Genomic DNA, 105713 nt, shown 5'->3' with positions numbered 1-105713 from the left:
GCACGTTGAAAAAGTAAAAGCGCTGGTATCTTAACAAAATAGGGAAACTTTCCCCAAAGGAGATAGTGGATTTGGTTGGTTGCATGGTTTGCCTTTTAGTTTTATGAAGACCAAATATTGAATAAGATGTTTATTTCCCCTACAAGAAAGTCACACAAGAATTTGTAATCCCTAGTACCTAACTCAGACAATACTGTTTACAATTTGTATGTGTGATGTTGTTATTGTTTTTCTCATCTTTATTATCTTCTTTTAAGAATATTATTGATGCATCTTATCTTTCTAATATTCAGCTTTCATCTCCTTTTTGTAATCTTTTACATTCTTGTGGTCATTGTGTTTTGTTCTTGATTCTATTTTCCTCTGAATCATTTCATAGAAATCTTCCTATGCTTCTCTGAATTCCTTATATTTGTCTTTTCTTACTGGATGATAATATTCCATTACATTGCTATACCATAATTTTTCAGTCAATCCCTAACTCGTGAACACTCACTTTGTTTCTGGTAATTTGTTCCCACCAAGAATGTTTTTATGAATATCTTAGTAGCTGTTGGGCCTTTGTCTCTGACTTCCTTGGGTTACAGGTATAGTGGTGTGATCAATGGGTTTTGAAAGAAGGGTAGGGACTTTTTTTTTTGGCCATAATTCCAAACTAATATCTAAAATTGTTAGGCTATTTCACAGCTCCACCAACAATGTAGTGGTGTGCTTCATCTTTAATTTTCTTGTTTGGATTTGCTATATATTTCTGCTAGGCTTCAGTTAATTCAATAAAGATTTATAACAAACCTACTATGCACCAAGCACTATACTAAGCACTGGGGATACAAAAAGAGGCAAAAGACAGTCCTTGCCCTCAAGGAGTTCACAATCTAATGGGGGATACAACATGTAAACGAATATATGCAAAGCAAGCTAGAGGCAGGATAAACAGGAAATGATTAAAAGAGGAAAAGCACTGGGATTAAGGGGTTGGGGAAGGCTGCCTGTAGCAATATCTTTTCTTGTGATTACTTGAAGTCTTGATATTTCTTTGGTTGCCTTTATAATGATTTAATCCTTTGAAAGATGAAGGAAGCATGTGGGGAACTACTGTTCCAGGTTTGATTCCCACCAACAAGGAGGAGCTGGTTCCTAAGTAGAAATTATGGGAACTGGGAGGAAGTGATCACTCCAGAATTTGTAATAGGAAAAAGGAAATCCAGGCATGGAGAAGTAGAGGGGAGAGCAGAATTCAAAGTGTTCTGAAGAATCCATATATTAAAATTCTACAGAGGAGTCAACCTAGAAAGTATGGAAAGCTCTCAATAACAACATTTGAGAATACTAAGAGAAATAATTTTGATGAAGAAGTATTGTGATACACTTGAAAGAACACTGAATTTCAAATCAGAGGACTTGGGTTGAAAGCCATTTATTGTCCCTATAAATTTGGCGGACTCTTTTATTTTAATCTTTGAGTTTCATAATCTGTAAAGAAGGAAGTTGGAGTGGATGACCTTTAGGGTCCCTTCCAGCCTTCTGTCTACAATCCCTCCTGGTAGAATACCAAAGCAGGCACCAGACTGCCCCTTGTCTGCAGTTATGGAGGTGAAGTTAGGAATTCATCTATGCTAATGGGAATCTTAACAACCAGCCAGCTGCTGGTGTAATCTAGATTGTTAGTCTCTTCTCAGTGAGTGCCTAAGTGACTAGGAAATTCAACAGGCTGTGTAACCATTGAATCAGATCACTCAAAGTGGGAGGCTGTGCCTTGGGGCAGACAGAGGTGGAGGAAAGGAGACAGAAGAGAAGTGGGCTGGGGGAGGGGCAGGAGATCTGGTAGGGTGGTGTTGTTTTTTTTTTAAGTGGGAATGGACTAATACATCCTTTTAAACCTTTAATTTTGTGAGTCTTCTGGATTATTCTAAGTTTTGTCAGGCTTCTAGATACTGAAAAAAGTTCTGCTCCCCACCTGTTTATTTGGAATTAGGTCAGAGGAAATGGACTTGATTTTTTAAGATCTATTTCAGCTGTAGGATACAAATTGTAACCCTCCCCCTAAGGATGACTTGGGATTCGCCCAAAGAGCAGTCTTGAGATGTTGCAAGTATAGGGAGACATACCTGCTGACTCTCTGAATGATTTAATAATAAAAATAGCTAGCATTTATATAGTGCTTTAAGGTCTGCAAAATACTTTATAAATATTATCTCTTTTTACCCTCACAATATCTCTGGGAGGTAAAGTGCTATGATTATCTTCACTTTACAGATGAGGGAATCGAGGCAGTCAGGGGTTTCTTACCCAGGGTCACACAGCTGGTAATTGTCTGGAGTTGAACTCATGTTTCTGGCTCAAGTCCAGCACTGTGTACACTGTATCCAAGTAGCTGTCTTCTGAGAGGGAAGAAGGGAAGAAAGCAAGGTGGGGAAGAGAGAGAGAGAGAGAGAGAGAGAGAGAGAGAGAGAGAGAGAGAGAGAGAGAGAGAGAGAGAGAGAGAGAGAGAGAGAGAGAGAGAGAGAGAGAGAGAGAGAGAGAGAGAAGCACAAACTTTTAATGGCATATGGCAGGTGAGGGACCCAGAGTTATGGGTCTGTGGGGAGGAGTCAGCACCCCAACATGTCTCTTGATTTCCAGTGCCTACAACCCCAGAGACTGCTAAGAGTGGACTACTCAGGTGACCATGTTCTCTTCTTGGTTGAGCTGAAATTTCATCTCACTCCTGGGTCACAGAGTCCTTTTACTCTTATATTCTGTCATCTAAATTAAGCTATATGGCTTTCCCAATTCCTGTTTTATGGCTTGCTTTGATAAATATGTTTGCTCATCATGATTGTCTTCGTGTAATAAGTATTTGGTGGGGAGGAAGTTAAGTCAGGAGAGATTAGACTATTACCTTTCAGGTCACTTAGGTGATTTTCCTTCCCCCCTCCCCCGACCAAGGCAAACATCTAATGAATGATGGATGGATGTAATTCCAAGCTCCATAACCCGTAGAAGTTAGCAGAGTGGAGGAGTGATCACTAAGCCATGGAGCAGGTTAGGACCTTCTTGGCAACAATGCTTACACGAAGTTGCCCAGAGCACTAAGAAGTTGGTCCTTGCCTAGGGTCACACTGCCCATGTGTAATGGAGTTCTGGCACACGTGCAGTGGCTGGTACAGTTTGTCTGGCTAGTGTCACTTCTTCACATGGAGAGTTCTATGGAGCTTGTTTATGTAGAATCATGCTGATACATAAGTTATTAAAGCTTAAAACTGCAGTAAGACTTTTGGGACACCCTGTATTGAGGGAAGCACTTGGACAGACCATTGAGTATTCATGGGCATTCTAGAAGTGATTCTAGTTGACGTAGGAGGGGCCTTTTTCAATTGCCTGCATAGCTCGAGCTTGGCATCTTCCCAAAGACCTGAGTCAACTTTAGCCACCTCTTTACTTCATTCCTATCTGGGGGAGCTTAGTGACTCATGGTGTCTGGTGGATGTCTTGCCTTTTTCACCTTCCCTTTCCTTTCCTTCTCCTATCCTGGGAGACCTAGGCCTGGTATTACAGTCAATGCCCTGAAGAGCAAGGAACGATATTTGGGAGTGACCTTCAAGACCCCAGGCCAGTGGAAGGACTCAACCAGCAGTCTTGGTGGCACTAATGCTATGTAGGAACTGAAATATTTGGAGCCTCCCTAGTATAAGGGAGCCCCTAGACTGAGGTGGTATAAGGGAGAACATGCCCCTGAGGTCCTGGGGAAAAAAACTTGTCTGTTACAGTAATTCTTACTCTATCTCTGATGCTACTAAGTGGTGAAGTAGATAGAGCACTAAGCCTGGAGTCAGGAAGACCTGAATTCAAATCCAGCCTCCCACACATACTAGCTGTGTGACCCTGGGCAAGTCATTTAACCTCAGCTTACCTCAATTTCCTCATTGGTAAGATGGGGACAATAATAGCACTTACCTCCAGGGAAGTTATAAGGTTGCTATAAGGAGCAAAGGAGATGATATTTGTAAAGCACTGAGCACAGTACTGGTGCAGGGTAGGTGCTATGTAAATACTACCTGTTATTATATGTCTCTTTGTAAAAACTACTCTATATTAAGTGGTTAAATGAAATTGGGGTTCTAGTCAGAGGTCCCTACCAAGGTGGGGGGCACATAGCCAGTGGGGTCTTCAGCTGATGGAAGTAGAGAAGAGCAATATCCCAACCTCTCAGGGTTACTCCCCCCACCCCTGCAATCCCCAGGGGAGAGGTAGCTGGCCTAGCCCTGAAAGAGTGGTCCCAGGCTGCATATGCTACATTTGTCGAAGACTTGAACCCAGGCCTTCCAAGCTCAGAGGCTGACTCTCTATCCATGGCTGTCCTTAAATTGCCTCTACCTTGAAAGTCATATGGACTTCAAAGACTGCCAAGTAGCTTTACCTAGATCTTCTCTGAGCCTCATGAAAAACCCTAGGAAGTAGGAATTATGGGAATAATTATCCCCATTTTCCAGATGAGGGAACTGAAGCTTAGAAATTAAGTGACTCACCGATAAGTCACACAGCTAATCAGAGGAGGGGTTCAACCTGCGTCTTTCTGATGCCCAAAGACAGTAGCCTTCTTTTGCCTGACTCCGAGCAGCATCTCCATCAGGGAAAGCTGAAGGCTCCTCAAAGACCCTGCCACTTAATACGGACAGCCGTGGTGAAGGAGGTGCAAGCGGAGCAGGGCAGATGCCTTCCTGCTATGACCTAGGTCTGTCTGCCTGTCCCCTGGGTGTGTGCTGAGGAAGGGCAGACATGACTGTACTTCCCTTCTCCCTTGTGACACCTCAGCCACAGTCTAGCCAGCTAAACCTGCCCAGTGGGCTCACCTGCCTGGCGTCAGAGGGCGCGGCTCCAAGGAATGTAGCCAGAGGCTGCGGAATCAGACGTTAGCTGGACCTGGAAAAGAAGCCCTGAGGCCATGGGCTCTACAAAGCAGCCGAAGCTTTGCTATCTCTTCCAGTTAGAAAATAGATCCGGAGCTGGAAGGGACCTCAAGTATCAACTAGTCAATAGCCGGTAAACATTTATTAAGCACCTATTATGTGCCAGGCACTATGCTGAGCACTGGGGATACAAATAAGAAAACATAAAGACAGTCCAACCCTTTCATTTTGGAATTGAGGAAAATGAGTTCCAGGTGGTTAGGTGACTTGTCTAGAGTCACACAGTAGAAAGCATGCTAGGTGGGATTTGAACTCAGGTCTTCTGACACCTAGATCAGTGCTCTCTTCCACTGTATAACCATGTTAAACTCATCATAGATGAGGTTGGTTTTTTTTTTAATTTTTAAAATTTTATTTTCAGTTCCAAATTCTCTTTCTTTCCCTCCACCAGTTCCCCTATCCATTGAGAAGGTGAGAAATATGGATGGAGGCCAAGTTTAAGAGTTCACCTGTGGGTACCACCTCCCCCCCTCTCCCATATACACACACATAGACAACATTCTTTGAACTCTGAAGAGCTATATAAATGGTAGATAGTATTATTATTGGCCCAAACATTGGAAAGATTACTTTGGTAACTAAAAGCTCATTTCCCCCAAACAGCACAAGAGATTTAAATGACATCCTTCAGGAGAAATCTGGCAGGCTCCTTCTTTTATTTCCCCCAGGATTCTGCTGACACTGTTAGTCCACTAGAGTGAAGAGCTGATTGCAAAGCAAGTTTTTTTCTCCCTGAAATGTCTGCCAAATGGTGTGGAATTATGGCTGTGCCTGATGGTTTGAAGGCATCTTTCACAGAAGAGTTTTAAAGCTCTCTGCAGGCATCGGAGAGTTTATCATTCAAACTTGAGAAATCCTGTGGTTTGAAAGCAAGAGGAAGGAGGGGGAGGGGAGGAGGATATGGTGGAGGGGGAGTGTTCTGTAAAGGAAGTCTGTCAATTCCCCTTTACCAGGGGTACCAGAGGACAGTAATTTTTAGCATCCATTGACCTGGCCACAAACTGAATTAATGACCTTTCATTTGCACAGTAGAAATCCATCATGCAATGTGTCTACTACATACCAGGCATCATGCTAGATGCTGGAGATACAAGTAAAAGGCTGAAATAAAGCTCATTCACAAGGAGCTATGCCTACTGCACTAAGACTTTTGGAACACCTTATATATGCTTGTCTGCAGAATTAGAATGTTAACTCCTTGTGAGTAGGCACTTACTAAATGTGTATTGATTGATTCCTACTGTTGCTAAAGCAACGGTAGTTAATGCTAATAAAGCTCTAATAGCTTACTACACTAAGATTTTGGGGAGTACCCAAAAGTATATGAAGATAGACATCATAAATATAAAGAAAATAAAGACGAACATATTCAAAGTAATTAAATACAAGGCAGTTGGGGAGTGAGGGCGCTAGCAGTTGTAGGAGAGGGGGTGGGGAGCAGGAAAAGCTTCATGGTGCTTGAGTGGTCTTAAAGGAGGGATGCTTGGAAAGGGAATGCTTTTCAGTTATGTGGAGTGACCAGTTCAAAGGCTCACAGATAGAAAATGGAGCCAGGTTAGCTGGATTGCTGAGTGTAGGGGAAAAGATAACATCCAATGAGGCTGAAAGAAAAGAGGGTGGGGGCAGCTTGTGCCGGGCTTTAAAAGCTAAACAATAAATTAAGCTAGTGAAGTGCCATGCAGTAGATGAGAGCTCAGTAAATATTAACCAGGGATCATGCGAACACCTTCTGTGACCCTCATGTTTCCCATGATTCAGGGTAACCCAGCATTCAAGAAGTAGAGGGGGCATTTCCCATCTTAGATTTAGCCTTTTTATTTTGTAGAGAAGTTAAAAGAGACCCAGAGAGGTAAAGTAATCTAGCCAGAGTCAGAGCTTGGACCCAGATCAGTGCCCTTTCTAATACCATGGCTTCTAGGCCTCTTCCTTAGAATTTTCCAGTATCTGTATTTGGGAGCGTGATGGCAAACAGAGCTGCATCCCATTACAAGCAGGCCTCTTAGAAGACAGATACAATAAAGGTCAAATCTTGTTTTCTCTAAAGCATCCTAACTAAATACAATAAAATCACAAAAAATAAAATTTCAGTCTGGAAGAGAGCTTTGAAATAATTTATTCACTAAGACTTCTCATTCTCACAAAGTAGGGTCACAGATCTAGAACTGGAAGGGACCTCAAAGTTTAATACCTCATTTTACAGATGAGAAAACTGAGGTTCCAGGAGACTAAGTGACATCCCTGTGGTCACACAAATATTTTATCAGTGGGGGGGGTTTGAACCCAGGTCCCCAACTCCAAAGGTAGCAAACTCCCCACTGTATTATATCACATTGCTTCTAATCCTAATCTAATTTTTACATATGAGAAAACTGAGTCACAGATGGGTCATGACTTTAAAAGGTCACATATTTGGCAGTGGAACTAGCACTAGAATTAGGCTCTCCAGATTATAATAAGTGCAATGTTCTTTCCATATATTTAATATCTAATTAACATATCTAATTAAGGTATCACTTGTAGGAATGGAGAAAATCTTTTAAGTAGCCCTCTTTAGGGGACACATCAGGGTTTGTTCTGCTATGTTGAGGACAACAGGTATATCATAGAAAGGATAGGACCTTTGCTAGAAGGAAATGTAACAAAAAGAGATGATGGTAAGAAGGATGAGTGGTTATTTTCATTGCTGTCTTTTCCAAGGAGAATGATCTTTGGTCTGGAGAGAAAAGAACAAAAATGGCCAAAAGGATGTTGAAATTAAGGGTAAAGGAGAGAGTAATCGAGCATCTGGTTCCCTTTATGGGGTGTGAGGCTCTGATAAACTGGATCCTGGCAGATACCGTTGATCGCTGAACCTCTGTGAATGATCATCAGAGAAAAGGGAGAGGTGTTGTGGGAATGGAGAAGGGCGAATGTCTTGATTTTTAAAAAAGGGGAAAATATGGCATTTTAAAATGTTTAGGCCATTGAACTGAATATATATAATATAGAGATATAGATATAGAATATAGAATACATAAGAATATGTATAATTCTATTTTTTGTGAAATTATTATGATTGAAAGGATGGTTTGGGAGCAGCCAGTCAGCAAGCATTTAAATGCCTACTAGGTGTTAGGCATACATATTTTGGGGATACAAAAAAGGGCAAATAACTATACACAAACAAGTATATACAGGATCAATTGGAGCTAATCAGCAGAGGAAAGGCACTTCATAAGCTTCTTGCAGAAAGTGGGATTTTAAGTGGGACTTGAAGAAAGCCTGGGAAGACTAGAGATGGAGATGAGGAGAGGGAGAATTCTAGTTATGGGAGACAATCAGTGAAAATGTTCCCAGTCAGGAGATGGAGGGTTGTGTGTGATGAATGACAAGGAGGCCACTGTCAACCAGATTGTAGAATACATGGAGGGAAGTAAGGTGGAAGAAGACTGGAAAGATAGGAAGGAGTCAGGTACTAAAGGGCTTTGAACACCAAACAGAGGATTTTATGTCTGATCCTGGAGGCACTGAGAAAGGGAAACAATGATCATGGAATGTGAGCATGACTTCATCAAGAATATGCTGATCAGCATAGTGAAAGAAACACTAGAATGTCTCTAAAGAGAGCTATTTAAAAGATTTTTTTTCCCAGTCACAGGAGCCATGCCTTAATTAGACATGCTGTAAAACTCCAGGCATGACCTATTTCCTTTTTAAGCAGAGAAGTGCTATAGATATGACATACCTAGGTTTCACCAAACCATGTTATTTTTTTTTTAATTTTTAAAATTAATTCATTTATTTTTAGTTTTCAACATTCACTTCCACAAGACTTTGAGTTCCAAATTTTCTCCCCATCTCGTCCCTTCCCCCACCCCAGGATGGCATGTATTCTGAATCAGCAAAACATTTTATAGAAACTCTTGTGAATCCTCTAGGACAAGAAAGATCTGTACATGACATGGTTGATAGTAAAGTTAGGTAGATTCAGAAATGCTTGGTTGGCTGAACCCAAAGAGTCATCATTAATTGTTTAATATCAACTTGGAAGGAACATGCTAATAGACCATTCCTTTCAGGGATCTGTCTTTGAAACCATGTACTCTTCAACCATTTTATTAATGACTTGGATGAATATATAGAAAAGATCCTTGTCAAATCTGCAGATGGCATGAAATTAGAAGAGATTTGAAATGTTGAGTGATAGTATAAGGATTTGAAAAAAGTCAAAGTCGGGAGCAGCTAGGTGGTGCGGTGGATAGAGCACTGGCCCTGGAACCAGGAGGACCTGAATTCAAATCTGGCCTCAGACACAGAACACTCACTAGCTTTGTGACTCTGTACAAGTCATTTAACCCCAACTGCCTTGCCACAAAAAGAGAAAAAGTCAAAGTCTAGAATGAGAGTCCAAGGTGAAATTAAATTGGGGTAAATGTAAAGTTTGCCACAAGTTTAAAAAATCAGCTTTTTAAGCATAAGATGGCACAGCTGGACAATAATTCACATGGAAAAAAAACAGGGGGCTTTAGTGTACTGCAGCCTCAACAAGAATCAGTAGCCGAAGTATCTGATGCTTTCTTGGGCACGTTAATAAAAGCTTAGAGCCTGAAAATAGGGTGATCGTGGACACACTGTGTTCTGCCCTCAGCAGATCACATAGAGAGGGCTATTTTCAGTTCTGTACAACCCGTTTCAAAAAAAGACACTGATAAGCTGGGGTGTGTCCAAAAAAGGGTGACTACGATAGGGAGAGGACTGGATATCATGTGAGGATGAGGTTAAGAATAGCTCTCATTCAAGTAGTGGTCTGAAGCAAAGTGCATTACATCCAATCCCTACAACAACACTATGGGGTATTATCATCTATTTTATGCATATGGAAACTAAGAAATCAAGTGACTTGCCCAGGGTCACAGAGTTTATCAGTATCTGAGGTAGGACTGACTTCAGGTCCATAAATAGCAGGCTGCCTGCTATTTAGTCCGGAGAAAAGCAGCGTCGGAGGAGACGTGATAGCTGCTTTTAATTATTAATTAATGGTTTAATTACTTGTCAGAAGACAGGAGTCAGATGGTTCTGCTTGGCCCTAGAGGATGGAACTGGGAGAAATGGGTGGAAATTGTACAGGGGGAGATTTAGGCTTGGTAGAAGGAAAAATTTCCTAGCAGTTTTTGCCATCCCAAAGAAAAATGGGTAACCTCGGTAGCTAGTGGATTCCCCTTCCATAGGAGGTCTTCAGTCATGGCCTTTATGACCACTTGTTTGGTGTACAGTAGAGGGGATACTTGTGCAGGTATCAGTGAGGCCTGATGGCCTTCTGAAATCCCTTCCAATTCTGAAGTTTGGAAATATGTGTGTATGTGTATGTGTGTGTGTGTGTATTTAGAAATATATATGAAAAAATATAATAATGATCATTAACCTTAATATAGAGTTTTATGGCCTGTTAAAGGACTTTCACATATATTTTTCCATTGATCTTTACAAAGGAGTAGGTAAGATAGGTAATGCAAGTATTATGCTCCCATTTTATAGGTAAGAAGACTGAGGCTCAGATGAGTTCAGTGATTTGCCAACTGTCAAGTAAGTGAAGTAAAGTGAAGGAATCATTAGCTGAATTTAGGTCTCCACGTCTGGTGTTCTTTTTCTACTATAAATGCAAAATCCCGAATTGTCAAAGAACTATTAAATCATATTCAATATTTCCTACTTCAGAAGACAAGAGGTTGAAAGATGTCCAATGAGTGTTGAAACAAAACAAGTTAACCAGAAAAAATCAGTTGAACATTTGCTTAGCTCATCAGTTCCTTTATCATTCTGGTCAACCCAAGTTCTACTTAACTTGCCCAATAGGGTTCCTGGTTCCCTGCTCTATCTCACCTCCATTTTAATGGCCTGAGGTAATAAAACAAAAGACCCTTACTTCAACATACTTGTAGAAACAAGGACCAAACAAACAAGGCAGGGCAGGAAACCAGAGCTGCCCCAAGATCCGTACTGCACTCCCTCCATGCACCAGGGACTAGATGGGATTCCCAGAGGTGCAGTGTCAGAGCCTTGGTATGCACTGACTCAGGCGATGCCCCGCACAAAGGCAGAGGAAGTCTGAGCAAGTAGGAGACCATGAAAGACTGTATTTTTCATCATGAGGAGCATTTTGAGGCAGCATATTGTAAATCTGCTTTTTCCCCTTACTTATTGATTCTTTGAAAGCCTATTGCTTTAAGAGAAAAATATCTTTACTGGATGAACCAGGATGGCTAATGCCTGATTTATAGAGTCTGACCATGGTACAGTGGTGTAAAAAGCACTCGATTTTGAGTAAAAGGACACAAGTTCATATCTTACCTCTGACACTACCTGTGTTAACTTTGGGTAAATTATTTAACTTTTTTGAACTTCAGTTTCTTCATCTGTGAATAATTTTTCTAGTTCTAAACCTGTGATATCACAAAATTTTGACAGTTGGAAAGGACTTCAGTGGTCCAACCCATGTATGAAAGGAACCCCCCTCCCCCCACAACATACCTAAAGAGACTTCACTTAGACCCTTCTTGAAGACCTCCAAGGAAAGGCAAGATCTTCAAACAGCCCATTTCACTCTTGGACAGTTCAGATTATTAGGAAGTCTTGCCTGATGTCAAGTCAGGAACAAGTTGAATCCCTCTTTCATATGACAGCTGAGTCTTTTCTCCTCCTGATTAAGCCTCACCAATTCCAATCAATAAACAATCATTTGCTAGACATTTATATGCAATAATTTCACAACTTAATTCAATAATTGTTTATTTAAGTTTCTTTAAAATAAGCAACACCATACTCAGAATTGTAGCATTTGATAGCTGAATGGGACCTCAGGGGTCATCAAGGCCAGACTTCTACTTTCATGAATCCCCTCAATAGTAGTGACATAATTAAATGGTCATTCATTCAGCTTTTGCAGGAGTAATTCCAGTTACAAGCGAAGGCATTTATTCCGCACCTGTTATATGCCAGGCCCTGTGTTAAGTAATTTACAATGATCTCATTTGATCCTTACAACAATCCTGGAAGGATTATTATTCCCATTTTACAGCTGAAGAAACTAAAGCAGACAGAGGATAAGTGACTTGCCCAGGGTCACACAGCTAGTAACTGTCTGAAGTCTTCCTGACTTCAGGCCCAGCACTCTGTCCATCTAGGAGTCTGCCATATTAGGGAGCTTTGTTAAGATGCTGTGTCCCAAGAAATTCACCCCCTAGCCTAGTGATTATCAGTTAGGAAGTCAGTCAATAAACATTTATTAAGCATCTTCTATGTTCCAGCCATGGAGCTGAATGCTGGGGATATAAAGAAAAGCTAAAAATGGTTGTTGCTGTCAACAGTGCACAATCTAATAGAGGAGACAACATGCAAACCAACCATGCTGCATCCCCTTGATTTCTGATTTTTTGCCACCACAAAAAGAGCTGCTATGAATATTCCCTTTTCTTTGATCTCTCTGGGATACAGCCCTAGAAGTGGTATTGCTGGGTCAAAGGGTATACAAAGTTTTATAGCCCTTTGGGCATAGTTCCAAATTGCTCTTCAGAATGGTTGGATCAGTTCACGACTCCACCAACAATGCATTAATGTCCCAATTTTCCCACATCTCCAGCATTCATCATTTGCCTGTTTTGTCATGTTAGCCAATCTGATGTTGTTTTAATTTGCATTTCTCTAGTCAGCAGTGATTTAGAGCACTTTTTCATGTGACTTGATAGCTTCGATTTCTTTTTCTGAAAATTACCTGTTCATATCCTTTGACCATTTGGAAGAATGGCTCTTATTTTTAGAAATTTGGAAAATGGTATATGTTTTAATTCCTTTCTGCTACAGTCCTCACCTGAGACTTCATTAGGGCATTGAGGTGTCTCTGGGTTGTCCAGGGTGATGCCGGTAAATTGGAAGCTTTGACCTTGGGTTCTGAGTGGTGAGTCTTTGCCTTATCTTGCCCAGCCTCAGGCCCATCACACCCCTTCCTTGCCATCTCCACACCATGCCAACACATGTATACCTTCCTCACCCTCTTTCAAATCTAGCTCTGAGAATGATGTAAAGGAAACATTATGACCTGGAACTCTGAAGGTGCCTTTATGTAGCAGGCTGAGCTTTACACGTTTAAACATGCCTAAGGATTCTTTTCTGTTAGCTCATGGAGATTCATATCAGTTTTGACTGCCCTAATCTTTTTAAGAAATCCCTTTACCATTTTCTCCTAGATGTAGACAGTGCTTTCTATGTATGGATAGCTAGAAATTGCCAATTCTGGAAATCCTGTTTGTTGCATTAGACTCACAGGCTAACATGGGCTTTTAATGATCTTTTGTATTCACTATCTATTTCCTCTTGCCCTGGCTCAATATATAATAATAATAATAGTAATATGATGATAATCAACAAAACATTTAATTACCCAAAATGGTGATTTTTAGACAATTATTGAGAGGTGGGGAGATTGAAAAGGAACAATAGGGACATGGGATAGGATGAGCAAAAAAAAAAAAGACAAGGGAGATTGGGGTGAGAAAAGAGATTGGTAAGTAGTCTAGTTTTTAATGTGCCTTGTCCATACAGTTACTAAATAGATATCTGGTGAGTTCAGTAAAAGAGAGAACACCTGAAGATGAAGTATTATATAAAGCTAAAAAGGTTTTTATGCACACAGATATGTCTAGAGCTTAGGACTTATAAAACCAAGTACATTTGCCGTGTGTGTTTTTAGATGTCCTCTCAAGGTTTGCCTTCCAATTGTCTTTCCTCTGTTATTTGTTTTTTTTTTTTTAGGGAATTGGGGTTAAGTGACTTGCCCAGGGTCACACAGCTAGTAAGTGTCAAGTGTTTGGTCTGAGGCCGCATTTGAACTCAGGTCCTCCTTACTTGAGGGCCGGTGCTCTATCCACTGCGCGCTTCTTTGTTTTAAGGTAAGGTGGGGATTGAAGTTTTCCCAACAAAGTTAAAAACTCACCCTCTCATCTGCTGAAAATTCATGCATTTGTACAAGTGTGCGCAGTCATGAGTGTGGCTCTCTCTTGGGCTAGCCCCTGCAAAGCCATGCACTGGGTACAGGAAGATTTCCTTCTGTCACTAAAGCACAGATAGGAGAATAGGGACTGGACCTGTGATTTCATTTGTTTAGGAAACTTCTGGATAGGGAACTCCCTGCACTCCTGGGAAGGTTGGCACCTCCTCTGCAAGTTAATAGCCTTAAAACATTAATAGCCCTAAAACATTCAAACTCAAAGAGAAACTGGACCACTAAACTGTATATAAGGATCCCTGGGAGCATATTGATTTAGAAAGCAACATATCAACGTTATGCTCGATTCTATTTTTATTTGTTAAATGATCCCTAAATAAATATATTTAAATATATTAATTACTTGTTGAATATTTCCCAATTACATTTTAATCTGGTTCAGGCCACACTCTCCAGGGCTGTAGTGGGCTGGGTGTTTGACACCTCTGGCAGAGAGCATGGAGAAGGGACTTGCCTAGGGTGACATAGCCAATGAGTTTCAGAGGCAGGGCTGAAAGTCACGCTGTCCTGCTTCCAAGGCCAGATGCTTATAGCCATTCCATGATACCTTTCTAATGATGCTTCACCCTCCTTCAGATTTGATCTCCACTCTTCCTCCCCGCCCCAGCAGACAACTTGGAGTTGTTGGCCAAAATATGTCACCTTTACTTTAAATTAGTTATAGGAGCATAGATTTAGAACTACTAACCCACTGGGGCCTTATAAGTCATTGAGCCCAGCCCGCTCACTTTATAAATAAGGCCCAAGGCCACATAGATTTTGAATCCTGTGACAAAAATGCAGTGCTGTGTTCATTAGGCCACTTCAACCCTCTATTCCCAGGTGGTCTCCCCTCTAACTACTAACCACATCTGCCCCGGCTTGACTTCAAAGAGCAGATGAGATTGGTTACAGTCTGGATGGTGTGGCCATAGTCATGATACCGTACGGCAAGGAAACGGCCAGGGTGGTTTCTATCTATAGGCTGGGTTCCAGAAAAGATCTTACATGTAAAGACTGGTAATGCTAACTTCCGTATCAAACAAGCTGTTAGAAACTCTAATAAAGATCAGAACCAAACACTGACAGGTATGTGTATACGTATGCACATATACATACACATGCTTATGTTATGACATAAATACAAATTGTATTACAAATATATATACCACAAATATGTATGTGTGTATATGTGCATATATTTATACACATATATTCTTTCTTTCCTTTCTCTCTCTCTCTTTCTGTGTGTGTGTGTGTGTGTGTGTGTGTGTGTGTGTGTGTGTGTGTTTATAAAGCTTGGATTTACTTTGGCAGATAGCAGAGGATAGAAGGGCCTGGCATACTATGATTCATGGGTCGTGAAGAAAAGAACACTTCTGAATGGCTAAACAACTCATTCTCTCTCTCTTTCTCTCTCTCTCTCTCTTTCTTCTCCCATATACATGGCAGCTAGGTGGCTCAATGGATAGAGCACCAGGCCTCAGGCCAGAAAGACATAAGTCCAAATCTAGCCTGAGACACTTCCCAGGTGTGTGACCCTGGGCAAGTCATTTAACCCTGTTTGCCTCAGTATTCCTCATCTGTATAATGAGCTGGAAAAGGAAATGATAAACTATGCCAGTGTCTTTGCCCAGAAAATCCCAGATGGGGACTCAAAGAGTTGTCTGAAAAATAACACACACACACACACACACACACACACACACACACACACACTAAGGGAAAGGGAACATGATTTTCATAATAAGTAAATATGACTGACCAATCATATGATCACTTCTCTTCTCTGGCGCCTATTCATCCACAGACACTACAATATAATCTGTTATTTTAATACCCAAACATTTCCAATAAAGTGAATTTTGCCTCAATCATAAAATAGCCAGCTATTGACTAGAAAGAGATACAAATATAAAATTAGCAGAAAGCCTAATCTCTGTCTAAATGTTAAAGATTGCGATTAAACTCATAATTTTTTATTCAAAACAAACTCCTTCCAGTTAAAGAGGAGGGAACCATGGGAACCTTAAGGAGCATTGTATGACCAAGGCTAAATGAACTCATGAATGCAACAGTATTTCTAAGAATAACAGCATAGTGATTTAGGATTTACAAAACCTTACATAGCTGGCCAAAACAACCATCTGGCTTTATATCCATCATTTTACTTGGTCTGCATCACTCAATAATGGAGTTTTTCTTTACCTCAAACCTAGATCTGCCTCCCTGTGATTTTCATTCATAGTTCCTAGCTCACACACTCATCAATAAAGATTGACTAGTGCAGGGATTTTTACCATTTTTATGTCATAGACCCTTTTGGAAGTCTGAAGCCCACAGATAATTTTTCAGAATGATGTTTTTAAATGCATAAAATAAAATATTACAAAATAAACCAATTATATTGTAATATATCGTTCAAAAAATATTCTTTTTTTTAACAGTTTGCCGACCCCAGTTTAAGAATCCCTGATCTGGTCCAATTGAGGAAACTGAGGCCCAAGCTAGTGAAGCAACATGCCCAATATGACACAGATCAAAACCCAGGTTAAACAACCACAAATCCCAACCTCTTAACACTGCACCACGGGTCCTGTCCTCTGGAATAAGTCTAATTCCCCTTTTATGAAACAATCTTTCAGATACTAGAGGACAGTTACCATGTCCCATTTATATCTCTCTCTCCCAGACAAAACATTCCCATTTTCCTTAACTATGGGATAGTAGGTTTAGTGCTGGAAGAGACCTTTGAGACTCTATAATCCAGCCCCTTCATTTTGTAGATGAAGAAATTTAGGTCTAGAAGTTAAGTGACTTGGCCAAGGTCACACAGGTAGTAAGTGGCAGAGGTAGATTGGAACTTCGGCCCTCTGATTCCAGAACCACTGTTCTTTCCACTGTACCATAAAACTGCTGACCAATTCATTTAATAAACATTTATTAAACACCTACTATGTGCAAGGCACTGTGCTTTTATTGTTGTTCAGTCATATCTGAATCTTTATGACCCCATTTGGGGTTTTCTTGGCAAAGTTAGCGGAGTGGTTTGCCATTTCCTTCTCCAGCTCATTTGACAGATGAGGAAACTGAGGCAAACAGGGTTAAGTGACTTGTTCAGGGTCAGGTAGCCAGTAAGTGTCTGAGGCAGAATTTGAACTCAGGTCTTCCTGACTTAAGGTCTCAGGTTCTACCCACTGCATCACCTAGCTGCCCCAAAGACATTGTGCTAAAGTGTTGGAATCACAAAGATGAAAACAAAACAGTTTCTGATGTCAGGTAGCTAACAGTCTGCTGGGTGATACAACATGCACACAAATAAGTATAAAGAAGGAATGTGAAGAGGAAGAAAACGCTTAAATTGACACACAGAGCTGCCCTGCCTACTCCCAGCTGATCAAGGAAGCTAACTGACATCTTGGGCACTTTAGGGATGATGAAGTCATTGGCTCCTTCCTGCTGGCCTTGTGTGACTTAGCACCAAATAACTCTGGTGTTTGGGGACGAAAAGCAATCTCTTTATTGGCCCTGAGCCATAAGGGCTGATGATTTGGTGGACCTTTAAGAAAGTAGTGACTCCACCTTTATTTCTCTTCTTTAAACTCTCCAGGTGCCATCTTGTAACTCAGGGACTTAGTGGGACAGATGGCCCTTCTCCGCTATAACATCATGTTATTTACTCCTGCATGACAGCTAGGGTATGGGGGCTTAGCTAAATGACCTTGAGCCTGGGCCTCTGGCTGCTTCTTCTGTTTTATGTTTCTTTGCTGGATCCTAGGTGACTAAACAAAGATCTCCACATGGACTACCCTGCTTGGAGGTATCTACTAGGTCCAGTGGTAGTTCTAATCTTACGTAATACAAACTGGAGAGATCATGGGAAACGGGAATCGGAATCTGAACTGAGCCAGGATTTCTGAGAAGCAAAGGTAAGGGGAGAGAGAGAGACAGACAGAGAGAGAGAGTACATTCTAGGTATGGAGGACAACTTTGTGAATGCACACCGGCAAGTTTAAGATAAAGTATCAAGTTTGGAGCTTGGCTAACAGTTCAGTTTTCCTGGACAGCAGAGTTGATGAAGAGGAATATTATGAAATCTTCCCTGGCACATCCTCTACCATTGTGATTATGCTTATCTGGACATGCTCAAACTTGTCGAAGTCTTGCCTAGAATAAAGCACCCAGAACTAAATGCAATGCTCCAGATACTTCATCTGACCAGGATGAAATGCTGCGGGGAATGTCACCTCCATCATTCTGGAGGCTATGCCCTTTTAATATGGCCTAAGGACATTAGCTTTTAGCTACTATGTCACAAGGTTGAGTGAGATTGGTCTGCTATCCACTCACAACCCCAGATCGTTTTCACCTGAACTCTGGTTGAATTATGTCTCCTGTCTGTTGTATTTGAACAAGATTCCTCAAACCTAAGAGCTGGGCTTCATACTTATCCCATTAAGCTTCATCTTAATAGATTCAGACCAAGGAGTTGTGAACTCATCCAGTCATTCTGGAGAGCAATTTGGAACTATGCTCAAAGGGGTATAAAAATGTCTATACCCTTTGACCCAGCAATAGCATTTCTAGGGCTGTATCCCAAAGAGATCATACAGATGGGAAAAGGACCCGACCCACATGTACAAAAATATTCATAGCAGCTCTTTCTGTAGTGGCAAAGAATTGGAAACTGAGAGGATGCCCATCAATTGGGGAATGGCTGAACTAGTGGTATATGAATGGAATGGAATACTATTGTGCTGTAAGAAATGATGAGCAGGCAGACTTCAGAAAAACCTACAAAGACCCATATGGATTGATGCTGAGTGAAGTGGGTAGAACCAGGAGAACGTTGTACACAGGAACAGTCATGTTGTGTGATGACTAACTTTGATATACTCAGCTCTTCTCAGCAATGCAAGGATCTAAGACATCTCCAAAAGTCTCATGATGGAAAATGCTATCCATACCCAGAGAAAGAACCATGGAGTCTGAATACAGATCGAAGCATACTATTTGCTCTTTTTTTTCCCCTTCTGTTATGTTTTGTTTCTTCTTTCTTATGGTTCCTCCTATTGGTTCTAATTCTTCTTTAAAACATGACGAATGGGAAGATATGTTTAATAGGAATGTGTATGTTGAGCCTATATCAGATTGTGTGTCATCTTGGGGAAGGAGGTGGGAAGGGATGGGGAGAAAAATTATAACTCAAAAGCTTATGAAAGTGAATGTTGAAAACTGAAAATACATAAATTAATTTTTAAAAATTAGATTCTGACCAATACTTTTAGTCTCTCAGTAGGCCAGTATAAGTAAATGATAGAGCACACAACGGGGAGAGAGGTGTGATAGCTCTTCCTTCTAGTTTGTGGTCTTGGCAAATTTGACCAGAATGCCATCTAGGCATAGATGGCATTCTGGTCAAATTGATAGGTCATTGATTAAAAATACTCAATAACACAGGGCCAAGGACCTACCAGATATCTCCCTCCAAATGGATTCTAGAGTTAGAGACTGCAGTAGCTCAAAAGAAACATGAGATACACAAATTTAAAGACATCTCCACTCCAAATGTTCACATGGACTATTTGTGCCCGACCTGTGGTAGGACCTCCCGAACACGAAGGGAGCAACCAGTCCGATGGTATCAAACTCAAATCAAAACAGGGACCACTAACCTGCACCAAAAGGTCTCTGAAAGCCTCATATTGATCTAGTTTAAAATGCGATGCTATTTATGTTTTATTGTATGATTATTTATTTTGTTAAATATTTCTCAATTTCATTTTAATCTGGTTCAGCAGCACTTGGGAGTATCGCAGACTGCATGTGGCCTGTGGGTAGGGGTTGGAAACCTTTGATCTAGTCTAACCCCCTCACTTTACAGATGAGGAAACTAAGGTCAAGAGCTCAAGAAAGGTCAGCCTATTTATAACCACTCTTTGGATTTAGATCATTAAACCAGTTCTGAATCTATCCAACTTGACTATCACTTCAGTCCAAAATGCTCCACCTTGTCCGTGGATATGGAATACAGATTTTGTCAAATGATTTGCTTCAATCCAGGGATACTATTGAAGTTTACCTCTAGCCCACCAGCCTAATAGCTCTGTTGAAGAAGGAAATTTAGAGTCTGGTATGATTTGTTCTGGAGGAAGCCATGTTGGATGAAGCCACCAATTCCTTTCCTTAGAAAAAAAGTACTAAACAAACAGTTGATTAAAAAAAAACCACCCTATGTTATCAGCTGCACATTACTTTTCACTTCTGTAGTTTACTATTTAATAGAAAAGAAAGATGTTACTTTATTTTTTATCTTTTTGGACCCATGTTGTCCATTGTATTTTGCCTGCATCTGGTTGCCTTTTACCATTACCTTAATTTACACTGCTGGAGTCAATGTGTGTGTGTGTGTGTGTGTATATATGTATACACACACACACACACACACACACACACACACACACACACTGTGCAGTTGGCTCAGTCTCTATCAGCTGACCTAGACCTTCTCATGATTTTCTGAAATCTTCGTATTTGTTTTTTCTTATACTATAATAATGGTCTATGCATGCTGCTTTCTTTTTTTTGTGAGGCAATGTGGTTTAGGGTAAAGAATACCAGCTTAGGAGCCAGAAGACTGGGGATCAACCATCCCCTTAGACACTTACTCATTGTATGACAGTGTGTAAGTCACCTAATTCCTTTGGGCTTCCATTTCATCCCCTATAAAATGGGGATAATAAACAGCTCCCCCCCCCTTTTTTGCTTTTTGGGGAGGCAATTGGGGTTAAATGACTTGCCCAGGGTCACACACACAGCTAGTAGGTGTAAAGTGTCTGAGACCAAATTTGAACTCAGGTCCTCCCAACTCCACGGCTGGTGCTACCCACCTGCCCCTTCTATAGAATTTTAAGCCATGGATCTTACTCTATTCTTTCTCCAAATCCTTTGAAATTCATTTTCTTAAAATCCAAAGTGAGTGTCAGCCTATGCCTAAGCTTCCCTCTTTCTGCATCATTAATTTTAATATGGATTGGTCACTTCCCCCTTAAGGTTCCATCATTACTACTTCAGCAGTCAGTTCTGCTTTGTTAGTCAGAATCAGATCTAGAATGTCAGCTCCCCTGGTTAAGAAGGTGGTGTCTAAAAACAGGATTTGAATTTTTGGACTAAAACTTAAAATGCAGGAGTTATAGGGATGGAAGGAATTGAGGGTACTGAAGTAGGAATGATGGGAACCTTGGTGAGAAGTGACAGGCTAATTATAGAATTTGTAACAGAGAAGGAGAGGAATGTCAGAAATAAGTCTGATGCATACCCTTGATTGGGGGGAAAGCAAAATTTACTTAAGTCTATCTTTCTCTCTAGAGTCATGTGTTCTAGGTTCCTTCTGTCATTATTTGTCCTCACGTGAAAATGTGAGAAATGGGTTTGACACATCTTGAAATGTTTTCCATTATATCACAAACAGATAAAAGACTTCTCTGGTCATGTAAGGCAGAATGGAGAAATCTTTAAACTTAGTGAGTTAGGCTCTCTATCTTTTCCATAACAATTTCTGCTAGGTTTAATGTAGATCACTGGTACTCACCACAGCCAACACCAATGTGGCCCTCACCACAGTGAAGATTGGTATTTACCAGTTTCCATTGATGTTCAGGTAAGTCCAAGAACCTTGGCAAAAGCAATATCTTCCAGACCTTACTTCCTGCCTAATCTTTGCAGCCAGCATCCAGAGAAGAAAACCCTACAGAGAAGAGACCAGGCATCTTCCCCCAACTGCTGGCAGGCTGTTGCTGAGGAGATAGGCAAAGTTAGCATAGCTGAAGCAGCAAGCCACTTGAGGGAGAGACAGGAGACAGCACGTGCCAGCTGAGTCAAAGCACAATAACCACCTCTTCTCAGCCTCTGATGAAGGCGGTACGGGGTCCTGAGCCCAAGAGCCTTGGGAATAGCTCTGCCAGACCGTGGGCCTTGCTTCCAGTTCAGCCTTCACTGACGGGGGCAGCTCCTGTGGAGAAGGGACTCATCATCTTTGATACTAGCAAAACCAAATGACTGCCATCCATGAGAAGAGCAGCAACCTCCAGATCACCAACCCTATTTTCAGCCTAGCCCTGACGATCATTATCTAGGAAATCAATTCTTGCGGAGATTAATCAGTCAATCAGCAAACATTTATTAAGTACCTACCATGTACCAGGAAGGGCAGCTGGGTAGTGAAATGGATAAGAACACTAGGGCTAGAGTCAGGAAAACCTGAGTTCAAATGCTGCCTCAGACACTTACTAGCTGTGTGACCCTGTTTGGCCCACCTTCCTCATCTGTAAAATGAGCTGGAGAAGGAAATGGCAAGCCGCTCCAGTGTCTTTGCCAAAAACCCCACCAGTGGGATCACCAAGAATCAGACATGACTGAAAAATGCCTCAATAACAACAAAATGTTCCAGTGGCTGGGAGAGGCAAAAGACAGTTCCTGTCCTCAAGGAGCTTATAATCTAATGAGATTCAATGCAACAATTCTGCAGGTTCTGGAGCCCCTTTTACAGTGGCCACAGCTACTGGTGACTTAAAAAGAAGTTCTAGCCACCAAATTCCTTGGCACTGTCAAATGACTTGAAATCAGAAACAGACATGGTTTAATCAGGGGAAATATTACCATCTGCTTTGGCATTGCACCTTAAGGATCATGACACCCTTCCACTCACTCTACTGATGACATTTCCTATTTTTGTTGTCTCTCCCTATCAGAGTGTGAGCTCCTTGAGAGCAGGGACTGTTTTGACTTTCTGCTTACATGCCCCAGTGCTTTGCATATAGGAAGTACCTAATCAACCCTCATTCGTTCTTTCTAGGTGTTGCATCACTCCATCCTGCCTTATGAAACAGAAGCCAGATCCAATCCGTAATCTGATCGCAGAACAGCAGTGGAATATTTGGGGATTTTTTTTTCTTTAACCAGTTCTCAGAATATTTGAATCTTGGGACAAAGTGATTGGGGATTTAAACCGCCCTGGGCTACTCTTCTCCTTCTAATTAACAACAGAGCTCAGACCATTTTAAAGAGCCTGAGGAAGGCTGGTTGAAGACAGTTTTCTTGGTCTTGGGTGATAGTAGAGCAAGAAGAAAGCTGTCTGAGGAATGATGGGATAGATGTCAAGGGACTTTGCATGAGGACCTGTAGTGGCTATCCAGGGAAGCAGGAAAAAGGTGACGTATAAAGAAAATGAATAACTAATCACCAGAACAGATTGATGACGAAACTATAGTTTAGAGACATATTCTAAGAGATGTTGTTTGAAGTTTAAACTCACATTTGGTCAGGAGGTCTAAAACAAAGTCCCTTAATAAAGGGATGTTTGTGTTCATAGAGAACCTTCGATTTTCTTTCCTCTCAGATTTCACTTAATGCTTGTCTCTGCCACTCTCTGATTCACAATGGATGGAGTGTGGGACTTGGAGTAAGGCAGACCTGAGTTTGAATGTTGCCTCAGATCTGTAAAATGAACCCAGTAATAGCACCTACCTTATAGGGATTTTGTGAGGAGCAAGTGAGTTAACATATGTAAATCTTAAAGTGCTAGCTAAATGCTAGCTATTATTAGTATGTAATAGTTATTATGATGATCTGTTACATTTTATAGTTATCTGTGTTTGTCTTCTGCCTCCACTAAATTAAAAACTCCTTGAGAGATATTTCCCCTTACCTGAATTTTGTATTTCTTTTTTTTCTGAGCTTTGTATTTCTTCCAGCACAATATTCTGTATGTGATAGGCATTTAATTATTTATTAAATGAGTATTTGGGCAGGCAAAAATAAAACTCATGTTTATATAATACTTCAGGGCTTACAACTTACCTTCTTAATATCCCTGTAAGGCAGGTAATACAAGTATTATTATCTCATTTTGCAGATGAAGAAACCGAGGTTCACTCAGGGTCACTCAGATAATAAGTGTCAGAGAAAGGACTAGAACCCAGGAACTCTTGACCCCAAGCTCAATACTCTTTATACTACCTGGACTATTCTGCCTCATTTACATTCCTACCCTCACACCCTCACACCCTCACACCCCCACAACACACACACTCACTCTCAATTTTTTCCCTGTGATATGGGTTGTTAGTCAACTAGCATTTATTAAGCGACAGCTATATATTGTGTTGGAGTCAAATAAACTTAGATTCAGGAAGATCTGCATTAAAATACTGCCTTTGATACTTATAGCTGTATGACCAAGGTGAGGCAGCTAAGTGTCAAAGTGGATAGAATGCTAGGCCTGGAGTCAGACTCATCTTCCTGAGTTCAAATCTGGCCTCAGACACTTACTAGCTGTGTGACCCTGGGCAAATCACTTAACCCTGGTTGCCTCAGTTTCCTCATCTATAAAATGAGTTGGAGAAGGGCAAGTTACTTAACATTTCTGGGCTTGTTTCCTCATTGGTAAAATGGAAGTATTAATCCCAGCAGTGCTTACTTCACAGGGTTATGTTGCTGACAGTCATGCCCAACTCTTCTTGGGTTTTTCTTGGTAAAGATACTGGCATGTTTGCCATTTTCTTCATCAGCTCATTTGACTGTCATCTCTAGGTTGATAAGACATCTCTAAGTGTCTATTAACGTTATGATTTTATATTACTGAAGACAGAAGTCGTGCTCATTTACAGATACCAACATTAATGCTGGCATGTTGTCTTTATGAAGGTTCTTTTGGTATAGTACTTTCTAGTTTCACATGAACATTTCAAAGGGCAGTAGATAACAGGTCATAATACTTTGAAGTCCACAGAACAAACAGTCCAACCCATACCTAAGCAAGAATATCCTCTATAATATAAATGAATAGCCAGTTTTTATTGGGAATTCCCCAGTGAGGGGGGAGCTCACTACCTCCCAAGTCAGCCCTCTTTTGGGTAGTTTTTGACTAACTCTAATGGTGAAGGAGTTTTTTTTTTCTTCTTAAATTCAGACAAAATCTTTCAGCCTTTGCAACTTCCAACCATTTTTCTCTTTGGGGCCAAATAGAACAAAGTCCCTTGTTGCTAATTTAACTGTTGAATGATTTACAGTGTATTTGTGTAAGGGGAAAAGAATAGAAATTAAGTTGCTTTTTTGTATGTGGCCTGGATTGATTTTCCACCCGCTATGAGTCAGTGGCTCTTAATAGAATAAAAATTCCCCACCCCTGCTGTAAGTTACAGGTATGCTCTGGGATTCCTGGCTTCTTACTCTTGGCTCTGTTAGCACCTTGAACCTTGACTGCAGGCAAATTATTCTAAGTCTCTCCATAAAGTGGGTACTTATAACCTTGGCATTGGTCAGAGAATACTGTATCTTGGAGATCATCCAACGGGGAGAACTTAACCAGCTGATCTGGGAAAACAATGAAGTGTTTCCATTTATGGGCATTTCCCTTGACTGAAGTAAAAGGACCTGGGAGGGTAGTTGGTTTTGGTTTTTTGCTTGCATAATTTTAAGCTCTGAATACTTACGCATATATTGACATATTTAATTAATGAAGAGGGGATCTTTAAAGGGAAAGAATTGTTCTAGCCTTAGTAGTATTGCCTCTAGCTGGCTGCTGGCCCTTTAAAAGCTTATCCTTCAAGTTAAAAAAAACCACAAGGGATTTCGAAAGTAGGTGGCATTCCGTGCATTCTGTTTAAAAGTTAACTAAGGTAATGGTGGGTCTTTAAAGTAAAAATCAATATGTCACTGGTAATTTTCTTTTTGAGGGTTTTGGGAGAGAGGAGGGTTATGAAATTCATTAAATTGCATTGCAAAAATGTTGTCCCTTGGATGCAAAAAAATAGAACCTTGTTTGTGACCACCTGGTTACATTTGATACGCTCTTTTAACGAATGAGCAGTCCGTAGCAGAAATGCAGAGCTTTCTATGCAATCTGAGGAATATGGATCTGGAGCTAGAAGGGATCTCAGAAGCCAACCAAGGATTTGAACTGAGGCGTTTGGACTCTAAAGTCAGTCAGTGCTCCTTCCCTCATACCACACTGCCAAGTCCAGAACTTTAAAAAAAAAAAAAGGAAGGCTCCCAGGGAGATGACTGAGAAACAAACAAAACTGGACAAAGGGAGTTTTCAGAGCTGTCCATAATTCATCCTGGCCACACCTTTCAGAAATACCCAAATGCTTTCCTTGCTTTCTTTTTAGTAGAACTGCTGAACTGTTAAAGTATCCCAGTCAGCACTTGGAATTAATCTCCATATGAATGTCCAAACATTCTGAAAGATTAGAAAGAAAATCCAAGAGTTGATTTCTTAAAACAAGAGGCAGTTCAAATTCTGAGCCCCTAAAGACAGAGAGAAAGAGAGAGTGAGTGAGACAGTCAGACACAGACACAGACATACTGAGACAGAGACAGAGAGACACAGAAAGAGACAGACACAGACACAGAGACACAAAGAGAGAGACAGAGACAGAGAAAGAGAGACAGAGAACACAGGTTGCTTTATCTTTTGAAATGCCAGAGAGACCGTTCCAATGGACAGAAGCTGCTGCCTTCGGGGCCCCTCTGGGATGCTTGGGTGGTATTATATACCTGCACAGCTCCCTGGGTGGCATGTATACATATGGCCCCAGAACTGTCTTAGAGGGGCTTATCTAAAGAGAACTAACAGAATTAGATGGATTCAGAGTGGAATCTAGTTGCTGTCTCAGAAACAAAGGTGTATTTTTATAGACGAAGTTGAGATGTGCACTGGGATTGAAGCATTTTGTTTCTTAAATGTATTTCAAATTCAACACTCATTTATCAAGCACTAGGAAAGAAGGAAATAAGTATTTATTAAGTGCCTATATGTACCCAAATCATTCCAGCTCTCGTTGATTGGCCAATAATAGGTCCCATTTGGTCATTGTTTGGGTTCTGATGGCTTACAGTGGACAAAACCTCTTAGAGTCTTCCCCTCTTAGATTGATTTTGGTTTTGACTAGATAAAGAGGCCATTCTCTGCCTCATTTCTTACCTAGTCCTAATCACTGAATGGGTGTTGCCTCAGTCAATCTGAGACCTGTTACAGACCTTAGCTGAAAGAGGCCATGGTCTCCCACTACATCCAGGGCCATCTCTAGTTGTCCTGATCTATATCTTGCCACCGGACCAAGCTGGCTCCTGAGGAGAAAGTGAGGCTGGCGACTTTGCACAGCCCTCCCTCACTTAAATCCAATTCACTTGCATGCCACCACATCACCAGAATGATGGACACACAACAACAACGACAACAACATTTGCCAAGTGCTGTACTTTCTGTATTTCCCTTGTGGAGTTTGGTTTTCAGGTATTAAAAGGAGAAAGATGGTACAGGAGTGTTGCTGCCCATTTGCCAGTCACTGTAGCAGTGACACTGTCTCATCCCAGATCTGAGGGCTTGGGTCAGTTCTGAAGACGTGGGGGAGAGCTCGGTCCGCAACATCTTAGAGTCATAGAATTTTCGAAGCACTGAGAATCTGAGAGATTATTTCACAAAATCTCAGAGTCGAAAAGGACCCTAGAGCTGTTCTAGTACAAGGAATTCCTTCTGTATCATTCCCAATGATTGGTCACCTAGTCTCAGCTTGACGGTTTCCAGGCAAGGGGAACCCATTGCCCTTGGCACCCACCCACGCCTCTTTGGGATAGTTTTAATTAGGAGGAAGCCAAAATCTGCCTCTCTGAAACTTCTGCCCAGTGTTGCTAGCTCTGCCTTCGGAAGCCAAGCAAGACGGATCTAGTCTTTCTTTCATTGGGTATGCCTTCAAATACCTGAAGACACTATGCTCCCCTCCCCCCCCCGAATTTTCTTCTCCTGGCTAAACTATCCCTTATCCTTCAGGTGATCCTCCTGCGACATTGTCTGGTCTGCTTGTCCTCTTCTGGACTTGCTCCAGCCTCTCAATCTCCTTCCTCAAATGTGGCTGCCAGAGCTGAATACAGTACTTCAGGTGTGGTTAGATCAGTGCAAATACAAGGAGATTATCAGCATTCTCCTTTTGGACATAATCTTAGGATGCAACCTGAGAATGAGTTGGTATTTTTGTCTGTCATGTCGCACTGTTGACTCATGTTGAGTTTGCAGGCCACTAAAACACCCAGGGATTTTGGGTGTGTGTGTGTGTGTGTGTGTGTGTGTGTGTGTGTGTATTTTACATAACCTGTTGTCTAGCCACACCTGTCCTGCTCTTTTTATAAAAGCCACTGATTTTCTTGAACACAAGCATAGGCATACTGACGTTCTCATTTTATGGTTGAGGAAACTGAGACTCAGACCAGACAGGTAAGTGGCCTAAGGTCACACTGACTTGCTTAAGTAAGTCAGTGAGTGGACTGGGACCAGAATTCAGGTTTCATGATTGCCAGGCCAGTGATTCCCCCAATACACCATACTAGTAAAAAGACAGGATCAACAGCTTCCATATGCTTATTACTAAGCCAGTGCCAGACCCATGAGACAGCTGGCAGAGGCTTAGAGTTCTGTTGAGAAGGATGAAAAGTGCCACTTGGGCCTAAGGGAAAAAAATGTCATTGTTGTCATCAATGCTACAGAACATCATAGAATGTTAGAACCATAGAATATTGGAAATGAATGGGCCCTTAGGGACTGAACCCCTTATCATCCAGATGAAGAAGCCAAGCGCCACAAAAATGAAATGATGAAAGCAATATGGAGGCAAAGGGGTGATAGGATCATGGGTTTGGAGCTGGAAGGGACCTTAGAGGTTGTCTAGCAGAACCCTTTCATTTTACAGATGATCGAACTGAGGCCCAGAAAATTTAAGTGACTTCCCCAAGGTCACACAGGAGGTAAACAGAAAACTGAAGTCAAATCAGCAAGCATTTATCAAGACCTACTGTTTGCCAGATACTGGGTTAGGCACTAGAGATACAAAGAAAAAGAAAAAAAAACCCATCAGACACCCACCTCTGTTCTCAAGAAATTTACAGTCTGACAATGAGGGGGGGAGGGGGACCAACATACAAAAGCCACATCAGGTGGTCTGATCCAAATCCAACTCCCTTTCCTCCTGAGTTGTCTCTGTGTATTTTCCTGTCAGCCTATGGAGGTGGATTTAGTTCTGTTTTGCGTGTGTGTGTGTGTGTGTGTGTGTGTGTGTGTGTGTGTGTGTATGGGTGGTTTGGGTTGGGGTGAAGGGTTCTTTATACTAGGGGTTCTTAACCTTTTTTGGATAATTTACCCCGTTGGCAGTTTGATGAAACTTATGGACCTCTTCTCAGAATACTGCTTTTAAATGCATTAAATAAAATACGTTGGTTTACAAAGGAATATATTACATTGAAATAGTTATCTATCTATAGTATATACATATATGTGTGTATGTGTATGTATGTATGTGCATATATATGTATATATGTGTGTATACATACACACATGGACCCCAGGTGAATAATCCCTACTCCAGTCTTGTCAGTAATTACCAAATGGGAACTCTTTGGTTCATACATCAGCAGCCTTGTATCCCCGAAGTAGTGGCAGGCCTGACATCATGTCTCTGGGATGTTTCTTCTCATCTGAGATCCAGGGCCTCTCTGGTAGGTCCCAGACCTTGTCCCAGACTCCAGCCTGGAGAGATCCTTTTCTCCTACTCCTCACTCAGGACTAGACCCTGGAAGTGAACTGACCCTGAGCAAAGCGGTGCTTGGAGCTCTTGAGTTTTGTATTGGAGTACCAGCTCCGATGATCTGAAAAGGAGAGGCCTGAGGGAGCTGACACCCTCAAACGGGGAGCCCCCAGAACCGCAGCCTCTTCTCCCCTTCCCTCTCCTCCCTAGCCCTGTCCAGGTGTGTTCTATTTTTGTGGTTTGAGGAGGAGCATGGCGGCCGGCTGAGTTTAAGGAACTTCTACGTCTGTGTGTGTGAGTGAGTGTGTAGATGTGTGTATATTTGTCTGCCTCCTGAGGGCTGGGCCTCCTTATTCACAAGGTGAGTCACATTATGAAACACACTCTCTCTTCCTGTCAGGACTGAGTCAGGTAGAGGAGTCGATATAACCACCTGATCGGGGAAAAGGAAGACACAGCAGAAACCTGAGTGCACATCACGGAGAGGCTGCAGCCAGCACCCCAAGCCAACAGAACAGCGTTGGCTTCCCCGCTGTCCCTGCTGGGTCCAGGAGGCCTCCTTTGGGTCAGGGGCAGGCCGGAGTCCTCCCTTCCTCCCTTCTTCCCTCCCTCGGGATGTCTCCGCTCTGGCTGAGGTGCCTCTGTTTTTCTTTCCTCCTGCCTGCAGCCCTGGGCACCTCTAGGAAGGAAGGTGAGTTACGAGCACAGGTAAAGGTTTAGTTTGGTTGAAACTGGGGGTGGGGGGAAATTTCCTCTTTCCTACCTGAGACAGATGCACCCCCAAAGGTTCTAAATCTGTCAGGACCCTTTTGGGAACAGACTTCTTCACTCCCTACTCAGGGATTTCCCTGGTGTTCTACTTGGAAGGAGGGAAAAACTAACATGCTAGGGTGTGATTTAAAAATGTGAATCCAATCCATAGTGCCAAAAGAAGGTTTTCCTTACTTTTCATAAGCTCCTTGGGTCTACGGTCCCTAGCTTAATCAGTAACTTGCTGGTATGTAAATCCCTTTCATTATAGCTTTTTTTTTTTTTGTAAAGGATTTTGGTGGGAATGTTTTCAGTGGGTGTGAACCCTGAAAAGATTAGGAAAAAAAACTTTTCAAGAGACTCTCTGGAATTTAAATGCCTTGTTTGGGGCAGAAAATTGGACTTTAGAATAATAACAACAGTACCTTACATATGCACCTTTTCCACCACACTTTCACACTCGTCTAGGAACTCATATAATGGTTGTGTCAGTCATGACAACATATAACGGTGTTTTTCAGTAGGGAGGTTGACTGTTAGTAATTGAATACACAATTACATAGGTTGGCGTGACCTTGTATATTTGTGTTCAACTCTCAGCTCTGATATTTACTAACCCTATGAGGTCAGGCAAATAATTTAACCTCTCTGAGACTCAGTTCCCTCATCTGTAAAATAGACACCGTAATACTGGAACTACTAAGTTTACCAGTTCTTGTGTGGAAAATGTTTGGGCAACTTTAAAATGCTACAAAGCTGTTGATTACATGCTGTTATCATCACAGCTAACATTTATTTAGCACTTACTGTCCTCTAGGCACTGTGCCAAGAGCTTTACAATTATTATCTCATTTGATTGTCACAGCAGCTCTGGAAGGTAGGTTGTTATTATTTCCATTTTACAGATAAGGAAACTGAGTCAGAGGTTAAGTGACTTGTCCAGGGTCACACAGCTAGTATCTGAGGATCAGTTCTTCCTGCTTCCAGGCTCAGTGCTCTATTCACTATGTATGACATGAATAAGTGCTGGGTGGCATTTTTCATAGTTTCAAAAAAATCTGGAGGGACTCCTAAAATGTCTGATGTAGGATTTGAAGCCTTATCTTCCTGATTCCAAGCCTAGAACTCCATGCTGCCTCTATGTATTCTAGCATAATGTAGGAACAAAAGAGCAACTCATCATCTTTGGAAGACTAAAAATGACTTGTGTTGGAGTGTTTTAGTGAGCCATTAGGAAGGTGTGCTGTTTCCTTTGAGACTGGGATAAGGGCTCTCATCTCTGTGGAGGACTTCTGTGAAGTGTCAGGATTCATGGACCTTTAGACATTATCTGATTCGATTCCTTCGTTTTACAGTTGAAGAGCTGACAGCCCAGAGAGTTAATGACTTGTCCAAAGTAATACAGACAATAAATGGCAGAGGATCAGGTATTCCACTATATCTAACTATTCCTCTACCAAAAGTGGCTGATGGAAGAGGGAATTATTTTCATTTGATGTTCAAACATATAGGATTTGACAGTTGTATTTGTGTAATTTTTGTCCACTTTGCTCTATCATTGCTTGTGTGGTTTGTAGTTTTGTCCACTTTGCTATATGTTCTTTGTGTGAGTAACAGCTAGAATGCCTGCCTATGTAACCCTAGGCAAGTTGCTTAACCTTTCTGGGTCTCAGTTCCCTCATCTATAAAATGAGGGGACTAGACCAAAGGTCTCTCTCAGCTGTGAGCTAGTGGTATAGATTGCAGATAATCAATGGAATATTTTTGCCAAAGAAAGTGACATGGAATCACAGATTTAGAGCTGGAAGGGGTCTTAGAGGCCAAACCCAGAGCCTTTATTACACAATGAAGAAACTGAGACCCAGTAAACTTAAATGACTTGCCCGATTGACATTGCCATAATAAGTGGCAGAGGCTGGATCTGAATCAGGTCTTTTTGATACCAAACCCAGTATTCTTTCTTCTTTCAACAGGCCAAAGCTAGTTACTTTGTATATTGCCAAGATTTGATGGACTTCTAACATTTCCATCTTGGGACCTAACGCAGAAAATGGAAATAGAACCTATGCCCAAGTTCACCTCATTTCCTTCACCATCTGTACTTTGGGGTCCAGTAACAAGGGAGAGAAGGACAGACGTGGTGTGGAAGAGGGACAATAGTGCTTGTCTCATGAGTGCCGCTAGAATATCTTGGGAAGCTCCACTGGAAATGTAGATTTCCCACTTCTATTTAGTCTTGACCAATTCCTTCTAGAAGGTACAAGCTGCCCCACCCTCACCCTATATGATATTATTCCCAATGGGCCACTTGCACTGCTTGTGTGATTGAATTACTTACTTTAAATATCTATAATCTCATTGGCAGAGGCATTCCTACCAATGATGTCGATGCAGAGCAGTATGGGGCAATGTTCCCCATTAATTGTTAACCAATCAGAGTTGACTTCCACTGTCAGGAACTCCCACTCTACCAAAGACATAAAAGTGTTGAATGGGTTCAATGATTTGTCTTTGTCTGAGAGAGATGGCCAAATGATCATCCTTTCATTAATAATATGCTAACATTATTAATAAAATGATTAATTACCCAGAAACTACATCTCTCAAACTTTTTATGTACATAGTAGTCATCTCGTATTGTCTCCTCTATTGGGGTCTGAGCTCCTTGAGGCAGGGGCTGGTTTTGCCTTTCTTTGTATCCCTAGTGCTTAACAGAGTACTTGGCACATAGCAGGCACTTAATAAATGATTATTGGCTGTCTTAACACAAACATTTTTTAATTTGATTTTTACTTTGATTTTGACTTTATGGATACCCTATCCACCTACCTAACTGTGGCCCAATGACCCTCACAAAACAGATTTATTTCTTTGACTTTGAATGAGACTTTCAAGGATTTTCCAGATGTTTGAGTCACCTCTGTTCTTTTGAAAGCCTTGGTTACAGATGAATGAGTTTACATGTGTACATGTGGCTTTCTGCAGTAGAAGGTAAACTCCTTGAATGCAAACAGTGAACAGAAGGCTGGGTTTAAAGACAGGAGGGCCTGATTCAAATCTCACTCATACACTTATTAGCCATGTGACCCAGGGCAAGTCACCTCACCTCATTCAGCCTCAGTTTCTTCCCCTGTAGAATGGGGATAATAATAGCACCTACCTCACAAAGGTTGTTATGAGTATATGAGATAAGAGATGTAAAAACCTTAAAGTGCTAGATAAATGATATTATTATTATCAATAAATACTTGATTATTAATTGATTAAAAGTGGAGTGATGCCATTCAGATTTCTCCTGGCTATTATCAGTCTGACTACTTATTTTTTAAAATTTTTTTCATTCATTTTGAACTTAAATACAAAACTAAAACAAAAATACAAAAAAAAATATTCCCATGTATACAGCACAACATAGAGAGAGGATTCAATATATAACCATGAATTTCCATTTCAGATTGTTCACTTAAAAAAACTATGTAATAAATACTCCACATTGTTTTCAAAGCTACCCTGCTTTTCTCTGCTTCCTTCTAGATTTCCTTTTGTGCTCTGCTGTGCACCTTTTATTTTTTTCCCCTCTCTTGTCCTATAGAAGGCTACAATTAAACCCAAATTATATACATGTATATATGTATGTATGTATATATACACACTTGTTTGTAAAACCATACTATAAATGCTTCTATTTATCAATTCTTTCTCTTGGGGTAGATAGCATCTTCCTTCATACCATTTATTTATTCTTTCCATTTAATAGCTACCATATATATAACACTTTAAGGTTTGCAAAACACTTCAGTGATGAAGAATTCTCATTGCCAGAAAATTCTCTCTTCTCTGTCTTCCATGTGTCACTGTCTACTGATAAGGTCATCGGCCTGTGTCAGTCCGTCCTGACTAGTTGCCTGGCCTATCACAATAGCCCTTTGATTGGTCTCCCATCCATCCTCTATGCAGTTGCCAAAGTGATTTTCATAAAGCACAGATATTAATTACCACATCACTCCCTTGTTCGGAAAGCTCCAACTACATCCAGGATACAGTTGAACTTCTCCATATGGCATTTAGAGACCCTCCTAGTCTGGCTGCGGCTTAGCTTCCTGGGTTCCTCACTCACTCACTGTCTCTGTGTTGCATCCAAACTGGCCTTTTGCCCTTCCACACAAGCAACACTCCACCTCTAGTCTTGCTTCTCTTGGGCAGGCTACCTCCTATGCCTGGAATATACTCCCTTGTCACCTCTATCTTGAAGAATCCCTGGCATTCTTCAAGGCTCATTTCAAGTGCCACTTTCCTCATGAGGTCTATCTTAATCCCCATATTTATACGTACTCATAGATGTTCATCTTCCCTCACCCCAATAGAAGGTAAGCTCCTTGAGGACAGGGAATATTTCAGTTTTCTTTGTATGTCCCCAGTGCTTAGCATATAACAGATGCTCAATAAATGCTCACTGAATTAATCAGTAGTTAATGAGTGAACCAAATCTCAGTTTCTACAACTACAGTTTAAACAGCATTTCATCTTGTTCTATCCCCATAACCATTCAATATATGCCACAAGCAATGGTTACCAGGGATACCAATCATTTTCAGAAAAATCTTTAAGCAGATAATTGAGAAAAATGCACCTAATGAATTAAGGTTTAGCCATCTGCTTTTTGCTGGTAAATTGTCAGTATTGCAACCATCAAAAAACAGACAGAATCAGAAGACATCAGCATAGAGACGATGGCTAGAGAAAAGAGCAGGATTGAGGAGTGAATTTCAGAGAATAGCCATGGTTAGGGAACGGGAGAAAGCAGAGAAAGTGATAGAGACACAAATAGAATGGAAGCTTCAATGACAAGGACTTAATAGATTTTTTTTTGACTGAACCAAAGAAAGCAGTGCTTGAGAAGAGTTGGGATCCCATAGTGTTGTGGAAGCCAAAGGGAAGAGAGAGGGATGTTCAACAGAATCTGATTTCAAAGAGAGGTCCAGAAGAATGAGTGAAGAAAAGGCTACTGAACTTGGCAATAAAGGTTGTAATCAGAGAACTTTAAGAAAGTTTCAGGAGCATGGTGGAGATGGAAGCCTGATGTCAGAGGGTTGAGGAAGAAGCAGAGGGAAATGGAGACAGCACACACATCCCTTAGACTTACTAAGCTGGGCTGGGAAACATTTCCAGACGTCTCCACAGACTTCAGCATTTATCATAGAATGTAGGCTTCAGAGCTGGAAGGAACCTCAGTAATACATGTCTTTTGTCTCTAGAGTGGTTCTTATCCAGGAACCTGTGAACTTTGTTTGGTTTTAAATTTTGATAGCTGCATCTCGATATAATTCATTTCCTTTTCAATTCTATTTATTTTACTTTATGTGTTTAAAACATGATTGTGAGAAGTGATCCATAGGCTTTACCAGACTCTGCCAAAGGAGTCCATCACACAAACAAGATGGAGAATCCTTGCTCTAGGATCTTATAGTCCCAAATGGGCTACTTTGGAGCAGGCACATTGATAAACAAGGGGAACAGAATCATGGGCACAGAGATTGGCCAAGTGAACCCCTGGCTTGTAGGAGACCCAGAAGATAGTGAGAACCTGAAAATCATGGAGGAAGGAGGGGGGTGGGGTAGGGTGGGGTGGGAGTTGAGGGGAAAGTAAATTTACTCAGGAGTGATGAAGAGGCAAAATAAGAGTCTTGTACTTAAAAGTAGGTGTGACTGATGAATATACTGAAGGGGCATTGAAACAGTGAAACTCCTCCATAGGAGGGTGACTGGGATGGCAAAGGGACTTGAAACCATGTTGCAGAAGAACCAGTTGAAGGTGCTGGGATGTTTTAGCCTAGAAAAGATAAGACTTGGGGGCAGGGGTGGCATGTGTGGTTGGACATCAGAACTGTTTTTGTTTATTTGAATGGCTGCCATGGGACAAAGGGATTGTTATTTTCTGTTTGGCCAGAGAGGGGAGAACAAGGAGGAGGTAGAAGCCGATTTTGGTTCTAAAGTTTCCAGCATTTAAAGGGAACTAGATAACTTTCCAGGCAGCTAGGTGGATCAATGGATAGAGTTTTGGACCTGGAGCCAGGAAAACCCGAGTTTGAATTCAGCATTGAACACTTACTAGCTGTGAGACTCTGGGCAAGTTACTTTATTCTGTTTGCACCAGTTTTCTCATCTGTAAAATGGGGATAATCATAGCACCTACCTCCCAGAGTTGTTGTAAGTATCAAATGAGATAATAATTGTAAAACACTTAGCACCATGCCTAGTACATAGTCAGTGTTATGTAAATATTAGCTGTCATCGTTTTATTGTTATTATTGCCATAATTATCCAGAAAATGGGGATAATAGTAGTACCTACCTCTCTAGGGTTGTTGTGAAGATCAAATAAGATAACATACATAAAGCCCTTTGTAAATCTCAAAGTATAATATAAATTTTAATTATTATTGTAGTTGCTTCAAGCAATCAAATGTCATTATATATTGATCCATAAGGGGAAAATTTACTAAAAATTAGAACTATTCCAAAATAGAATGAGCTGCCCCCATCCCTGGGGGGGACTTTTAGTAGACTGAGTGATTGTTTGTCAGCACTATTGCGGAGGATATCCCTACTCAGGTACAGGATGGCTTCAATGACTTCTGAGATCCCTGACAACTCTGAGATCCTATAATTTTAAGATACACTGATATACTCTTTTTTTTTTTTGGCTAGGCAAGGGGGTTAAGTGACTTGCTCAGGGTCACACAGCTAGCTAGTTAGTGTCATGTGTCTGAGGCCGGATTTGAACTTGGGTCCTCCTGAATTCAGGGCCGGTGCTCTATCCACTGCGCCACCCAGCTTCTCCCTGATATACTTACTATTTACAGACACAGTAATGTCAGTACGTGGCCACTTGCTTCAAATTTCAGTAATAACATTTTTGTCCTCTGTAGCCCTTCCACCCCGCAAAAGGAAAGACTTGGGGACTCTTTGCCAAGGGCTGAGGGATAGAGTTGGGTAGAGTAAGATTTTTTTCCTCCCACTGGAAGAAATGCAAGGTCTGAAACAGATTGGAATTCCAAAGTTGGATAGCATTTCAACTCTCTGCCTTCCTGTCTCTCTCATTAGACATGACCTTGTCTAAGCTAGAGATAGGATGAGGTTAGAATGTGAGCTGGCTATGAGTAGATAGGTCCATAGATTTAGTTAAATCCTTCTAACAAGTAAACAGCTCAAGGAGATGTGGAAGAATGTTGTCATTGGGTACAGCTGTGTTTATGGTAAAGCCTGGACAATCAAAGTCAGGTTAGCAGGCGAAGATGGAAATTTTTCTCCCACTTTAGTTTGTAATGGTTTGTGAACAGTGGAAAAATTTCCTTTGAGATTGGAATTTTCTTGCAATAACTGGAACTTGACTCCTCTCCTACGGAGTAGCATGGAAATAGGCATTTCTTAGACTCTGGCATCCTCTTTTTGAGTCATGAATGAAGTTTATTAGATCATTTCACCATTACTCTACTGTGGGCTAATATAGCCTCCAGATAGATGACATAATGAACAGTTGAACTCCAACCAAAGACCAAAATTTAGGTCATTTCTCTGGGTGTGTGATTCTGTGTCTGCTGTTATCCTTAACCCATGTGAGGGTGTTCATATCATAGTTCTGGAAGAAGGTCCAGAAATGGGCTGGCTTTGGATTCAGAGGACCTCCTTACTAGCTGTGGACCCTGGGAAGGCCACCTACCTCCTTGGGCTCCCTCTTCTGTAGAGTTAAGGGACTGGACTGGCTAACCTCTAAGATTCCTTCTATCTCCAAAGTCATGATCTTTTCACTGTCCAGCTCTTCATCCCAAACTGGAATCATTATAAAAAATAGGATCTTCACTCTGCAGATAAGTGGCATTAACCAGGAAGGTGTGTACTCTGGATTTGTTCAGTGCTGACACCGAAAAGTTTTAAACTGAAAAAAAGTTTTAAATTGAAAGTTTTAAAAACTTTGAGCCTTCTTTTGCTAAGCCACACCTTTGCAAAATTCATTATAATGATCTTTATTGCAATAATAACAGCAGCTAACATTTAGATATGTACTTTAAGTTTTACAAAGTGCTTTACATATATTATCTCATTTGATCCTCACAATCAGCCCCATTTTTATCCTCATGAGGAAACTGAGGCTGAGAGAGCTTCAGTGACTTGGCTAGGATCACAGAGATAGGGAGTTTCTGAGGCAGAATTCAAACTAAGGTCTTCCTAACTTCAAGTCCAGCCCTCTATGAATTATGATACCTAGATGCCTAGGACAGTTTCCTTTACATATAGTTGAAAATTAGATTGCAAGTGGTTAATTTTTCCTATGATTTTTTTTTTTTTGGTGAGGCAATTGGGGTTAAGTGACTTGCCCAGAGTCACACAGCTAGTGAGTATTATGTATCTGAGGCCATATTTGAACTCAGGTCTTCCTGACTCCAGGGCCAGTGCTCTATCTACTACACCACCTAGCTGCCCCTTCTCTGTGATATTTTAAACAGATGAAATTATCAAAATCATTAGTTAAACATATGTGGGAATTTGTTTTTTCCTAACAGCTTCCTATGCTTTACTTCATTTATTCTTAGAACATTTGCTGGGTATAGCCAAGGTAGCTTGTATGGCTCCCATTTTACAAACTGGAAAACTGAGGCAGGGAAAAATTTCTGAGTTGAACAGGATTATGCAAGTCAGTGTCAGGACTAGGACTGGAACTCAGAATTCAGGAATCCTCATCTAGGGTTCTTTCTGCCACATTGTCTCAGTTCAAAACAACATTATCCAGTAAACATTTATGAGCACTTATTATGTGTAAGGCTCATGCAAAACACTCTGTATATGTGTGTATGTATGTGTGCATATGCACATACACAAAGATTAATAAGAAATAGCCCCTGTCCTTAAAGAGACTACAGTCTAGTGAGGGAGACAAAATGTGTACAGGTAACAACAATGTAGCGTACGATGAGATCAGTGCCATACCTGGCTTCTGACCTTATCACTCAGTTGAAATAATTCTTGCCAATGATGTTTTAATTGTTTAATGTTAATATTTTTTTATAATTGATTTATTTATTTTTAGTCTTCAACATTCATTTCCACAAGATTTTGAGTTTTAAATTTTCTCCCCCTCCCTGTCTTCCCCCCTCCCCAAAACTGTGTGCAATCTGATACAGGCTCTACTTATACGTTGATATTAAGTGTATTTTCCCACTATTCATGATGTAAAGAACAATTAGAACTAATGGGAGGAACCATGAGAATTAAGCAAATGACCTCATCTTGATTCTCACCCACCTTGATCTCTTAGCATCTTTCGAGACTGGTGACTGCCCTCTCCTGCTGGATACTTTTCTCTTGTCTGGGTTTTCATGATACTCATCTCTCTGTCAGTCAGTTAGTAAATAAATAAGCATTTATGAAATGCTTACTATGTGGTAGGCATTGTGATAAGCTCTCTTCCTCTTAGCTACCTGATAACTCCTCCTTCTTTGTCTCCTTTGCTGATTTATCACCTGTGTTGTCGTTTAGTAGTATACGACTCTTTGTGACCTCATTTGGGCTTTTCTTGGCAAAGATACTAGAGAGGTTTGTCATTTCTATTTCCAACTCATTTTACAGACTGAAGAACTGAGTCAAACAGGGTTAATTGACTTGTCTGGGGTCACATAACTAGTAAGTGTCTGAGGCCAGATTTGAACCTGGTCTTCCTGACTCCAGGCCTGGCACTCTATCTACTTCCTTACCTAACTGCCCCCTTGCACTAGAATGCCTACAATGAACCCTTCCCTTGTCACAACCTCTTTAAATTCCTGGTTTCCTTTAAGACTTAACCCAAGGGCTGCCTCTACTAGAAGCCTTTCCTGATCTCCTCAGCTGCTAGTGCCCTGAGTTCTGGAGGTACAAAATCAAAACAAAACATCCCTTTCTCTCAAAGAGTTTGCATTCTGTGAGAGGGAAATGATGAATACTATACATTTATAAGTAAATACAAAATTAAAAAAAATTTCAAATGACAAATACTATATATTTATATATAAAGACAAAAAAATAATTTCAAGGGAGAAAATTCAGGTCTAATATGAAGCACAATTTTTTAAACAATGGAACAGGGATTGCAGAGGACACAGTGGAAGGGTAGAGAAGACTGGTAGGGGGACAACAGAGGAATGGGGCTGACACGGGCATGGGGATGCCAGGAATGGTGTGCAGGTAAGGTGTCTTCAGCCTAGGCAGCCTTGAATCACAGGGTCTCTGAGTAGAGCTGTAGGACAGTAGATTGTCAAGCTGTTCACAGTTGCAAAGGTAAAATTAATTTGAGAATGCTTCCAGAGAAATAGGCGGAAAGGAAAGTACTTTATATAAGAGCAGATATATTTCCAGTTCTTGGTCTCATTCCTCTTCCTGGCATTCCAAAGAGACTCAGAAGCCTTGGGGCTATGTTGGTTATAGGAAGATTGAGGCAAAGTTGAGAAGATCAGTATGGTCCAAGGTCTCAGTGCAATGCTGAGTAGATTATCTCAAGAGGGTCTTTGTTCCTGGACTGTGGCTGATATTGAGAGGGAGGTGTGGCAGGGAAGATGTCCAGTCCCTGGGCCTGATGACCAGCCACAGGACAGCTCCTCTGTGACTTACTAGTTCCTTTCCCTCCTTCCTGTCCTCTGTTGTTTAAGCCTACTGTCTTATTTGCTGTTATGCACAAAAGACACTCTTTCTCCCATTTCCATGTCTTTGCATAGTTGTTTGGTGGGGAAAAAAATCAGCTGGAAGTCACTTTTCTGAATTTAGCTGGGGCAATCTCTCCACCAAGTTTGCGCTCAAAGCTTTGTCAATTTGATATGCTTTGTTAGGGATTTTGCTCCACTAGTACTGCCTTTGAGAACCTCAAATCATTTCTATTCTATGGTGAGGCATTAATGTAGGACTTTAGTGGAGGGTGAGTTCTTAGAGGAGGTACAAGGTGCTCTGTTACTACAAATGAGGCAGAGATTCCTTCAGAGTAGCAGGAATAGAGGTGTTTTTCTGGAGATGACTTTAGAACTAGGCCACTTAGGATGTTTAGGTTTTGACTGGCAGAAACTGGAGAGAGAGTGGAAACTGGGCTGGCTTTTCATAGTAGAAGGAAGAGCATGAGCAGAGAAACAGATAAAAAAGTCTGGAGTGAGTTTGGGAAATGGCAAATAGACCAGTTGGCTAGAATATAGAATGTGCGCTCCTGAGGGCAGGAATTATTTCATTTTGTCTTGGTATCCCCAACACCTAGCATAGTGCCTGGCACATGGTAGGAGCTTAATATATGCTTATCGACTAGTTGGTTGAGTAGAGCATTTCTGACAGATGGCATAAACATCTTTAAGAGGAAAGGCTGTTGAGCGGTAGAATAGTGACCTAGAAATTCTGGAGCAAGAATTCTGGCAACCTCTCCTTTAAGTCAGAGCCAGAAGGAGAATCCCACAATAATAACACCTCTGCTTATACCTAGTGTTTATGTAAAATTGTATTTTAATCCAATTTCAAGTTTTCACAAGATGTTGATCCAGCTAAAGAAAATTGACTTTGTCTAAAGCTAGGGCATCAAAACCCCAGTCATTCAGACACTTTAGTAGAATTAACATAGTGACCTTCTAAAAACTGCTCCCCCCCACCAAAAGAGTGCTTTTAAAGAACTCAGAACATAAAGGGTTAATGTCAAGCATGAAACCTGCTTGGTGTTGGAGGATGTTGACCAGAGAATGGCCACAAATGATCACGTCTCCTCCCTTGTTTGCTCATGTTTGTGGGGAACCTTAAAATAGACCAAGTGACTCAGTCCATAACGAGCAACAGAGGGACTGGTGATGTATGTTTCCAGATCAGTGCATTGTCCTCAAGAAGTATAGAGTTCAGTAGGAAGGATGACATTCATTTCAAATAAACATTTATTAAGGACTTACTATATAGAGAGAAGGCACTGTGCTAGGCTTAGCAGAAACAATGACAAAAATGCAATTGTTCCTGTCCTCAAGATTATATTCTACTGATGGGATGCACAGTTAAGCAAATACACAATCATTTAATCTAACATTAATTAATTAATTAATTTAACACTAGAAGGACCAAGCATATCAATTAACACAAAAATTTGCTTCAAAGTAATCTTAAATTCTGGTCTTTCTATTTAGTAGCAAGGCTTGGATTTTCACCCAGGATTTCTAATTCCAAAACCAGCCCTCTTTACTCTAGATTTCAGAGGTGAAATGGGGCCAGGTCATACAGGGCCTTGTATGCCATGCTTAGGAGTTAATTATTTTTCTTTTGACATGATCAGAGCTGTGTTTTATGTGTCCTAGTGTCTTTCAGGCTTTGGCCAGTCTCATAGCTGATGTACCAGCCTCAGTGCTCACGAGGTCAGCTTTACACACACCTGCTATTGTTTCATGACACTCTCATTTCTGCTTCTGGGCCAGAAGGGTCGCAGCATTTGAAGATCCCACTTTGGGTCGCAGAGTCAATTAGACCTGTCCAGATAGTGACAAGTGGTAGCAACTTAAACATTTCCACCGTCATTTAAGTGAAGTTAACTTGATCAACGAAAGAGATGGAACCTTCAAACATGGAGCTGTTCTTTGATCAGAAGCAGAAACGGGAGGGACACATTGTAGCAGGAACAGGCCTGTGTAACTAAGGTTTATTCCTCTTGTTTTTTCCCACTTCCTGGTCAGAGATATTAAGTTCAAGCACCATTTTTTAAAAGTCCTGATTGTATCTATTTATGGCATAGCTCAATGGTAGCTTCCTAGTGCATTGCCTGTAGGCAATACTTTAAGGAACCAAACCTTTCAGATGGCTGTCTAGTTTATTTTTTAAGATGATGGTCCCCAAACTCCCTTGTTACATGTTTATTATACCATAGGTGAAAATATCTATAGGCATTCGAATGAACTTACCAGGTCACCCTCTACTCCATAAACTCCAGTGACTCTCAGTTTTGTCTAGGAACAAATCTAAAATCTTCTGCTTGGCTTTTAAGGCTCTTTCTAAGCTGCCCCCCTCTCTTCACCTCTCTGGTCCTCTTACACTCTACATCCTGCTGCATACCCTGGGGTCCAGTGACACTGGCCTCCTTGCTGTTTCTCACTCATGACAGACAGTTCATGGCCTGACCCTGCATTTTCTCTGGCCATCCTCCATGCCTGGAATGGTCTCTCTCTCCTCATCTCCACCTCCTGGCTTCCTTCAAGTTTCAGCTAAAGTTCCACCTTTTGCAAGAAGCCTTTCCCAGTCTTCCTTAATCTCAGTGCCTTCCCTCTGAACAAATCTACACTTTTTCCTCTATCTATCTTATTTGTGCATACTTGCTTGCATGTTGTCCTCTCTCAGTAGACTGTGAATTCCTTGAGAGCAGGGATTGGTTCTTGCTTAGCACAGAACTTAGCATAAGGCCTGGTACATTTATTGAGCTGTTTTAGCCTTATCCGTCTTCGTGACCCCATTTTGGGTTTTCTTGGCAAAGATACCAGAGCAGTTTGCCATTTCCTTCTCCAACTCATTTTACAGATGAGGAAATTGAGACAAACAAGGGTAAGTGACTTGTCTAGGGTTACGTAGGTAGGCCAGATTTGAACTCAGGAAGATGTGTCTTTGTGACTCCAGGCCAGCCACTCTATGCATTGTACCACTTAGCACATAGTAGGTGCTTACTGATTGTTAACTTGTTGCCTTGACTTGAGCTAGACCTTCCTATGTTCAAAGAACTGGCAGTTCAGCTGAGTACAGACACCAGTACATGTCCCAGTCCTCTGCAGCAGTTTTAGAGACTTTGAACCCTTCACAAAAGTGGCAGTCCCTAACTTGTAAAGCTAAAAGCAAAAGACCTTGCTTACTGGTGCATTTTAATTCACATTTAATTTCTTAATTAAAAGAAAATGTAAGATCTAACTACAGACACTTGGAGGTATGAGAGTGGGATTAGGAAGGAGGCCCAGAAGGGAAGTGGCTCTCTGTCACTGACTCTGGCTCTCAGTCATTGGAGAAAAGGGGATACAACAGGTCCTTTGCTTGCTGTAGCAGAGATCGCTAGGCCTCAAGTGTGATGATCTTTAGGTCACAGCAGAAGGAGGAAGGAGGTTGACAATCCTGTGAGAGGCTGCCCTCCAGATCTTGGCACACTTAGGTTATGGCAAGATCTCATCATGCTTTATTTGGTGTTTTGTGGATACTCGGGTTGTGCCCTCTTTCTATATATCAAGGCTGCTCAATGATGCAGAAACCAGAGGTTTCAGAGTGATCACTGCTACATAGCTCTAAAGTTGGAAGACACCTTAGAAGCTGTCAAATGCAACCCTCATTTTTACAGATGTAGAAACTGAGTCTGGGAGACGTTAAGTGACTCTGAACTTAGGTCATTGTGACTCTAAGCCTAGGTCTCTATCTATTTTATTATCTAGCTCTCTTGCTTAGGTGTACCTGATTGGTTTCCCACCTCTGGGTGGTCATGGTCAGGGAGGTGTCAGGAACTGGCTGGAGAGGCCTGACTGAATAAAGCATGGGCTATAAATTTCTATTGTGGCAGAGTACAGGTATAGCAGATAACAGTAAAGGGACAGGGTATGGATTCCAGGGAGGAGAAAGGAAGTATGTCTAGAGTAGAGCCATGCTATTTCCCATAATCCTTATAAATCTCACATCACACACATCTTCCCCAACAGTTTTTTTTTCAACAGTCACAAACTGCATATTTGCAAATTTTTTGGTGACAGTAAAAACTCAATTCATTATTCATGATCTGTCTACTTTCAAAGTGAAGACCATCACCATCCTTGAACAGAAATATACGGTACTAAAGAATTAGAAAATGCTTAAAGAGAAAGATTTGTTTAGTTGGTAAAATGTCAAAAATGATTAGGGAAGAGGTAAATTGGTTATTACAAGTTTTTTTAAAAAATACATTTCTGAATGTGTCCTGATGATTTGATTTTTTGTATAAATTTTCTTCTTGAAACTAAAACTAAACTAAAATGAAGATAAAGTAAAAATCAAGCCTCTTTCCTCTTTATGCTCTTCATTAACAGTATATCTCTCCTCTTAATCTCTGTATCACTTGCCATTTTGAAATGGCATGGAATTCTGACTTTCTTTTATTCCAATTTAAAAAATTAATGATTATTGATTTAAAATTTTTTTTTTACAATACCTAAAATTTCCCCTGTAAACTTCTTCCTAGGGCAGCTAGGTGGCACAGTGGATAGAGTGCTGAGCCTGGAGTCAGGAAGGCTCATCTTTCTGAGTTCAAATTTGGTCTCAGACACTTATCAGCTCTGTATCCCTGGGCATGTCACTCAACCCTGTTGGTCTCAGTTTCCTCATCTGTAAAATGAGCTGGAGGAGGAAATGGAAAACCGCTCTAGTGTCTTTGCCAAGAAAACCCCCAATGGGGCCATGAAGAGTAAGACATGGCTGAAAAACAAAAACTCCAAGAAAGCCATTGAATTCCAATTATTTTTCAAGTGGTACATGACACTAATTGCTCTAAGCCATCTATAAATTTCACTCTTTGTGTATCTGTTCCTTGAATGCTTAGTCAGATGTCGTGTTTACTTAACTACTCATTTTCCTTCATTGTGTAGAAATTCCACAGGAAACAGAAATCTGTTTCTGTAGTCAGAAGAGTTGAATTGCAGGGGTGTGCGCACACACATATGGATACAAAGAAAGCCCCAAATCAGTCCTGGATAGATTGTAAGCTCCTTGAGGGCAGAAACAGTCTTTTACCTCTTTTTCTAAACCCAGCATTTAGCACATTGCCACCGTTTGTTGTTGATGAACATGATGATGATATTGGAGTGGTTTGCCATTTCCTTTTCCAGCTCATTTTACAGATGAGGAAACTGAGCAAACAGGGTTAAGTGACTTGCCCAGGGACACACAGCTAGGAAGTGTCTGAGACCAGGAAGATGAGTCTTCCTGATTTAAGGCCTGGCACACTATCCACTGGACCACCTACCTGCCAGGGTAAGCGCTTAATAAATGTTTATTGATTAATTGCTGTCAAGGAGTTAAGTCTAATAGGAAAGACAACATGCAAATAACTATGTACAAATAAGCTATATACAGGATATACTTCCTGTATGTGTATATATGCATATATACACATACATATACATACACATATATATACATGTGTGTGTGTGTGTGTGTGTGTGTATGTATGTATTCCTTTTCCCACCCAATATCCTGTATATATAACCAACTGATGGGAGAAGGAGAGGAGGTGACTATAATAGTGGGGATGAACTCTACTCCCCCAGGGCAGGAACCACCCCTGACTGTAGTCACAATGAAGTATAAGAACTTGGAAATAGCTTACTAAAAACTGGAGACTCTCTTTCAAAAGCAGCAAGATTAAAAATGAAAGTGCTCCATTTTGTCCTGTTTCAACGACTGCAGTTCAGCTTAGAGCTAAAACGTTATTTCCCATTTTCTGCCACTCAAAATTCCACCTGGGATTACAGAACTAAACTCAGTTGGTTTCTTTGATTAGTAAAATAGAATTCTCGTTCTGGAACTAGCCTGATAGTCTGGCAGCCAATGTCCAAAGCAGGTTCACCCGTCCATAATTCTGGCTCTGAATAAGACACCGAAGTGAAAATACATTTTTCATAAAGCTGATCAAGTTGATTAAACAGATCATTGATACAGAGCTGGAAGGGACCTCAGAGGCCATCAAGTTCTGTACTCTCATTTTATAGCTAAGACAGCTGAGGCCGGAGGAAGTTCAGTGTTCAAGGTCACTTAGATGAGAAGTGTTAGGCAAGAGTCTTCTCACTCCAGAATTAGTATAGTTTCCACTGTACTGTGCAAAAGGAGGGCAAGACACACTAGCTTACAGCTCTGGTCTTAAAATTAAAGGTCAGGTTAAATTAGAGAGCTTTCAGCCTCTGTTTTTCAATCATTAAGGTAACTGAAAAAGTCGCTTAATCAAAGAGAGGAGAAAATTCCCTTCCAAAAGGATTTAGCACTGGAAAATTCCAGGTAGTTAAACATTCCAGGTAGATAAATATCTCTCATCATTAGGGCAACTCCTTCTGGACAATTTGCTCTTCTACCTCATTGTACCATCTGTTGTGACTCTCTTTCCTCCTGATGGCTAAAGGAGTCAGAAGAAGTAAAGAAGCAAGAGAAAGCTGAAAGGGATAAGGGCCAGGAAGACTGGTAAAAGTATCTTGACGCCACGGGATGACTGCAGCCATGATTTTGTGAGACGTGAAATTGAAGAGAAGAGAGGCAGCATCTGCATCTCAGATAGGGGTGGAAGGACCACGGATTGTTTCAGGGAGGTTAGGCAGCCCATCTCTCTTCTAAATAAGGAGAAATGTGTTTTTTCACCTCAAATGATTTCATACTTCGATTCATCTTTCAGGAAGATTACAGGCAAACCACAGCATGACGTGGCTGCTTCTCTTATATTAACTTAAGAAAGTGGTAGTGTACTAAGCTAGCGTTCCATGTAATCTTTAGCCGGCGCACACACGTTGTCAGGTTCAAACACGACATTTGAATTCCAAACATCTGAGATAGTCCTGCAAACTGGCCAAGTACCCTACCTGCCAAGCCTGCCAGATAAATACAAACTTATCTCACAGCCTCCTTTCCCCAGCAGAACATGGTGTCCTAGCTCCAGCCTCACATGTGAATGAGTCTTCACTCCTCTCTCTGCAATGTTGATTACAATTGCTGGAAGCGTCTGCCTAATGTCTTACCAAGTCCCCTTAAACTTCTCTGTTGGAAAATGTCAATTTCCTTCTCATCACCGCTCCCACTTCAATTCTAACATAAGCCTGTGTGGAAAGAGAACTCTCCCACTGAATGCTATCCGTGCAGAGACAATGAAAACTGTGCGTTGGGTTGGGGAGCTTTCAAGGGGAGGGGGAGGCCCTAAACTTCCAAGTGATTCCTGTATGTACAGGTGCTTGCTGTGTTCTTCCCAGAGTCAGTTTTGTATCAGCCAAGTTTCCACTTCTAAAACAAAACTTCCCTTGACATGGGAAGAGAATGCACATGGAAAAAATTCAGATCCATTGGCTTGTCCCACTTTTATTCACTTAAGTCAATACCTGAGAAATATATATGAAATAGAATTTAAGCGTATATTACCTCTATTCATTTGATTTTTTTCTACTCAGCACACAGATCATTTTTCTATGCTTATTGGCATTATGCAGAATGGTATATTCCACATTACTATGTTATATCAATTAATAAGCATTTGTTAAGCATCTATTTATACTTGCGGTACAAAGACAAAAGTGAAATAGTTAATGACCTCAAGAAGCTTACATTCTATAAGAAAACCCCACATGTATACATCTAAGTATGTCAAAAATATGTACAATGTAATTTCTGGAGGGAGGTACCTGTAAGGTAGGGGGAGGGGGTGGGAGTACAGCAGGAATAGAGGAGATTAGGAAAGGAATCATGAATTTTTGTAGACAATAATAATAATAAGTGCTTTGGGGATTGAAGATGGTGTCAAGACAGGTCAGATTGTATCAAATCTGACTTGGGCCATCATCGAGTCAAGGAAATCATTCTACTTCCTGATTGGTTCACTATCCCACTCTCCATAGTAGCTGTTCCAAACCTCATCTATCCCAAACATCCCATGACATTCCCTTGATCTTACCCTGTCTACTCAAGACCTCACCTCTATTTCACCAAAAAAATAGAAGCTTTTTAATGCAAGGTCCCTTTTCTCCCTGCTCCATCATCATTGATACCTTTCCCTACTATATATTTCTTTTTGCAATCTAATCTCATCTGTGCTTTTTCTTTGCCAAGGCCAGCACCTCCACATGTACTTTTGATCCCATCCCCTCCTGTTTTTTCAAGCAGATTGTCTACACTATTATCCTCACTCTCTTTCTGCTATCTTCAATCTCTTCTTAGCTATTGGTTCCTTCTCTGCTTCCTACACATATGCCTATGTTGCCTCCATCCTTAAAAAAACCAAACCCTCACTCAATCATGGGGGTTTTTAACCACCAGTTATCATCTTGTATCTCTCCTCTCAGTTTTTTTTTTAATTTTGAGAAAGTTGGCTGTACTCAGTGCCTTCCTTCCTTTTTTATTCTATTCTAAACCTTCTGCAATATGGCTCCTGAACTCGTCCCTCTACTTAAACTACTCTCTCCAAAGTTAAAAGTAATCTCTTAATTGATAAAACTAATATTGCTTCTCCCTATCCTCATCCTTCTTGTCTTTTAAGCCTCATTTGATGCTGTTGATAACTCTCTCTTTCTGGATGTTTTCTCCTCACTGCTTTCTCCTGGGTCTCCTCCTACAGATCTGACCTTTACTTCACTGATTCTTCATCTATGTCACATCCACTAACTACTGGGTGTTCCCCAAGTCTCTGTCTCAGGCCATCTTCTTGTTCCCCTCTATATATTTCATTTGGTGATCTTTTCAGCTCCCATAGGTTCACTTATTGTATATATATAGAAGATTTTCAGATCTACATATGCAGCCTTAATTTTCCTTCTGAACTTTAGTCCTGAAACACCATAACGCTTTTGGACATCTTAAACTGAATGTTGCATAACCATCTCGAACTCAACATTATCAAAACAGAATTCATTATCTTTACTCCCAAACTTTTCTGTTATTATCGATTCTAGTCACCCAGGCTTGAAACCTCACTATTATTCTTGACTCCTTATTCTCACTCACCCCACGCATCCGATGCATTGCCAAATCTGGTCATTTCTACGTTCAAAATATTTCTCATATAGATCCCTTTCTCTCTATTCACTGGAGAGACTGGAACTCAAGGGAGGATCCAGTTGAGATTGGATACCCAGCCAGCAAAACTTCATAGTTTCCTATAATTTTATTAAGCAGCATCTGGGTAGGAATGAAGGAGGCAGGTAGAAGTTGTAATCCAGGGCTGGGGTTTAGCAAAGTGTGATAAAGTGATGGGAAAAGAGATCAAGAGATTCAAGAGTAGAGGAAAGTGGTTAATTACACTGGTTTTTTTTTTTAAATTGAACTAGGCTAAGGTGATAAGGGCCCAGAATAAGATGGAAATGGTAGGAAATGTTAAGAAGGAATGAACCTGAGAGACAGTTGAAGAAAGAAATGAGAATATTTAGCAACAAAATAGATTATGGAGTATTGATACCCTGGTATGAAAAGGAGAGATTGAGATCAAAGCTATGAACTGTGGAGATGAGACAATCACAACTTTTGAGCTTTTCTTTTTTGTGTGTATCTGCTCTATCAGAGCTCAACTGACCTAAGCTCTTCTGAGAATGCAAACTTACTAGACATTTCTCTTACTTACAAGATCCAGTGAAACAATTTTTATTTAATGCATACTATGAGCAGGTCACTGCTCTGTTTCAAGGATACAAAGACAAAAAGGAAAATAAAGGCCCTGCCCTCAAGGAGCTTCTACTCTACTGGCTTCCTTCAAGTCCCAGCTAAAATCTCACCTTCCATGAGAAGATTTTCGTCATCCCTCTCAATATCAGCACCTTTCCTCTGTTGGTTGTCTCCAATTTGTCTTGTCTTTACTTTGCTTATACACGGCTGTTTTCCTGTCATCTTGCCATTAAACTCTGTCTTCTCTTTTATTCCTAGCACTTAGCACAGTGTCTGGCACACAGTAGGCACTTAATAAATGCTTATTGTCTTGCTGCCTGACTACTGGGGGGAATGCAACATGTATGTAGATAAATAAATATAAAAAATACAGAAAGTCATTTCAAGAGGCAGAGAGGACAAATCAGGTGTGGGGCTGAGGGAGGTGGGGAGAGTTTAGGAAGGGCTCATGCAGGTGATAGCTTCCCTGTGAAAGAACCGAGGTCTTCTAAGAGGTGGAGATGGGAAAGGGGGGCATTTTCAAACCCCAGGGGACAGTCTGTGTGAATGTACCAGGGTAGATGATGTGAAGTGAGCCAGTTTGACTGAAACAGAGAGAATGTGACGGGGACTAATATAATAGGTGACTCAAAAGATAGTTGAGAACTATATTGTGGAAAATTTCAAATGCCCAGCCGAGGATTTTGAATTTTTTGGTAGATGCAATAGGAAAGAAGGAATCAAGCATTTGTTAAATGACTACTCTGTGTCAGGTACTTTAGAAATATTATCTCATTTGATTTGCACAACATCCCTGCAAGATAGGTGCTATTATTATCTTTATTTTACAGATGAGGAAACAGAAACAGAGGTTAAGTGACTTGCCCAAACTCCAGTTTGAACTGTCTTCTGCTCTAGATCCAGCGACACCTGGCTGCATCAGTAGGGAGCCACTAATGATTTTTAAGTAGGGGCTATCGTGATTAGACCATGTTTTAGAAATATTGGTTTGGCAGCCTTGTGGAGGCTAGGTTGGAGGGAGGACAGACTGAAAGCAGGGAGACCAATTAGGAGGTTGTTGAAATATTCCAAGGGAGAGGTAATGAAGGCTTGGACTAGGGTGATAACTGTGTGAGAGAAGAAAGGGACTGGAGCCTAAAGATTTTGAGTTAGAATGTATGAGACTGCAACTGATTGGTTGAGAAGTTGGGAGAAGAATTGGAAGCAGTGTCAGATTTTATATTCTTGGGCTCAAACATCACTGCAGATGGTGACTGCAGCCATGAAATTAAAAGATGCCTGCTCCTGAGAAGGAAAGCTATGGCAAATCTGGACAGCATACTAAAAAACCAACACATCACCTTGCTGGCGAAGGTCTGTATAGGCAAAGCTATGGTTTTTTCAGTACCAATGTATGGCTGGGAGAATTGGACTATAAGGCCACAGACTCAACATATTCCAATTGTGTTGCTGGAGAACACTTTTAGTAGTCCCTTGGATGACAAGGAGGTCAAATCAGTCAATAGCTGATGAAATTCATTCAGGCTATTCATTGGAAGGTCAAATACTGAAGCTGAAGCTTAAATATTTTGGCCACATAATGAGAAGATGGGACCCATTGGGAAAGACCCTGATGCTGGAAAAGATTGAAGGCAAAAGGAGAAGGATGGGATGAGATGAGAGGATGAGATGGCTAGATAGTGTCATGAAAATAATGAACGTGAGCTTGGACAGACTTTGGGAGTGGAAGATAGAGGGGGCCTGGTGTGCTGTGGTCCACGGGGTCACGAAGCATCAGACAGGACTGAACGACTGAATGACAACAACAACAATTGATTGGGATGAGAGGTGTGCGAGGGGGAATAATAATAAAATATAATAAATAAACAAATAAAAACCTTACATAGTGTTTTAAAGTCTACAAAGCACTTTAAGTTGAAAACTCTATCCATATACCACCTATTTCTCAGCAGAAACAGTCAGGGATGACTTCAAGGTTGTGGACTTGGAGACTAGAAGGATGTTTATGCCCTGAAATGAATTAGGGTACCACAAAAAAAAAAAAAAGAAATGAATAAGGGAAGTTTGAAGGAAGGACAGGTTTGACTTTGTGCTTCCCTTCTTTTGCTGAGTTCAGGGGACCAGATTTTCAAAATGAAATAGGGAGGCCAGTGGCATTACTAATCAGAAGGAATATTTTTATGTAAGTGGGGAAAAAAAACCCAGAATGAATCCAAAAAGAAGTTATTTTACTTTTGTCTGAAGTGATTCCATATGAAGTTATGTTATCCCAATTTAAAAATATTACATGCCTTTAAGTGGTGAACACTAGACAGAGGATCCATTTGGACCCAATTTATGATATTAATGCCATTGTGTTAAATGTTTTGAAAATGGCTAACTCTAGGAAGTTGGTCTTTCAGACAGGACACTTGGAATAAGACCCAGACAAGCTGAGAGGAATTGACTGGAGGCATTGGTAGAAGTAGCTTTTCTGGTCTCTAGGACCCAAAACAGCTCTAGGAATAATTTTCTGCTTGCCCTCATCACTCTGTAGGATGGAGTGGGGATTACAACATTCTGCTTCCTGTCTTAACCTGTTCAATTGAGTGTTTTAGTGAGGGGTGGGAGTGTTTGTGGAGAGATCCCTCAGGGATTCTGTACACCTCACTTCACCGTTTGGGAAAAAAAAAATTCCTACCTACTTTGATCTGGGCCTAGGTATCACTGTGTGGGTAATGGGAGGGTCTGCATGTGGCTTGTCTTTTCTAAGAAATACCTTGTGGGTCAGAGGCTGGGCATTATTATTGTTATTATAATAATAAATACCTGTATGCCAGAGGAGTTGAATAAAGCACAGGTTAGATATGATTCCCACCTATATCTAAACTAAAAATATTGAATTTGTAACAAGATATGAATATACAGTGACCAGAATTCAGATACTGACATATAGGTCTTGGGATAAATCCAGTTAACTCTTGTGCCATTGACTGAGGTATGGACCCACTCTATCAGGGGTAAGAATAGGGTTGTAATTATACTTGTCAAAGTGATTTTCCTAAAGCATTATGTCTGACAACAGGAAAGTACCTCCTCCCATCCAGTCATTTATATTTTAGAACTATTTGTTGGGTCCTGTTGGTACAAAATTCCTTTGTGCAGAATTCCATAAGTGTTTCAGGAATGGTGACGAAATAAGCATGTGTGTGTGTATGTGTGTATGTGTATGTGTGTATGAGTGTATGTATATGTGTGTGTGTGTGTGTGTGTGTAATAAAGAGAAATATCAGAACAATTAAACATTTGTCAAGTGCCTACAATATTATTAAGAATAATACAGTTCTTTCAATCAATACACTGATAATATTCCAGCAGGATATAATAGGGACCTATGATTTCATCAGCATATAAGGAATTCCCAGATTAGGAAAATACCTGCGCAGATCAACACCTTCTCTGTAAGCTGTCATCTTAGAGAATTTCCTAATGCGCTGAGAAGTTAAATGACTTGTTCAGGGTCACACAGCCAATACACATAATGTAGGACTTGAATCCAGGACTTCCTGGATTTGAAGCCAGCTCTCTCTCCACTCCACAAGCTGCCTCTTGTAGTGTATAACTGTCAATCTGAAATAATGAGGACTACCAAAGTAACAACAAGAAGAATATTTAATAGAGGCAAGAGAATTACAATTCAAGACACCAAAGTACTGGAGTGTCTAGGAGGAGAAGGGGCAGGGTTTGAATACACTTCAACAGGGAGAAAATCTCATGGAAGGCACAGCCTCTTGAAACTGTTATATAATTTGTTTTGCAAACAAGCCAGAAGTCCATAGAGAAGGACAGAGAAGCTTGGGAAGTGATGCCATCCAGTCAGAACAGCAGGCTCCAGGTACAGAAATGGGGAGTTTTCAAAGAAACCACAAGACCAGCTCCAATTGGTTCAAACCTGCTCTGGCCATGGGGTCAGGGTCACTAGACCCTCTGATGGCTGCATTCAACATAATAAGTAGAATCCATGGTACAGTGTTCTATGTGCAAAGGAGGGATTCAGACAACAAACCTGAAGACAATTTGAGTGGGGAGGAAATATTTTCAGTTGAGGGGATCAGAGCAAGCTTTGTGAAGGGGGTGGCAACTGAGGATGAGTCTAGAAGGAAAATAGGGATTTCAGAAGCGAAAGGAAGTGAGGAAGGAGTACATTCTAAGTCTTGGATGGGAGCCAGAGAGAGCAGGACAAGTAGGGGGACCAGAGAGTCCATGAACTGAAGTGATGTAAAACAAAGTTGGAAAGGTATTGGAGCGGCACAGATGTGGAACTGGAAGGGACTTTAAAGGTTGTCTGGTCCAACTCTCTCATTTTACATCTAAGGAAACTGAGACCCAGGGAGATTAAGTGAATTTGGGTAGTATATAGCTGAGACAAAATTTAAACTGATGTCCTCTGGTTAGAGATCAGCTCTCTTGAGAACTTTCTATAGGACACCATTCCCTCTCCACCTTAAATGTTGATTATCTCCAACTTATCCTGTATAAAGCCTGTTTGCATATTGTTGTTTACCGTGTTGTCTTCCTCATGAGATTGTAACCTCCTTGAGAGCAGGGAGCAGTATATCCTCCTCACTTAGCAAGTGCCTGGCATACAGTAGGCACTTAACAAGTGTTTGTTGACTGAATTATTGCAAAGATTTTGACTAATTTCTCATACCTTATTCGACTAAGGTAAGCTCTAAATGGATATATGACATATATAAAAGGTGGCATTGTAAACATCAGAGGAGCAAGGAATAAATTATCTTTTTCATCTTTGCATAAGGAAGAATTCATGACCAAACAAGACAGGGAACATCACAAAAGATAAAATGTACAATTTTGATGGCTTAAAATTAAAAAAAGTTTTTGCACAAACAAAAGCAATGCAGCTAAGATTAGAAAGGTAACAGACAAATCGGAAAAAAAAAATCACTTCAGCAAGTTTCTCTCATAAAGGTCCCATTTCCAAGACATAAAAGGAATAGATTCAAATTTTTAACAAGAGCCATTCTCCAGTTAATAAATGGTCAAAGAATATGACCAGGCAGTTTTTCTAAAGAAGAGAGTCAAGCTATTAACCATATGAAAAAAAATGCAGTGAGTCACTAATAATTAGAGAAATGTAAATTAAAGTAATTGTGAAGTTTGATATTACATCTTTCAGATTGGATGAGTTGACATAGAAGGAAAATGACAAATATTGGAGGGACTGTGGGGGAAATGGCATATTAATGAACTTTTAGAGGAGCTGTGAATTTGTTTGGCACTATTTTAGAATGCCATTTGGAACTATTTCCCAGAAGTTACTAAAATGTTGCATAGCCTTTGACCCAATAATACCACTACTGGGCATATAGGGAAATAAAAATTTATATAACGCCTATTATATGCCAAACACTGTGCTAATATTATTACAAATATTATCTCATTTTTTATTCTCACAACAGTTCTGAGAGGTAGATATTATTATGCCTATTTTACAGTTGAGGAAACTGAGGCAGACAGAGGCTAAGTGACTTGGTCAGGGTCACACAGCTAGCAAGTGTCTGAAGCTGGATTTGAACTCAAGTCTCTTTAACTCTGGGCACAGCACTGTATTCATTGCACCACCAGCTTATATACCCCCAAAAAGATCAGAGAAAGAAGAAAAGAACTCTTATTACAAAAATATAAAAAGCAGCTCTTTTCATGATGGAAGAGAGATGATGAGAAAATGAGTCTGACCCAAGTCGGATTAATGGTGAAATTTTATTAGAAAGTGTAATATAGCCTTATAATTGGAAGGGACCTTAGAAGAGTAATTTAATACAGATGAGTAATTTAAGTGACTTGCTAAGGTCACACATGCAGGAAGTGTCAGAGATGGGTTTGAACCCAGTCCTTCTGACTCAAGAAATGGTACTCTTTCCACTGTTTAAAGGCAGCTGGTCCTGGATTCTTTTTTCTTTTTTTTTAAGGCAATTGGGGTTAAGTGACTTGCCCAGGGTCACACAGCTAGTAAGTGTCAAGTGTTTGGTCTGAGGCCAGATTTGAACTCAGTTGGATTCTTTTTCTAATGCTGTTGAATTTCTTCCTGTTCTTAGTCTGTGACTGTAATGGGAAGTCCAGGCAATGCATCTTTGATCAAGAGCTGCAAAAGAGGACAGGAAAGGGACTCCGCTGCCTCAACTGTAATGACAATACAGCTGGTGTCCACTGTGAGAGGTGCAAGGATGGATTTTACCGCCAGAGAGACAGAGACCGCTGCTTACCTTGCAATTGCAACACCAAAGGTATGGACTCTGTGATTTGGGCTTCTTTGTAAATTCCGATCCTACTTCCAATCCTACCCTTCCCTCTCTTACCTCCCATGCCTCCCCTATCCCCACTCCATCCACTCCTTTGGTTTGTGCGAAAGCTTTTAAATTTCATGTAATCAAAATTGTCTATTTCATCTTTTGTGATCCTCTCCATCACTTGTATAGCTATGGATTCTTCCCCTTCCTGTTGTTTAGGTGCAGTGATATTTACATTATCAATGTTCCAGATCCTGACTCTATAATTTATCTTTCATTTATGCTCTATATATCTTGTATGCACTTTTTTTTTGCATATTCTCTCCCCTTAGAATGTGTTTTCCTTGAGAGAAAAGCCCACGCTTGGTTTTTTTTTTTCCCCTTTCTTTGTATCCTTACAGCTCAGCACGGTGTCTGGCCCTTAGTGAGCACTTAATAAATGCTTGTTCATTGACTGATTGGCTACTTCTACCCTAGACATTATCAGCATTGGCTTCAGATGGCTTACTACCTGGGCAGCTAGGTGGCGCAGTGGATAGAGCGCTGAGCCTGGAATCAGGAAGACTCCTATTCCTGAATTCAAATCTGGCCTCAGACACTTACTAGACCCTGGGTTAGTCATTTAACCCTGTTTGCCTCAGTTTCCTCATCTGTAAAATGAGCTGGAGAAGAAAATGGCAAACCATTCTAGTTTCTTTGTCAAGAAAACCCCAAATGAGACCACAAAGAGTCAGACTCGACTGAAATGACTGAACCTTAGGGAGGCTGCTTTCCTTGACCCTGATTCCTTAACAAAGGAATTTGCCCTTTGAGAATGACTGTAGAGCTCCTTAGTCATCATCTCAGTCATGGCCCCACCTTTCTTGACACTGCTCCTTCCCCACTTTTGCTTTGATAACCTACAGTGATCTGAATTAATTGCCGGGATATACCTCGCATTCACCCTCAGGTGCAACAGCAGTCAACAGCAGCGATGATTGAATATAGCCCAGCAGAACTGGTTCAAGTCAATTGCTTGAAAGAATTTGAAAATGACATGTTCTGGTTGTGGAGTCGCAGGTTAAGGGCACTGTACCTTTGGGCAAGTTGTACTATGAAAAATCATCTAGTAGAAAGAGTGATGGTTTCAGAGGTGGAGGATTAAGGTTTGAATCCTAATCTGCTACTAACTACCTCTGTAACCTGGGATAATGTGGGCCTTTAGTTCCTCTTGTGTAAAATGAGTGGATTAGACCCTTAAAGTCCTTTCAGATTCCAAATCTATGATGCCATGATTTGAGAAAGCTGGAGCTGCCTAGTGAAGATGTGAACCAGGACCCTTAGAATCCCTCCCTGGGCTGCTGCCATGATGCAGTTTACGTTCTGATTTCCGCAGCCTTGGGAGAGAGAAAGAAAAATCAGGCGATTCCACTTTGAGAAGCATTTAACCTCATCTCCTTGAAGAGCCCGCATCCCTTGAGGCTATACTGCTGCACAGTGAATCACAGGAGTTGGGTCATCTGAATAAAACAGCGGTATGAATGTAATTAGAAATTTAATTGGCTCAGCTGGAGTGTTTGGCCGGATGACAAACTCAGTATTCATGGAACAAATGAGTAAAGTGCAGCCCGACAGAGTATGACAATGGTATTGGTTTTTGCCGTTGTCTCTCATTTTTTCATTGTGTGTGTCCTCCTTTTCTTCTCCCCAGGAAGAATAAATCTGACTTTTTAAAAAAGAGATGTTGGAGGTGGGGCGGTGAGGTGTGGTAATTCTTTGGTATTTGTGAAAGATTTTAGGCAGATCAGCAGTACCTTAGTATATGGGATAGAGTTCTGATGGGCTCAGGAAGCCCTGGGGACTAATTCTCCCTCAGATACTTACTAGCTGTGTGACTCTGGGCAAGATCCTAAACACCAATTGGATTCAGTGATCTCCAAGTACTCATCCAATTGTAAATCTATGATCCTTTGCTCTTCCATGAAGTTCCACTCCTGTACTTCATCATGGCAGGGAGGTAACCTTGACTTCTTCAAGGCTATGACTGCTGAGGCAGGCTCTGGCAGGGCCAATGGAGCTGGAAGTATAAACCCAGGGGCAGACTGGGGGTCTGCTTTCAGAAAGGTTGGTCACCAGGGGATGACATTTTTTGGCTCAAGTAAGTCATGGACCTACCTACCAAGGCAAGAAAGTTTTGAGACCTACACTGGAGAAAGGAGTACTTACCTTGAAAGAACCCCAGATCTTTCAAAAAAATACATTTATATTAATATCTTTTTCTAAAATAATCTCCATTTTTCTTTGTATCTCTTGCCATCACAGAGAGGAATCCCTTATAACAAAGGGGTAGGGATTAGACTTTTGATTTCCCAACCCATCTTAGTTCTAGTGCCTTCCCTCTGGTCATTATTTCCTATTTATGCTATTTGTGTAAATTTGTTTGCATGGTCTCTCCCCCATTAGATTGTGAGCTCCTTGAGGGCAAGAATGTTTTTTTTTCTCTTCTTATATCCCCAGCACTTAGTACTGTGCCTAGTACATAGTAGGTACTTAATGTTTATAGATTCTTGACATAGAGAGCTCCCTGCTGAGAAGCCTTCCTCTGAAGATACAGCTTGGTACTTTTTCTTCCACTTACAATCTTAGAGATTTGGCTACGACTTTTGTTCTTGAGCTGTTTTTACTCATGTCTGACTCTTCATGGCCCCATATTGGGTTTTCTTAGCAAAGATACTGGAGTGGTTTGCCATTTCCTTCTCCAGTCCATTTTACAGATGAGGAAACTGAGGCAAAGTCTCAGTGACTTGCTCAGGGTCACAAAGCTAATAAATATCAGCTTGGATTTGAACTCATGAAGATGAGTCTTCCTGATCCCCAGCCCAGTGCTCCATCCACTGTGTAGCCTAGTCGCCCTTAGCCTACGTCTCTGAGACATTAAATGATCCATTGCCCAGGGTCATCCAGTCAGTGTATGTCAGAGACAGAACTTGAATCCAGGTCTTCCTGGCTTTGCGGGCAGCTTGTCTGTCCACTATGCACTCCATACTGTTTTTATCTCATAACAAAGAACAAAAAAGAAGGGGAGAAAAGTTCAGCAAAACTAGCTTATTGAAAAAATGCAACATCGTATATAGTGACCTACAACTTTAGTTTCCTTCCTCAGAAAAAAAAAAGGGGGTGGGGAAGAGCCTTCTCATTTCTCTTCTTCGGAAACCCCCGATCTTTGGAAGCATTAAATAAGATGAGTTTGAATAAAGAGGTCAAGGATGTTACAGGATTGATTGGAGGGGGGGGGAAACGTGATGTAGGGGAGCCAGTGAGGTGGCTAGAATAATCTTTCTCAGGCACAGGTCTGACCCTTATTTCCAGGATGTCCATTAAATTCTCTTGTTGCTGGAAAGTGTTAATAATTGGCTTCTATTTAAAAAAGTGAAGCTGTTTATACCCTTCTTCATTTTTAATATTAGACCAGGTAGGGATAGGAACTAGACCTCTGATCTCATTAGTATAGGGATCTCTCAGAGGAGAAAACTCCATCTACCAAAGCAGGTCAACACATTCTCTGCAAGTTCTGGTCTTTGAGAGTGCCCTGGAGTACTGAGAGGTTAATTAATTTGCCAAGGGTCATATAATGTGTGTCAGAGATGGGACATGAATGCAGTTCTTCCTGCCTTTGAGGTCAGCTGTCTGTCTGCTACCAGGTTGCCTCTGTCAGATTAGACACATACGTAAGATATATTCTTCTGGTTTTTTTCTGTTTTATTTTTATTTTTAGGCAATTAGGGTTAAGTGACTTGCCCAGAGTCACACAGCTAGTAAGTGTCAAGTGTTTGGCCTGAGGCCAGATTTGAACTCAGGTCCACCTTCAGGGCCGGTGCTCTATTCACTGTGCCATCTAGCTGCCCCCATAAGATATATTCTTCAGAAGTGTTTTCCTTCTGATTCCCTAATGCAGGGTTTCCCAACCTCTTTTGGATCCAGAAATCTTTAGATGTTGGAAAATATTGACAGAATCCATAAATTCTGGACTAGAGTGGGGATGGGGGAAAGTGAAGGGGATTTTTTTCATATCCTAAATTTGCTACACAAAGTAAGAATTTTTGACAATAATTTCATATGGAGTATTTTAGAGATGAAAATATCACTAGTGTCATTATTTTCTCAGAGGATACCTATTTCTGCTATATGGAACATCAGAGCTTTACCCAACATAGTTCAGGAAATGTTGCCTAAATGAATCCCCAGCACATTTCTAAGTTACCGGTGTGCCTTGACGAATGCTCATAACATGTATAGTAATCATTAGACGCAACACAGTTGATTACTACTGAATACTTTTTGAGTTCTAATAAGAGGTTAACTGTCTTTTTGTAATCTAAATTAACCAAACATTTCCTCCCACTTTTCTGTCTTCTTGTCCACCCCTCCAGGCTCTCTCAGCTCACGGTGTGATAACCGTGGACGATGCAGCTGTAAGTCAGGTGTGATGGGAGACAGATGTGACCAATGCCAGCCAGGATTCCACACTCTCACTGAAGCTGGATGCACCCGCAATAGACAACCAAAGTAAGTATCTCTCAAGACAATCCAAGTAGAGTCATCAAGGGAACCTTCAGAAACTGTGGGATAGAGGTGGGGATAGGGAGAGTAATCAGACCTGAAATTTCATCAGTATGGTGAACTCCCAAGTAAGGAAACTTTCTCTACCAATGCAGATTGATCCTTTCTCTGCATTTCACAGTGTTAGAGAGATTACCAGAACCCTAAAATGTTAAGTGATTTGCCCAGGGGCACACAAGTAGTGTGTGTCAGGAGTGTGACTTGAACCTGGGGCTTCCTGGTTTTGAGGACTCTTGTCAATCACCTGAATCACCCTGTCTCTCTACAGGCAATCTGGTCCCTCAGAGTCCTTGGTTCCTTTACAACTTCCTTAATTCCTCTCTCATCTCCATTACCAGGATAAATTTCTACTCTTGGCCTTCATCCAATGAGCACCTACCTCCCTGGGTTATTGTGAGAATTATATAAGAACTTTGTAAAGAGTTAGTATGGTGCCTGGCACACAGTTGGTGCTTAATAAATGCTAATTCCCTTTTCATCATTCATAGCCTGTCCAACAGCTGAAGAAGATGAACATAATAGCTCATGTTTGTACAGCACCCTTTACAAAGTACTTTCATAACCATAATCAATCATGGTAGCTTGCATTTATATATTGCTTTAAAGTTTGCAAAGCACTTTACAAGTATTATCTCATTTAATTCTCACAACAACCCTGGGAGGTAGGTTCTACTATGATCCCCATTTTATGGATGAGGAGACTAAGGCGGACAGAGGTCAAATGACTTTCCCTCTGTCATACAGCTAGTAAAGAGCTAAGGTTGGATTTGAACTCAGATCTTCCCCACTCCTGGTCCATCTCTCTATCTATTGTGCCACCACCTAGCTGCCATAATAATCCTATGGTATAGACAATGAAGCATTCCTGTACAGAGGAAGTGAAGCAGTTAAGTGATTTGCCTAGGGACTGACAGTATGTGAAGGAGTGAGATTCAACTCTATTAGTATTCTCTCCACAATACCTCCTATCTCACAAATGATAAGATGGAACTTAACTCTTAATTAATTAAGGAGTTAATGAATGCAGACGAGGGAGACAAAAGAAAAAAAGGTAAAGAGAAGGAATTATGACCTTTACCCTAACCCTCAAACATCCTGTTCTGAACTGGGACCCCCCTGATAGGTGTAGGAGGAGGGAGAGGGGCATTATGGTGAGAAAATTCCAAGAATAGATTCCTTTTTCTCAGATAGACCAAGGTCTCATCTTTCTTTACCACAATATTCTACCACTAAACAGATGTGCGAAGGACAGGACTTTTACAGTGCAGATGAGGTTAGGGGTTTGGCAAAAGATGAGCTTAAGGATTGCTTTCCATCTCTTTTTACCACTTTTACCACTGTCTCCTTCTTCCTCGACACCCAACCCTAGAAAAGTGATGACTAAATACCCATGTGCTGAAAACGCCCTCTGAAGGTGGCCCAAACTTGCCAATACCTCCTGTTCTTAGATGGAAACCCTAGTCATACGTGTCCAAACTACAGGAAAACTTTTAATGTAGCTTCCAGAACCTGGCTCAAGCTGTGTCAGGGCCAGAAGACCCTTGTTCTTATGTTGCACTTTCATTTAAGTGGTCTTTAATACATAGGGGTGTTTCTGAGTTTTGGCCGAAGCCATATTTCTGTACTGCTAATGTATTCTTGGACTGGTCTTCTGGTATGAGTCCAGGGTCTTCATCTCCCACAGGCATTGGGGGTCTCAGGACAATGTGTAATGACTTGGGAATGGGATAGTGGTGCTTATATCTTCCTGCTGTCAAACTCATGGAAAGACTGGTGATTTCTCAAGGGTTGTTCTCCAAGTCAGGGGTATTGAATGAGGTGAGGACTTGACTTTGTCCATCTGACATGTTTCCTTTGGCTGATAAGCAGTAAACTATTCATTCTCCTTTAAAACTTCAATGTAATTCAATGTGGAACACTATTAATGTACCACTTTGCAGATGCTTCAAATGGAGTTGGACATCCTTGGCCCCCTGATTACCTTTGGATTCCTAAGAGTTCAAATTTGGACCAGGCCAATTCAAGAAGCTTTTGTTTATTGATTCTTGTTTAGTTAAGCCTCTAAACCTCAGGACTGCTCTTATTTAAGATGTTGGCCCAAAACAGCAACAAAGGGTTGGGCCTTACAGGCCTTGTCATTTATCCTTTATAGGGATCTCTTGACAAATGCTCCCCAAACAGTTCTTTTTTTTCTAGAACTGTCTAACCAAACTATCTGTGGGGCCCTGGAAAAACAATAGCTTCTACTTGAAAAGTTGTGCATTGATTTATTTATCAACTAGAGCAGAACAAAAGGAGAATGGGATGCCTTGGGAGGTGATGGGCTCCCCTTCACTGAAGAGCTTCAGGCCGACTGGCTGACCATTTGTCAAGTATGTCATAGTGGAGAAAGCTAGGTAGTGCCATAGTGCATAGAGTGCCAGGCCTGGAGTCAGGAAGACTCCTATTTCTGAGTTCAAATCTGGTCTCAGACATTTACTAGATGCGTGTTCTGGGGAAAGTCATTTAATATCTTGCAGTCTCATCTTACAGATGAGAATAATAATAGTAGCTACCTCACGGAGTTGTTGTAAAGATCAAATGAGATAACATATATAAAGTGCTTTGTAAACCTAAAAGTGCAATAATAATAGTTATTAATAATGGCCATTCTCTCAGAGTAGGTGATTGGTTGGATTAGGTGGCCTCGGATATCCCATCTGCCCCTCAGATTCTTTGACCTTGTGATTTTGAATATGGGTATATTGTTGCTGTTATCAATAATCTTCAGGGTAAATAGAGTATCTGAATAAAGTATCTACCAAGATGAGTCATTTGACAAAACCATGTTCTTTTTGTGAAAAGACAATAAAAATCGATAATATATCATTACTATCAATCTATTAAACATTTACTAAAGACTAACTGGTTTGGATTATCTGTCCTTGGCCAGGTGTCACTGAGCATTTTAATCAGTGACTTGAATAAAGACACACTTATCACTATTGCAGATGGCCCAAATCTGGGAAAGTTCACTAATACGTGGGATGACAAAATGAAACCTGGGACTAAATCCAATAAGGTGATATTGAATAGGGATAAAAGTAAAATCTTGTGGTTGAGTTGAAATAACCAGATTTGTAAGTACAAGGTGGCAGAGGCATATCTAATTGGCAATTTGTATGGGAAAAGTCTCAGGGTTTTAGTTCATCAATATATGACAACTAAAAAAGTTAGTGAAATCTTGGGGTATATTCAGTGTCCAGAAGGAGTGGAGTTGCAGTCCTGCTGTACTCTGCCATGGTCAGATCACACCTGGAAAGGCAGGATGGTGTGGTGGAGAGAGCCCTGGATTTGAAGACAGTAGATCCACGTTTGAATCCTGGCTCTGCTACTTCCTGCCTGTGTGACCTTGGGCAAGTCACTTAACCTCTGGACTTCACTATCCTCATTGGATGGGCTGGACCAGATTATCTCTAAGGTCCCTTCCAATTCTAAACTGATTAGCCTATGATCCTTTCCGGGTGGGCTTCACAGGGATGAGTTCTCTGTAGATCCCTGCAGGATCAACAGTTAATCTCAGATCCAGTCTCCCCAAGGCTTCTGAGTTGTTTGAGAAAGGAGAACATTGGGAATTCCAGAGCATCTCTAGCCCCCTGAAATCTCAAGAAAGATCTGTCCCCTGACCTTGTCTGCCTTCAATTTGTGATTAGTTCTGGAATTTTGTTGTTGTAGAGTCATTTGGGGGTTTTCTTGGCAAAGATGCTGCAGTGTTTTGCCATTTCCTTCTCCAGCTCATTTTACAGATGAGGAAACAGAGATAAACAGGGGTAAGTGACTTGCCCAGAGTCACCCAGCTAGTAAGTGTCTGAGGCTGAATTTGAATTTGCCTTCCTGACTGCAGGCCTAGCGCCAGGTTTCCTAGAGGAAGTGGGACTTTAAACATATTATCCGCAGTAAAGATGACCCTTGCCTATGATGATTTTATGCATATAATTGCTGTGGGTTTATTAGTCAACACTTTGATTTTTCTTTTCCAGAGATTCCAAATGTGACTGTGATCCAGCTGGTAGCACAGGGAGCTGTGACTCAGGTCGATGTGTCTGCAAAGCTTCCGTCACTGGAGAACGCTGTGATAGGTCTGTGTTTGTTTACCGAGTCTTTTGAATTAGGGTTAAGGTCCCTTTGGTGATGAGCAAGAGAATCGGGCTTCTCTGGGATGGTAAAATGGTAAAGGGTGGTAAACATGGACAGCCCTCCTGTACCTTCTGGCATGGTTCCCATCTAAGTCCTTAAATCTTATCTGGTTCCTAAATCAGCCTTGGCTAGGGTCTTTGATCTTCAAGGGTCTTTTACCCCAGACCTCTCCCTTTTTTGGAAAATGAGTCTCCTTATCTCACCCAGGCTGGAAGGGCAGTAGTAGGTCAACTGGCCAATCCTGATTGGCATGGAACCTGTTTTATTTTTCTGACCTGGGCTGGCTCGCCCCTCCTTAGGCAGCCTGGTGGCCCTCTGCTTTTGGAACTCACCATATGATGATGAATTTAGTGGGGACTCTGGGGAGCGTTGGCTTTACTGCAACTCAGAGCTCCTGAGTTCAAGATTCATCAGCCTTAGCCTGCCCCAGTAGCAGGGATTAGAGCTGAGCACAGTAACCACCCAGCCAGACCATATGTTTTAATGGTCTTCATTCCTAAAGCCCTCAAGTTTCTTCTCCATGAATGTCTTTCCCCTCCCAAGTACTTCCATACCAATATAATTCGAAACCATGAGAACATGGGCTATACTTATTTATTATCTGTAAAGGATTGACTTGGTTACACATATTAGGAAAATCCTTACAAAAGGATATCCCCACATAAGGCCATGGATATCCACTATGTACAGAAAAGGAACTGACCAAAGATGGCATTGAGGTACGTGTATGTGTGTGTGTGTGCATATGCGTGGGAGTGTATTGGTGTATTACAAAAGCAGTGCCACTTGTACACACACACACACACACACACACACACACACACACAGAAAACGTGCATAAACATGAACTGGAAAAAGCTTTCAGTGTGTCTTGGGAGCCAAGCCATGTTAGGGCAGGTGGAGCAACGTGGTGGGATCCACCCTAAACTTGCTATTGCAGGACACTCCTCAGGTACAAGTTGTGCTTGAGTTTAATACTACTCCCTCCTCTAGGATTATTAGAAGAGAGATCTGGAGTTGGTACCAGAGGGAAAGACTTCCTTTCTCCTCCCCTCATTTTCTTAAAAGTAAAAGCCATTCTTTGGCATCCATCCAATCACTTGTACCCAAGGTGAAGGAATTAGTGAATTCCTAGCCTGCATTTTTAAGGGTTCTTCTGTTGTTCTTCCAAGCAAGAAGAAAAGCAATTCCTGCATTATTATAGTAAATTTCTCTCTCTCTCTCTCTCTCTCTCTCTCTCTCTCTCTCTCTCTCTCTCTCTCTCTCTCTCTCTCTCTCTTCCTTCCTTCCTTCCTTCCTTCCTTCCTTCCTTCCTTTCTCCTTCCTTCCTCCTTCCTTCCTTCCTTCCTCCTTCCTTCCTTCCTTCCTCCTTCCTTCCTTCCTTCCTCCTTCCTTCCTTCCTTCCTCCTTCCTTCCTTCCTTCCTCCTTCCTTCCTTCCTTCCTTCCTTCCTTCCTTCCTTCCTTCCTTCCTTCCTTCCTTCCTTCCTTCCTTCTTCCTTCCTCCTTCCTTCCTTCCTTCCTTCCTCTCTTCCTTCCTTCCTTCTCTCCTTTCTCCCTTCCTTCCTTCTTCCCTTCCTCTTCATTCTTTCCTTCTTTCCTTTCTTCCTTCCTTTGTTCCTTTCTCTTTTTCTCTATCTTTGTCTCTGCCTTTCTGTGTCTGTTTCTTTCTCTCTCATATTTCATCAGTGTAGAAGTAACCTGTAGAAACTCTCTCCATTGCTACAGATCAGCAATGAATTCCCTGGGACTATGAGAGGTTAAGTGCCTTGCCAATTGTTTCATCTTGAAACCAGGTCTTGCTATCCCTGAGGGACAGCCAGCTTCCTGCCATGCCATGCTGCCTCTCAGTTTAAACCTCAACAAACATAACTGCCCAACACCTGCTGCTTTTACTTTGAGCTCTCATCATGGAGGCTTGGGGGGTGGGGTAAGGCATGGTTACCGTCAAGGCTGCTGCCCTCAATGCAACTCCTATAGTTAGTTCTTCCACTGAAAAGTGGAGATAGAAGAGGGGAGGAGAGAGGAAAGGAGAAGGGGCTATCCCATCACTTTCTTGGAGGTCATGCACACATCCTTCCCCTTTTTTTGTAGTCCAAACACATTGGGGTTTGTACTTAGACCATAATCTCCTCTCAGTTTCCAGGTCCATGCTAGGGAATGGTGGCCAATGGAATTAGAACCCAACACTAAGAGTGACAGTGGGAGATGATGTGGCCATCCAAGTTATGATAAGGAGCTGGGGTGTCAGACAATTTCTTGCTCATTCCCATCCTCCACCACACATACCTTTCAAGAATCTTATTCCAGGTCTACATCTTCCTACACTCTCCTCGTGCCTTTTTGTATTTCCAGTTTCTGCCTCATTCCTTCAAGTGTGGAAAAGGTGGGTCACATCCGAGAGAGTACTCAAAATGTCAAAGCTGGGTCAGTGACTATGATCCTCTAGTACCCGAGGTTAACTTGACCTTGTTATACTGATGGGCCTTGCCAGAGCTGGAGAGGCTTCCTCTAGGGGAAAACAGGCATTTTCTCTAAAAGCCTCCTCTTCTTGGGGCTATCATTATCAATCAGAGGGAGTGCATGTAAGAGGAGGAGCTTTTACTAAAGTGGACAGATTCCTTCTTGCAGAACTGTCAGGGCCTGGTGAGAGGGAGTGAAAGGAGAAGACGTCATGGCTGAACCAGGCATCAGATTTTCTCCATGCAGTAAGAGATAACCTGCAAAAAGGCACTAATTTCTGAAATTATTGTTCTAGGTGTCGGCCTGGGTACTATCATCTGGACAAAAGCAACCCTGAAGGATGTACTCAATGCTTCTGCTATGGCCACTCAGCCACCTGCAGCAGTTCTGGGGTTTACAGTGTCTACAAGATCACTTCTACTTTCCATCGAGGTAAAAGCTTTCATTTGCTCAGGGTTCCCAGGAAATATGCATTCACAGACCCCTAGTGAGGAGAGGCCTCATTTCTTTTTTTTTTTAAATTTTATTAATTTATTTTGATTTATCACCAATCACTTCCATATGCTTTTGAGTTGAAAATTTTTCTCCCCCTTCCTTCCCTCCATCATCCCCAAGATGGCGCACAATCTGATATAGGCTTTACATTTGCATACCCATTAAACATATTTTCACATTAGTGAAGTTGTAAGTAAAAATTAAAACCCATAGGAGGAACTATCAGAAAGATGAAACAAAACTCAACAGAAGGTAAAAATAAGTGATAGCGATTCAACTTCCATAGTTCTTTCTTTGGATGTGGAACAGCATTTTCCATCCCGAGGCCTCTTGAGATGTCTTAGATCCTTGTAATGCTGAGAAGGGTTCAGTTTAACAATCAGAGGCCTCATTTCTATTAGAAAGATCATAAATTATGAGCAGAAATGAAACTTGTGGATCATCTAGCTCAGCGTCTCTTCCCCTTTTTATACAGATGAGCAAATGAAGACCCAGAGCATCAAGGTCACACAGAGAACCAGAGCTTAAACTCACGGCCTTGGCCTCCAAAGCAGGTGTTTCTCACTGTCAGGATGTAGGCTTCTGCTTGGGTGGTAGAGCGTGGTATGAAGTTGTCCTTTGATATGTTATCTCTTCAGAACATTGAACAACAACATCAATAATAATAATAATAATATTAATAATACCCTGATACCTTGGAAAAATTCACAGGTGAACAGTTCACTTACACTGAGTTTTTTTTTAAATTTCCACCAAGTTTTAGCTTAAAAAAATAATCCAAAAGTTACCATACAGCTAGGTTCTGATTAGTATGAATCCCATGAAGTGGTCCCATTATTTAAATTTGTACTGTATATTTCCACTAGGCTGGAACCATATTTTATATAAATATAACTTTGAACATGTGACCGCTTTGTGGGGTTCATTATTTGCACTAATCATGACCTACCTGTATATCCATCTTCCCTTGTTATAGTCCCCTAAACCAACTCATGATCACAAGCATGTCTTCCAGAAGTGGTTAAGTGGTTTTGGGATACTAGGAGATCTTACCCTGCTGTCTAAGCTGGAGTTTCTCCTTGTACCACCTGGACTATTTTGCCTTGCCAGGGCTCTGCTTGTATAAATAAAGTGAGTATATAATCTTGCTGTGATCTTGAGATGAGGTATATGGGTGACAATGATCACAGGGAGAAAGCAATGGCTGCCCCCTGACTATTGTCATCCTTCCACAAAGCTCCAGGCACCCCATGCTAGCTGCAGCTCTGATTGTGGTCAGAAGCATCCTAAGTGAAACCTCTTTCATGTGTTTGTTTTATAGATGCTGATGGCTGGAGGGCTATCCACAGAAACAGAGCCCCTGCACCGCTTCAGTGGTCACAACGCCACCACGATGTGTTTAGCACAGCCCGGAGATCTGATCCTATCTATTTTGTAGCTCCTGGTACATAAAGAACGAATTTCTTCAGAGGGTTACTAACTTTTATAAGACATGAAAATCAAGTTGATGAATTAAAGGGGGGAAATGTAGAAGCCTAGTCATTCAATGTTCTATTGCTGTGACCTATGTCTTAACAGTGGAACAATGAGCATTTGAACTCTAGAATTAACACCAATAATAACAACCACAACCTTATATCTGTTTAGCACTTTGTCATTTACAAAGGGCTTTCACATATATCATCATTTTGTGTGAGTTTCATAAGCAGTCTGGGAGTAGGCAGGAGGCAGGCATCTTCAACCTCCATTTTTACAAAGGTGGGGTTGGGTTGGGTTCAGAGACTGTAAATGAAGTGGCTGAGATTACACACATTCAGTAATGGAGATGATAACTGTTTCTTTTCCTGAAGTAATGTATTCTCTATTTAAGTTTAAATGACAACAAACTTAATAATAATCTCCATTTTACAGATGAGGAAACTGAGGCTAAGTTTTTAAAAAATAACATTTATTTTTTCTCTAATTACATGTAAAGTTAATTTTTAACATTCATTTTTTAAAATTTTGATTTCCAAATTTTCTCCCTCCCTGAGATGCTAAGCAATTTGCTATAGGTTATACATGTGTAATCATGCAAAACATATTTCAACACACTTCAACATTAGTCATGTTGTGAAAAAAAATAGATGAAAAAGCACACACACACAGAAAAATAAAGTGAAAAACAGTGCTTAAGTCTGCATTCAGACTCCATCAATTCTTTCTCTGGAGATGGATAGCATTTTTCATCATGAATCCTTTGGAATTATCTTGGATCACTGTATTGCTGAGAGTAGCTAAGTCATTCACAGTTGATCATCACACAATGTTGCTATTACTGTGTGCAATGTTCTCCTGGTTCTACTCACTTCACTATGCATCAGTTCATGTAAGTCTTTTCAGGTTTTTCTGAAATCATCCTGTTTGTTATTACTTATAGCGCAATAGTATTCCATCACAATCATAAAGCCACATCTTGTTCAGTCATTTCTCAATTTCTAACTCTTTGCCACCACAAAAAGAGCTGCTATAAATATTTTTGTACATATAGATCCTTTTTTCTTTTCTCTTTTTAAAACGCTTTGGGATCAGATCTAGTGGTGGTATTGCTGGATCAAAGGCTATGCTTAGTTTTATACAGGCTGAGAGGAATTAGGATCTTACCTAGGATCTCCTGATTAGGAAGTGTCTGGGGCAAGATCTGAACTCAGGTCCTCCTGACTCCAGGTCTAGCACTCTGTCCACTGCACTGCCATTTACCTCCCTAGAAAATTAAGAGACTCTCTCCTACACTGGGCCTGTACAGACTTTGTGACTACCCTTGGTGGACTATTGGCAGGGGAAGGGAGTAAAAGGTTTTCTCCTTCACATCTATGCCCTCCTCCAACACTCCTTTGTCTAAGATGCATTGCTTCCCTCACCAGGTAGCTCTGCCCAGGTATCAGCAGTCATTACTCCCCATTGAACTCAATTTTTTGTGGCTTCTCTTATCTCCTAGCTGGTGGTAGCCACTCTTCTTAAACCTTGTTTACTGTTCTCTGCACGTATTCCCCCCGTGATTCAAATCTAGCACTAAAGTATCTCTTCTCCCTTCCTCCTGACACTATCCACCATAACTCCTTCTTTTAGAATTTAGCTGTCAGAAATGCCTCTTGTAGGTTAGGCCCTAGTTTTATCACTCCAGCTGATGGGGCTCCTTGCCTTCTTCCTGCCAACACGCCCTTTGGAAGTTAGTCTATAAGAAGAGGTCACTCTAGAGACTCTGTGTTATAGCTCATAAACATATGTCCAGATCAGACTGTCTCCATTATTTTTACACTTTTCACCCAACTTCTTACCCAAGGCCCCTGCCCTATCAAACAAAAGGACCCACCCATAGGGGCCCATGGGAATTCCTTCTTCAGAACCACAGTAAGTTCTCTGTGATCCAGTGACTCTGACCTCCTTGCTGCTCTGCAGACAAGAAACTCTTTATCTCCTGATTTGGGGCATTCTTCGATGGCTGTCTCTCATGCCCGGAATGTTCTCCTTCCTCATCTTACCTCCTGCCTTTCCTGGCTTCCTTCAAGTCCCAGAAGAAATATCACCTCCTACAGGAAGTCTTTTCCAACCCTTTTAATTCTAATGCCTTTCCTTTGTTGACTTTCCCCCATTTAAACTGTATATAGCTTATTGGTATACAACTCTTTGCACAGTTGTCCCTTCCACTAGACTGTGAGCTCCTTGAGGATTATCTTTTGCCTCTCTTTGTATTCCTAGGGCTTAATACAGAGCTTGTCACACTGTAGGCATTGAATAAATCTTTATTGACTGATTGATCAGATCAGCAGCTCTGTAGTCCAATGCATTAGAGGCAGTGTGGCCCAGGGGATAAAGAGGCCTTGGAATGAGGAAGACTGGATATAAGTCCTGCCTTTGTGACCTTGGGCAAACCATTTAACCTCTCTGCATTCTCTGTAAGGTTGTAAGTTGCAGAGAAGATGTTGACCTGCACTGGTAAAGGGGGTTTCATCACCTGAAGTTCCCTATACCAATGAAATCCCAGATCCAGGCTGTCTTTTAAATATATTTTTTTCAAAATGATGTTTATTTCTGCAATTTCATCACTAACTCTTTCTCTTTTTCCATGATATTTTACTTTACAGCCAAATTTCTTGGGAACCAACAGGTGAGTTATGGACAGAGCCTATCTTTTGACTACCGTGTGGACCGAGGAGGGAGGCACCCTTCTGCCCATGATGTGATTCTAGAGGGAGCTGGTCTTCGTGTCTCAGCCCCTTTAATGCCACTTGGGAAGACATTGCCGTGTGGAATCACCAAGACATACACATTCAAGTAAGCAAACGTATTCAGGGTTGAGTTGACCCTGCCTCTGATGCCTTCTTTATCACTGAATGCCCTTAGCCTAGTGCTTAGTACACAGAAAGGGTTTAATAAATGTTTGTTGACTGATGATAAGTCGATGAAAAATAATTTTTTAAGCATTTACTATGTGCTAAGCTTTTACACACTGTGCTAAGCTTTGGAAATACAACTACATAGGTGAAGACAGTTCCTGCCCTCAAAGAACTTACATTCTAATAGGGAGAAGTAACATACGTAGGGGAGTGATGGCAAGGAAAGATATTTTGGCTTGGAAGGGTACAGGGAAGGTGAATGGAGCCATAAGGGAGTGGATTGACACACCCTTTCCAGGAACACAGAGAGAACTGATTTCATTAAGTTCCAGACCTGGAAGAGAGTGGGGAGGAGAAGAAGACAGGGGGTGTGTCTAGAAGCATAGCTGCTGCTGAGAAGTCTGGAGAATGAAATGGACCATAGCTAGTGACTGAGGTAACCACTAATGGTGGTGGAAGGTGGAGAGGTGAGGAGAGGATGATCTTAGGTAGGAGTTCTGGGCATAAAAGGGCACTGCACTAGTCCTAAAACTCATAGCTCCTATATGTGAGAAAATTGTTAGCCAAGGGGGTTCCACCTTCAAATATTTTTACGAGGCCGACTTTTACCTTTCTGAGTGTTTGTATAGGACTGCACTGATTAATCTCTGTTCCCAAATTATAAAGTCTGGTTTACAATCAAGAGGGCTGTGGGGAGAGTGTGATTGTTTTTTTTTTTAAGGTTTTGGTTTTTAAATATATAGATTGAATGAACATCCGAGCAGTAAATGGAATCCTCAGCTGAGTTATTTTGAGTACCGAAGGTTATTACGGAACCTGACAGCCCTTTGGATCAGAGCTACATATGGAGACTACAGTAAGTGACTAATAGGCCTGGAGGAACATTTCCAGGGGAACTTCACCAAGTTAGCAGCCACACTGTTCTTACAACATGCCCAATGCCTTCGTTTCAGCTTGTGGCCTTCTTGAAATGCAAGTAAGGATAGATACTATCACTAAAGGTGTCAATTTATGATTCAATAGAAATGTTAAAAACCCTAGTCAAGTCAACAAACATGTATTGAGCACTTTCTGTATACCAGGCTAAGCACAAGAATACAAAAACAAGCAAAAAAGAAAAACAGTCTTTATTCCCCAGGAGCTTACATTCTAATTGGAAAAGACAAAACATAAAAGGAAGCTGAAAAATTAGGGGAAGGATGGATGGCATTGGTGGCAAAGTCAGGGGGGAAAGGAGTGAAGTATGGTTAGTCTGGGCCCATCCTCAAAATGGAGGTTCCAAGAGGAACTCACCAATGGGAGAAGAAGGCTGTAGGAGCAAAGAGATCTTTTAAGATGAGAAGGCCTGTGCCACAATTTTGTCAGTATACGTTCCCTTTTTACCAGCATAGAAGAGCATAACAGGACAAAGGAGGAATTTTTCTCTCTTGAGTTTTAGACATATAGGTCTGTACTCATAATAATTTACCAGATTGTTCTAACTCTTAAGTTCAGTGCTTGATCCACCATGCCCTGCTGACTCTCCTTTTGGCCTATACGCAGACATCTACCCATTTCTAGAGAGGTATATTTATCTACAAATGGTCACATGGACCCTATCAACATTTGGAGAACCACTTAGGGTCATTGAACTCCTTGGAACCTTTAGCCTTGAATTGAGCTCATCTGAATAAACAAATGTGATCATAGAAAGGCCTTTTTTTTTGGTCCTCACTTTTCCAGATCTCTAGTTTATTTAATCTGTTTTGTCATGCGAGCTAGTTTCTGTAGTGGAAGCTCTCCAGAATCTCCCATGAATATTTAGGTAATTTCAGTGTAAAATTAGACCCAGTACAACATCTCACAGGAGACTAAAGAAGGGCTGTATCGAGCTTAAATATTGAGATGTAAGACATTTGTCAAGACTGTCTAGGTTTGTACATTTCCAACTTTTGGTCAGTTGCCATTGGTCTGATTCTTCAAACTGACAATTTAGTTGCCTTTTCCAGCTTTTCAAAGTTGTAGAAATAAAGTTCTCAAAGTCTAAATGTCATATGTGAGCTCTTATCATTGTTTGGCTTTGTTAAGTTCAAATCAGTGAATCTTTGGACATTTTTACAAACATAGATCTTCTTCAAAGCATGCAGATATTTCAGCTGATTGACTGAAAATGAAACAATCCAAGCAATCATGGAATTTTAGGGTTATAAGAAATCTTAAAGATGAAATTTCCAGATTTACTCGTTTACAGATGAGGATATTGAGTGCCAAGAAGATGGTGACTTGTCAAAAGTCACACAACTAATAAGTTGTGTGATAAGATGTAATAAGAACAGGGACCAGAACCCAAGCCTTATGATTCTAGGTCTGGCATTTCTCGTCAAACCTTGTTGCCTCCCTAACAGGGTCTCTGAATTCACAAACTCCATTTTGTTGTTTGATCAGGTTTTCCTGTCCAGGTGGTTACAATGAGCAGAAATCACAAAAATCATGCTGATTGTGTCTACTGTCTTACAGATCTCAGTTTGGCTCTCAGTGCTGCTCACCAGTCCATTCATTCATCCCTTGTATGCCTCTCTGTCTCATTTCTCACAGAATTGGGGAGGAATTTCCTTTTTCATTGTCCTCAAGTCCTCAGCCTCACCTCTGGTGCTCCTCCCTCAGAGCTGATGACCCTGACTGCTACTTAGTTCAGAATCTTGAGGTCATCTGATGTAAGCTCCCTCGATTCTCCTCTTCCAGACTTCCAAATCTATGTTTTCTCATCCTTCTTCTCTTCTTTGCTCCCTTTCTTAGAGGGAAGAAGAGGCAGCTTTCTTTCTTTTCAATGCTGTGCCCTTGGGACCTTGTGACATCAATCATCTCCCTTCTCTCTTTGGCATCTTTATTCTTCCCACTGGATCTTTTCCCTTTGCCTTTACAAACATGCTCAGGTTTTTCCAATGCTTTTTAAAAATCCCTCAGACATGCTACCCTCTTGCACTACCATTTCATTTTTTTTGCTAAAATTCTGTAAGGAGGAGTCCATTTAATATTCACTCACTTCTTAAATCCCTGCAATATGGATTCTACTCTTAATATGCTAAAAACTGTTCTCTCCAAAGTCAGCAATGATTAAATCCAAAGTGCTTTTTTCAGACCTTGACACCTAAGTAGGCTGACATTGTCTCTTCTTTTGATTTCCACAATACCGCAGTCTATTGGTTCTTTCCCTCTCACCTTCTTTTTTTGTTTTGCGAGGCATTTGGGGTTAAGTGACTTGCCCAGAGTCACACAGCCAGTAAGTGTTATGTATCTGAGGTCGCATTTGAACTCAGGTCCTCCTGACTCCAGGGCCAGTGCTCTATCCACTTGCCACCTAGCTGCCACTTAGCTGCCCCCTTCCTCTCACCTTCTTAATTAACTCTTCTTCCTCCTATTCTCCCTTAAATGTCAGCATTTCCTAAGGCTTTGCCCTTAGCCTTCTTCTCTCATGTATATTCTCTCTCAGTGTTTTCATCCAATCCCAAGACTTCAATGTGACATCTGTGCTTATTATTCTAAAATCTAAATTTCTGATTAGTGACAGACAGATGGTTATTGAATGAGGTAATGACAAGGCAATGCTTTTTTGTCTTTTGGACTATTATTCTCCTTCCCTAAGGGAACAATTTTAATACAATGGCACAAAAAATGAACACTAGTCATTTCTTTTTCAAAAATATTTTATTAATTTTTTTTTGTTTTTATTTCACCTTCACTTTCAAATATATCCCCACCTACCTTCTCTACCCAGTGAGCCATGCTTTGTAACAAAGAGGGGAGAAAAAGCAGCTCAGGAAAACTAACCAATTATGACAATATAATGATTGCTAATAATAGCTAGCACTTATATCATGTTTTAATGTTTGTAAAGAGCTTTACAAATACCATCTTATTTCATATATATACATATATATATGCTGAATACATATATAGTACAATACAAATTACACACACACACACACGCACACACACACACACACACACACAATATTCCATACCTATAGTCTTCTACTTCTTCAAAGAAGTGAGGGAGGTACATTTTCTCAATTCTTCTGGACCAAACCTGGCCATTATAATTGGTAGTGTTTGATTTTTTTAAAAAATGGTAATAATTTTTGATCTGGAAAAAAGGAAAAGAAAAGCCAATGCTAGACCTAACCTTTATCCTTATGGTCCCTGTTCTTCTACCAGTTACTTCCTTTTTTTGACTGACTTCTTGGTATTTCAGGCACAGGATACATTGATAATGTGACACTGATATCAGCTCGTCCCATCTCTGGGGCCCCAGCACCCTGGGTTGAAAGATGTGTATGTCCTGCTGGGTACAAGGGACAATTCTGCCAAGAATGTGCCCCTGGATACAAAAGAGATTCTGCCAAGCTTGGACCTTTTGGAAGTTGTATACCATGTAACTGTCAAGGTGGAGGAGCCTGCGACCCAGACACTGGTGAGAGAAACTGAACCAACCTTCTGAGAGTGGCATAGGTGCTTAAGGGATATATAGATAAGTGTGTATAATATTATACATGTGTGTATGTGTATGTAGTGATATGTGTGTGGGTAGATATTTATATAGTGTATAACTATAGGTGACTATGGGTGTGTACAAATATGTATATTATATAGTATACATATTATAATATAAAAATATGTATAAATATGTGTGTTCATATTTATATGTGACTACATATGTGTATATAAATATATGTGTGGGTATATATGTGTAATACTGTATGTATGTATGTATATACATATGTGTGTGTATGTTTATACATACATATGTATGAGTAATTTGGGGGGCAAGAAGGGCAGAGGATGGGAATTGTGCCTGATACTGATTTCTGTTGGTAGAAAAAGAATGAAATGAAATAGTGGAAGACACATTCCGTTGGTTTTGTCCAGTTATGGAAATTCTACTGTTGTGAGAAAGGGGCTAAGCTGTAGGATATGGTCATCAGGATTCAGTTTTGGGTGGAGGAGTTGGTGTCAAGTTGTTTTTGTTGTTGTTGAGTTGTGTCTGACTCTTTATGACCCCACTGGGGGTTTTCTTAACAAAGATCCTGGAGTGGTTTGCCATGTCATTCTCTAGCTCATTTTACAGATGAAGAACTAAGGCAAACCGGGTTATGTGACTTGCCCAGGTTCACATAGCTAATAAGTGTCTGAGGCCAGATTTGAACTCATGAAGTTAGTCTTCCTGGTTCCAAGCCCAGTGCTCTATCCACTGCCCCATGTAGATACCCTACATCCCTACAGCTATAGTCAGGTTGCAGGAATTTCACTGGAAGACCAAAGAAGACATGAGTACTAGCTGAATGTGGCAAGTTATAACAAAGGGTGTCAGGCTGTGCAGAATGGTGGGGATGGTCCTTGATTTGGGTGAAGGATGGGCCTACCTCCACTTGGCATTTTAGTGAGAAGATGCATCCATAGGGTTTGGTGCTAGGGCAGAGGGAGCCTTCATTCCCTTGACAGAGTTTGGGAGATACAGTGCTTTGTCATAGTGGATTCTGTTTGCCAGGCAGCATCTAGGCTACAGAAAAGTCATTTCAGTTAATTTAATATGTACTTTTGCTCATTTTTCTGTCCCTTTCCCTGTACTTTCCAGGAGATTGCTATTCAGGGGATGAAAACCCAGACATTGACTGTGCTGACTGCCCCATTGGCTTCTATAATGATCCCCAGGACCCCCGCAGCTGCAAGCCATGCCCTTGTCAGAATGGGTTCAGCTGCTCCGTGATGCCAGAGACAGAGGAAGTTGTCTGCAGTAACTGCCCACAAGGGATCACTGGTAATCGCAATGCTGCCTTTATAGCCTGGCTGATTTCTGCTCTGACAAGAATGATATTATATAAACAACACCAATTTCTAAGGACTTCACAGATTTTTACAACTTCTAATTCCATTTTTTTTGGTCCATCATGGGTGAGTTAGGGACAAATAAAACTGCAAAGAGTATTGGGTCTCAAGGCCAAGGTTTGGGGTTCAAATCCCAACTCTGTGGCTTATTCTCTTTACTTTCTTTTTTTTTTTTTGGTGAGGCAATTGAGGTTAAGTGACTTGCCCAGGGTCACACAGTTAGTAAGTGTCAAGTGTCTGGTCTGAGACTGGATTTGAACTCAGGTCCTCCTGATTACAGAGCCAGTACTCTATCCACTGAGCCACCTAGCTGCCCCTCTGTGGCTTATTCTTCATGTGACATTAGATGAGCCACTTTTTATCTCTGTGTCTCAGTGTCCTCATCTATAAAAAATGAGGGGGTTAGACCAAATTGTCTTTAAAGTCTTTTCTAGTTTCTAAATCCTCATTTTACAGATAAGATTATTAAGGAATTCAGAGTTCTCTAATCCAACCTTTACACACAACTTGAATCATATCTACAAAATCCTTAAGAACTGGCTATCCAGCTTCCACTTGAATGCCTCAAATGAGGACAGCAAACTCAGTACCCCGCCCCTTTTTAATCAGAACAGCATTTGCCTATTTTCAGTCCCAAAGAGTGATCATAGGATCATAGATTTAGAGGAAGGAGAAACCTTCTTCTTGTTGTTCAATCATTTCTGACTTCTCATAGCCCCATTTGCTGATTTCTCAGCAAAGATAGTAGCATAGTTTGCCATTTCCTTCTCCAGTTCATTTTACAAATGAGGAAACTGAGGCAAACAGGGTTGTGACTTGCCCAGGGTCATACAGCTAGTAAGTCTCTGAGGCCATATTTGAACTCATGAAGATGAGCTTTCCTGATTCCAGGCCCAGTACTCTGTCCACTGTGCCACCTAGCTGCCCAGGAGAAACCTTACAGGTCACCTAGTCTAACCCTCTTATTCTTCAGATGAGGAAACAGACACTGATGAGAAATCATTTATCACTTTAGATTTGTCACACAGGCAGTAAATAGAAGAGTCAAGATTTGAACTCAGGTCCCATCAGGAATGTTAATCAGGTTCATCAGGAATGTTCAATACTCTCCATTGTACCATATGACCTCCCAAAGTCATTCTCTGAAATACTCAAATGGAGCTGTAATCTCATTGATTTGGGGAGTTCCCTGAAATTATCCAGATCACAGATCATAGCCCATCCCTACTGGACAATCCTGTAAGTTTCTGGTCCATATCTTCCCAAAAGTTTGCCCCATGCTTGGCTCGCTTTCTCTCGACTATGCAAAGGTACCAGTGGAACACTCTAGCCCTCTGCCTGTCACCCCTTGGTCTTGGCCCAGACCAGCCTATCTTCTCTTTCTGTCATACTATTACTCGGGAGTTTCCTTAACTCCTGTTCTCTGCAGTTCCTCTCAGATTTGACAGAGGTCCTCCTGACTCCAGCGCCAGTGTTCTATCCACTTTTTTGCAGCCTGCTTACCCCCATGAGTTCTTCAGGTCCCATGCCTCCTAGTTCAGCATGCGTATAAATGCACCATACTCTCTCCAAAATGCTGGGGAAAAGGAAACTACCTCGAGTTCCTTGGGTTAGCTGTATGGATCTCACTGTTTCTTAAAAACCAGAGAGCTAGTCATCTGGGAGGAAACCCAATAGTTTGGGGCATAGGGTCACAGTTCTAGAGGTGGGAGGGACTAGGCACCATCTAGTCCAGCCTCCTCAATTACAGAAAAGGAAACTGAGACCCCCCAAAATTAAGTGACTTACCCAAGGTAACCATGAAGTAAACTGTAGAATTAGGATTCAAAGTCTAGTCCTCTGACTCTTAACCCACCACTCTTTCAGCTAGTCCACACTGTCAATGCTGTGCTCTCCAATCTTTGGTTCACTCTTAGACCAAACAGCTTGATTATGACCTTCGGTGTGTTCCCAGGGGTGATGCTTCAGTGCCAGCGTGGGCAGGCATCCTCGGAATGACACCATTCCCCTTTGCTTTTGCTGTTCTTTTAAGATTCTCGCACTGATCTGCTCACGGTACTTTGCTTGTCTGTCCCTCCCCAGGTGCTCGCTGTGAGCTCTGTGCTGATGGCTACTTCGGAGATCCCTTTGGTGAAAATGGTCCTGTAAGACCATGCCAGCCCTGTCAGTGCAACAACAACATTGACCCCAGCGCACCTGCAAAGTGTGATCACTTGACTGGGGAGTGTTTGAAATGCATTTATAACACAGCCGGCTTCCATTGCGACCAGTGCAAAGAGGGCTACTTTGGGAATCCTCTGGCTACTAATCCATCGGACAAATGTCGGGGTAGGAATGTGACCCTGGAGGAGTTGATGGTACTTGTGTGTGAGTGTGTGTGTGTGAGTGTGTGAGTGTGTGTGTGTATCTGAAATCAAGTGTGATGTTGTGCATGGAAACAGGGGGGTGAAGATTCTGGAATTGTCGGGCAAGGGGTATGGAGCGCCCAAAGCACAACGACTAATCCCTTGTGGTCCCCCTGACCAATTTAGGCCTGAGACCCCTTCCAGAGTCAAAGGTCACATTCTTTGTAGAGTCTGTAGAATCAGCTCAAATCCCATCTTTCTGGCAGGAGGCCTTTCCCATTCCCAGCCCCTACTGCAGCTGCCAATGCTTTCTCTCTGAGATTACCATCTGTGTCTATCTTGTACGGACCCAGATTTTTACATGTCTCTTCCATTAGAATGTGAGCTCCTTGAGGGTAGGAATTAATTTTTTAAAAAATTGCTTTAGTTGTATCCTCAGAGGTTAGCAAAGTTCCTGGCACACAATAAGCACTTAATAAATGCTTGCTGATTGATTGCTAATTAGGAATCCTCCCACAAGGCTAGGGCAGGGCAGAGTAGCATTCTATCAAAGGAATTAGGGCCTCGAATGGGTTAAAACTGGGTGAGGAGCCTGAGGAAGCCAGGTTTACATTCCTAAGGGGAAGAGGAGATAAAAAGGGGCCATGGCTTGGGTCTAATCCTGAGGCAGGTAGAGAGGAAAGTGGCTGCCAAACCTGTTGGGGGAGAGTCATAAATGGCTCCAGAATGAGGCAGGGCAAACTAAAGCTAAGAGGGGGACAGGGTGTATATAATGAGATGGTTTAAGAGGCCCTTGCAGGAAGTCAGTACAATTGGGGCGTGGAGTGAGTGACTCTCAAAGCTTCCCTCGGAAAGATTCTGCTTCTGAGTCAAGCATCTTAAAGGACTCCTACATCTAATCCCGTGCCACTGTTTTGGATACTACCTGACTCACAGGATTGTTGAAAGATAAGGGCTTTGTAAACCTTTACGGCTCTTATAGAAATGCGAGTTATTATTTCAGATGAAAGGAATTATGATATATCATTCCTCACAGGATCACAGATGTAAAGCTGGAGAGGATTTTAGAAGCCACCAAGTCTGACTCCCTAACAGATGAAGAAACCGGGCTCAGGGCAGTTAAATGACTACCCAGGGTCACACACCTCTTAAGCATTAGGAGGAGGATTTGGACCCAGGGTCTTGCCTAGGGTCACACAGCTAGAAAGTGTGTGAGGTCACATTGGAACTCAGATCTTCCTGAATCCAGGCCCCAGTGTTCTAACCACTGCACCATCTAGCTGCCTCGTTCTCCTTTTTCCTTCAGGTCTTACTTGTTGCATGCCAATGGTAGGTCTAGTAATGAGTTCGATGCTTAGGTTGGGGACTTGATTCTATGACCTCTGGCCCTAGAGTATCCAGACTAACTCTGGATTATACCTGGTCCCCAGGATCCCAGTGAAATAATCAAGGCCTGAGTGGTCTTTGGACTTCTGGACTCATCAGAATCCCTAATCCCCCCTCAGAGAATCCCAGATGCCTACAGGGGATCCTAAACCAACCCAATGTATCAGAGGCTTCATGACTAGAGATAGTGGGAAAGCATTAGCTCTGGAATCAGAGCAAGTGGACTCAGATTTTTCCTCTGATGATTACCACCTATGTGACTTTAGGCAAATCACTTAATCTCCTTCATCTTCAATTTCCTTATTTTTATAATGAGGGAATTGGACCTCTGGGTCCCTTCTAGCTCCAGATCCTATGACTGAAAATAACCAGAGACCTACTGCCAATGAAAATTAATCCTCTGGGGATCTCCTGGGCCAGATTATTTCTTACCCAACCTCAAGGCATACAGATGGAGTCTTGGGAATGCCAGAGTTCATTGTTCAACAAAGCCTGGGTTCAGCTTCTCTTTGACATTTTCCATAACTGTTTTCTCCTGGGTTATGGTTTGGCTTTATCTCTCAAACTGAGCCTGGTCACTATTTGAAACAGGTATTTCAGCTATTCCAAAAGTAGACACTGGAATTCACTGGATAAAAATCTTCCTGCTACCTCTGTGCTGGGCCAGCATCTTGGCATGATTTATCTAATATGTATATAGTTTAATAAGCATTTGGATTAAGTCAGTAAGTCAACAAACCTTTATTTACTATGTGCTAGGCGTAGTGATAAGCACTGGTGCTTTGTAAACTGGTGTATACAAAGAAAGGCAAAACCACAGTCCCTGCCCTCCAGAAGCTTACAATCTAAAGGGTGAGACAACGTGAAAACAACTATATACATTGCAGATATAGGCAGGATAAATTGGAGATAGTCAACTGACTAATGTCACTAGCATTAAACAGGGCCAGGAGAGGCTTCTTGAAGAAAGTGAGATTTGAGCTGAGGCTTGAAGGAAGGCAGGGAGGCCCAGAGGTTGAAGTGAGGAGGATACGAGTTCCAGGCATGGAGGATGGCCAATGAAAATGCATATGGTGCTGGGAGATGGAATGTCTTTGTGCAGAGAACAGCAAGAAGGCCAGTGTTATTGGATTATAGAGTAAATGGAGTAAGATATAAGGAGAATAGAAAGTTAAGAAGGGGCCAGGTTATAAAGGGCTTTAAAAGTCAGAGGATTTTATATCAGATCCTGGAGGTAGTAGGGAGATACTGGAATTTGTTAAATAGGAGAGTGACATGGTCAGACCTGCACCTGAGGAAGATCACTTTGACAGCCGGGCCACTGAGGATAGACTGGAATGGGGAGAAAATTGAGGTAGAGAGACAAGTCAACAGGATATCGCAGTAGTATAGGTGTGAGGTAATGAGGGTCTGCACCAAAGTGGTGGCAGTGTTGGCAGAGAAGGAGATATAAATGAGAGATGTCATAAAGGCTGAACTGACAGAACTGGAACAACAGACTGGAAATGGGGGCCGGAGTGAGGGTGAGAATTTGAGGATGACACCTAGGTTGTGAATCTGAGTGACTGGGAGGACAGTGGTGTCCTCGACAATTATAGGGCAGTTACAAAGAGAGGAGGGTTGGAGGGGGAGGGAGTAGATAATGGGTTCAGATTTGGACATGTCGAGGTTAAGATATCTGTAAGACATCCCATTCAAAATATATAATAGGCAGTTGGAGATGTGAGGTTGGAGGTCAAGAGAAAGGTTAGGGCCAGATAAGTAGATTTGAGAATCATCCACAAGGAGATAATAGAATCCATGGGAGCTGATGAGATCACCAAGGAAAATAATACAGTGGGAGAAGAGTAGGTGGTCTAGGGTAGGCGATAAGAAACTGAAGGATAGATTGTTGCAATGTCTTTTCATCTATGTATCTTCTTCCTGGAAATATACTTGTTCAAAAACTAAGTTTCTGATGACAAGTAGTGAGTGGAAACAGCTATTATCTGGATCAGAAAGGGCTAAGAGTTCTCAGCACTGGTGACTTGACATTCTTCATATTTATCTTGATTATACATCTTTTTTTTTTTCCTGATTTAAGTTCTTTCCTACACTGTCACTCTATTTTCTCTAGCTTGTAATTGCAACTCAGTGGGATCTGAGCCTCAGAGGTGTCGAAGTGATGGGAGCTGTATCTGCAAGCCTGGATTTGGGGGCGTCAATTGTGACCATTCAGCCTCAACCAGCTGTCCAACCTGCTACAACCAAGTGAAGATTCAGGTAAGCTCTTTTCCTAATGTTACCTGCCACCCTGAGTATTTCCTGTTTAAAGTCCACAAGTGTTTCTAGGATGATGATAAGAGTGCTACGGGTGGACGGGTGGGAGATGGTCTGGTGAGAGCAGCTGGCATTCTTTCTGGAGCCTTGATTAGTGGTGCTAATGAAATGGTATTTAAGGTCTTAGAGCCCTTTTTGTGTATGTTTTTTTTTAAGGAATGCAATTAGAATATAAATCAATAAAATGTAAATTAATTTGAGAAGTCATAACACAAATGCTCTCCAGAAATCTCTCCAAAATTTAGAGAAGAATGTAAATATTTGTCCTTCAGCGTCCTAAAGGAACCTCTGATGTAGAACAAATTGAACTCTGGGCAGTATTTCAGAGTTTCTCAATAGGTCCTAGTCTCAAGGGTGGCTGGGAAACCTGGGTTTCTCTCTGTGTTCTGATCCTGTCTCCTATGCTGGTTTCAGTTGGACCAGTACTCGCAGCAGCTGCAGAGTTTGGAGGCTCTTGTTTTGAAGGTGCAGGCTGGTGGTGGGTCCCTACACAATGCAGAACTGGAAGGAAGGCTGAAGGAAGCAGAGGGGACCCTTCAGGACATTCTGAGAGAAGCTCAGATCTCTGAAGGTAATGAAGGACAGCTTCCCTTCAGACAGAAAAAGGAAGGAAGGGCTTCTGTGGGATGGTAGTTCTATGTTGTGGGGTGCCTCTGCTAGGGGCCGTATCTCTAGGGACCTGAGTCCCAAGCCTTTAGCAAACGTTTTTATCCTTGGAGGTAGCATGGTCCACTGGAAAGTGGGCTGGATTTGGAACCAGAGATCTGGATTCAAATCTCAACTCTACCACTTGCTCCCTATGTGATTTTAATGAAGTGTTTTCCCTTAGCTGGGGATCTGACCATACTCAATAAACTACAATGGCTCCCTATTGACTCTGGCATCAACTATAAACCCTTCTCTTTGGTGTTTAAAGCTCTTCACAATCTGGCCCCAACCTAGTACTCCCTTGCCCACGTTTGATGGTCCAGCCAAACTGGGCCTGTCTCTGTTTCTGACACATGGCCTGTCTTCTTCTAACTCTGGCCACCCTCACTTCTGGAATGTACTCCCACATAGAATCCTTCTTTTCCTTCAGGATATAACTCAAGTGCTACTTTCTATTCAGAGCCTTTCCTGATCTTTCTCCTCTTCTTCCTCCCCCTAAGTGCTAGTGATCTCCTTTCCTAATTACCTGCTATTTATTCTATATTTATCCTGTTTAAATCTATTCTCTCTGTGTATACCATCTATAGTAGTCTCTCTAATAGAATATAAGTTCCTTGAGGGCAGGGATTGTTACTTTTTTTTTTTTTTGTATAACCAATGCCTCCCATATTGCCTGGAACATAGTACGTGCTTAATAAATACTTGTCGGTTGATTGATCATGGGCAAATTAGTTATCCTCAATAGGCCGCAGTTCCCATGCATAAAATGAGGTTAGACACTAAGGTCCCTTCTATCTTAGACTCTATGATCCTATGATACTTTTTGGAAGTTGAAGAGCTAACTGTTAATGCCTTCTTGACCCAGGATGCAAGGGGACAAACAGGACAATCAGATGACATTTGTGCCTTTTATAATTGGGTCAGCCTAATGGGCTTCTCTGTCTCTTCACTTCTTTGTTAAGTCCAGTGATTCCATAATGACCAATCCAGGAAGTACTTACTTTGTGCCTTTATATATGTCCAGACTCCAGTAGGTCCCTAAAGCTCCGCCTGGACAAGGCAAAAGCCCAAGAGACCAACTACCAGTCACGACTGGATGAGCTCAAAATGACTGTGGGCAGAATGCTGGCCCTGGAGAATCAGTATCGGAGCCAAGTGCAGGACACCCGGAGGCTGATTGCCAAGATGAGATTGAATCTGGAGGAAAGCAAAACATCTCTAAGCAACACTGTAAGTTCCGTTGGTCCTGAGGCTCGAGGTGGGGGTGGAGGTGTATCTAAGGGGAAGGGTGGGGTGAGTGTCTCAGTAGAAGACCCACCTTCATTCACTTGACCACTTCCACTTCTTTCACCATCCTCTTATCTCTGCTCTGAGTTTTCTCACGTCATCTCTCTTGGATTTTGCTTCCTTATAACCCCTTGATCTCTACCTTTTATGTCCTTTTCTCTCTATCAGATCCTGGGTTCTTTACCATTCTGCACCCCTTCTTGTTTCATCCCCTATGCTGGGCTCCTGCCTCTTCTCCCTTCATTCTGCATGGTCCAAGAAATTGTTCTAATGAGGACAGTGGAATGCTGAAATGATGGTGGTGTGGGTCTTGTGCTTTTACCAGCGTTTCTCTGCAAGAGGCAAACCCAGATTAATCCCCCAATAAAGAACTCTACTAATATGCCTGTTGTGGTAGGGAAGTGATCCTGGGTTCTCAAAGACCATGCCAGAGGCATGCAAGCTCAGGCAGGCCCTACCAAGCTGGAAAGGCTGTGAGTCTAGGACCACCAGTTGATGAACTGCGGTATTTATCATTTGGGGACCAGGTTAGCTGAATTTGAAGAGACTTGTCCCTAGGTTGGCTATAGGGTAATGACCTTTTGGGAGGCAGCTAGGTGACACAGTAGATAGAATGCTGGGCCTGGAGTGAGGAATACCTGAGTTCAAATTTGGCCCCAGCTATGTGAGCCTGGGCAAATCATTTAACTGCTGTTTGCCTCAGTTTCCTTAGCTGTAAAACAGAGGTAATAATAGCACCTACTTCACAGGGTTGTTGTAAGGATCATATGGGATAACACATAAAATATTTTGGAAACCTTAAAGTGCCATCTAAATGCTATTATCAACATCATTTTTAACCACAGCAATGCATGAGGCCTATTAACTAAGGTATGGCAGGGTCCCAGTCTGTGTTGGTAGAGGAAGTACCTATGTTACCAATAACAGATCCTTGACGTATTGAGGTGTAATCCAATCCTATAACAGAAGGGATAGGATTAGTTGAATTATGTTATTAAATCTGAAGGAAGGAGGCAGTGGTGGGGAGGCGAGGGATGCAAGGATCTAGTCAAGATCAGATGCTGTCTTAGGGAAAACAGAGTGGCTGATAACTAAATACACCGAGGCAGGGAGGGATATGGAGATGTAGAGGACACCTCATGATATTAAGGATGGGGCAGCACCAACAGGAATGATGCTAAAGGGTCAGATTCCTCACTTCTGTAGGTACCAAGGTTAAGTGGTAGAACATAAGACTTTTCTCTCTATTCTTCTCCTCTCCAGAACATCCCACCTTCAGACCAGTATGAAGGACCAAACAGCTTTAAAGCCCTAGCCCAAGAGGCTTGGAAGTTAGCAGACAGGTGAGTCACATTTGGTGCTATTAACCTGGAGGCCGTTTACCAGGGGAACAATGACTCACCCAAGACGGAGATGTGACCGCAAGGGCTCTCTGGTGACCTTGCACTGGGCTGAACAACCATCCTCTTTCCTCAGTGTAGGTTTGAATTGCTTGGCTTTTAGAGAACTGGAGCTCTCCAGATATACAGTAGCATAGGAGTTCTTAACAGTTTTTGGGTCCTAGATGCCTTTGATGGTGTGGTGAAACCAGTGGTCCTTATTTCAGAATGATGTCTTTAAATACATACGTTAAAATATTTGGGATGACAAAGGCAGTTAATTCTATTGAAATATTCTATTGAAATTCTATTATCGAAATTTTTGTAGAAATTCTGTTATTTAAAAAAAATCCACCGACCTCAGATCTTTGCAGTAGTACAAGGCACAAATGTTTTTTGTAAGGAAGGGTCCATGATAGAGACTGGAAGTATTTCCTTCCCAGCTGCTTCAAGTGAGACGTTGGCTACATACACATAGGGCACAGCTCCTAGGGCCACCTGCAACTGGAACAAATAAGCCTTTGGGAAAGAGCTCTCGGTGGCCTTCGGGGACTCGAATGCTGCATTCAAACCAAGCCCAGGAACAAGTAGCAACAAGTAGTGAGCAGGCAGGCTGGTGGGGGGCCAAGCCTGCAATCAGGCAAGCTCTGCAGGGGCCTAATGACTGCTGTAAAACATATGTTTGTGCTTCTGCAGCTTCGAAGAGTCCTTTTTACCTTGGTCGGTAAATTCAGCTGCCTTTAAGATTTGTTCTTAATGTGAGGCCCAAGAGGTGGTGGCTCAGTCAATGTCCAATGGAGCTCAGCCAATCCAAGGGGGCTGGTTTGGACTTCTACAGGGTGAGCCATCGCCTGGGCTCTGCAGAGCTTTCCTCAGCTTTTTGGGGGAAGAGCAGGGAAGAACATCTGGGATAATTTTGTTGACAAGAGTTTCTGTCTTTGGACTCAGGCCCAGTTTAGGAGTGGACTAATGGGAGAAAGAAATAACCTGGCAGAAATATCGTGAGAAGCCTTGCTGGTTTAGGAAAGGGCCTTGAGTTGTAGGAAAGCACTCAACTTAGAGAGAGCACACAGATTTAATATTTCCATTCCCTGAAGGGCCCCTGGGGATGTCATTCATTTAACAGACATTTATTAAGCACCTACTATATTCAAGCAGCAGGATGTAGTATGGGTCCAGAGTCTGCCTCTGTGTCTAACTGTATAATATTACCCCTTTGTGCTTCAGGAACTCACTAGACCTACTCAAAAAAATAAGATGGATCCATGATCTCTCCAATGGCAGTGTTCCCTCCAAAGCACCCACCCCTGCCCATACCTGCCCATCCTATCAGGCTCTTATTCATGTTCTCCCATAAACTAGTCGTACAGGAGGTCCACCCACTTGGAAAGGGGAGGACAGCCTTCCTCACTTTGTCTTGGCATGCCAGAAGAGAACCTGAGCCATCCCTGCTTCATCCCTCACTGTTGACACATGACCAACCCATCTTGTTCACTTCGATGGCATCCTTGACACTATGTCTTCTTGGTGCTTCCTTATTTCTTCCATGTTATAGTAAACTTGAACCCACCATATGCCTCTTCTCAGTCCTCTGAGGAATACTCATTTTTAATTACTTACAGACTTCAGTATTCTAGGATTAACAGCCATACGATAACACTGATGGAATATTGGAATTAAAAAACTGGGCCTTTGTTTCAGGGAGAAGTTTGGGATCACTAAAGAAGTTTTGCAATTTCCCAAAGGCAATTCAGCCCATTCTTCTCCTGCTGCTCAATTCTGGGCCCAGTATGTCCATTTGTGGTATTTGTCCGAGATTATATGAGCTCTGTAGGTTCACCATCTAATTCCATGTCATAATCTGGACAGCAAATAGCATCCATGTCTGGTGGTTGTGTTTTCCACAAAGCCCTACTGGGATGGCTCATTGTGGTGTGGAGGTGACCCTGGTTCTTGATGACTATATTGGATGGTAGTTTCCATCATTAAAAAAAAAAGGGCATTGAGTACAGACCTGAGGTTTTATCTACTGAATAATGATAGGTCTTGAAATCAGGTATTTTCATACATACATACGATACTGCCAAGAGGGAAAAATCTTCGGTTCTTTATTCTGGGATGTTTCTCCAGAACACTGGTATCAAACTCAAATAGAAGCAGGGGCCATTAAACCTCACATAAAGATCCCTGCAGGCACTTAAACTGTCTTAGAAAAACACACAGTAACATTATCATATTTTTACTTGCTTTATTAAATATTTCCCTGTTATATTTTAAGCTGGCTAAGCTTGGGAGTGATGTGTATCTGACACCTCTACTCCAGAGCATCCTATTATTTAAAGGATTTTCTATTATATCTACTCTGAAGTAGTCATTCACTTTTCTACTTGTCTTTCTGGGGCAAGTCTGCTCTGCTATTCTCTTTCTTTTGACTTCCATCAAAAGGAAGAAGGCAAATGTCCCAAGCTTTGCTGTGAGGACTCTAATGGGATTTAAAATACTTACTTTTCAGTCATGTAAAGTCAGCTAATGATATGGAACGACTGGCTGGGGAAACCAGGGATTATTCTAACCAAGCCTTGGAAATGGTTCGCAAAGCTGTGACGGATGGAGTGGGAAGCAGCAGTGTGGACAGTTCTGTGGTGCAAGGGCTGGTGGGAAAGTAAGTTTGAATTCACTACACTGATTACTGGGAATGAGGTGGGTAGAGAAGCAGGGAAGACTTTCTTATGGGAACCCAATGAATTTGATTCTTTTCTGGTTGAGATAATATTAAAAGCTCCTATATTATGATAGAAAAAACAGCTGACATTTATATAGCTCTTCAAAGTTTGCAAAGTTCTTTTACAAATATTGCCTCATTTGATCCTTACAACAACCCTGCGATGTAGGTGCTATTCTTATACCCATTTAGGGAAACTGAGGTTGAGAGAAGGCATATAACTTGTCCAAGGTCACACAGCTAGTAAGTATCTGAGGCAGAATTTGAATTCAGGTCTTCTTAGCTCCAAAGCTAGGGCTCGAAGCCATTGCAGATTCTCAACATGGTCTCCTTCTGTAGATTTGAAGAAGTCAAATCCCTGGCCCAGCAGTTGCAGAGGGAGGCCAGTCAAGGTGACACTGAAGCAGAGACATCTTATCAGCAGAGCTTGAGCCTCCTGAACTCCATGCCTCAACGCCTGGGGATCACTAACCAGGCCTTCCAGGTGAGGGGGGCCTTCAGGTACAAACACACAGGCAGCAAACTGAAACATGAAATTCTTCTCTCTTCTACTGGGGATTCCACTCCCACCCCCAATCTACTGAGCCATTCCCCTAGTGGACCTAGAAGTCCACTCATCCCTCACCCCAGCTTCAGGTTGAAAGAAAGGTCTCTTACTTTCCGTTTCTTCTGTCTTTTTTCTCTCTACTTTGTGAGAACAAATTTCTGAGGAAGAATTGACATAACCTTGATCTGTTCAGAAACAGCAAATTGTGAAGATAGCAGCTGTTTTTTTAAAAATAAATTTTTTACTGTCAGTCAACAGTCAACAAGCATTTTAAAAATAAATAAAATAAAAATTTTACTGACAGTCAACAGTCAACAAGCATTTTAAAAAATAAAATAAAATTTTACTGATAGTCAACAGTCAATAAGCATTTTAAAAAATAAATAAAATAAATTTTTACTGTCAGTCAACAGGCAAGAAGCATTTTAAAAAATAAATAAAATAAATTTTTACTGCGAGTCAACAGTCAGCAAGCATTTTTTAAAAATAAATAAAATAAATTTTTACTGTCAGTTGACAAACACTAGCTGTGTGACCCTGAACAAGTCACTTTAACCCTGTTTGCCTCAGTTTCCTCATTTGTAAAATGAACTGGAGAAAGAAATGGCATATCAATCTAGTATCTCTGCCAAGAAAACCCCAAATGGGTCATGAAGAATCAGACACGGCTGAAATGACTGAACAACAGCAAACAACAATGTGTCACATAGTGTGCTAAGCGCTGGGAATAGAAAGACAGGCAATTATTGCTACCTTTTTTTTTTTAAATATCACCACCATTTCCTAATCCAGCCTTCCTTCCACTCTTTCCCAGAGAACCAGCCCTCATAACAAAGAATTAAAAAGAGAAGGGGGAAAAAACCCCAATTCAGTAAAATTAACCCACACATGGAAAAAGTCTGACATTACATGCAGTGTTCCACACCCACATAATTCCACCTGGCTTCTCATAATTCTTCTTTGGGGCCAAGACTGGTCATTATAATTTCACAGTGGCTGATATAGTGGTAGTTTTTCCCAGATCCCAGGGACCATTGGGAACTGTAGCAAATTAATTACCAGTGAAGGTTTAATTTTTCCTGAGTCCTTACCAAAAGGGGCTTACTTCTATTTGACTTAGGATACGGATGGGGAATCTTCAGCCTCAAGGCCACATGTGGCCCTCTAGGTCCTCAAGTGTGGCCCTTTAACTGAATCCAAACTTCAAAGAATAAATCGTCTTAATAAAAGGATTTGTTCTGTAAACTTGGACTCAGTCAAAAGGCAGTACCCAAGGACCTAGAAGGCCACAGGTTCCTCACCCCTGACTTAGGAGATAGTTTTCAAAGTTTGATTTAGAAAAAGTCTATTCTTCCTGCAAAATTTGCCTGGGGTCCACCTCCCCTCCCCCAGTGCCTAATCTGTCCATTTCTTTCTCTACTCCTTCTCTCCCTCCACATCCACCAAGGAGCTAGGCAAAGGGAAGACATAAACACAGACATAAAACAAACAAATAAAAACAAAGACTTGGAGATTTTGCCTCCAGGTGCAGATTCTAATGAGGAACCGAAGAAGATGGGAAGTTTCCCACTTGTCTTCTGGGCCTGCTTTTCTCTGCCTCGTGGCCAATCCTTACTCTCTGTGGCTTTTTCTGGCTTTATTGCATAGCTCCTATTTCTAGGCAGTGATGTCTGGCCCCTGCAGGGTCCTGCAGACTGGCCCTTGTGGTAGGGGGAGGAGAAGGAAGGAAACATTTACTGAGCACCTGTGCTTTCCAAAATATGATCTCATTCGGTCCTCAAAACAACTCTGGGAGGTAGGTGCTGTTATCACTCCCATTTTACAGTTGAGGAAACTGAGGCAAACAGCAGTCAAATGACTTGCCTAGAGTCACATGGCTGGTAAATATCTGAAGCCGGATTTGAATTCATGTCTTGCTGATTTCAGGCCCTTTGCTTTCTCTCTATCTCCGCCGCATTACCTATGTCTCTGTCCCACCTAGCTGCTTCAGGAAAGAAAGACTTCTTGATGTCCCTGTGATTTCAGGTGGAAACAAAGAGAATCAGACAGGAAGCTGATTCTCTGTCAAGTCTGGTAACAGGACATGTAACTGAGTACAAGCATTTGCAAGAGCGCCTGGGAGACTGGGAGGAAGAAACACGGCAGCTGTTACAGGATGGAGAGAAGGAGAGCCAGGTTCGTCATTTCCACTGAGAATGGTTTACGTTTGTGTAGCATTGTGCGTTATACCCAGGGCTTTCTTCATGATGACCTTGTATAATAGGTCATTCAAAGCTGATTTATTATCCCCATTTTACAGATGAGGAAACTGAGGCTCAGAGAGCCTCTACAATGACTTACCCAAAGCAATAGTGAGTGATAGGATTGGGATTTGAATCCAGATTCTCTGATTCCAAATCCTGAACAAATATGGATGAAACGGTCCCTCAGCAGCGCAATGGCACTTTTGATTCAGGCCGCTATCTAAAGATGTCCTGAAATGAGCCTACTCGTTCTAGGCTGGGAGACAAACATAAGAATGTTAGTCACCCAGAACTACCCAATGAGTCAGTGCCCAGATCTGGGAATAGAATTTGGGCCTTTTGACATTTAGTTTGGGGTTCCATCCACTAGCTGGGCTAGGGGTTAAAATGATAATTTGCAAGATGAGGTTTTCAAAACCTGAATCTGAGATTGCCTTGTCCCTGGCTCTGTGTCATCGAGTGCTCAAATATTTTGTCTTTTCCCCAAGAGTGGGAGATTTCATCTGTTTTCATGTTCCCGTGAGGTGAATTATGGCATTCTGTTATCACGAAAGAGAAATGTGTTGAGGTTAATTTTATTTAGCAGGAATGCGCTTCTGGGGTGTAGGTTACATGGACTCTAATCTTGGTTGTACCTGCCTATTTACAGAAATCAGATCAGCTGCTTTCCCGTGCCAATCTTGCTAAGAGCAGAGCTGAAGAGGCCCTGAGCATGGGCAATGCTACTTTTTATGAAGTTGAGAGCATTTTAAAGAACCTCAGGGGTGAGTCTTTATTTAATTTTATTTTTTAAAATCTGAACCCATGATTTTATTAGTATAAGAAACTTCCTCTACTAAAGCAGATTGGCAACTGCTCTGTATACTCTTAAACAACAGCTAGCATTTATCTGGCAGCTAGGTGGCTCTGGCCCTGGAGCCAGGAGGACCTGAGTTCAACTTCGACCTCAGACACTTACTAGCTGTGTGACCCTGGATGAAGTCACTTCACCCTGTTTGCCTCAGTTTCCTCATCTGTCAAATGAGCTGGACAAGGAAACGGCAAACCACTCCATTATCTATCTTCGCCAAGAAATCCCCAAATGGGTCACAAAGAGTCGGACACGGCTAACATGACTCAGCAACAAAGTATTTATGGAGCATTCGAAGGTTAAAGAATGTTAGAAATAGTAATCTCACTTGATCCTCACCACAACCCTGGGATGTATGTGCTATTATCATCCCCATTTTACAGATGAAGAAATTGCAGCAAACAGATGTTAAGTGGCTTGCCCAGGATAGCAGTGTCTGAGGCAGTATTTGAACTCAGGTCTTCCTGATTCCAGCTCCACTCCTCTATCCAGGTCTGAAGGTGAAGGGACTTGTTCATGGTCACATGGCTCACGTGTATCAGAAGTAGATCCCAGAACCTCAGTCTTCCTAATTTCAAAGACAGTTTTGTAACCATTCTGCCAAGCTGATTTCCTGAGTCCTTATTAATTTTATTAAAATTATAGTAGTTAATATCTATATAGGTTTGCTAAATATCTTATATACAGTATCAAATTTAAGCCTTGAAACAGCCCCTGGGGGTGTGTACTGTAAGTAATATTATCCCCATTCTACAGATGAGGAAGCATGAGTCAAGTGACCTGCTCGTGGCTGCACAGATAGTTTAAGTGCCAGAGTCAGAGTCAGAACCTGGGTCTACCAGATTCCAAGGCCGGCCCTCTCTCTACTGGGAGGGCTGTCTCTTTGTCCTCCTCTCCTCTGCTCGATAGACTTGGGTCTAATTTGTCCCACTAGAAAATGCTTGTTGCTGTTTCTAGAAATAGCTACCATTGCCCCCTGGTGACGATGCTAGCATGCTTCATTAGTGGGAAGCAGTAGGAAATTCCTGTTCATGGCTCCAGTCTCCTTTATTACAGAAAAGAAGAGAAACATTCCCAGGGGCTCCTTCGTTTGGACTCCCTATGACAATTACTCTTTTCCTATCTAAAGCCACCTGTTCTTCCACCACCTATTTTTTTTTAACCTGTGGTCTCTTGGGTATACAGAGTCAAACTGTTAGCTCTTAATAAATGCTTGTTCATGGACTGATTGAACTACCTTTACTGTTGCAGATCAGAACCCAGTCACAGTCTTCAAGGGATGCTTGGGGGTACTTAGAAATTAAATATTTTGCCCAAAGATATACAACCAGTGTATGTCAGGTGGGATTTGAACTTAGGCCTTCCTGATTCTGAAACCAGCTCTGTATATAGTCTGCCATGATGCCTCCTTTCTATTTCTTAGCAAGGAGGCTCAGGAATATAAGTTGTAAGTTCAGGTTTAGAGCTGCAAATTTTAAACTTTTGTCTGTTTAGTACCTCTCTGGTCTTGGACCAAGCCAATCGCTTGCCTCAGTTATCCCTTTTGTAATGGAGGTGGGTGGGTAGCTGGCAGCTGGCTGAATATTTAGAGAAGCTAAGTGATGAATTTGACTTATCTTGAAATATCAGCTCCAGGCTGGGGTGCTGCTGACCTCTGGAGTAAAAAAAAAAAAAGATAAAAAGGAATTCAGGCCTTGGGTTTCCTTTGGGAAACTTTGCCCCTCAGATTCTTAGACTCTTTCTCTATCCTTAAGTCATTAGTAATGCCTTGGACTCATGGCACTATCTTCTCTCATCTCAGAATTTGACCTGCAGGTCGAGGATAGGAAAGCAGAAGCAGAAGATGCTATGAGGAGACTCCCTTTGATCACTCAGATGGTTGCAGATGCCAATGACAAAACAGGACAGGCAGAGAGGGCCCTGGGCAGCGCCGCTGCAGATGCCAGGCGGGCAAAGAGCATGGCAGGAGAAGCGCTAGAGATCAGTGATAATATTGAGCAGGTAAAAGTTATTCACACTCTGTGTAAAGGCGTGCTGGGGAGGGGAGGGCAAGGACTGTGGAGAAGTCTGGGAAAGGGAATCGTTTCTGCCCCATTTTGGCACGTGTGGCTCCTAAATGAAGTTGGCCTTTTGTGTGGGTGAGGTCAGAGCTGTCAGAGCTGACAGGAACGACCTCATTTGTGGTCCCATACACACCCCTTTCCCCAATAGGGCTAGACCCAAAAGATTCTCACATTCGATTATACACGTGGGACTCCAGTTCTAGGCGTTTGAGCAGGTAGAACTTATCTAGGTGAGAGTGATATCAATATCTTGATTTCAGAACTTGGGAAAGTTTCAACCAAAATGCCAGCTGTGACCTTATCTCTTATGTTTAGTCTCCTACTAGGAAGAGATGATCTTCTCAGCCCATATTTGAAAATTGAATCTAATGAAGGTCAGGTGATAAAAGAGACAGAGAGATGAGAGAGAAACAGAGGAGAGAGAAATATAGATCCCCTCCACCCACCCAAGCTGGAACTCTTGACCCCTAAACTATTTAGCCTTACCAAGTCTCCTACTAGGAAGTGATAGTGATCTGTTGCTACCAAACTGTGGATGCCTTGGTTACCTATAGAAACAATGTCCAAAGATGTGCCATGAGGTAAGACCAGGTATATGTAATTTTTCTTCTATAGCATCTGGTACTGAGCCCTATGTAGTTCAATGCCTTTCAAAAATGCTTATTGATCTGGCTGATGTGGAACCAGGCTTCTGGTCCAGAGGTAGTAGCTCCCAGGCCCTGGTCATGTTAGCCTCCAAGATACAGCAGGCCTCTCTTCTCCACTAAAGCCCAAGAGGCCCCAGTGAAGTCATTCCAAAGACTGTAGGAGTCAAGTGGCAGGATGCAGAAATATGTGGATTTGTTTTCCTTCTTTTCTGTTTTCCCATATTTCTCCCAACGTGTTGACTGTTCCATTAATGTTCAAGCTGAGACAGGAACACAGTCATGTTGTTGATACCCTTCCAGTCCTTGACAGACCCCAAAGTGACTTGTCTGAAATCACGCCTGGGGATGGGTGTGTTCCCAAATCTGGCCTTTTCTCAGCAGATCCAGTTCATGTCTTCACGGGTCAGATGCAGCTGTTTGTCTTCTGGATTTGTCTTGGGGTTGTTTTCTTGCCTTGTGAATGTCTCTCCTATCATCTATGGCTCTGTTTCTTCTCCCAGGAGATAGGGAGATTGAACTTAGAAGCTAACACAACAGCAGATGCTGCCTTGGCACTGGAGAAGGGGATGGCCACTCTGAGCAGTGGGATCCGGGATGTGGAGGGAGAACTTGGAAGGAAAGAACTGGAGTTTGATCAGGATGGGAACACCATGCAAATGGTAAGTTTCCAGAGGTTGTCTTGTGAGAGAGAAAAAGCTTGTTAAACCAATCCATCCGAAAAGTCACCCATGTTTTCTGTTCTTCAGGTAATTCAGGATGCCCAAGGGGCTAATTCCAGAGCCCAAAATGCAGGATTTGCCATCCAAAATACACTAAATGCCTTGGACAGCATCCTGAATCTAATAGGTATGTAAAGTGGTCTTCTGGCATATTAGTCCCACAATTTTATAAGCTTTGAATGGTCTGTTGGAGAAAACATTGGATTCTTCATTCAAGAAACATTCATTCTCTACTGATTGTGAGGTACTCCATTAGAACAGAAAGACATAAACATAACCATATGCGCCCTTGAGAAGCTTGCATATTAGTGGGAGAGTGTAATAGTTGCACAGATAAGTCAAAATATACAAGATATTTTGACCACTGAAGGAATGAGAAAATACTTTATGGAGGAGGTAACATCTATGCTATCTTGAAAGGAGATAAGGATACCTAAGAGGCAGAGCTGAGGAGGAAGTAGATTTATGGGCATGGGGGTTAGAAGTAGGAGAAAGACTGTTAAATTTGGGAAATAGTGGTTCAGTTTAGCTAGACTGGAGACTCCATTAAATAGAGTAGTATGAAATAAGGCTAGAAAGCCACTGAAGGTTTTTGGGTAAGGGCATGACTGGCCATTACATGGAAGGTGGTAGATTGGAGAGGGATGGGACTGGAAGCAGGAAAACTAACTAGGAGAAATTATCATAGTCCAGGCATGAGGTGATGAGGGTCTTAGCTAGGAGGGTGTCTGTGAGAGTAGAAATAAGGGGATAGATTCTAGCGATGTGGAAATCCAATTAACAAGATAGCAGTTGATTGCATATGGGCACTAAGGGAGGGGGAAATCTCGACAATACTTACAAGGTAGTGACCCTGGTTGACTGGAGAGATGGTAGTGGCCTCCACCAAACCAGGAAAGTGTGGAATAGGATTTATAGAAAAACATAATGAGTTCTATTTTGAGATGCCAGTGGGAAATCTAGGTAGGAATATCTAATAGGTAGTTGGTGATATAGGACTGCAGTTTAGAAGAGAGATGAAGGCTGAATTTATTGATTTGAGAGTCACCTTCTTGAGATGATAACTGAACCCATGGAAGCAAATGAGATCACCAAGAGAGACCATACAGAGAAAAAAAGGGAAGAGGCCCAGGATAGACTCCAACTGCCTATAGTTTGAGGAGAAACATGGGAGAGGTGGTGGGCTACCTCTGGTCCTGAACATTTTGAGGATAAAGAGGAATTTGGAGGCACGGTGGAACTCAAGAAGCAGTCTGCTCTAAGGTATTATAGCAAATCCAAAATAGGAAAGTAGTTTGAGCTGAAATTTTCAGCTCAGCTCAAACTGAAGTTGGATTATTATTTGGCCACTTCTGTTAAATCAAGACTAGGCTTTGCTAGAATGTAGTGGCTCAGGAGATTCCAAGAGCAATTAGTGGCGTGCTCTGTTGTATTTTCCCAATGTCGTTATTATTGTCGTTCAGTTGTTTTCAGTTGTGTCTGATTCTTTGTGACCTCCTGTGGGGTTTTCTTGGCAAAGATACTGGAGTGGTTTGCCAGGTCCTTCTCTAGCTCATTTTACAGATGAAGAAACCGAAGCAAATATGGTAGAGTGACTTGCCCAGGTAACACAGCTAGTAAGTATACAAGGCTGGATTTAAACTCAAGATGAGTCTTTCTGATTCCAAGCACAGTGCTCTATCCACTGAGCCACCTAGCTGCCCCACATTTTCCCACTACAGTCAAGCAAAGATAAACGTGATTTTCCATAGCATGGCATCAAGAACCTGAAAAAGTGCCATTTTTAAATTTGTTATTAGTCATGGGCCTGCTCTGTGATAATATCCCAAAAGATCAAACGATTCCTCTACAAGAGTCAGGTCAAAGTCAATAAATATTGCCTACTACCTGCCCAGAATTGTGTTATTAAGGAGTTTGTGTCTTGGAAGAGGTAACATATCAAATGATTCCTAATACCTTAGAAGTAGAAATGGGGAATGATTGTTAACTCCTATTTTAAATTCCCCTAAATCCTAATGAAGTTGATTTTATCTATTGGATAGCAGCTTAAATGTCAGGAATAATAAGTAGTATTATCTTGAGGGCAATTCTATTAACATAGCACATCAAAGTTTACAAAGCATTTTGTCCTCTAAGATAGTGTTGCTATCACCATTTTACAGATAAGGACCTTGAGGCTCAAAGAAGTTAGTCAAAGAATGTTAGAGCTGGAAGGGACCTTCAGGTTCATCTAGTCCAGTTATTTAACTTTACAGATGAGGAGGCTGAGGCTGAGAGGGGAAAGAGACTTGCCCAAGGTCACACAGAAAATTGCATGAGAAACAGAATTTCACGTCCCTTGCCTGCCAGGTCAGGATTCTTTGCACTATAGTAACAACTGATGTTTATATAATGCTTTGAGTTTTGCAAAATGCTTTACATGTATTATCTCTTTAAGCCCCACAACCAGAGCTGAAACTAGAACAGGTTGGTGGGACTCTGTCTCAGGGTGCTGAATTTGAGAGGTGCCAGTAGCTCTTCAGCATCATAGAAACAAAAATAATTAAACTAGGAAGCTACAATGTTAGTATAGATGGCCTCCCTAGGAGCCTCATGCCAGTGTCCTGCATCTCCCACCTTCCTCCTACAGGGCAGTGTCCTCTTCCCACCTACCCGCCCACCCCAATCCAATGAGGGTCCGATTGGTGTCATTTGCCTTGGGCACAATTTGCTGTTCTTGACCCAGAAGCAAAAATTCCCAATTATAAAGGGGCAGCTAGGTGGTGCAGTGCATAGAGCACTGGCCCTGGAGTTAGGAGGACCTGAGTTCAAATCCGGTCTCAGACCAGACACTTGACACTTACTAGCTGTGTGACTCTGGGCAAGTCACTTAACTCCAATTGCCTCACCAAAAAAAAAAAATTATAGCTCTGTTCACAATAACCCAGTGAAGTAAATGCAACACATGATCTTACAGGTAAGAAAACTGAGGTTGTCCATGGTCATGTAGCTAAGTGTCATAAGCAGGATTTGAATACAGGTCTTCCTAACTATCACAGTCCATGGCACACAGTAGATGCTTAATAAATGGTTGCTGATTGATTGACTGCAAATCGAGCACTCAGTCCCTTATTCCATTCCCTTCCTTATGTCACACTGCCTCCCTCAGACCATGACAGATCGTTTGGAATAAAAGAATCATGGGTACTTTTAACATTCTCCCACCCCCGAAACCTCCACATAAATTCCAGGATCTAGGGTTTTGTTGGTTTGTTTTCTCTTTATGTAGCACAGGTCAGGGATGAATGTCAGTGAGCACTTCTGGGTTTTCCAGTAGGTGGTTTGAATTGGCCTAAGGCTGCTGAAGCTTATTCAAACCATTCTGGTCCAGCCAGATGCTGTCCAAGATGGTATTCCTTGTGATGGCTTGTGGGGAGAAGCTGACCCAAACTCAAATGAACAGAATTTCACTGGATTCCCTAGATTTCAAGTCAGAGTCAGAGGCTGGATCCTTGCCCAGCCAGCTGGGATCCATTCCCCAAACTCAAGCAGTTTGTTCTGACCTCCGCAAAACCCTAAACCTGAGTGATTTTCTTACAAGCTGCTCAGGACAAACAGCAATGATTTCCCTGAAAAGAATTCAGGAACTATAGGATAAGGTGACCCTGAACCCAAGGCACTGGTGGGTTGGGTGAGCAGGCAGCTTGGATTGAGACAAGACCCCATCATCTTTGACCACCTTTTTTAGACTATGGACCTAAACATATTGCTAGAACCCTCCTCATCTAGAGATTAAAAAGTTTTAAATTAAGGGGCTAGCTTGGTGTCAACAGCAGCCAGGTGGCACAATAGATAACATACCAAGCCTGGAGTCAGAGAGACCTGAGTTCAAACCCAGCCTTAGACACTTAGTAGCTGTGTGACCCTGGCCAAGTCCCTTAACCCTGTTTACCTCAGTTGCCTCATCTGTAAAATGAGGAAACGACAAACCACTCCAGTATCTTTGCCAAGAAAACCCCAAATGGGGTCACAAAGAGTTGTGCATGACTGAAAATGAGTAAACAATAACAACAAAACTTGGGTCAAGCAGCTAGGCCCAGCTGCCAGTTGTGAAGTAGACATCTTTACTTGATGGCTAAGAACTGGCAGCTGGAGAAGCTACAGAGCACATCAGAGGCAAGGGAGTCAGCCTGGTGGAGGAAGCCAGTAACTGGGTTCCCATTGGGATGACACAAGGCGTAGTCTAACACTCGGGACGTTCTTGGGAACCAGCAGATCAGACTGAAGGAGGAAAGGAAGGTTGGTCCTGACAAGGTCAAAGGTGAGTTGAGGCTCAAGGAGAAAAGTCAGGATGGGCATGGGTTGTACAAACTTGACCTTGGTCTCAATTTCCTCATCTGTAACATGAAGAGGGGTTGGACTAAATGACCTTACAGCCCTAGATCTATGATCCTAGATGGTTTGGGGTATTGGTTTTGAGCAGTGTCTGGGTTTTGATGGGCGTGTATGAACCTCTCAGCCCAGCCCAATCTGTCTCCAAAAGGGGCCATCCAAGCCAGACTATCTTGAAGGTCCAGACTTTAGAAAGTCTGGTGTCCCATTGGTCTCAAGAACGTGACGGACAACATGGATTGTTGTTCCCGAAGAGGACCATGACATCAGGAAGGAGATGTTATGACTTGCAAGTGAATTGGGTTTCAGTGAGGCAGGGCTGTGCAGTCACCAGCCTCACTCTCTCCTATGGAGCCATCTGGGTCCAGTGGCAAGATATAGATCAGGACGACTGGAGATGACCCCAGAAGCAGTGGGAGGCCTTAGCCTTTTTGAGTTAAGGTCTTTCCCTAGCCTTTTTGAGCTAAGGTCTTTCCCAGGTCTCAGTTTGTCTGAGGCAACACCAATTTTGTGATGCCTAAATGAAGCAAAGAATGACCTCTTTTACTTAGTAAAAAATAAAATAAAATCAGTCTGGGAGGGGAAGACCCTCAGAGTTTCTGGACAAAACAGAAACCATTGCTATTTACACTCGCCCCCAAAACATCAGAATCCAAGCAATGACCAAGTGAGGTTTGGGCTGGGATCCACCGGCCAATCAATGAGAGCCGGAGTGATTTGGGTTTAAGGCATGGTTCATAAGAAAGAAATCTATCCATAAGCCCCAAGACAGGTTTCAGCGGTCAACATTTATATTCCTTTGGGCAGAGCACCTGCAGGTAAGGGTGTGATTCCCTATGTAGACAGAAGGAGAGGATGGAGAGGAGAGAAGGAAGGAGAGGAGGGATAGCAAGGAGGGAGGGAAACAAAGGAGGGAGGGAAGAAAGGAAGAAGGGAAGAAGGAAGGAAGGAAGGAAAGAAGGAAGGAAAGAGCTACATTGCCCAATTGGAACTGGACAATTGGGTCCCCAGTGGAGCAACTGCTACTACTCACATGGAAAGAAAAGAGTGGAAGATAAAAAAGGCCCGGCGTGTATTTAGAGAAATCTGGCTGTAGAATTTCCTTGTTGACTCATTTCCTGTTCCCTGAAATAGACCAGCCTGGCAGTGTGGATGAAGAAGGGTTAATCTTACTAGAACAGAACTTCAGCAAAGCCAGAAACCAGATCAACACCCAGCTTCGTCCCTTGATGTTGGAACTGGAGGACAGAGTTCGTCAGCAGCAAGGCCACCTTCGATTCCTGGAGGCCAACATTGACGGGATCCTGGCTGACGTCAAGAACTTGGAGGATATTCGCAACAACCTGCCTCCCGGCTGCTACAATACACAGGCTCTTGAGCAGCAGTGAAGCCATCCCAGAGATTTCTCCCCCTTGTTTCTCAGGTCACAGACCCCAGAGTTCAAGGCACAGCACTGGTAAGGGTGGGGGTGATAGAAGCACAAGTGGACTCCATGGAACCAGACTTGCTCAAGTCAACTGTCAACAAGTCAACCCTGATCCCAGTGCTGTGACTAGAGCCATCCAGAGGTCTGGCTGTATGTGTGGGATCCTATTTGTTTCATCATGTTGGGTAATGAATCAAATGGCATTACATCAGGAGACTGATTGAGCAGCCAGGACCTCAGTATGGTTTTGGGGGGAGGATTAGCACGCAGTGACATGGCCAGATCAAAACAGCAGAGCAGGGGAGGGGCAAAACAGGCTTTGTCTAAGGGCAAAAATAGCTGCAGGGAGAGGGGCCCCCAATTCACAAGGATTACCATTCTCCAGTCTTGCTTTGGTCCATCCAGTCACCATCCCCAGGGGTATATCTTATGGTGCTTTTCTCCTGGGTCCTAGATCTAGTGAAAGCCAGATCTCTCTTCCTGTGGCAGGCCTGAACCTGCTATCTGACCGACTTTTGTGCCACTGTTCCCTCACGCCTGATTCTTTTTGCCCCAGGTGAAAAAATATCTGGTTTTAGCTCTACATAAAAGTCTTAAACTTGAGAGTACATTCAAGAGATGTGCTTGAAAACATAATCATGCTTAGATTCAACTAATTCTCTGAACCTTGTGGGAAAAAAAGAGAATTCTCCAAGTTTACCTAGCCTTTCCTCCAAATTCACCCTAGTATCAGAAGAGGGAATGAAACCCAATGAAATACTGTTACCTCTTGGCAAGACTTTTACCCATTGGTACTCCTCATAAGGATAGCACTTACACCCACTTTAAGCCAGATGAGTAGAAGTAAGAATAGGACATGAGGGAAAATTGGCACAGCAAACCCTAGGGTTGCTTACCTTCTGGTGGCATTCAGACCCCTACTATTTGGTGATGCTGTTGCCTCAGGGGGGTCTTCAGCCTGGGTGGGTCAGTAGCCTTTACCCTCCTGTCTAATGATGCAGACTGCATTTCGCTAGCTATTAAAGAAACAGGGAAGGGAAACTATGTGGTTTCAAATTGATAAAATATGTAGCTTGAATGTTGAGAGAGATGAAACTTATCTAGAGAATCAAGTTATCCTTCCTTTGACCTGCCTTTGAATATCCCAGACTTCAATGGGTATTTTGCGGACCTCCTTTCCTCAATACACCGAAGGATGCTCCCTCCTTAGCCTGAGCTGAGTAGAAGATCTTGTCTGTCCTAAACAGTGTTTGGTGGAGTGCCTACCTGGATGTACCTCTGCCTCAAGCTTGAACCATTGGTGCTGCCTGTCCTCTTCCCACCATGTTTCCCCCTTCACTTTTAATGGACATATTTTTAAATAAAGAGGTATTGAATAAGCTGCCTATTGTTAGTTCCTGACTGATAGATTAATAAACTCTCAATTACAGATGTAAGAATTTAAGAACTAGAAACCACTTCTGCAGGAAATATTAGAGGGGCCTTTTGGCTGACACCTCTGGTCCTAGCTCCTGAATCTGTCATGTGGATTCTCTCCCAACTGGAAAGGAATTTCGCTGGATTTAACTATTGCTATCTGATATTTCTTATAATGGAATGGCAGAGTTTTGTTTCTAGGGCAAGCTAATCACCTCTACAGGCTTTTTCCAAGGGAACTATTTTCTGAAGGGGTTAGTAATTAACATGTATGATTTCTCGAGTTTTGGCACGTGATCAAAGCAAAATCTCTGGTGTCTACAGGGTGTCATGCATTTTGGAGAATGGGTTTTCTATGATATTAATCATGAATATGCCCTTGGGCTGAGTAATTGGGAGAAAGAATGTGATGACATAGACCAGACACTGATGA

General features: G+C 41.7%; 1 protein-coding gene across 1 annotated transcript; it reads left to right on the top strand.

Annotated features, from left to right (window-relative positions):
* Nucleotides 1-22993: 22993 nt before the first annotated feature.
* LAMC2 (laminin subunit gamma 2) lies at nt 22994-105245 on the top strand. The gene is made up of 24 exons (XM_020984372.2): nt 22994-23174; nt 29941-30231; nt 56752-56940; nt 61353-61488; nt 65562-65660; nt 68475-68611; nt 69996-70118; nt 72799-72988; nt 73794-73906; nt 77282-77500; nt 78662-78844; nt 80995-81240; nt 84760-84905; nt 85377-85533; nt 86635-86840; nt 88161-88240; nt 90789-90938; nt 91338-91482; nt 93571-93720; nt 94438-94552; nt 96440-96639; nt 97849-98007; nt 98095-98194; nt 103573-105245. The coding sequence occupies exons 2-24, from the start codon at nt 30156-30158 to the stop codon at nt 103824-103826; spliced, it is 3573 nt and encodes a 1190-aa protein (XP_020840031.1). The 5' UTR covers nt 22994-23174; nt 29941-30155; the 3' UTR covers nt 103827-105245.
* The last annotated feature ends 468 nt before the right edge of the window (nt 105246-105713 follow it).

The sequence above is a fragment of the Phascolarctos cinereus genome, unplaced genomic scaffold (assembly GCF_003287225.1).
Source record: "Phascolarctos cinereus isolate Bilbo 61053 unplaced genomic scaffold, phaCin_HiC Scaffold_5;HRSCAF=322, whole genome shotgun sequence".
NCBI classification, from domain to species: Eukaryota; Metazoa; Chordata; class Mammalia; order Diprotodontia; family Phascolarctidae; genus Phascolarctos; species Phascolarctos cinereus.
The sequence above is the reverse complement of the archived record's forward strand: the minus strand, read 5'-3'. Positions and strand labels throughout refer to the sequence as shown.

Coding starts and splice junctions, on each gene's coding strand:
- LAMC2 (XM_020984372.2), top strand. CDS start 30,156: ATGTCTCCGCTCTGGCTGAGGTGCCTCTGTTTTTCTTTCCTCCTGCCT. Junction 56,941..61,352: donor TTGCAATTGCAACACCAAAG/GTATGGACTCTG, acceptor CCACCCCTCCAG/GCTCTCTCAGCTCACGGTGT. Junction 77,501..78,661: donor AGCCTGCGACCCAGACACTG/GTGAGAGAAACT, acceptor TGTACTTTCCAG/GAGATTGCTATTCAGGGGAT.